The sequence below is a fragment of the Lissotriton vulgaris genome, unplaced genomic scaffold, assembly GCF_964263255.1.
Source record: "Lissotriton vulgaris unplaced genomic scaffold, aLisVul1.2 SCAFFOLD_2251, whole genome shotgun sequence".
Lineage (NCBI taxonomy): Eukaryota > Metazoa > Chordata > Amphibia > Caudata > Salamandridae > Lissotriton > Lissotriton vulgaris.
The window spans coordinates 182167-326345 of record NW_028242869.1 but is presented as its reverse complement, the minus strand read 5'-3'; the positions used below and the strand labels follow the sequence as shown (position 1 = coordinate 326345).

The 144179-nt window shown below is 43.4% G+C and overlaps 1 long non-coding RNA gene across 1 annotated transcript; it reads left to right on the top strand.

The window, feature by feature from the left end:
• The first annotated feature begins 62485 nt into the window (after positions 1–62485).
• On the top strand, positions 62486–121040 carry LOC147668821 (uncharacterized). Its single transcript, XR_015303797.1, has 3 exons — positions 62486–62848; positions 109473–109570; positions 120563–121040. It is a non-coding gene; the product is annotated as an uncharacterized LOC147668821 (long non-coding RNA).
• The last annotated feature ends 23139 nt before the right edge of the window (positions 121041–144179 follow it).

Below are 144179 nucleotides of genomic sequence, written 5' to 3'. Positions count from 1 at the left end.
GCCAGTAGACATCTGCAATGCCATGCAAACGCACATACACCAACTGACGCCTAGGGTGGACATTGATGTGAGCAGTGGGTGGGGATGACGACCTACAGGGAGCTGCAGGAAGGGACAGCAGGGATATGGGGGGAGTCGGGGGGGACAAGGTGAGGAGCGTACACCCAGAAGTCGGTCTATGCTGCTGTTACTGGTTTTGAGTTTTGTTTGTTTTTATCTATTACATCTGTGCACTTGCCTGCGCTGAATGATCTGAAAAGACTTGGTACAATGCACTAATGGAACCACATCACTAATGTACGGTGGCTTCTATCCTTGATGACAGGGACTACCTGTCGAGGTTCAGCTTGTAACTGAGTCAACAATGTCATTGACATGCTTGTTCGATCTATCTCTGCTCAACCGTAATGTCTATTTGATATTGATGGATGGTTCAATGTATGGTTGGCTTTATATGATGCATTTTGTCTTTCATGAAGATGTAAATTTTAAAATGAATAAAAACAGATTTAAACAAAAAAAAGAAGTGCCTAAGTCAATCGTTTTTTCCAATTTATTGTATTTTTGTCAGTTACATATATATGACCTAATCCATATCACTTTTGAGTTATTCTTCACATACCTCTTGGTAGTTTTTGCTGGTAAAATATCCATATTTGAATTGTGTTACCACCTTGTATCACAGTTCTACCTGTCCATTTAGCAACCAGGAAATGATGTGCAACTTTTTAAAGTTTATCTTTGTTTTTAACATGTCCAGCATAATTAATTAATTACTCAATGCCTGTGATCAATTTTGATGGAAGAATCTCAGTTTCAGATTTACCCCAGAGTTTTGATTTTCATTCTCATTAAATTGAATGCAGACAAAGTTAACAACCAGATTCTATCCAAAGAAGAAAAGGCTCTCCTTTTATAAAATCACATTACATTACAAAGTTCTTTCATTTCTGTGTTCTTTCTCCTCCTCTCACCGTATTGCCATGCATTTGATCCCATAATACACTTGTTTGCGTGGCTCACTATTGTAATGCTCTTGAAGTGTTTTGCAATTGGATATGCGTCACCTTATTTAACATTGGACTCTGTTTCATGTTATTAGTTGTGGTTCCGATGAACCATCTTGCAGAGACACTTTAAGATGTATATGAGATAACCGATGTCACAAGTTATTCTTTTGTCAATGTGACATTTGCTTCTACTTTGTGTCACATATGTGAATGTGCTCTTGCCCTGCTTATACACCTTGCCCTTGGTGCATCTCACAACCATTTTTCATTGCCCATATAGCCGACTAGTTCCTTTTGGATCTTTTTTTTTTTAAATAACTCTTTATTATTACACCTATTTTCAACTCTGTTAAAATTGATGATGGATTCAGTTGTTCCATTCATGGTACAATTTGAATGGAAAGGGGCGACCATTCGGTCCCCCCGAACGTATGGTGGAGTACCTCGATCCCCCCGGGAGGCCATCTTGGGCGGGAGGCGAGTCTCGGCTGGTATGCCCGAAGCGGCGTAGCCGGGGCGCGCCTTTTTCCCGCCCTGGAGTGGGTTGTCCTAGACACTGACGCGGCCGGCCACGCCCAGGGAGGCAGGCGGAGGCGGGTTTACGCCCGCCCGAAGACGGATAAAAGGAGCAACAAGCCAAGAAAGCATCCTCTTGTTCCTGTGCTCTGAAGCTGCACCTCCCCGCTGCACGTGAGCTCGAGACGGAACGAAGAGCCAATTTTGAGCGTTGTAATTTTTGTCTTTGTTTTACAGATATCTTCGTTCAAGAATGCCGGGCAAGAAGGTCGGAAAGCGGGTCGGGACCGATCAGATGCTCCGCATGCTCATAAAGGAAGTAGCCGATTTGAAGAAGCAGATGGCGGTAAAGAATGGGGAGGGAGGACCGAAGCGGATCGCCGGACCAGCATTGCCGGGAGTAGTCCCTAGCGGGAGAGGCAAGAGGTCCAGGAGGGGGGCACCTGGGGGAGAAGCCCCGGTTCCCGATACACCGATAGAGGAGCCTACCCCAGTTCCAAAGGAGGGGCATCCAATCCCCGTGGTAGTCACCCCCGTGAACGGAGAGGATATGCCTCCCGAGTTGGTGGCACAACTGGCAGCGTGGTTGGGAAAAGATAGTGAGGGCACCACGGCTGACGACGCCAGGGCGGTAATGAGGCAACTGCGGGAATCTAGAGAGGCTGCGAAGGCACCATCTTCTGTTCCCCCACAGGTTCCGGTGGCTGAGATTGCAGCAGGCGCGAGTTCGGCGGCAAGTACAGCACCTAGTGCAGGTAAGCGGCTACTGCCGATTGCGGGGGAGGGGTCTGTACCCTCACGAAGGGAGAAAGTGGCCCAGCATGTTCCACTTGAAATTAAGGAAAAGATTTGGGCCGATAAGTATGTGAATATGTTTTCTTTGCTTACTGACCATTACGAGATGGAGCATGTTAAGGGCCAAAAAGAGCTTATGCATCCGAGTGTTTGGCGCGCAAAAATGGCGGCCTTTAAGGTCGACAAAAACATAGGTACTTGGGGCAGAGCGTTTGGCATTTTTACCTCCATTATGGGTGAGCGAAAGCCTGAATTGTTGACGGAGTTGCCTATTTACCAGACACGTATCATGGAGTATTCTTTAGCATACGAGGGCAATCAGTGGTTTTGTTATGACAATCTTTTTAGGAAGGCTAAGGAACACGACCCAGTTCTAACATGGGATTGTTATGACTCCAGTTCTTGGCAGAAAATGGAGAATTCAGGCATGTTAAAAGTACCATTGTCGGGGAGTAACGGGGGTGAGTCTTCCCGCCAATCCTCTGGGACACCCTTTCGGACAGGTGCAGGTAACGAGCACCACTCGAAGTCGAGTGGCAATGCAGGTAAAAGGGGGATTTGTTGGAATTTTAACAGGGGAAAATGTACAAGGCCCCAAGGGTAAGCATGGGCGAATTTTGCGGATCTCGCGTTCGCGAATTTTGCGGATTTGCGGATTCGCAATCCGCAAAATCCGCGAATTCCCGCGAATTTGCGGATTTTTTTTTTTTTGTGTTCGCCCGTGTTTCTGCCAGTTCGCGAGGGTTTTTACAATTTCGCAATTTGCGAACTTACCTGTCGGGTCGCAAGTTTTGCGAACTTGTTGTTTCTACGTGTCCAGCCTGTTTGGGACACTCTTCTTCATCACTGCCACTCTCTGTCACCACTGCCACTCTCTGACTACTCATGCCACCCTCTGGCCCACCCATGCCACCCTCTCTTTCATCACCACACCCTCTGGTTGTCCAGTGTACATTATTTTCGGCAAAGCAAAGCACACCTTCCCTGCCTCAAGTGACCTGAATTAATTTGGGGCTGATTAATGTGTCACAGAATATTTTTTTAGCTGGCACCTGCTTCCTTAGTGCGCCCTGATTAGTGATCTTTTGCACTTGCTAAGTGCTTTCATTGTTGCAAAATTAGTTACAACACCTGCCCTGCCCCAACTGACAATAATGAATTAGGGGCTGATTAATGGATTTTAACTTCCAGCCTGGCTCCTGCTTGTCTCCCTTAGCTGTAATTCAGGACCTTTGTGGCATATGTGTAACTATTCTGAGGTTCAGAGCAGGGTCACATAATAGTTTCAACTGGCAACTGAACTCTGGAGGGGCCCCTCAGGAAGCACTACAGGAAATGGCTACTAATGATGAGCCTGAACTTTTGAACCTGGTAAGTAGTTACTTTCAGTTTTGCTAAGAGCGTATTTCTGCAATTTTGCACTTATTCGCGGGGCGCGAACTCACGCGAACAGTGCGAGCAGTGCGAGCAAAATCCGCTGCTCGCGGATTTGCGGATTTTGCGGGAGATTCGCGAATCTCGCGGATTGCGAATTTCCCGAAAATCCGCAAAATCCGCGAGCGGAACGGATTTTCCGCCCACACCTACCCAAGGGTCATGCAAGTTTAGACATGAATGTGGGGGGTGTGGACAATCCTCCCATCCTGAGACCATGTGCAGAGCCAAAACGGGTGATAACGGTGGTAGGGGAAGCGCCAAACAGGTCTGAAATAGTCCGAGGGGCGCCTTTACCTACCCCGATTGATACCATGGCAATGATTCCTTGGCTCAACGAATACCCGGACCATGTCTCCGCTGGGGTGTTGCGAGACGGTTTTTCATATGGTTTCCGCATTCCGGTGGGGGATTTTCGGGGTGAAGCGAGTTGTAAGAACCAACTGTCGGTCCTGCAGCATACGGCAGTGGTACGGGTAAAGATTGGGAAGGAGGTGACTCGAGGGCGAGTTGCCGGTCCATTCGATTTTCCACCAGTTCCTAACTTTGTTTGTTCCCCATTAGGGGTGGTCCCCAAGAAGGACCCGGGTGAGTTTAGGCTAATACATAACTTGTCAGCCCCACAAGGTCTTTCCGTGAATGATGCGATAGACCCGGAAGTGTGTTCGGTGCGGTACGCATCTTTCGATGAGGCCGTCGCCATGTTGAATCGCCTGGGGCCCGGGGCGCTGATGGCAAAATCAGACATCGAGTCAGCGTTCCGGTTGCTCCCGGTACACCCAGACGATCAGCGTCTTCTTGGGTTCAGGTTTCAGGGCTGCTATTATATGGATAAATGTATGCCAATGGGATGCTCTATATCTTGTGCTTACTTTGAAAAGTTCAGTTGTTTTCTACAATGGGTATTCACAAGAAGGACGGGTTTTCAGCATGTTATGCATTATCTCGATGACTTTCTGTTCCTGGGGGCAGCCGGGGACCCGGAATGTGGGCAGGCTTTAAACGAATTTTGCGCCCTAATGAAGCATTTTGGTGTGCCATTGGCACCAGGTAAGACTGTTGGCCCCTCGACTTCACTCGAGTTTCTGGGGATCGAGCTCGACTCGGAGGAAGGTTGTTTTCGGTTACCCAAAGAAAAAGTGTTAAAATTCAGGGCATCCCTTGAAACATGTATTCGAGTGTCTAAGGTAAACCTGCATCAATTGCAACAAACAGTGGGCCAGTTGAATTTTGCCCTCAGAGTAATGCCAATGGCCCGCCCCTTTTCCCGCTCGATTGCAAAAGCCATGGTCGGCCTGAAGGAGGGACACCACCGCACGAGGCTCTCGGCAGAGATTCGCCAGGACATGCGCATTTGGCTGGCATTCTTGGCGGATTTCAATGGTCGAATTGTCTGGAACAAACCGGCGGTGTCCTCCGAGGAGCTGGGGCTGTGGACAGACTCGGCGGGGAGTATAGGTTTTGGCGCCATATTCGGTACGCAATGGTCGGCTCAAAAATGGCCGTCATGGTGGCACGAGTGCGGGCTGACGAGTAAGATTGCTTTTCTCGAACTCTTCCCCATTTTGGTGGCCCTGAAAACATGGCCTGAGGGGTTCCGGGATCACTCTGTGGTGTTCTGGTCTGATAACATGACCGTTGTTGAGTGTATCAATAGTCAGGCAGCACGTTGCAAATGGATTCTGAGACTGCTCAAGGAAATTGTGTTATTGTGTATGCAGTTGAATGTGCTCTTTAGGGCGCGACATGTCCCGGGGGTGTTGAATCAAGCGGCTGATGCACTTTCTCGTTTCCGTATGCAGGCCTTCTGGGGTTTTCTGCCCACAGCGGACCGGGTGGCGGCACCCTTTCCCGAAGCTCTCTGGTCTCTCGGTGCCCCGAACTACAAAACCTCGTGGGAGAGAGTTTAGCACCCAGGACAAGGAAGGCATATGAAGGGGCGTTTCGTTCCTATTGGTCCTTTTTGGGTTCTGCTAGGGGGGAGCTTTGGGGACAGGAAGAGCTTGTCGTAAAATTTTTGCTGTCTCTACATCGGGCAGGCAAATCAGTAGCTACGGCCCAGAGGCATCGGGCCGCCATTTCCTTTATGGCAAGGGCTCATGGGATCCGGGACCCGACAGCGTCTTTCGTGGTACAGAAAGCGCTACGTGGGTGGCAACGTCTGGAGGGTCGCAGAGTAGATCGGAGACACCCGATAGGCCTGGATAGGTTGGCCCTGTTGTTTTCTGTACTCCCTGCGACATGTTCATCCCGGTATGAAACAGTGTTATTCCGAGCCGCTTTTGCGCTAGCATTCCATGGGGCTATGCGGGTAAGCGAACTGGTGGCGAGGAACAAGCAGGATACGGTGGGGGGACTGTGCCGAGAGCACATTCAGGTTAAGGGGGAGACGATGACTGTCTCGTTTGTCAGGTCCAAGACCGATCAGGGTGCAATTGGGGACTGCATAATCATACATGGGATCCCCGGGTCTCCCATGTGCCCTGTCGTTTGCGTAGAGGAATATTTGGCGCAGAGGGTGGCATCATGGGGGGGAACCTTGTTGAGACACGCTGACGCCACCCCACTGACGAGGTTTCAGTTCCAGCGGGTGCTTGCGATGTCAATTTCGGCTGCGGGCTTGAACCCCGGCGAGTTCGGGACCCATTCCTTCCGGATAGGGGCTGCTACTGAGGCTACAGCCAGGGATCTGAGTGTGGAAAAAGTGAAACGTCTAGGGCGTTGGTCCTCGAATTGTTACAATAAGTATGTGCGGTTGCACATGTTGTGAAGCTGAAATGATGTACTCACGCTTCTTGTTTTTGTGTGGTTTACAGTTTCGCAAGCTCACGAGGCGGGGCGGACTGTGCAGTCGACCCGACACCTGGAAACCAGCGGTCAGACATCACCGGCTGCGGGAAAAGTGGTGTGGGTCGTGGGCCACTCATACGTGAGGCGTGCCGCGGACGTATTCAAAGCAGGTGACATGATTCACATGGCTGGGGAATACGGGTACAGGGTGACCTTCTACGGAAGGGGCGGGCTCTGTATTGACCAGTTTCAATCCTTTTTCGAGGGTTTGTTAGGGCGGACAAGGTCACCGCCGTCTATAATCATAGTCCATCTTGGGGGCAACGATTTGGTGGCCACTGGTAGACGACTTCTTCTCGAGGCAATGCTCTCACTGTAAGTTGGTTGGCGAGAAGAGTTCCAGGGTGCACAATTGCATGGTCCCATATGATTCCACGGAAAGTGTGGCGGGGGCGAATTCGGTTTCTGCTCTGAATCACTCAGTGAAGAAAGTAAATAATAAATTGGGTAGATTGTTTCGTTCAAGTACACTGCATTCTATTCCACATGGTTGTATTAAGGGGGACAGTATGTACCTGGGTGATGGGGTCCATTTGTCCCGGGTGGGGAATGAGTTACTCATAGGAGACCTCATAGCTTGGCTAAAGAGTTTAAAACATGACCTTTAGGCAGGAGTTGTTGTGGGGGGTCCGGATAGCCGGTCAACTATCCGGCCTGTGGCGGTAAGGTCATGATCGGTGAGCAGTAATTGGAAGATCCCTATGGGGGGGCGTCACCCATTACGGATGGGAGCGCTCGGGGGAGGTGGCCATTGGCCCCTCAACGGGGAGGCGGTCCCTTCTAAGGATGGGCCGCCGGAAGGAAAGGAAAGGCGGTCAAGGCCCCTTCCTGGATAGGAGGGGCTACGGGCCCCTCCTGGGGAATTTCCCGGGGCCAGGACACCTGCGACGGCAGATGTGGTAAGTTGTGTGGGGTGGGGAGGGGATTTACGCTACCTTCTAGACACCTCACACGAGTCCTCGGACGACCTTTAAATGGCGTCGAGTTCATTGGGGCCCCCGTCAAGTCAAGGGAAATTGGTAGATGCACTTGAGGTACGCCTCTGTGCGGTCGCCCCTCACAAGTGGGGGAGCTATTTCTGGTTTAGGGATCTGACACCGGTTGCGACCTTGCCGTTGGCCCTTAAAAGTTAGGATGTACAATTTCAAGTTAAATGTTTTGTAGGATGTTAGTTCGGCTAGGAGAACCTTTGTATTAGAAATATGTTAAGGTTAGCCAAACATCGTGATGTGGAAATGAAATTGTACATAATATGAAACTGTTATTTTAATGTTTTGATTTTGTTTCATATTTTAATAAATACGGCCGGGAGGGTCACTCCCTCCCGTCTTCCAAAAGTTCAGAACCGTTTCCGGTTTCCCATCCTTGGGGATTGTGTCGAGAGGGGGTGGCGGGTATCTCAGCCATAGAATGTATGTAACTTCAGCTCTCAATATTTATTTCATTCAATCCTTGTTAGACCTGGCATCCTTCATGTGGTTTTTCCCCTGTCTTTTTGCCCCTGTCTCCAGTATTTATGCTGTGTGCTGTATTTCGTTTTTACTGGTCTAGATGCGTTGGGCACTTTGCCACTGCTACATAGTGCCACGGTGCAAATGCTCCCACTGTAAATTGTGAATACGGTTTGGTGTTTCCGTGATTGGCTTGTTTGATTTACTACTAAGTACCTAGTATAGTGCACTATGTGTGCCAAGGGACTGTAAGTCAAATGCTGCTAGTGGGCCTGCACCCACACAAGCAGTCTTTCAAAGGGGTCTCAGACCTGCCACTGCAGTGTCTGCGCGCAGTATCTACTGCTGTGTCGACCTTGCAAGTGCACCCACTTGCCAGGCCCTAACCTTCCCTTTTACTACATGTGAGTCACCCCTAAGGTAGGCCCAAGGTACCCCTGAGGGCATGATGTGATGTAAGGTAGGACATGTACTGGTGTGTGTGACATGTACTGATAGTGAAATACAGTGTATTTCATTTTTCACTTTTGAAAGGCTATCTGTCCCATAGGATAGAATGTGAGTTTATTTATAACATCTTATAAGTAAGCCTCTCGGTTTTCGGTTTTTACCGATTTTTACCGATAAATACAGACAGAAAACAATATGTTTTCTGTCTGCATTTATTTTTAAAAGTGGATAAATACAGAAACTTAGGCTTTTTTTAAGTCACTCTGTGCTGCCTTTCATGAACTTTATGCCAACAGCTGAGCAGATGGACAGCATGGGAAATTTTAAAAAAAGATGCAATTTCATTCAATAATGCCATGTGTCAACATACATTTGTGGTATAATGCTAATATTTACCAGTGGATGTTTTGTTATATAATATGCGGCAGCTGAAATAGCGAAGACAGACGGACATCAAAGTATGTGTGCGCGTCTATCAGTTAAAAAAATATGGAAATGTACAGTTTTACTGCTTCATTTATCCGCAAAAGAATGGGCCTGGTCTGCCCTACACAATGCTGTCTCCACCACCCGCCAGGAAGCTGGACCATGGAGGACAGAACTTGTTTTGTCTGAGCACAGAGCATCTCTGCGACAAGAGAACAAAGGGAAATGGACCCCCAACCTTTAGATGACTTCTGGACTCAAGAGGAACCTCTGCCAAGGAAAAGAGCTGGAAAAACTGAAGTATAAGGACTGCCCCTTTGCTGTGTGCTGTGTGGTGTTGGCCTGCATTGGCTGTTTCTGCCAAGGAGAGGACCAAGACTTTGCTGTGTGCTGTGTAACCTGCTTTTAAGAAGATCTCCAAGGGCTTGAAGTAGAGCTTTCCTCCTGTTCTGAAATCTCAGGCACACAAATACTTCACCCCCAGCTTCCCTGAACTTCACTGCTAGAGTTCTGACCTGCCAGAAGGTGCCTGCACCAGTTAAGAGCCTCTGGAGGTTGTTTCTGGGGCAAGAAGCTGAAAAGAACTCAAGAACTAAGAAAATCAGCGCATCACCCATATTCCGATGCAGGACCACGATACAAGAAGAGTTTCCACGCTTCACCGCAGCTGAAGAATCAACGCAGCGCCTGCTGTGCAAGAACCGTCGCAAAGGGGACATAGCTGAAACCATTGCTGCACCTGTTCACTACCATCAGCACATCCCGGATCATCATGCATCACATCAAGTTGCTGAATCTACTGCGTCACTAAGGCCGCAGACCGAAACTAACGCATCACCTCCCCACACAGTAAGCAACCGACGCATCCCCTCCTCTCCAGTAAGAAACCGATGCATCATTTCCCCTGCGTATCTGTAAGGAACTGACACATCACCTCCTCCGGAGCAAGGAACCGATGCACTACCTTCCCTGTGTGGATTGAACCCAGGCTTCACCTTCATTGCGACCCTTTTTGCTTGTGAGTTGCACGCATCCCAGGTATTTTGGGTGAAACTGACGCATCCATCATTTTCTATGGGCAGAACTGTTTTGACCTATTAAGAGTCATATTTTCATAACTGTATGTTGGATTTTTGTCATTTTGGTCTTGTTTGGTTTAGAAAAAGTTCTCTTACTTTTTAAACTGATGAGGTGTCCATTTGTAGTGTTTTCACTGTATTACTGTACGTGTGCACAAATGCTTTACACACTACCTCTGAGTTAAGTATGTCTGCTGCTACCAAGCTACCAAGGAAGTGAGCAGGGTTTATTTTAGAAGTGTATTCCCCTTACCCTGACTAGGAAGAAGGGTCCCTAATTGGACAAAGGTGCAAACCATTGCCAGCGAGAGACCCTTGTTTCTAAAAATCTTCCTTTGAAAATGATGGAAGTCTATGTCTGAACAGAAAGAAAGTGCCAAATTCATTACATATTTCTGCGTTTCAGAGACATTATATTTGGAAATATTCAGTTACGCTATACTCCATCTCCTTGTTCACTGGTAACTGTTACTGCTTTTTGTGTTGTCATGTTCTGTGTTGGCATGTCCATTCATTCTTCCTCACATTGTGCAGGGGTCTAATTCCTCCTACAATGCTCTCTCCCATCTTAATGTGTAGAATTAGTCAGACTACAGTATTCTGCAGATCTTGTGAGAGGATGGCTTGATATTGTGGAAAAATAACCAAGAGAGCATATCCATAGTTGAATTTCAAACTTAAAGTGCACTGATAATGATCCTATCAGTGAAAGGTATATATTTTTTAGTCGTTGGAGGCAAAGGAAAACTTGGAATTGACTATAGTTCCAATATGTGCATTTTAAAAATCTAGCCAAAACAATATTTTTGTTGTCCATAGAACATTTTTCATTCCTTTCTATTGGCTTGGGGGCACTAGAGTGCCAAATCTCAACAGCTCTATTGAAATTGCAGGCAAATGAATATCTGTTCAAATGGCAAATGGATTTTGGTGTGAATAAATTGACTGGCGGTTCAGACCTCGTCACATGTGCAACATAGTGCTTTATAGACAACATATAGAGGTACATTAGAGTGAAAAATGAAAGAATAAAAAGTATAGTAGCGGAACACCATAACAAAGGTATGGATGATTAGTGGAGAAACTTGCAGAGTGAGAATATGTGGGACAATTGTTGATACTAAGGGGAGACTTCAGAAGGAGCATCAGAGCTGTCGGTGAATCTTAGTGGAAGCATAGAAAGGCACACAACACATTCAATCAATCAATCAGTGACACTTATAAAGCGCGCTACATACCCGTAGGGTCTCAAGGCGCTGGGGGGGGGGGGGAGGGGTGCCGCTACTGCTCGAACAGCCAGGTCTTCAGCTTCTTCCTGAAGGAGAGGTGGTCTTGGGTCAGGCGCAGGTCGGTCGGGAGGGAGTTCCAGGTCTTGGCGGCCAGGTAGGAGAAGGACCTTCCTCCTGTAGTCGCTCTTCGGATGCGGGGGACGGCGGCGAGGGCGTGGTTGGCTGATCGGAGGTGGCGTTTGGGAGCGTAGAAGTTGATCCGGCTGTTGAGGTAGCTCGGGCCTTGGTCGTGTAGGGCTTTGTGTGCGTGGGTGAGGAGGCGGAAGGTGATTCTTTTGTTGACGGGGAGCCAGTGAAGGTCTCTCAGATGTCCGGTGATGTGGCTGGTTCGTGGGATGTCGAGGATGAGTCTGGCTGATTTAATTGTTGGCCATGTCACTCTCCATGAAATCATGGTCGTCCTTCGACAATCTGGGCAGTACTATGTCAGCAAGCATTTGGCGGGGATCTTCTTTGGAATAAGGAGCAACCGAAGAGTAGACTTTGTCAAAATGTGTCGCAAAGTGGTCTACAATGTCTTGTGGGTCCATAATGGACTCACCTCCTTGCCCGTGGAGCTCCGGCACTAATCTACTTGCCCAATCCTTTTTATTCAATCATGCTAGTAATTTCCCAGCTTTGTCCTCCACCTGGTACAATCGTCCCTGCGCTGCTCTTCCCAGGGCCTTAGCCTGGTCAGTCGCCAATGCCCTATAGTCCTGCTGTTTAAGTTTGAGAAGGTGGAGTTTATCGGATGTGACATCCGATTCTAGGTCTAGTTCTAACTGCCTGACCTCTGCCTCCAAGGCCTCTATCTCTCTCCGGCGCTCTTTCTTCTTCCCCGACATCAAAGACAGGGCCTGGCCCCAGTTACCATCTTGAAGGCCTCCCACAGCGTCTGTCGGGATTCTACAGAGCTCTCCTTCTGAATGAAGTATTTATCCATGGTTACAAGGAGTTCCGACAGATTTGAGGATCCGAAGATACCACGGGTTAATGGGGGCCACCCTTCCCACCTGTTTGTAATTAAAAGCCACATGAAGCCAGACCGGCGAATGATCAGAGATGCCGCTAGCGAGATGTTTAACTTCCTGAACATGGGTAATTTGAGATGCAGGATTAAAAAAATAGTCAATTATAGACAAGGTCCCGTGTGCTCCGGAATGGAAGGTATACTGCAGAGTGTCAGGGTGAAAGGCCCGCCAACCGTCCACTAGCCCCATAGTCCCGAGGAAGTCAGGTAGCTAGCCAAATGAACAAGCAATCTCACACGGAGGATGACAATTTAAATTGCCGGAGACCACAGAGTTTAAATGTTCCCCCAATAATAACAAACCCTCAGGGATGTTCAATAGTAGTGTTCCCTGTCCCTAAAGGTGATCGCTTGGAGGCCCGGAGGCACATAAACAGATAAAAATATAATTGGATGTCCCTCCCAGGTGCCGGAGATCCCAACGTACTTCCCCTTGTCATCTTTTTATGCATTTCTCCATTGTCTGTTCCCAGACGGTGGCATGCCCCATTCCATTTGCGTATTGGATACAATTTGCTCCCAAAAATGAAGGTATGAGAGTATTTAGAGTATGAATAGAATAGAGAAGAGAAAATACAGCAATACAGCAGGTGAAAAAGTCCCGACAGCGGTGTGTGTGGGATGAGATTCTGGTCACTCTGAAAATGACCTGAAGAGGTTGGTAATTTGCACAATATTGATACCAGAAAGAGGAGGAAATCTTGAACGCAGTGGCACAGACAGATATCGCAATTAGAGAACTGTATATATCATCTTATTTTCAGTTTCTCGTAATCACCATGTCTAAGACATTCGATTTGCCTTAATTAATAATTATTATTATGTTTTTGACTCAACTGTGACTAATGTTATAGAAGATTTGGAAGATGTTATAACCCAAGCTCAGACCAATCATCCAAAGAATCTTCAAATAATCTGGGCTAGGGATTTTAACATAGGAATTTGTGACCCCATGGTTCAGGGATCGTGTGGCATCTGTAATGAGAGGGAGTGGTCCCTGATGCATTTTAAACATATTCCACATGGGGACTCATTAAATAGAGTTGTTGTTGTTAAGAATTTTGTGGGTCCCACATCATCTTCTACTATTGACCACATTTTAATTAGTGAAGATTTGACGATATTTTGTATGGGATGTGTAGTAATGGTTAGCTATATACATGAGCACAATCCCATTGCATTGACTTTAAAGGTAACTGTAATCACTGAGAGGGACAAGAAAGTGCAACAAAGGGTGGTATATAACAGAAACAAGGACATAATTATTAAATGGGAAAAAGTTGATAAAATGGCCTTTCTTGCAGATTTTATGGCAAATAACAAGGCTCATATTGAGACAGTTCTCTCAGATTCTGCCCCATCTGAGGATGTCATAGTGGCCTTTACAAATCGTTATGGCATTATAGCAGATAAATTAACTAAGTGTGACAGAAAAGCTCCTGATAAACCAAGATGGTTTACTAAGACCTATTCAGAAGCCCACAAGACACTATAGCGCCCCTAAAAAAGTCCCTGAGGAATAACAGTGAAATAATAAAAGCCAGGAAAGATTACAAAAAGGTAATTGGGGAAAGGAATTTATATTTGAAGGATAAGGCTTGTGAAGATTTAAAAATGATTCAAGGCAAAAAGATTCACGTGCTTTTTGGGAGGTAATAAACTTAACCTCCATGCTTTGTGATGAAATGCCTAAACTAGATACTATAGTACCAGCTGAAGCTTGGGTAAAGCATTTAACATAAATATTTTGCCCGATCCAACAGGTAGTATATAGGTCTTCCGCTTCAAAAACCCTCTTTGATATAAGATCAGCTCAGGTTCAGAGTAATTCAATAAAGGTGAGTGACGTACTCTCGGCTATAGGGAATAGCCGCCCAGAAAAAGCCCCAGGCCCGGACAAAATCCCGGTTGATTTGCACAAGCACTTACCGGATTTTTGGGCCCCCTGATTAAAAATGTCTTAAAGGCTGCTATAGTGGGCCCCTTTGTAAAGACTTGGCAGGAAGCCATTATAGTTACGATTTTTAAAAAGGGGATGAAATTCAACTTCATTGTTACCGCCTAATTTCACTGCTCAACAGTTCAGTTAAAATCTTGGGCAGGGTCATCCAGGCCAAATTGGAACTCTCGGCGCTTGAATCTGAAGTGCTCTCAATTTTCCAGTTCGGATTTCGGCCAGGACTTGGAACTGTGGAACAAACGTTAAATTTGTCATTAATTCTTCAAAAGTATGGCAAAGTGCAAAAGGGCTGTGCACATCTAACCTTTATGGATCTAACATGTGCTTTCAACACAGTGAATTATCTTAAATTATGGTCCATAATGGCACAAATGGGGATTGGTGGAGCAATTCACCTTGCTCAGTAGGCTCCATGAATACACCTCAACCTCATTATGCTATAGCAGAAAGGGAGGGTGATCTAACTGAAAAATTCCCCTCTGATATATGGGTATGGGAGGGTTGTGTCCTGGCCCAATTCCTTTTTTAAAATGTATTATACAATAATGGGTTGGGAGACCGAATATTTCAGGGAGGCATCGAGGCAAGATGGCCGCGCAAAGCGTAGCTCCACGACCTGCCCCGTTCTCACGAATATCCTGGAACTGATCTGGCCCGTCAGACAGCAGTCCCGCTTGTCGGAATATTAGCGTTCACGAACCCGCCAACTCCGGTCCGTCTCCGATACGGAGGCCGGAGCTACAGCCGCCATAAGGGTGAGGCCTGCCCTCGGAGTTCACGCTGGGACCCACAGTGCAGCGTGGGGCAGGGGACAAGATCCGGTCGATCTGGCCTGTTCACGCGGTGGTGACGCGTCTGGAGGGCGCCGCCGCCTAGTCGGGAGGATCGCTTTCGCGTCGGGGGCCTGAGGCTTGCCTGTCCCAGCGGCTGATATTGTCTGCCTGTAAGTGCTTCTAATGCTGCAAAGAGACTTGTGGCCAGCTCCACATTGCCGCCTGGGTTGCAACATAAGGTGCCATTGCACAGGGGCGCCCTCGGACAGGCTAGTGGTATAAGTGAGTGTCCAATAAGGCCGAAGGGGCCCGTGGATTGAAGTCTACGCAAACCAACCGGCCTCCTGGGGACCCTCGGCTGCACTGGGATATCGCTCTGTGGTGCCCTGATATCTCTGGGGGTGCGGAGGCGGGGCTGCAGAACCCCCACATTGCCATCAGAGGAGTGGAAGGGCCCATCGCAGCAGAGGGGAAGAGGCCCGTGACCATACCCAGGACACGTTGCCGACATAGAGACCTGGAACAGTCAGAACAGTCCCTAGCGCCCCCATCGTGTTTACAACCAGCGTGGGGGGCGGATCACTCACGGGCACAAGGTGACTCTGAAGTGGGCCCATTCAACATCCAAAGGGGCGCATCGACGCTTTCATCGACCAGCCGGTTCTCGGCTTGCTATCATTGACAGTGTGACCGCTTGACCGGGGCGCCCTCGGACAGGCTAGTGGTATAAGTGAGTGTCCAATAAGGCCGAAGGGGCCCATGGATTGAAGTCTACGCAAACCAACAAATTGGACCGAGACAGGGCGACACTGAACGAGAAGGTCAAGCAAGTAGAACTTACCGCCACCAGTCTCGTTGGCGATGTCGCTCAGCTTCAGGGAGAGATTTGTCACCTCCAATACTTTCGCAGGCTTACGGACCTCAAGCTGGATGACTACTAAGGCCGACTGCGATGCAACAACCTCGGCATCCTGGGTGTTCTGGAAAAATCGAAGTGGCAATCTCCTGATCTCTTTGGCGAGAACCTTATTTTGAAACATCTACAGCCGAAGGGCCTCAGTAAGTTTTTTGTTATTGAACGTGCTCATAGGGTCCCGGGTGGCCGTCCCAAACTGGGTGCTTCCCCGCGGCCCATGCTGGCTAGGGTTTTGAACTTTCGTGACCGAGACATCATCCTTTAAAACTCCAGGGTGGGCACACCCCTCAAGTATGACAACGTGGATATCTCCTTTTTTCCGGATTTCACACAGAGGGTACACCGGCAGAGACGGTCGTTCCTATCAGTCAAAGGTGACCTTAGGGAGCGGGATCTGAAATATTCCATGTTGTTCCCGGCACGTCTTCTGATTGAGGCGGAGGGAAGCGTGTGGTTTTTTGAGCATCCTGAAGCCGCAGCAGAAAGGATCGAATGCCGTGGAGTAAGGAGCCCAATCGCTCAAGGCGGCGGTGAGAGTGTGGACAGTTGACTAGCCTGAGACGGTGACCTGTTTGGCAGCAGAGTTTGAACTGAGTAACTGGGGCCTGTAATGGGGTAGGTCTGGGAGGGGGGTTTCTAGTTTTGTATTGTGGGGGGTTCGATTACTCAATTGGACCTGAGGTATTTGCTCTTCTGTGGGTTTACTTTGGACCTGTTTGGGGTCGGGAAAGGAAGTGTCTTACTTTCTCCCCTTTCTCTTCTTTTCTCTTTCTTGAACCTTTTCTGGGGCGACAGGCACTCTGCAAGTTTTCAATGGGTAGTTCTAGGCCCAGAGTGCAGGGCAGCGGTGTGGTGAGTTGTCGGGAAGCGGAGTTTTGTTATGTTTATGTGGCATTTATTACATCAGCGACTATTATTGCAACTTTAGTTGGTGAAGTGAAAACATGTATAGCATTCTCACCAACAGGTATGGAGAATTTTAGGACCAGTAATGGCAACATGTTGGGACGGAGGGATTAAACTGTTAAGTTGGACTGTCAATGGTCTGGGGACAAGATAAAGCGTAGTGTGGTCCTCCATTACATAAAGCGCCAGGCCCCTGACATTATCCTACTTCAGGAAACTCATCATATAGGTAATGCATGCAAGGCACTGCACAGAGGAGGTTTCGTGATGTTGGCCCATGCAGGATTCACCAATGGCTCCCGAGGGGTAGGCATACTGTTGAAAAAGTCCATACCCCTTGTAGTACAGGACACCTGGACAGATGACAGGGGGAAGTACGTTGGGATCTCCGGCACCTGGGAGGGACATCCAATTATATTTTTATCTGTTTATGTGCCTCCGGGCCTCCAAGCGATCACCTTTAGGGACAGGGAACACTACTATTGAACATCCCTGAGGGTTTGTTATTATTGGGGGAACATTTAAACTCTGTGGTCTCCGGCAATTTAAATTGTCATCCTCCGTGTGAGATTGCTTGTTCATTTGGCTAGCTACCTGACTTCCTCGGGACTATGGGGCTAGTGGACGGTTGGCGGGCCTTTCACCCTGACACTCTGCAGTATACCTTCCATTCCGGAGCACACGGGACCTTGTCTATAATTGACTATTTTTTTAATCCTGCATCTCAAATTACCCATGTTCAGGAAGTTAAACATCTCGCTAGAGGCATCTCTGATCATTCGCCGGTCTGGCTTCATGTGGCTTTTAATTACAAACAGGTGGGAAGGGTGGCCCCCATTAACCCGTGGTATCTTCGGATCCTCAAATCTGTCGGAACTCCTTGTAACCATGGATAAATACTTCATTCAGAAGGAGAGCTCTGTAGAATCCCGACAGACGCTGTGGGAGGCCTTCAAGATGGTAACTGGGGCCAGGCCCTGTCTTTGATCTCGGGGAAGAAGAAAGAGCGCCGGAGAGAGATAGAGGCCTTGGAGGCAGAGGTCAGGCAGTTAGAACTAGACCTAGAATCGGATGTCACATCCGATAAACTCCACCTTCTCAAACTTAAACAGCAGGACTATAGGGCATTGGCGACTGACCAGGCTAAGGCCCTGGGAAGAGCAGCGCAGGGACGATTGTACCAGGTGGAGGACAAAGCTGGGAAATTACTAGCATGATTGAATAAAAAGGATTGGGCAAGTAGATTAGTGCCGGAGCTCCACGGGCAAGGAGGTGAGTCCATTATGGACCCACAAGACATTGTAGACCACTTTGCGACACATTTTGACAAAGTCTACTCTTCGGTTTCTCCTTATTCCAAAGAAGATCCCCGCCAAATGCTTGCTGACATAGTACTGCCCAGATTGTCGAAGGACGACCATGATTTCATGGAGAGTGACATGGCCAACAATTAAATAGTAGCAGCAATAAGGCCCTTATGTCGAGAAAGGCCTCAGGCCCTAATGGGTTGCTGATCGAACTCTACAAGCTCAAACCAGACAGATTGGCCCGATACCTAAAGGCTATGTATGAGGACTCTAGAAACCCAGGCCTACTACCCATAGACCAAAGGACAGCCACTATTGTAACAATCCATAAGGAGGGGAAACCTAGAACCAATTTTAGATCGCATAGGCCGATATCCCTACTCAACGCAAAACCCAAGATTCTGGCTAAACTCTTGGCCAACCAGCTTTTAACAGTGGTTGAGACCCTTGTCCATCCAGATCAGTCCGGTTTTCTTCCGCATCACAAAACTGCACTCAACTTGTGAAGGGTACATTGTGTGTTGGGCAAAGCTGCCACTATCCTGGAGCCGGCAGTCATAGTCTCCTTAGATGCCACCATGGCATTTGACACCATTGAATGGCCATATTTGCGGGCGGTGTTGGAGAAAATGGGGTTTGGCCCAACATATATACAATGGGTGCAACTGTTATATTCTAAACCTTTGGCCCAGGTTGTGGTCAACAATATCAAATCGGCCGCCTATGAGTTGTGTAGGGGGACCATTGGCGGCTTGGGTACGCAGAGACCCGATGATTCGGGGCATGCGCTGGTCTCCGGAAGTGGGGAACCGTATCTCCCTTTACGCTGACGATATCCCCCATTATTTAACCTATCCGAGGCGATCTCTGATTGTGGTCTTAGATATCCTCACGATCTTTGGTAGATACTCTGGTTACTCCATAATCTGGAGCAAATCTCTCTTGTTTGTAGTGACAGGAGAGACGCGGATACCACCGCGGGAGTGTCCCATAAAAAAAAGGGACAGAAAGCTTTATATGTCTGGGTAGCTTTCTTTCCCTAGATCCCTCCCTCTGCTACACCCATAACCTGCGCCCACCCTTGCTCAGGCTGCGTAAAGATATAGGCAGATGGAAATCGCTCCCCCTTTCCCGGTTGGGGAAGGCAGCCCTTTTTGAAATGATGTCTCTACTCCAGTTTCTGTATGGTCTGCAGAACTCTTTAGACCCGATACCTGCGTCCTATTTCAAAGAAGTGGAAGGCCTCCAGTGAGATCTACTGTGCAATGGCAAGCCGCGTATCGCTCTCTGTAAGATTTCCTTGAACTGGTATGACGGAGGCATCAGCCTTCCTAATATTTAAGCGTGGGCGTAAAATCCGTTTCGTTCGCGAAATTTGCGGATTTTTGGCAATTTCGCGGTCCGCGAATCCCGCAAATTTGCCCAAAAATCCGCAAATTCGCAAGCTGGCGGATTTTTTGCTTGGTCGCGCTTGAAAAATACAATCTTGTGCGCGCGGCGTTGACTTACAGTGATTCTGCGTTCGAAGAGTTGTTTTCCTCCCTGTTTGCGTGTGCTGCGCCATTTTGGATCTTGCTGCGTGATCTCGCAAGAGTATTTCGACCGCGAGTACATCATCGCGGCCTGCCATCTTGCACAGCGAGAGTTTGACAGCGCGAGTACGTCATACGGGCCCCGATCACGCATCGCGGGAGTAAACAATTGCGAACACGTAGCTGTGGCGCGCAGTTGACTTCCGGCGGGAGATTTGAACAGCTCGCTTTCCCGAGCTTGCAAAAATTGCAATTCTGCACAAGAAATCCACCGCAGGCAGCATAAACCTTCTGAAAATGATGATTGTGATCAGAATAACTCCTCAGATTGACATTTGGCTGCACTTTTTTGTGCAAGGAGTCCATTTTTGGGTGGGTGGGAGGAAGGAAGTGCCCCAGAGTCTCCAACTTTCTGTTCCTGTCCAGCAGGCTCCTCCCAGTGCTTTGTCCATGTCTTGGTCACTTTTCATTTGGATCTGGAGCTGGATGGATTTCTTTTTGTGGCTGCTGCTGGATATTTGTATTTGAGGATTTTTTGGACTTTGGAGTTTGGATCACTTTTGGATTTGGGATTTTACAAGTAAGTTGGTGTTTTTTGTTTTAGGCATTGCAGTTGCAGCAATTACAATCTTAAAACTTTTTCCCAACTTTAAAAAAAATATATTGATGGGTAGCCACAGTATCCAGTAGGCCCAGAGTTAGTCATGGGTGCATGATACAACTGTTTCTGTGAGTTTTGTTCATTCTCATTTATGTCATGGAATTGTACTTCACTGTTATATGTGTTTTTTTTTAATTTTGGGGTTGCCTGTAAAGGCCATTTTGAGGCCATGGTCCGGGGCCTGGCCATGTGGGTGGGGGTCTAGGGTCCATTTTGAAGCCAGGCAGTATGCTCAGGCCTGCACCCAGGTTGCCTTGCTTTCACCCATTATGCCCAGGGGTACTCAGTGGTGCATGAAACAACCCTCTCTGTGTGGTCTCTCTTCTATTAATGTAAATATCCATTTTTTATTAGAAATAAATTAGCAATTTTTATTTTTGGGCTTTCCATTTTGGGGTGTGTTGTAATAATAAATGCTTAGTTGCAAACTATTAATTGAAGCACGACATAAGCAACATTTATTTAACTGATGTTCCTCTGGCTTCGTTTGCTTTTAGGTGCACAAAGACGAATCAGCCTCATCGTTCATCATCAGTGCCAGGAAGAAGTCCTGCTGCGGTGTGTGCAGCACAACGTCACATGTGGCCACAGACAACTCTGCAACTCATGCAACTGCTGCCAGCTGTTATGACATCTGAAGACGATGGCCCCAGAAAAAGGTGCCCGTAGCTCCTCTTGCAAGAAAGTTGCCAGTAAGATGGAGCAGAAAAAGCAAGTGGCGCCACTTATTTATTTATTTAGTTTATCAATTTATAGGGCGCAACAGCTACCCAAAAAGGGTTTCCCGGCGCCTAGACACAGCTAGAAATAAGGACAGAAAGGGGGTAACTGTTTGAGATGGTTATTGTTCGTAAAGCCAGGTCTTTACAAGCTTTCTGAACCTACAGTAGTTTTCTTCCTTCCGGATGCCTGGGGGAAGTGTGTTCCACAGGGAGGGTCCAAGATAGGCAAAAGATCTGCCCCCTGATCTTGCACGGTTAAACCTTGGTATACAGAAGTAAGCTGCTGTCTGAGACCGGAGGTTTCTCTTAGGCGTGTAGAGGCAGGCAAGGGATTGGAGGTATTTTGGTGCTACTCCTGTTTTTATTCTGAACATGTAGTTCAAGGCCTTGAAACGAACTCTGCTCTCTATCCTGAGCCAATGAAGATCCCGACGAGGAGACAAGGAGACTGGTGTGCCGACCTGCACATTTTTTTGGCAAAAAAAACGACGCCTGCAGCAGCGGGGTCTGCCGGGGACCAAGCTGGGAGCAGCACCTCCGCTTCATTGGGCTCAGTGCCACCACCACGCCAAGTTAGGTCCAAGTCCATGAGTGCTGTAGAGGCAGCCACTTTACTTGTTCAATCACCATCGACCAGTGATGTTGGCTCATTGCAAGAAAGTAGCATCCAATCAACACAGGTTGTAACTCCTCTGACGAGTGTTCAACAACCGCAGCCGCAACAACAACCACAAGTGCAGCAAGTAGAAGCCCAAGTACATGTGCAAGGAGAGGCGCAAGGAGAGGCGCAAAGAGAGGTGCTTGGAGAGGCGCAACTAGGGGCGCATGGAGCGGCACACGTTCCCACAATGCTTGTTCCTCCAGAAGTAGGGGCACATCAGGAAATCGACATTCAAGCCAAGGTATCATCTGAGCAAGCCAGTCCTCCTGATGATTCATTGTCTTCCAGATCCCCAGCAAGAAAAAGATCATGGAGAGATACTACAAGTTCTTCTTCAAGCCCCCTTCTTTCTGATGACCTTGATGTCGACTGGAACCCACCACCAAATACAACAATGCATTCTGAGTCTGAGAGTGAGGCACGCCATGAGCCTACAAAGGTAGCTAAGTCTAAAAGGAAGGCTCCCGCAAAGCTTTTAATTATGGGTGAGGATGACGAACAAGAAGTGCTGTATTCTGCTGAACAATCTGACGACGACCCAGTCATCACAGACGTGACTCCAGTCCCAGTGGGAATGCAGCAAACAGACATTTTTACCGTATCCCGAAATGCTGCTGAACGGGATGTGGGTGGAGTGGAACTGGTACCATAACCAATGCAGTTAACTAGTACACCAATACCACCTACAGCTTCCATATTTTCTCATCAGAAGGTCCGTCAGAGACCTCCATCGAGCACAACCTCCATTATCTCAAGTAGTGGTGCTGTAATAAGTGCACAACACAGTAAATTTCATCAACGCCCATCCTCCACTTCATCTGGCATTGAAAGTGAAAGTAGCACTTCCACCACCAGCAGACATTTCAGTCCCCAGTTTGGGGCTTCTTTAGTGTTAGCAAAAAGCAGGAAAACATGGTCGTTTGTTCCATTTGTAATACGTTTGTTAGTCGTGGTAAGCTTGGTACCAACTATGGCACTGGAGGCCAGAGAGATCATCTCAAAAAACACCACCCTATCATTTGGGATGCGCACCTAATGAAGATCGAGGAAGCCAAAAGTACAACAAATCCAAATGTATCCGTTGATATTGCATCTGATGATGATTCCGAGGGGACTATTGTGCGGGGAGGGGGACTGAAGAAGCGACAGACATTTTTTCAGGTACACCCAGTACCCCTGGCAGCAGCACACCCTCTACCCCTGCAACATTTGTGAGGCAGACTAAGAGTCTGGGAGAGACACCAATGCGAAAAAATAAACCAACGAGCCTAACTGGGTGGAAGTCATCATCATCATCATCCCGTAAAATGCACCAGCCCACCATTAGAAGCATGCTTTGGTCGGATGCGCCATTTGACCGCAACCACCCAAAGGCGCGTCTGTATAACGCAAAGCTGGCTAAAATGCTAGCGTGGACCTTCTCCCTTTTTCTTTCGTGGAAGGGGTGGGTTTTCTAGAATTTGTGGCAACAGTCTGCCCTAAGTGGAAGGTTCCTAACTGGTCCTATTTTGCGAGAGTTGCGGTTCCAGCACTACATGAAGATGTGCTGGAGGTGATTGGGGAAGCTTTTCAGAAGAGTGCTGTTCACACTATACACCCGACAACAGAATGTGGACCAGTTGCCAAGCCCTTGATTACATGTGCATCACTGCACACTGGGTCTCTTTTTCAGGGGTTAGAGCAAAGATAAACGCAGGTTTTGACCAGGACACAATTTTTCAAGCTACTCGGAAACATGCAACAGTACCCATGTTTGCCATGGAGAAATCTCATACTGCATTAAACATTTTGCTTTAACACAAAGGTCTTTCAATGGCTGTCTCCAAGAAAGCGCATGATTGGTTATGTTTCCACGGATAATGGCAATAATGTAGTTAAGGCCATGCATGAGGGTGGCTCTTTCAGAGTGTCGTGTTTGGGGCACTGTATAAACCTGGTTGTGCAAGATTTCTTGAAAAATGAAAATACAGTCAGCAAGTTACTGGCCACCTGCTGAAGAATCTGCACACATTTCAGCCATTCTTTTAAGGCCCAGAAGGAGCTGAGGTGCATGCAACATGAACGTAGACTGCCAGTCAAAGGACTCATCCAGGAGGTGGTAACACGTTGGAACTCAACCTTCTACATGCTTGAGCATCTGTCTGAGCAGTGGGTGGTAATCAATCAGTGTGTCTTTGGACTGGGTTCTACTATGAAAGACATGTGGCTAGAGTTGGAGGAATGGAAGCTAGTTAAAAGCCTGACAGACATGCTTCGTTCTTTTGAGGTCTTCACGCGTGAAGTCAGCAGGGAGGACTGTACTTTGGGCAAAGCTATCCCATTGTTGTGCATGCTAAAGCACCAACTGAAGGCGGTGTCTTCAACGTTCAAAGATGATACTGACAAGCAAGACGCATATCAGTTGGCGGAGATCTTATTAAGCTGCCTAGTTGGCAATCAAAGGCTTAAAAACATACATACAGAACAACATTACATTTGTGCCACGATTCTGGATCCACGGTACAAAAAGGCAGTGGCCAGCAAAGCATTCATTCCTTTTGATGAAGCAGATGTTACAAAGTACAAACATTGGCTAGCTGTGTCAGCCACTCGGTTCGAAAAAGAGCGGCAGAAAATTGAAGAAAGCAGCAGCAGTAGTACTGAAACAGCAGGCCATCCGGCGTCAAGGTCCACTTCTAAATCTGTGACCGAAGTGAGTCACTTTCCCTCTCAGCCGTTAACGACACCAGCAACCATATCATCATCCTCACCTGCACCAGGCCCAGCCATAATATTGTCGGAAGCGGATTGGCTAACTCAGCAAGGGTTTGCTCGTTCCAGAGATGCAAAGGCCACAGAACAAAGTACGCAAAGTGGAGGAACACTGGAGAACCTTGAGTCGATGGTGCAGGCCTATCTAGATGACCCAACAGAGGTCTTTGTTAATCAGAACCCATTGGTGTATTGGTATGGGAAAAGGCATCTATGGCGGCAGATCACCAACCTGGCTATAAATTACTTGTCTTTCCCACTCGCAAGCGTGTCTTCTGAACGTGTTTTCAGTTCTGCCGGTGGCATTGTAACCTCAAAGAGGAGCCTCCTCTCAGCCAAAAATGTGGAGAGGTTAACAATGATCAAGATGAATCAGCACTTCATACCACCGGATTACAAAATATGTGAATGCAAGGCGGAAGAAGAGGACACCGACTTAGATGACGGAAGTTCTTCTCTGTTACCTGACCTATTCCCGTCTCAATTCGCAGAGTTTGAGGACGAGCTCTACTTCCCTGACACTGAGCCCTGAAAATGACTTACTTTCTTTTTCGTCCTTATTCACTTTTATTCCTGTGTGTCTTTCTTTGTTTTGCAACTTTTACCACGACAAAACTTTAATCACCTAATCACAACAACAAGCCCATCAGCAGAACTGTCTTCACTTATTTCCTAATTGATTTGAAGGTGCCGCAGTCTGCATTCCTCAGGTTCACAAGTTCATAAGAACTCAGTCATGCTCCTCTATCCTCCTCCTCTAGATTCCCCCTATCCATTTCCCTCAGAGCACATGGATGGATTCCGCACAATGAAGAAAGAACTTTGTCTTCGTAGACGAGTCCCCTCAAGTGGGACTGGAATTACTGAGTCCACATTAATGATGGCTAACACAGTTACTTCTGAAATTGACAGGAGAGGCTGCCCTGTGGGACTTTACTTCCAGAAGAAGATGCGGACAAAAAGTGGAACAGGATATGAATGAATAATGAGAAGATGGAATGCAGTGGACATCAATGGCTGTATGGCTCTGATGGAAGCAATTGCTGTTTGTTTGTTGTGCATGAAATGAATCTCTTCTGTTATTATTTAATCTTTTACACACTTAAAGAAACTCAAGTCTACTATGCTTTTTTTTACCTTGATTAATTCAAATTGTACTTCAACTGCAGGGCCCACTACGTTGCATTTTCCAATATGTTAAATGTCCTTGGACTTACTGTTTGCCAATATACCATGATGATTGATGATGAGTGTTGATGATCAAAGTTAACTAATATATATTTTTTCTTTACAGTCACTCGCTGGGATGGATGGCTCATCATCGTCGGTTTACGGAAGAAGTATGTCTAATTCGTGAGTGGCAAACAGGTAAACCAGTCAACAACAACTACTACAGCAGAACTATATGTTTGTCTAGTCGTGGTGGAGTGGTCGAGCCAGTGTAGTGTTGTTATGCCAGGCAGAGTGCAGACAGCAGTTCATGTAAAATTGGGGCTATGTTTCAGTTGCTGCACACAATTAGATATGCTGCAAGGGTGAAAAAAACAGAAAACAATCACAGCTTCCTAGAGGTGGAAGGGCAGGCCTCTGCGAGGTACAGTATAGCATGTTTTTGGGGGTCTGTTTGGGGGTCTTCTAGATTTTTGTGACTGGGTTGAGGGGTCTGGGAGCACTCGTGGGAAGGTCTAATTTTGATCGCAAGTAGTTTGAAGAAAATCCATGGTGGAAAAGGGGAGTTAGGGCCTAGCTGCAGAGCGCGCTTGGATTGATGTGGAAGTAGGCCTCAAATTTCCTTAAGTGTCACATTTTCCATTTTTGCTTTTTACCTGTTTAGGGCTGTTCTACTTTTTTGCGGGTGGGTTCAGGGGTCTGGGGATAATGCTGGGAAGGGCTAATATCGGAATCAAGTGGTTTGGAGAAAATCCATGGTGACATTTGTTTTCAATTTTTGCTCACTTTGGTGTTTTCGGGGGCTGTTTGGGGGGGTTCCTGGTGTTTGGGGGGGGGGGTTTGGGGGGTCTTGGAGCACTGCTGGGCATGCCTAATTTTGGTAGCAAGTAGTTTGAAGAAAATCCATGGTGGGAAAGGGGAGTTAGGGCCTAGCTGCAGAGCGCGCTTGGATTGATTTTGGAAGTAGGCCTGAAATGTTCTAAGTGTCACATTTTCCATTTTTGCTTTTTGCCTGTTTGGGGGTGTTCTACTTTTTTGCGGGTGGGTTCAGGGGTCTGGAGGCAATGCTGGGAAGGTCTAATATCAGATTCAAGTGGTTTGGAGAAAATCGATGGAGAATTTTATTTTCAATTTTCGCTCACTTTGGTGTTTTTGGGGGGCTGTTTGGGGGGGTTCCTGGTGTTTGGGGGGAGCTTGGGGGGTCTTGGAGAACTGCTGATTCAGAAAAGGGGGTGGTGATGAACAGAGTGTCTAAATTAAGCAGACCACTCTTACCCAGTCCAAAGATCAGGGCTTGATCCATCGCCGTTTTTTAGCTCACTGCACCATCCCAGCTCAGAACCTGGCTATATGCAAATTAGTCTGTCCCTGGCCCAGTGCATCATGGGAACAGGGCAGACCAAACTACCAAGCCAATTCTTCACCGGAAAGGAGACAAGCTTCCGGGGACCGGTTTCTGGCATTTCAGCCGTCGTCGGCCCGGCTTGCTTGAATCCTGATGGTGCAGTGAGCAAGGGACTCATGTCTGAGTATACCCTGCCACACCTATAGTGGCCAAAAACGATTCAGAAAAGGGGGTGGTGATGAACAGAGTGTCTAAATTAAGCAGACCACTCTTACCCAGTCCAAAGATCAGGGCTTGATCCATCACCGTTTTTTAGCTCACTGCACCATCCCAGCTCAGAACCTGGCTATATGCAAATTAGTCTGTCCCTGGCCCAGTGCATCATGGGAACAGGGCAGACCAAACTACCAAGCCAATTCTTCACCGGAAAGGAGACAAGCTTCCGGGGACCGGTTTCTGGCATTTCAGCCGTCGTCGGCCTGGCTTGTTTGAATCCTGATGGTGCAGTGAGCAAGGGACTCATGTCTGAGTATACCCTGCCACACCTATAGTGGCCAAAAACGATTCAGAAAAGGGGGTGGTGATGAACAGAGTGTCTAAATTAAGCAGACCACTCTTACCCAGTACAAAGATCAGGGCTTGATCCATCACCTTTTTTTAGCTCACTGCACCATCCCAGCTCAGAACCTGGCTATATGCAAATTAGTCTGTCCCTGGCCCAGTGCATCATGGGAACAGGGCAGACCAAACTACCAAGCCAATTCTTCACCGGAAAGGAGACAAGCTTCCGGGGACCGGTTTCTGGCATTTCAGCCGTCGTCGGCCCGGCTTGCTTGAATCCTGATGGTGCAGTGAGCAAGGGACTCATGTCTGAGTATACCCTGCCACACCTATAGTGGCCAAAACGATTCAGAAAAGGGGGTGGTGATGAACAGAGTGTCTAAATTAAGCAGACCACTCTTACCCAGTCCAAAGATCAGGGCTTGATCCATCACCGTTTTTTAGCTCACTGCACCATCCCAGCTCAGAACCTGGCTATATGCAAATTAGTCTGTCCCTGGCCCAGTGCATCATGGGAACAGGGCAGACCAAACTACCAAGCCAATTCTTCACCGGAAAGGAGACAAGCTTCCGGGGACCGGTTTCTGGCATTTCAGCCGTCGTCGGCCCGGCTTGCTTGAATCCTGATGGTGCAGTGAGCAAGGGACTCATGTCTGAGTATACCCTGCCACACCTATAGTGGCCAAAAACGATTCAGAAAAGGGGGTGGTGATGAACAGAGTGTCTAAATTAAGCAGACCACTCTTACCCAGTCCAAAGATCAGGGCTTGATCCATCACCATTTTTTAGCTCACTGCACCATCCCAGCTCAGAACCTGGCTATATGCAAATTAGTCTGTCCCTGGCCCAGTGCATCATGGGAACAGGGCAGACCAAACTACCAAGCCAATTCTTCACCGGAAAGGAGACAAGCTTCCGGGGACCGGTTTCTGGCATATCAGCCGTCGTCGGCCCGGCTTGCTTGAATCCTGATGGTGCAGTGAGCAAGGGACTCATGTCTGAGTATACCCTGCCACACCTATAGTGGCCAAAAACGATTCAGAAAAGGGGGTGGTGATGAACAGAGTGTCTAAATTAAGCAGACCACTCTTACCCAGTCCAAAGATCAGGGCTTGATCCATCACCGTTTTTTAGCTCACTGCACCATCCCAGCTCAGAACCTGGCTATATGCAAATTAGTCTGTCCCTGGCCCAGTGCATCATGGGAACAGGGCAGACCAAACTACCAAGCCAATTCTTCACCGGAAAGGAGACAAGCTTCCGGGTACCGGTTTCTGGCATTTCAGCCGTCGTCGGCCCGGCTTGCTTGAATCCTGATGGTGCAGTGAGCATGCCTAAATTTGGTTGCAAGTGGTTTGAAGAAAATCCATGGTGGGAAAGGGGGAATTTGGCCTAGTTGCAGAAAGCGTTTGGCACTATTTTTAACTTAGGGCTTGTTAGGGTTAGCAGTATTGAATGTGTTTGGGGGTGTTCTAGATTTTTGTGACTGGGTTCTGGGGTCTTGGAGCACTCGCGGGAATGTCTAATTTTGGTTGCAAGTGCTTTGAAGAAAATCCATGGTGGAAAAGAGGGGTTTTGGGCATACTTTCTGAGTGCGTTTTGGCACGATTTGAAATTAGGCCTCTGCGAGAAAGCAGTATTGCACGTTTTTGGGAGGGTAATGTGGTGAGTTCTAGATTTTTGGGAGTGATACTGTCACCTCTATAACTGAAAGTGTTATTTTGCACTATACAGTGTACCTTAGATTTTTTTTTCTCCGTGGTGTTTTTATCACTTCCTGTTTTTCCATTAACAATTACAGGCAGACTTTTACCCTGTGCCATCGAACAAACGATGTACTCAGGCTTACCATTAGTGATCCGCAAATCCGCATCAGGCAGGTAGTGGACAGTGTGTCTGGTCACCAACATTGATCGACGGAGCATCTGATGGAATGAAGGAGTACCGCGAATAAGAGGAATGGCTGGATGCATCAACTTCACAAATTCAACAGGACAACTACAACATACAGTTAAAGTATCCTCTTAAATTCTCCTTATCTTTTAAATGATATTGTTGTGAACTTGAACTTACTTCTACGTGTGTGACTCTGTAAGTTTGTTTGATCTCTGCTTCAAATTCATCCCTCCACCTATTTGATTCGTCTTTGCTATTTTTAAAACTAATTTAATGTTCTAATAATAATAAGTGTTTATTCTCTCTGAGGGCAGAGAGGCAAGTGAAATTGCGTAATTACTGCAGCCCTGTACTGTCAACTTGTTTCTTCGTAGTTACTAGTAAGTTGCAGTAAGTAGTAGTACTACTTTTCAGTAACCTAACCATCCATTTAGCAAACAACTTCATGCATGCAGTAGTGCACTTCCTTTATGTCCCTTAAAAGATTTATCAATATCTTTAAATCCAAAGATTTATTTCTCTTCATTTGTTGTTTGTCCATGCTGTGTTTTTTTTTCTCTCTACTAAACTTTCCCAAAAAACCCCATTCCCATCCAATTTGCAAACCCTAACCCTCTTCCTCCGGGCTGTGTGGTTTTTCATTGAGGTGTGACTGACAACAACAATAAATTCCATACACTTGCTGGGGAGGATAAGGTCAAAGCAACCAAAATCATTCCAATCAGAAGTTCATGTGCGCCATCGTGGATTGATCATCAACAACATCCTCCTCCTACACGACATGAAAAATCAAATGCTTAATGCTTACGTTACGTTGATGTGTCCTTTGCCTTAATAGTAGTATTTCTTATAGTACTATCTATTGTACTGTTTCTAATGCTACGCTCAGGCCACTCAATGTTTCATTTCCTTTTTTCATATGCTGCTACTGCCAGTGTGTACCACTACTGCTACCAGCACAACAATGATATTGCATCCGTCGAGGATTCAAGTCAACAACCAACCTTAATCACCATTTGCCATGCAGGCAGCCCTGTGGCTACCCCTATTCTCAAACATAAATCACAGGTAGGATAACCATTTTGTAGAGGTAGAATAATGGGCTGGGACTGGGAGGAGAGCAGAGACTGCCAGTACTACTAGTAAAGTACTAGTAAGGCTACTGAATTCACTAAGTCGGTTACTTGCATTTTGGTACATTTCAGGACTAGATGTTTCATTCATGCTGGTAAGTTGGAAGAAACCAAACGTCCAGTAACCACCGCCAACACCCACACAAAATAATATGAACGCGTATACTGTGTTTTGGTATGAAAAGTAATTATTAAGAAATATATTATTATTGAGGTTGTTGTCAAAAAATAAAATAAATTACCCAACTCACCCCCTCCCTAACCAAACCAATGTCCAAAAGTCCCCTTTCCCAAACACCCAATTCCCACCCCCCAATAGTCTTTAAAAAAGGGGCAAGGGACAGTCACTTCCTCCGGTGACGTAGTGAGGACAGCTGGTGCTGTACGTCCCGCAGCTCTTTGTGGAGGTCCCGGAGCTGGCGCTGATGTTTTTCGACCAACCGCTCCAGGTAGTTCACTCTTTTACGGAGCCGGCGCTGACGTACCATCCGGGTTGTGGGTGGGGCAGCTGATTGTGTTGATGCTGTACGGGTGTGGCGGGAGGCTGTCGGGCTAAGGCTCTGTTTGGCTGGAGGCTTCAGGCTGGTGGACCCGGGGGCACTGGAGGTGGATGCAGTGGTTGCTGTTTCCTCCTGCTCCCGAGCCATCAGCCGCCGATACTCGGCACATATAGCCTCCAGCTTATGGGCCCTGACCCGGTCAGCCATCTCCTTGCGGGTGAGCTTTTTCGGAGTAGCATCTATATGACGAAAGAAAGAAAAATACTGTCGCCAATAGTCAAAATAATTCAACAGAAAGTTTACTCTCAGTAACACCAGATAGTAGCAAACACAGTATAACATTTTGGCATGTATCTTTGTAAGCCTGTGACATTACTGGGAGTTTTAGGAATTCCACTAGCAGCACTATGGGTGGACTCACTACTACATACATAGTCAAAGAGTACTAAAAAAAGTCCTTTTTTTTGCAAAAGAAATTACTGGTACGTGAACTTGTGGTAGCCAGCATAATGGCAGCTCACTCAGCTTGCACCCAAGAAAAACAGACACAAGCCATGATTACGCAGACTTGCAGTACTTTAAGCAGTACATGCAGGTGGGGATAGGAAGGTCTTACTGTTCTATAGGGGTGGCACTGCCACTGGCCATACTTCATCCACTCAGCATCTGCTCTACTACATCATACACCTCTGCTATCAATGAGGAAAAAGAAGATAACATCCAAAATATGTCTATCATTCTTCTTAATGTCTCAAATGTACCAAAATGTATTTTTGTCAATAACCAACTAACACCCTTTTCATTATATTTTGGAAACTACTGTCTTCTTCTCTTGACTTGCATTCAAAAACACCATTCTTTAAAGTCATAAATATTAAGACTCGCTCGTCCTTCGCTTCCCCCTTCTTTCACTTTTTGTTCTTCACATCCCTAAACTACATCTGATATGACTTGGCTTCACAATAAAAATGTGCCAGCTGAGTTATAGTGAAATAGAGGGGGCCATTGCTTACCCGAGAAGTACCGCCGCTAATGCTATTACAAGTCAAGGTTGACTGTCTTCTCCGTGATAGCCCAAAAAGTAGTTCTAAATTAGTAACTGTTCTTAACAGTACAGTGTACTTGTACTAGTATACTGTGTACTACTGTACAGTACATCATACACTCCTTTGCGAGCCTACTCAAAATAAAATTCAATAAGTAAGGAGTATAATAACTTTCCACATCCGCTGCCGCTGAGTCTCCCCCCCACCTCCTCCTGTTGGCACCGCCGCATCCAGCCATAGAGTGGCCCCTCCGCACTGCTGACCCCGGGACTGGTGGTCATCTGTGCCGCCTCAGATGTTGTGACGTCTAGGAAAAACATGTCATATTTTCAGATGCCATACACAACCCCCTATTTCGTGAAAATGTTACATAACAAATTTTTTAGTACTGGGATTGAAAAAAAGTAACGGTTTTGGGGAGGGTGTTAACCTTTTATATGCTTATTCCAATAAATGCTACACTTCTTAGGACAACTGATGAATGCTTGCTTAACGTGCACCATTTTTCTAATTACAGAAAGAAGATTCCATTGCCCTTCTGCCAACAGGACGATTCACCAACTACTAGTAAGTCATCACCAGCAGTACTTTAAGTACTTTAAAGAAGGTTGGGGCTCCCGCACAGTTATTCTAATAATTTCATGTGCCTTTTAACTATTATTAAGTTTAAGTAATACTAATCATTCATGGGAGTGTTGTTTAAACTTTAACGTCATCTTCATCCATCACCAGTGCTCGCTCCGAATACTACGCTATAAAAAATAAAGAAATAATGTTTTCATTTCTTAATTGAAAATAAAACTTTAAAACTAACAAACACTGTGTGGTTTTTGTTCACGAGTGAGTGAGCGGAAGGGTTTGAACTACTGCACTTGAAAGTCATGTTCCAGTGACTCAGATAGGCCGGGACTCGGTGGTAGTCTTCTTCTGTTCTTCTGGGTCGTAAAATCATTGGTCAGACACACTAGATAGTCGGTCAGGGGATTGGGGGTTCAACTTCCGTTCGGACTGAGGTATGTTGAAAGTCGACTGCACCTATCATCAACAATGTCCTATTTCTCTTGTCCATACTTCTTTATGTGCAGAATAGTCCCTGAAACATTAGCGGTATGGTATGTGCTCCTCTCAAATCAAAAAGGTAACTACTTCCTTTTACTTGGTGTAAACAATGACATTTTGTTGTTGGAAATTGTCAAAGCACTTACATTAAGAAGGCTGGAATAGACAACAAGGCAAACCCAGAGGACTGCACTCAGTGCCTAGAGCTATTGCTGGATCAAAGTTTTGTTTAACACTGTTTGCCGACTGGGCAAGCTTAGCTACCTACACAGACCGACTCATAATCATAAATAGTAGTAGCACAGAGAGGGATGGTAGAGGCAGGATAAGAATGTAGAAAGTAGTCTAGATTAGAAGAAGATCAAAGACTATTTTTTAAAACATAGAATTAGGAAACAGTTTGTAATGAATAGGAGCTGTAAAAGTTAGGGAAGTATAAGTATTAATATAACAATAGAACAACTTACTGGGGCCAGCAGAAGAGCCTGCAAGGGACTGATCCCGTGACTGTCCACCTTCTTCCACCGGAGTCTCAATGGTGCTAGTCGCCTTGCCCCTGGGAGGTGCTGATGATCATGAAATAAAGAAACACAACATGGATGATTGTTTTTTTGAAATATTTTATTTCTTTGAACAAAATTTAAAATTATCTCGGGGAAACAAATTAACAACAATTGCTCTACGTGTATTGACCTATCTGATCTGGTCAACTAGGGGGTTAGTAGCACAGTATTGCAGGATTCGTAGACCGTCTAATAGGAAAGTTATGTAATTCACTAACTACACCAACAACAAAAAGGTTCTACTACGACTGCCATCACTCAGCAGCACAAGACGTACCGTGACAGACACAGTCCGTCATCATGATTGCAGACCACTAACAAATGTCCTATAACAAGTAATAAATAATATACTCAACGTATCAATCCACCACTATCTCTTCAAAGTGGAAGCAGCAGGAGTACAAAGAAGGACTAGACTTGAGTCTACTGTCTCTAGCATTACGCAGTTATGCTCTCAAATGAGCAAAAAGTTGCAAACAAGTAAGCATAGTAGCAACGCCAATAACCAGGCGAGCACCTGCAATGACTGAAACTATTTAAACATTAATTTACCTGCAATGTAATCGAATCAGCAGCATTTGTACTCTTCAGGAGAAAAATAGATTAGCAATATAACACAGAGCAGAAAACAAAGTAGTTATTAAATAGCTAGTCACCAAGGCCAGGGATCTCCAATCCTAGCAGGTGGAGCATGTCCTGCTCCCGGTCGAGGATGTCCGACCACCAATGCGTCGTTTGCTGGTAGGTGAGCCGGACCCCAGACTCCCTATGCATGGCCCGGCACACCTTCTCCCACAGCTGGTGACGCTACTGGAGGCCATAACCAGAAGAAATCCTCCGCCCTGCTGCCACAGTCTTAGGGAGGTGTTGCTGAACATAAAACATCAAGGCGGACACCTCCACCGCAGAGAAGATCTCCCTGCCTTGGACTTCCTCCCCCCTCAAACGTCCGCAAGGGAGCCGGCTATGGGGTGCTGGGCCCTTCCCCTTGCCCTTGTCGGCTCCCTTTGCCATGGTCCTTGGCACAAGAAGTAAAGAATAGGTGTGAAAATGAAATAAAATAAAAGAGAGAGCTAAACAAATAAAGTAGGTAATAAAGTAACAAAAAGTTGAAAAAAACACAAACTATAGATGTAGGAAAATAGAGAGATAGATAATAAGCAAAAAAGAGCAAAAAAAAGTTCAGAAAAACAAAGGATTGCAAAGATTAGAGCTAGATTGTAAGGATAGCATGCCCAAAACCATAGCAATGAATGAAAAACAAGATGGCCACGCCCATAGAGGACCGCGTGGGTAAGTTTGCGCAATATTTCCCCCGCGAGCACGCAAAAATGCCAGCGAACCCGTAAGCGCACCACACGCAAAACTGGAGCATGCAGCTAGCCCCCGGAACCAGAAATACGCAACGCTAACAAGATGGCCGCGCCAATGTAAGACTGCATGGGTACGGTCGCGTTCGATGCGCTGTCAGCGGCCCGCGAACAAGCAAAAAACCCCGTGAACACGGAAAAAAATATCCGCAAATTTGCACGAATTTGCTGATTATGCGGATTGCGAGTTCAATTTCGCCCATACTTACTAATATCAAACTGTACTACTGGGCAGCCCACCCTGTACATGTTTGGCACACTGCCACTAAATGCCTTGGTTGGGGGCAGAGGCTTACACTCGCAACATCATTTTGGGACTCTGAACAACTGGGTAATCTGTGGAGGAGTAAAGGGTTCGACAAATGAAATCTTATAGGCATTTCCCATATAGGTGATCCGTGGGAAAAATCAGACATTAAGTCATTCGCCAAATTGCAGCAACAATTCAAATTGGCAGACTCTGAACTCTTCCGCTATATACACGTTAGACATGCATTACGAACTCATCTGCAGCCAGGAGCCACGCCACCTGAATCCTCCCCGCTAGAGGATAGAGTGTTAGACGGCCAGATCCCTGATAGCACTATTTCATTAATATATAAGAAGCTGGTCAACAACATGTTGGATCCCCTCTAGGCAATTCAGTAGAAGTGGTCCACGGATGGCATTGAGATGGACGATGAGGAGTGTCAGGAGGCTATCTCCTCGCCCAAAGTAGTGGCAATTTTATTTATTTCTTTATTTTAAGAGTTTTATATAGTTCTGGCTAGACCCGGAGGTATCAGAGCGCTTTACATGGGGTTCCACAAAATTACAAGATTACATCAGTTCCAATTTACATCAGTTGCTAGACAAACAATGACAAGAGCATAGAAAACGAGATAAGTGAAGTGCAGGGGGAAGGGGTTAGGGTTAAGGGGTGGGAGGGAGAAACGGCAGAAAGACGAAGGAAAGTCTGCCCAAAGTCCGGCTGGGTAGGTGACGGTCGAGGGGGAAGTCCCAAAACCCATGTCCTCTATAGCTATCAGGTAGCTCCATCAGGCTTTGGCCAAATAGCTAGGTCTCAATGGGAAACATTTAACCCTTTCGCTGCGGCGGCTATTCCGCCGCAGCGCTAAGGGGGCGGGGTGCCGCACGGTGCGCCCATGCTGGTGACGGAACCGCTCCGTCACCAGCCGCAGTCGCGCTGTGCTCATGACGGAGCGGTTCCGTCACGGTCCCGCCCGCTTAAGGGAACGCTCAGCGCAGGTGCGGAATCCGTGCCACGCAGGCGTGCCGAGCGGGCCGTGACGGAACCGCTCCGTCATCAGCACAGCGCGACCGCGGCTGATGACGGAGCAGTTCCGTCACCAGCAGGGGAGGGGTTCGAGAACATGGAGGGCAAAATAAATGGAGCATAGAGGGGAGGGGACAGGGAAGGTGAGAAAGGGAGGATAGGGGAAGAGACAACAGGCAGAGACAAAATGAAGTCTGTCTAAAAGTCGACTGGGTAGGTGACGACCAAGGAGGGAGTCCACGGCCCATCTCCCCTATAGCTAAACCAGGTAGCTCCATCTGGCATCAGACAAAATAGTTTGGTCTCAATACATTGAGAGAGGAGAGAAGGAGATTCATAAATAGAGGGAGGATGCGGAAAGAGACGACAGGAGAGACAAAAGGAAGTCTGGCTAAAGACCGACTGGGTAGGTGACGTCCAAGGGGGGAATCCCCAACCTGTCTCCCCTATAGCTAAGCAAGGTAGCTCCATCGGGCATCAGACAAAATAGCTAGATCTCAAATGATTAGGGAAAATTCACAGGTAAACAGGGTGGGGACTCGGGCCAGGACAGGTGAGGGCAGAGGTCAATAGCAGGAAAGTGGAGAGGAGTAGAGCGGGGAGGGGTAGGGGGTAGGTAGTTCGGTAAAAGTTACATGATTACAAACAGTTACTGGAGCATGGTGATGCATACTTAAACAAGGCAAACAAATAGCAATGTTACAAAGGTACATGATACAAGACGAATGAGGCATGGGAGGAAGAGGGGTGAGGTAAGGGATCAGAGGTAGGGGTAGAGACGAGGAGAACTATGTCCAAGGTCCGGCTGGGTAGGTGACGGCCAAGGGGGTGACCCAGAGTCGATCTACTCTACAGCTGTCTAGGCAGCTCCACCGGACATCGATCTTGTTAATCAGTCTCTTTGCGCTTAGGAGTTTGTGTAAAATTTAGTTTGTTGGGGAGGCTCAGGCTCACTTATTTCTTGCATTCTCTGCTGTGTGATTGGGTAGTGAGTTGATTATTCAAAGTTAGCCAAGGGCACTAAGTTGATCCCCATAATCGGTTATGCAATCGGCGGGGGGAAGGCTTCCATTTTAGGGGCAGGCATCATCCTCTCAGGACCCGGAGTGCTGCTGCTTTTGGGAAATAGCCTGGCTGACTGGTGACTGCCGCACGACTGAGGCCATGTGGCCATGTCAGATCGCCTCAAGACATCCCCTCCTTGCCCGCTCGGAGGGTCGTAACCTGCCTTCGGCGGGGGTCAGTTACCATTTTAGGATCAGGTATGATCCTTCCTGGACCCTAACACTGCTGCTTTTAGGTCTAAAACAAGGGATAGGTCCACGTGTCAGATGTCCCCAGTGGCGGCCATCTTAGGTTCAGGCATTGGGTATAGTACAATACTCTCCTCGTGCCTGGTCTTCACTCTGTTCCTCTGAGGATCCAGAGGCCTCTGGCTTTTGACCTCCCACTTATCTGGTGCCTACTGGGCCACTGTGACTGGGGTTTGTCCGCCTTTGTGCTGCAGCCGCCATGTTGGCATCAGGCGTGCTGAAAGAGGGAATCTGCTCCACGCTTGATGTTGCCTCCTTGTCTGTGGCTGGGACTTACTGGCCTTGGAGAGCGCAGGTAAGTGCGCCCCAGCTGAAAGCGCTGCGTGGCAAGTTGGGTACTTTTATCCACATAGTTTGGGAATGTGAACTGGCCCAATCCTATTGTCGTAACATTCATGATATTATTAATACTGTCTTATCTGTACACCTGCGTATGGAAGCCCGCAGGTGTTTATTAAATGTTTGGAAGCCAACAAATTTGAATGTCTGCTTGACGCAGTGGGTCATCTTGGGACTAATGCTTGCCAAGAGAAACATTGCCCAGCGATGGGGAGCATTGCTTCCACCCACAGTGCGAGATTGGGAAAAAACACTTGGATTGGGCAATGTTCCGGGAAAAAACTGTAAAAAATGTGGCCCGTGGAAGTCCCAAGAAATGGACCAGTGGTTGCGGCTTGTGGAATTCCTACCAAGGAGATATATGCCAACCTCCCCTTGTTTTCTGGGAGGAAGATCCCCCTTCACCCTAGACCTTCCAAAATATATTCTGTGTGACGTGTATTACCCACTGTTCCCATGAAGCCTGATGTACTACTTCCTCTGAAATGTGATTGCAATGCAGAAGTCTGTTTATCAATAAAAAGTTTAACCAAAAAAAATTATTTCAGGTGGGGGAGGACACCCCAAGGCTTAACCGTGCCAAATCCCTGTACTACTATATGCTAACGATGCTGTCCTGATAGCCAGGACAGCTAATTGCCTACAAATATTGCTCGATTCCTTTAATATTTTTATGAATGACTTGGGGCAAAAAGTCAACCGTACTAAATCTTTTATAATGAAATGTGGGCCACAAAAATCTACAACAAGGAAATTCTTTTTAGGAGGTGAAGAACTCAAGATAATTCAGCCCCTTATTTACCTGGGAGTATCATTTGATGTAGATTTTAATTGGAAACATGTTTTGAATGTTAGAGCTATGCAATTTCAGAAATCAATTGATGCCATTTTTAGGTCAAGCCTAGGCAGCGCGCATGCGATATCTGCAAGAACTTAAGTATTCACAAAAAATTATATTATTCCCACCTGCTGCTCACTATAGGCTAACTCCAGCGTCGCCCTTCATTGCTGCCTCCTTACTCGTTTGCTGCAGCCACTACCTCACTTCTGTTGAAGGACGAAGAGCAACCGGCCAAGTAAGGTCTGCTTTCGCTTTCAGTGCATTTTTTTTGTTTGGGAGAACTTCTTTTTTTTGTTTTGTTTCCTGTACGTCCGTGTTTACTGCCCCCGTTTTAGAACTGTTGCTTTCCTTCCACTGCTTCCAAGGTGCTGCCTCCGGACTATGGCGTAAGATAAACCATGGTTGTTGAATGTGCTGTTCTCAAATGCAGCAGGCGTAGAATAGCTGTCATTTCGCCTCCACATAAATCACTGCCTGTTGAACGTCTAGCTACTCGCACTGCATTTTAAAAAGTGTCTTCTGTGACAACTTTCAAAAATGCCCACTTGTTTTATAAATTAGATTATGCTGAGACAGATTACATATATTTTGCATATTTCTGCACCTATGTCCAACACATGCTGTCGTAGGCAACCCGCTCAATATGGCCACACTGCGATCGAGAAACCGACTGAAATGGAAAAGTGTCCGTTGTAAGAAAATGCAATCAGGTAATGAGTTCTCAGAAAGAAAAAAGAGTCCCCCCACTGGGTCCAAAATGCTATTTAAGTGTATTTTTATTAATACATTGCAAATCCCCAGTTGAAGTGGCTAAATTAATCGATCACTACAAAGCAAACCGTTTGGTGAAAGTTCATTGGTTACCACTTTAATATGGATGCTATTCTTGCCATTCAGGGCCAGATGTAGGTCGCCCTATACCGGTCGGTAACGGCCAAAATTACCGAATTTTGGCCGTTACCGTCCGGTATTAGGCTTTTCAGATGTAGGGGCCTAATGTTATTTAAGGAATCGGTAAATTACCAAGGGCCAAATGTAGGTAGGCTTTTACCGGTCGGTAACAGCCGAAATTGGCCGTTATCGACCGGTAAAAGCCTTTTCCTATGTAGGAGGCTATTTTACCGATTCGGTAAATAAAGAATCGGTATTTACCGATTCGGTATTTACCGAATCATCATTTACCGATCCAGTAAATGAGATGTAGGAAGCACTGTAAACAGTGTTTCTGGCCTTTAAGAATTCGTAATTTACCACCAACTATTAGTTGGTGGTAAATAAAGAATTCCTATGTAAACGCATAAATGTGCATTTACACCTGTGCCATGTGACAGACACACATGCCCTTAGGGCATGTATGTATGCCACATGTGCACACCAGCACTAATCAGGGGTGCAACAGGGTGTCAAAGTGACACCATGCCACCCTTGACTTTTTCCCAATTTTACCGAATCTGTAATTACTGATTCGGTAATTGACATTCATTCCTATGGGCCTCCAGGCAAATACCGAATGGCAAATACCGAATCGGTAATTACCGATTCGGTAAATACCGAATCTTAACGATTCTGTATTTTTTACCGATTAATTACCAACATAGGATTTACAGATTCTAAAATACCGAATCGGTAAAATTCTGTATTTTAGAATCTGTAAAACCTATTTACCTACATTTAGCCACAAATTCTTAAAAACCGATTCAGTAAATTACCAAATCCTTAATGTAGGGAGCACTCAAATGAGTGCTTTTCCCATTTTAGGATTCGTTATTTACCACCAACTACAAGTTGGTGGTAAATATCGAAAACCACAAAAGAAGCAATTTTTTGCAAATTATTACAGTGCCATGTGACAGACATACATGCCCTTAGGGCATGCATGTGTGCCACATGTGCACCCATACACTATTGAGGGGTGCAACAGGGTGTCAAAGTGACACCCTGCCACCCTTCAATGTGTTCCCTCTTTTACCAAATCGGTATTTACCGATTCGGTAATTGACATTCATTCCTATGGGTATTTACTGAATCTTACCGATTCGGTTATACTTACCGGATGAATACCTACATCCCATTTACCGATTCTAAAATACCGATTCGGTAAAATTCGGTATTTTAGAATCGGTAAATCTGGATTACCTACATCTGGCCCTCAGTTCCTAAACTTTCAACCGGCGCATCAGTCCTACAACACTAATGGCCGAGTAACTGTTTATACTCCTGATGTGAATGTCCTGGCCCGGGTATGTTGCAGAAAGTTTTTTTAAATCAGAAATGCTTTGACAGGTAGGAGAATATTTTTTTTCTTTGCAGTTGTTTTCCCTTTAGCGTCACTAAGCATTTGCATTCTTTCTCTATAAGAGGTGCTACAGCTGCAGGGGACAGCTGAGGTGCATTGAAAAAGCATTGCGGCGCCTCATCTGGGGCAGTAAGCACTTATAAATACAATTGAGAGTTGTGGGAAATAGGAACTATAACAAATGTGTCCACCACAGTGACTTTGTGACTTTCAAGAATATCATAATTTTGTATCTTGAAAAAAAGCACACCATTTTGACGAATTAGCTTAAGTTTTCATTACATTTGGAAATAAACGCTCACAAAGGGTAATACACAAATGACTGCGAAGAAAAAAATGGTTCTTATGCAGAAACCGGAGATACACATCTATTTAGCTGAAAACGTGCATTCTTATTTTATTTATTGTCAAAAAATTCTCACTCCCACAGGATGGTGGCAGTTAATGCTAATCAAAACACTCATGTGGATTTAACATTTGCTTCATGAGGAGTGTTTACTGCAGATATATATAAAAAGGGGGCCTATAAACTCTCCGGAGAAACAAAAGTTTGATCAGATGAAAAGTGGAATAATCGTCTGTTCTCTGCAGCCCATAAGCTCTATTAGTGTTAGTTAGACTAGCACATAGTATCTAAAGTTACAGAAGGGACATAGATGCTAAACTTTAGTTTTAACATTCATCTATACAAAAAAAAAGAAAACATGGGTAATATGTTTTTTTTTCTGCGTTTGGCACTATATGTGGCATTAGTACTGCACGTTTCACTGTGGCTGAATGTACCTCAGACTCTTGATAATTTACTCTTGAGAGTTTATATTCTAATACATATACAATATTATTAAGAAGCATACATGTTTAGAGCAAATTGTGACTGCCATAAATGTATGTTGTGGTTAAGCTGTATTCAGTCGAAGCTGCGTTACCATGAATTAAACAAGATTTGTGCACGGTATGAACATATACTTTATTAAGTTAATTAGAAATCATGCAGTATTCACATGATTTCAAGTCTCTTTTCTTCTCGCTCTCTCGTTCCAACCCTCTTTTCTTCTCTCTTTCTGACTTTCATCCCTCACTTTACCACAGTAGTTGTGGCGATCCGCCCGACATTCTCCTCTGCCTGCATGCCATGCCATTTCCCCCTGCCATATTAGTATGGCGGGGGGACCCCGGCAGACGTTTTCCAACTGTCACACAGGTGACCGGGCGGAAAAGGGGCCTGATATGGTGGCGGTGTCTGCTAGACACCGCCATCCATGTAATGATGGCAGCGGGCAGCAGCCTTCCCGTGGTGGCAACGGCATGCGGTTTCCTCAGTTGGGGTCCCGTTGCAGGCCCCCAGGATGTTGGTGGGGTGGGGGGTACATGGGGCCTTCATTTGCATGGACGACGTGGCAGGCACCACGTTGTGCCTGCCATATTGTGCATGCAAATGTGCACATGCCTTTTTTGTACTGTGCCGGGTGCTGCTGACAGCACCGCCCGCCGCAATGCAAAAAATGCGGGATGCGCCCACCAGTGTGGTGGGCGCATCCTAATTGCCCATGTGGGACCGCCGCACCCTTAGCGAGCAGTCCCATTTCCCGAGGCGATGACGGGCGGACTTTCATAATAGACCCCTAAGTTCCAATCCTTTATACAGTTGTGCCAAAACACTAAGGGGTCCATTATGATGGCGGGCGGACTTTGTCCGCCCACCATCGCCCTGGGAAATGGGACAGCCCGCTAAGGGTGCGGCAGTCCTGCATAGGCAATTAGGATGCTCCCACCAAAATGGCAGGCACATCTGGCATTTTTTGCATTGCGGCGGGCGGTGCTGTCAGCAGCACCCGTGGCAATACAAAAAAGGCACAGTGCATTTGCATGCACAAAATGGCAGGCACCGCGCGGTGCCTGCCACGTCGTCCATGCAAATGCACAGGGGGGTACCATAGGTACCCCATGTACCCCTCCACCCCTCCAATGTCCTGGGGCCCACAATGGGCCCCCAACTGAGGACACTGCATGCCTTTCCGTGGGAGCAATGGGCTACTTCTGGCTGCCATAATTTTATGGATGGCGGTGTCTAGCAGACACTGCCACCATATCAGGCCCCTTTTCCGTCCAGTCACCTGTGCGACCGGCGGACGGTCTTTCCGTCGACCGCGGTCCCACCCGCCATCCTAATATGGTGGGGGGAAATGGCATGTGGGCGGAGGAGAATGTCTGGCGGGCGGTGGCGATCCACCCGACATTCTAATAGACCCCCTAAGGTTGCAGGGGACACAGGAGTTACATTGGACTTTTCATGGTATCACAGCTGATGACATCACCGAAGATGGAAAAAAAAGGTATAATTAATAAATGATGGTGACAGGGTGTTTTGGCAGCTTTCTGTGCCACAGAAAGAAGCCAAAATCACAGCGTCCCATGCCCTGAGACAAAGACGGGCACCTTTTTTTGTGATGCACCTTCCAGAACCATTCCTGCTCTGGGACTGCGACAGGACCTCGATCCTGCAGCAGAGGTCTCTTCGAAAAGGGGCCAAATGTCCTTCTAAAAGGATTCTTTCTCATGGTTCTGCTACAATATCAGTGAATGAGATAGCAGCCAAAATGATACTACAACAAATAATAATGCTATATATGATTGTTTAAACTTAATAAGGTCTCTCAGCGTTTGGACAGTAGGTGTTTTGACATGCTTCCCTTTATCATTGCACACTCCAAAAAACTTTCGTCCTCAAACTACAGAACAGGTGGAGATCTTGAATAATGTTCATACTTGTAGTGACCTCACCGGACTATGGCTGTACGTAATTTTAAGCGATTGGCCAAGAGATGTGCTGGTGCAAGCTTTAAAAATCTCCTGCTCCTATTTGTTATTCATATCGCCTTCATAGCTCTTGCAGAAACATGGGGTGCTTGCTTGTAACTCCTCCAAGGGAGTATAGCTGTCAAGCAATCACATGGTCCAGCCTTTCAAGTATTTTTAGCTAACATGCAGCATACTGTGATTTCAGGGGGGGGCATACCTAGTTTTTGAAGTCTCTGTTTATTTGGTTTACTTTTGGCCAATCACTCTCCAAGAGAGCAATTTTCAGTCCGCTCCCGCTGCTCCCTTCCTCCTCTCTTGGTAGGTAAAATGAATGAAATTAAATTAAATTAAATGAATGAAATGAAAAGAGAATTTATAAAGCGCGGTAGCTGCCCTGAGGCGTCCTAGCGCTAGAAGCTGTTCCTTCTGGTAAAAACTGTTAACAAGATGTTTATCAGAGTTTTGTAAAAAGAAAGGTTTTTAAATTTTTGCGAAACAGGAGTAGATTGGGCTGTGATCTTTGATGGAGGGGGAGGGAGTTCCACAGTTTAGCCGCGTTGTAGGAAAAAGATCGACCCCCGCATCTTGATCTCTTAATCCTAGGAACTGTGGCAAGGACATTGCCATTTACAATGCCAATGGCTCTGTCATTAAAAAATGCAAGACCTATTGCATTTACAATGCTTGTTAGGTTTACTAAAAGACTGGGCCACAATCCAACCAAAGAGTTTTTGTTGTACTTATAAGAGCAAAAGTCTATCAGTGGTAACTTTTGGGGCTAGGGTTTGGGGACATGTAAATTGCAAAGCACTCCAAATCACAGAAAATACATTTTAGGAACACTCCTGCATTGTGCATATCTCCGTGTAGGAGATATGTGTATGTGTTAGAGAGTATTATATAATGAATACATATTTTTTATAAATACCTTGTGTGGTTCTTTTTCACTTAATCTATACATATAAGATTGCATTCTGGTAAAACAAGCTGCTGTACACTCTTTCTGGACTAAGCCTGAAGGCTGCTCTCCACAGCTGCCACTTAGAGAGCTTTCTAAGGTTGTCTAAGACCTCTTAAATCACCATAAAGGTTGTCAGGACTGGTGCAGGGGGCCCACTTACATAAGTGGGAATCTTATACCAGGCCAGCTTCTCACACTTACCCACCTTTTAGTTTCAGAAGGCTGGGGTCTATGAAACTGCAAGTATAGAATTCTATGTAAATACCTCACCTTTTACTTCGCACATATCATGAAGAAGATTTTAATTAGAAAGACAGAGAAATATATTTGACAAGAGGAGTTGAGGAAGATGTGAAGAAGGCAAGGATGACAGCTTCTGCCATACCTACATTTGGTGCTCCAAGTGAGATGAAAAAGGTTGGGTTGTCCCACAGCAACAAATGCCTATTGGGTGTAACAATACAGCACAGGTTGTGCAACACACACAAGTAGCCTTTAAAACCTGTCTCAGGCCTTTATTTCAAGGCCTGTGTGTGCAGTTTTACTGCCACTTTGACTTGGCATTTAAAACCACTTGCCAAGCATTAAACACCCCCTTTTTTATTACACATAAGTCACCCCTGAGGTAGGCCCTAGGTAACCCTAAGGGCACGGTGCTATGTAACTAAAATGTCTGACATGTACTTTTATGTTTTACATACCCTGGTAGTTATAAACAGCTAAATTATTTTTCCACTACTGTGAGGCCTACTCCTCTCCTAGACTGGCATTGAGAATTCCTTAAAACACTATTAAGCTGTAATTCCAGATTAGAAAGGAGTAGCTAAATCATGTTTTATGTCTTTGGAATAGTAATAATAAATCCTCTTTGGGAAACATCATTTACAACGCATGTGTTACAACGCTTGTCATTATAATGAATTTTTTGCAAAGCGAAATCCATTTCAACACATGTCATTACTTCGCATAATCCATTACAGCGCATTCCCTAAAGTAACACCCCAGCGGAGTTAGAATAGTAATTACGTTGTAATGGATTATGCGTTGTATTAACTTGCGTTGTAACGACATGCGTTGTAATGTATTTCGTGTTGTAAAAACTTTGTTGTAATGACACGCGTTGTAACACGTGCATTGCAACGTGTCCTATACATCCTCTTTAGAGGTAAAGTTGGATTTAACATTACTGTTTTAAAAATGCCACTTTTAGAAAGTAAAAGGAACAAACGATGGACGGAAGGCTGAACAATGCAAACATTCACCTCCAGTCACAAAGATCTGGGTTTAATCCATTATTCTTTTATTCAAAATGACACCCAATCTGGACCCAGCCATATGTAAATCAGTCTTGACCCTGTTCCTCATGGGTACAGTCCAACCTGAACTGCCAAGCCAGGTCCTCCCTGGACCAGAAACAAGCATCCTGGGACCAGTTTTTAGACATCACTCTTCATCAGCCGGGCTAGCTTGATTCCAGGGGTGCAGTGAGCACAGGACCCATGTTTGAGGATGCCCTTCCCACTAAGTGCGACAAAAAGCAAAAGGAAAGTGTACATTTCTCTGCTCTTACTGCCCTATGTGCCTTGCAGCCTGTCTCCAATTCACGTATTGTGCAAATCGCTGGAATTACTGTTAGCATAAGCTGAAGCCATTTTGTTTGTGGCATCCATTTGCATTAGCCATGTGTTAGCCATGTGATTCTGCCGTCTTCACTGTTTCCTGCCTTATAAGAATGGGCGCATTTTGCGAATTGGCAATTCGCGAATTTGCGAATTGGCAATCCGCAAAATTCGCACGAATTTGCGGATTTTTTAATTTTTGCGTGTTCGCGGGTGTTCGCGAGGCGCTTTGCGTGTTCGCGGGTGTTCGCGAGGCGCTTTGCAATTTCGCGGGTTTTTTTTTGCCTGCTTAATCACTGCCGCCCTCTTATTTTTTATGCCCATCTGCCCTCTATACCACTTGTTTCTGTGCCCTTCTGCCCTCTGCCCCACTCATTTTTTGTCCCTTTCTGCCCTCTGTCCCACTTTTGTGCCCTTCTGCCCTCAGCCCCACTTAGAATGGCGCCGGCAAGCTGCCAAGACCATTCTAAAATAGCTAGAAATAGCTTCAACAGGAAGCACTAATAGATAAAGTAAAGCAGGTGCTCCAGTTGAAGGTCAAATTAAGTTACACAATCATTAATCAGCCCAAGTTTGGGGTGATTAATGATTGTGTAACTGAATTTGAGCAGCACCTGCTTTACTTTATCTATTAGAGCTTCCTGTTGAAGCTGACTTTTGTAACTATTTTAGAATGGCTCTGGCAGCTTGCTGGCGCCATTCTAAAAGAGTTACAAAAGTCAGCTTGAACTTTTGACCCAATCCGCACCGTTCGCGGATTTTCGTTTGCGGATTTTGCGGGAAATTCGCGAATCTCGCGGATTGCGAATTTACCGAAAATCCGCGAAATTCGCGAGCGGAACGGATTTTCCGCTCATGCTTACCGCCTTACTATTCTGCTTAAGTCATCAACTGTAGTTAACTCCTTCAGTACTAAGGCAGAGCACCGTGCATGCTCAGAAAGGCCTGTAGCTGCTAGAATGCACCTGTTTTAGAATGTAACTGTCAGGCTGTTTCAACTAGCTATGCAGTATTATCTCCCCTCCCACGATGCTGAGTAAGGGGTTTCTGTCTGTCCATGTCAGTCGATAGGTATTCGTGTATATACTTTTATATCCATGAATTCAATGTTTCCTGTGTGTGATGTTATAATTGGAGGCTAACTTCCCTTGTGATTAAAAAAAGTACCTACTCTTTTGAGAAGCATTTGGGATACGTTTATTCATTAAAACCTTACCCACAGAGTGGATTTTCCGATTGTTGTTATGTATCATTAACTACCCAAGTTCTTTAGGTTATTAATGGGTCACCCCATTGTTATGTAAATGTAGTATACTTGTAAAGCGCATAGCTGCCCCAGCAATGGGGCGTCCCGGCGCTGTATAACGCTGTGGAACCCTTCCTGGCTCTCCCTGTGAGATGCCCCTCCTGGGCACCCCCAAGGTGAAGCCAGGCATCCCAGTGTTGTTGGGGCCGTTGTGGAGATTAAGCAAGCTATTGCCCAGAGTTGCAGAGTGGGACCCATGATTAGAGTAGGCGCTGAGGTGAGAATTATCGAGTCCGCGGACATTGAGCCCAAGACCCTGCCGCGTCGGGACTTGAACCCTGGTCCCAGGCCTGATATCTGCTTCAGAGTCTGCCGCTCTAACCAGAGAGCCACACTTCTCCATGGTTAATATGTTATGAAGCATATTTCTTCAGTTTAAATTCCTCCCATTTAAACAAATGGCTGTGCATTTCTGTTTTAAATATGCCAATTTCTCTACAGGCCACTGGGTGCAAGGTGCCAGCTGTCTGTATATGCAACACTTGATAATGGGAGAAAATGTAAATGATGCATTTTATTGAATCCATACAAACATAAAGTTAAGATTTTAGTTTAATTTTCTCCCATTTCAACGTATTGTATTTGCATTTTGGAAAAAATGGGGACCCCTACTCCTAATGAATTCACTACTAGTAGGGACTGAGGTAAACTAATTTTTGAAAAAAACACAGTAGTGAACACAATTACAAAGCCTAAAACCGAGGAAAAACACACACAAATTAATACATTAAATGTTGTGACATGTGGACAATATTAATGGAAACCAATCATGTTGTTTGTATACAAAATATTATTTATAGTTTATTTATATTATTTTCTTCATTTTTGTTTGAAATTTCTTTTATAAAAAATACATATAATCAATAAAAAGTTCTGTGCCATGCAATTTATGTTACAAATAAGAAAATGTGAAGATAAGTCAAGAACAACGTAGAAAAACGAAAAAAGGACCAGAAATGACTAAGTTGTTAAATAGGGCTAGTGGAGTTAGCAAAGCGGTGGATGGAAACTCTACGCGCGTTTCGGCTATTGCCTTCTTCAGGAGTCCGTCATTTGCAATAGGACAAAAAAATACACAACAGTGGTGGTAAGAGTGCAATCTGTTAAAGATTATAACGTAGTTTTGATCAAGATGCTTTACACGGGGGGCCAGTGCACCCATGACCGGTTAAATAGTTGACATTGTGTGGCAGTACATGATTTGGGTATATTTCTTGTACTGTTCGTATAGGCGGCGTATTCTTAAGTGATGATTAGGCATAAATGATAAAAACCTTATTGTTTGGCAGCTATTTTGCAATATATGCAGTTGTTAAGAAACTTGAAAGGATTCCCTGGCAACCCAATTGACCCAGGACGCTGACAGACCTTAGCAATGTCAGTCGTCGTAGCTATAACTGGGGTTCTGAAGTGTCATAAATATTTAATTTACCGTCTTAATTTCTATGCAGGTAAGTACTTAATCAATAATGACTCAATCGGAAAGAAAGACGCAGAGTCCGTGGTGTTAGAGTTCTTAGGGGTTTTATTCCTTAAAAAGGAATGGTCATGACCTGGATATCTGGTTCTTACCACCACAGGGGTGTAAGAAGGGATAGAGCCATATTTTATTGACATTACATTACTTTTATACTTAATATACACAATAGAAGTCAATGCAGAAGGCGTAACAGCTGAGAGAAACAAGATAAAACACACACGTGGTCATGATACGTAATTAGGAGGCGTGAACATAGAGATGTGTGCTAGAAACGTCACAGGTAGGTGCCATAAGTGGGTGGCAACAAGAGCAGAATCTTGCAATGTCAGCAGAAATCTGAAGCCTGGATGCGCGCGCAGCTGCATGACGTGTGATTGACGTGAAGCTGGAGGGTGCTGGGGACTTGACATTTAGACTAACGGAAAGAGACAGAAGTCTGGCATGTCAGATCAACTTGTGCTTCTATCATATCTGATATCTGATGTTTAGGAACTGAGCTATCTGGGCGGAAAGGTCTCTGGGGCAGAAGCTATTCTATACTGACTGTGAGTGCGTGTATAAGCGCCTAAGTGTCTGCATGAGAAGCGTGGGGGCATGGGCCTTCCATGGTAGCGTGGTAACAGAGGCTATGAATTACTTGCACAGAGACAGTAAGGCCAGGCCCTTCGCTCTGCAGCTGGGGGAATGTTTACTTAAACTAGTAGGCAAGAATGCATCTTCGGAGAGGGAAACAGATAACTCGAAGGTTGAATTCATTCTTGGCAGGCAGCAGGCTGAGCTGAGCGCGGTGGGCCGCGCTGGAAGTAAGGCAGAGTTCACAGGTACGGGGGCAGCCTGGGCAGCCTGGGCTGAGGCTTTCAGAGTCAGAAGGCGGAAAAAAGGCTCGATGGCAGAATTCCGGGCCTACTTTGCCAGAGCTGAAAACGTGTAAAGTACACTACAAAAAGACGTTGGCATGGCATACTTAGGAACGGACTATTCAACCCATTCAGGGTGGGTCTGAAAGAGGACATGTTAACGTTGGACGCAAATATATTTGCGTCTTCATAGCTGGCACAGGAGGGAAGTTACATGCACTTTAAACTCGTACATGGAGACGGTGGGGTACACGATAGGGAACATAACTTGACCAAAAATGTATATTTCCTCATTCCCTCCTTGTTCCCTACGGACCCTTCATGATATCTCGATCATTATGAATTGATCAGTCTGTTCTTGTAACATAATTTGCTCGTCTCTCTTCCGTTGTTGGTTTGAGAGAAAACTGGAATGTTCAATGCACGATGTGGCGCACAGTCCACATATCGCCGGCCCACACTGTAGGCACAGGCAGCAACTAAATACTATGACAAGACCAATGCCTAGGAAGGATAGGATCTTCCATCCCCAAGCGGTCAACGTTGTCCAGAACCAACCGGGCCAAGTCCAGGTGCCTGGATTCTGATGTATTAAACTTGCAATTTTGTGAAGACGTGTAATAGCTTTGTATACAGATGGCGCGTTTTCTGGAATGAAAACACAGCAACTTGACCCGATGACCTTACAAGCTCCACCTCTATCTGCCAAGATGACGTCAATAACGAGACGATTTTGAAGGACAACAATCCGCATAGCAGACTGCTCCTCTGTTAAGTTACCTAGGGCAGAGGCAGTTTCATGTACTACTGCTTCAAGTGTTCTAGTTAGTCTACGTATTAATTTACTGTTTTGGACGGGGCCTGTGAAGAAAAAGAATCCTTTATTAAAATCTGTGTATTGCTCCCATGCCGTTTCAGTATAGTCGACAATCGGGAGGTCTCTTCGGAATCTATCTTTTCCTAGATTTGTATTTCTATGATAATCAGGAGGAGCTAGGAAAACAGGGGGCAGAAGAAAAGCAATGTAACAGGTACCATCCCAATCTGGAGGTAAACGTATGTATGCGATATGGCCACAAACAAAGTAGGAATGACGTGTAGCTCGAAATGAGGACCTACCCTCATCAGTGAATTCGACCACAGTAGTACATTTACTATGACCTAAGTGCACTGAACCTTTCTTTCTAACACAAAGACGACCAGTGACTGGTAATACTGACATAGCGGGGAGAATGGGTGCAGCTTCGGACTCAATAGTAAGGATCATGAGGTTAACTGTGTAATTACCTAATCCATATACTTCGTTTTCTAGATCAGTTCCTATTCTAACGGATCGTCCACTTTTATCAGGGTAACAGACGTCGAACAGAACTGAATTCAGGTTTCCCCAAACCCAGCCCCCTTCGCGGGTAACAGCAATATCAGAATCTAAAGAATTAATCAATCTACTCCATGCACCACAGGAGCCATTGTGAGTGAACGGATACGGAAAGAGGGGCAGAACTCCCTTGTATTTCTGATGGGGAGGGAGTCGGCCACATATCCAACAGTTTGTAGCATTGCTCGTCTGATGGGAGTGATGTAACATGCTAATGAATGTGTTGTTGCGCAGCGCAAGTCTGTAAGACAATTCGTGAGGGGGTAATGTACTAAAAGAATGTTCAGCAGAAACATTGTAAGCAGATTGTTCACGCTTGAAAATAGGGTAATAGATAGGAAGCAGTATACTTGCAACAATAATCAGAAGACTTAGAAAAAACATAATTAATAATGTCACTATACAGTGACTACGCAGTGATTTGCAATAGGTACGTTTCTTGAATTGTCTCTCTCTCTCTCTATCTCGATCTAGGGGATACATGTCAGAAACTATTTAACCGATTCACCTAGGGGAGGACTTAAACAATTAAACTGTCTGACTTGCTAGATCGAAGTTTCTGTTTATACTCCTCTTGGGGAGTTTTCTCTCGTTCGGGTACTTTAAAGTCACTAGGTTTAATACAGTCTTTGGTGGGGGTGGACGAGTCAGGGTCTGGTTTCAGTTCGTTGCATTGTTTAATATGACTCGTGTGGACCCACCCCTTTCTGCCCTCCACTTTTACTGCGGTCCTCGTAGTAAGAAGGACGGTCTTCGGCGCTTTCCAGCGGGGCTCCAGCGGACTTTTCCTGTCGAAGTTCCTAATTAGGACCAGGTCGCCAGGACGGACATCATGCGGCTTTACATCAGTGTTGTCAGGAAAGGCTGCGGCAACCTGTGAACGACATGATTGGAGTGCAGACATCAAGTAGGCAAGGTAATCTGTCAACATGCTACAATCAACATCAGTAATTTTCTTAGGAATGGGCGTCCCCCACATATTCGGTGGTCTGCCAAAGACCACTTCGTACGGGGATAGTCCTGATCTCGAGTGGGCAACCATTCTCATGTAGAACAGTGCAACTGGCAGGGCGACTATCCAGTCGACCCCTTTCTCCTGGCATATTTTAGCAAGGCGGGTCTTTAGTGTCTGGTTATGCCTCTCTACAAGGCCTGCGGCTTCGGGATGTCGGACACAATGGAATCTCCACTGATATCCTAGCAGAAGGGAGACATGCTTCATGAGTTCAGATGAGAACGGCTGTCCGTTATCTGAGTACACGACACGAGGCAAGCCGTATCGTGGGAAGAATTCTCAAACCAGCTGCCTGGCAGTGGTCGGAGCAGTGTAGTCTGGGACTGGATGTGCTTCGGTCCAACGAGAAAGTGCACAAACAACTACAAGGACATATTTGAATCCTCGACAACGGTCCATCTGGATATAATCCATCTGGAGGACTTCAAAAGGGTGATCGGGAGGATGAAATCCACCTTGCTCTACAGGAACGCTTTTACCTGGATTGAACTGACAACAGATCATGCAAGTACGCACTTTCTGTTTTGCTGCTGCTCGTAAGTGTTTGTTGTACCAGAGATTCTGTAAACTGTCTAACATAGCTTTCTCTCCTAGATGTGCAGGACTATGTGCTGTATTTATCATTATTTGGACCATCGAGTCGGGGAGGAACCATGTAGATTTTCCCTTTGTGACCCATCCTTGATCTGTCTGGATCCCTCCTAGTTCAGTCCATTTCTTTATTTCATCAGGAGTGGCATGTGTCTGAATATCGATTACGTCTAGGGTGGGATCCCTGACTGGCATACACTGAGTTGGTACTATTGTCTTTGTCACATCAGTAGTCTGGGTGTGAGTCAATGCTGTATGTTTTGCTGTCTGGTCTGCCAGGTCATTACCCTGGGAAACAGAATCTGTAACTTTAGTATGTGCTTTACACTTCATAACGGATATGCCTGAAGGCAGATGTATTGCTTCTAACAGTGCTTGAATGAGGGAACCGTGTTGGATCTTGGCACCATGAGAGGTCAAGAAACCTCTTTCTTGCCATAACATGCCGAAGTCGTGTACGACTCCGAACGCATAACGGGAATCAGTGTATATGTTAACATTTCTGTTTTTGGCTAGAATACAAGCTCGGGTCAGAGCGGTGAGCTCCGCCGCTTGAGCAGACAGTGTGTCAATACGATGTGTTTCTTTAACTTCAGTTTCAGTGGTCACTGCATACACGGCCACTAATTCTCCTGTACTTGTTCTCATGCATGAACCGTCCACATAAAGTGTCAGGTCTGGATTTTCCAGTGGAACATCTGTTAGATCTCGTCGAGGTTTTGTTACTGTATTAATGATCTCTATGCAATCATGGGGGGTTGGATCTGTCATAATTGTAGGTAACAATGTTGCGGGGTTCAGAATGCTACAGCGTCTGATTTCTATGTGTGGCTGGAATAGTGTCAATTCATAACCTGTCAGTCGTGCTATAGTCAAGTGCTGAGTCTGGGTTCTGTTTAAAAGAACCTCTACAGAATGTGGAACTTGAACTGTTAATGGATGTCCTAAAACAATTGAAATCGCTCTGTCTGATTGCTAAGGCTGTCGCTGCTACTGACTTCAAGCACGCAGGGAGTGCCTGAGCTACTGAATCCAATGTACTTGAAAAATAAGCGCAAGGCTTATGTGAACCTGCTTGATCTTGGGTGAGGACAGACAATGCTGTACCCTCACGTTCTGTAACAAAAAGTGTAAAAGGTTTGCTGTAACATGGTGTCGCTAGAACTGGTGCTTGGCATAAAGCTTTCTTTAATTCTTCAAAAGCCTGTGTATGTTCCTGAGTCCAAGGGAGGACAGTCGAAGTCGCTGCCTCCTGTGTTGTTAACTGAATGAGTGGTTTGGCTAGAAATGCATACTGGGGAATCCACTGTCTGCAGTACGAGGTGAGGCCTATAAAGGCCCGCACTTCCTTTTGTGTCTGTGGTTGTGGCATATTTACAATTAACTGAATGTGATCGGGAGTGAGCTGTCTCCCCACTTTGGACAGCAAGTGACCCAAGTACACAACTTGCTGAACACAGAATTGTAGCTTCGAAGGAGACACCTTGTGTCCCTTGTCGGCCAGAAAATGTAAAACTGTCAGTGATGCTTGTTCACATTCGGGCTCACTTCGTGCGGTGATCAGCAGATCATCGACGTATTGCAGTAAAGCGGTGTTAACTGGCATTATGATACAATCAAGTTGTCTTTTCAGTGCTTGGCTATAGATGCTGGGGCTTTCTGTGAATCCTTGAGGTGCGCGTGAAAATTTGAAACTTCGTCCATTTAAACTGAATCCGAAGAGATATTGGCTCTCTGGATCAATAGGTACGCTGAAGAAGGCGTTCTTGAGGTCAATTACAGTGAAGAACGTTGCTTCTGAATCAATAGCCGTCAATAAGGATGAGATGTCGGGAACCACAGGGTATTGTGGAATAATGCATTTATTCAATTCTCTTAAATCAATCACCAGCCGATATACTGGCGGTGCATTGGGATCAGTACGTTTAAGGATCGGAATGATGGGTGAATTACAGATATTGGAGTCGGTTTCTACAACCACTCCTTGGGCAATGAGCTCTTCAATCATTTCCAGTAAAGCCACTACAGCATCGGGTGGTAACTTGTATTGTCTGATTCTGGGTAAAACTACACCTGGTTTGAGTGTAACACGGTATGGTGTAATGTGCATACAACCTACATCAGTTGGGCCTTTTGCCCACAAGTGATCTGGTACATTTTTCAATCTGACATCAAACTCACGTAACACATAATGACCCTTGAAATCCCGCAGAAAGAGTCTAACTCCCTCCGGGGAGCAGCAGATCACGGCTCCTAGAGCCTTCAATGTTTTTATTCCTAACAGATTTTCTGGACATGATTTTGTGAGTAACAGGTCTGTAACACGTGATAATGGACCCACAGCCAGGGGAACTGGTTTCGATACCTCATTTACAATAGGCTGTCCTGAAAAACCAAGGGAAACATTCTGTGAGCCTGAGAGGGGTGCCCCTGGAACTTCATCATGACTGATTGTGGTGCGACTTGCCCCTGTGTCAATTAAAAACTTTCTGTCTTTTCCCAGTACTTGACTATGTACATAAGGACCCTCTTGATCTACAGGAATCTCAATAAGAGGCAAACCACCTTCCCTCTCTAGGCTGTTTCATGTATATCGTGGATAATCGGGGTAAGCGGACTGGGCATACTGGTACATCTGTTGTGAAACTTGCTGAGTTGCTGCAATGGGCTGTGGCTGTGATACCGCTACTGTCTGTGCTGTATGTGATGGAGCATGCATAGGCTGTGTATTCTGCATGGGCTGTACATTCTGTGAAGACTGATGCTGATTATGATCTTGTCTAGGCGGATGCGGTCTTTCTTTAGTTTTACCTGTCGCTATATTATGTTTCAGAACTGGGCATTCGTGTACGTAGTGACCTGGCTGCTTGCAATAGTTGCATGTCCCTTTAACGGGAGCTGTGGCGTGACCTGTCTGGGTTGCACCCTTTCTCTGACCGTCAGCTGGAACCGACTGGGCTACTAACATTTTCATTTTCGTGTCTTTCATGCGTTTCTGTTCCTGATCTTGTTCTTCTCTAATTCTGTTCTGATGGTATTGTAGCATCTGTAACATCTGGGATGGCGTATTTGCCTGCCAAGTACTTTCAACTTTGTACACGCGGTTCTTAACTAATGGCAGGGAATTCTCGACTAATTTTGATACAAAAAGATGCGGGTATGACTCACTACTTGGTTTAAGGCCACTATTAATAATGAAACATTTCTCGAATCTTGAATAGAAGTCACTAGTATCTTCATCGTGTTTCTGTTTACAGGACGAGATGGCGTCCCAATCTTCCTTTCTAGTTGTCAATAATCTTGGCAGAACCTGTACTATCAAACCTGGTAATGCTTTAGTTTTCTCCCCAAGGCCTACCCCTGGGACACGTTTGTTCTCTTCGTCTTCTATTTCTGCCCATACAATCTTTTTCTCTCCCACCTCCCATTCTTTTTCCTTGAGTTTCTCGTAGATGCCCGTGGGCAGCAGTACCTTTAACATTTTCATGATATCTTCATATGTGTAATCCCCCATCAGTAACATGTCTTTAAGTTCTCTGTGAAAACCTGCAGGGTCTTTATCATGACACGGTACTAGTTTCTTAATTTCTAACAGTTCTAACTTAGTCAGAGGCGTGTGTACATACACACGTTTCAAGGTATGATCCTCACCCATAACTGGATGCACTTCTCGTAAGGGGTTCTGACTTTCAATGCCATGCAAACGTTCCATATGATACATTTTTCTTTCTGGGGGCGGAGCGGGAACATATTCGGAGCTTACGAAAGTGTTATATCTGTGGCGTTGTTCTAGAATTATTTGAATTAATTTGGTGCTTAAACCTCTCCATCTATCCATGAGTAGTGCTTCTAATGTATTGTGTAAGGGACCTGGATCAGAATGTTGGTTTCTGTATAACGTGAGGAGGTGCTGAATCATGTATACACCTGCTAATTTCTGTTCGTCTGGGGAAAGGTTCAGGAATGTCTGCGCTACTGTGTCATCATTATATATATCCGGGTTGTCAGCCCATAATATTGCTGACCGAGCTAGTTCTTGTTCATCCATAGAATTGAGTACATGGTACCCTATTCGGTCTCGAAGCCTTTTATCAGTCTCCTGGAACTGATGTTCAGTAGAATTCGGATTGGTTAAGCCAGAGAAAAAAACTCTCTTGCTTTCTGGACGAATGCCTTTCCTAAGGTAAGCTCCCTTACCTACATATGCTATCGTATCTGTAGTCTTTTCTGGTTCTTCACGTTCTTCCTCCTCCCCGGAGGAGGCATTCTCTTTTTCTTTTTTGTGTATCTCTATTACTTCTTTTCTTATTTTCTTGTACATACTGGCTATGCAACCCCCTTTATCATGTTTTCCTTCAGATATATTTTGACCCCATTTGTTGAGTCCATCTAATTCATCCTGGTCCGTCTCAGGCCTGTCTCGTTCTCTTATTAAGCAATTTATGAAAAAACGTAGTAGATACGCTTGAGTGTCGACTTTCTGATATGCCATGGCTTCCTTAATACTGTCAGGGTCTTCCCCAGTCCGGACAAAATTGTATATTCTATCTAGGTACTCTTTCATTCCTGGGAAGTACAGTAGGTAATCGGTAGCTTGTCGTAAGCGTAGTGATGCTATAAACATCCTATCATCTTTACCAGGTACTGGGTCGTATCTGCAAACTTGAAGCGGTTCTTTGAGTGGGTCGAGGCGGGGTGAGTGGAGCATAAAGGGCTTCTGCAAGTGTAATCTACGTGTTGGCGGCGGGGTCTGGGGACCCCCGGACGCACCTCCTGAGGCTGAAGCTTGAGCGTTATCTCTTTGTGGAGTCCGTATCGGTACTTGAATTTGTTTTTTAGTAGGATCAGGTAGAAGCTGTTTCGGTATATTAATTTTAGGTGCGGGAAGTGGTGGAGGTGGTGGAACAGGGGGAATCTGTCGGGCGGGGGAACCTTGTTGTGGTACTGGCGGAATATGATCTGGGGGCGGGTTACCACCCCCGTCCCCGTCGTTAGGCAGGGCGCGGACAGGCAGATTGGTGTAAGCGGGGGCTACATCCTCTAGATAGGAATTCAGGAATATGTCTTTAGTGGTCCTGTGAGTTACTTTAGTTGGAATTAATGGTGGCGGCAGGTTTTTCGGTATTTCTGAAGTGGCCTCAGGCGCACCTTCGGCCACGAGATACATACCATTTACAAGATTGTTTCGTGCGCGGTCTATTTGCTCTGATTTTACTCGAATCCCTTCAGTAACTAATTCGTTTTCTTGAGCTTTATCTGATTCTTTAAGTCTGTCTTCTCTACGGAGTGCTTTTTCTGTACGCTTATGTGATTCCTTACGCCAAAATTCTATGGCGTCTTTCTGAGATTGTCTGGCTTTCTTTTTCCATAATGCTTCTTCTACCTTCAAGATGCACTCGGCATCCCATGTTCCGGTAACGGGCCATCTGTGTCTCTCATCTAGATGCTTAGTATAATCGGCCCATAAATCTAGATACAGTATGGCGTCTATGCCATGTTTATGGTACATGAAATTTCCAGGAGTGTCCCTAGGGGGGATAGGAATTTCTTCCTCTTGCTTCCCTTTCCTAGTTCCTATCTGCTTTAACTTGTTGAAAAACGGCATCTTGTTTACTTAATACTGAATGCTCAATCCTTGCTACTTAATACTGAATACAGCTAGTTACACAAAAACACAATAATGTACATAAAAACAGTCACTCATACAACGACATTGATCACATGGAAAAAGACATTTAAAAACACTTATTACTACCCCCTATACCGGATGTACTGCTAAACAGCACAGATACACTGCTGAGAACAGTGCAAGAACTTGAATCATCGGATATACTGCTAAACAGTACAGATACACTGTCTAAAACAGTGCAGACCGGACTTGTGTACCCAAACCCGTCTAGATACGTCCCAGCAATGGTACTCACCGGGAAGCACGGAAAACAGAAGGCCTCGGAAAACTCGACTGGACTGGACCGGACTCGATTCGACTCGATACGTGGATACTTCGGAAAACTGGTGGGCCTCTTGACACCTCGGACCTTGCTTCTTTCGGCTAGGCTCTGGTCGGGATCCTCCGCGCTCCTCACCGCCTCGTCTGGGTGCTGATTGCAGTCTTCGTCACCTCCGTGGGCCAGAGGGAGATACAGGAAATCCTGCCGGTACGCGTAGGTTCCGTCTAACTGATGGCAGGGGACAGAGTTTGCAACGCACCAACCGGCGCGTGAGGTGGGGGAGGGGTCCCTATTCGGGCGCCAAAATGTCGTAAATATTTAATTTACCGTCTTAATTTCTATGCAGGTAAGTACTTAATCAATAATGACTCAATCGGAAAGAAAGACGCAGAGTCCGTGGTGTTAGAGTTCTTAGGGGTTTTATTCCTTAAAAAGGAATGGTCATGACCTGGATATCTGGTTCTTACCACCACAGGGGTGTAAGAAGGGATAGAGCCATATTTTATTGACATTACATTACTTTTATACTTAATATACACAATAGAAGTCAATGCAGAAGGCGTAACAGCTGAGAGAAACAAGATAAAACACACACGTGGTCATGATACGTAATTAGGAGGCGTGAACATAGAGGTGTGTGCTAGAAACGTCACAGGTAGGTGTCATAAGTGGGTGGCAACAAGAGCAGAATCTTGCAATGTCAGCAAAAATCTGAAGCCTGGATGCGCGCGCAGCTGCATGACGTGTGATTGACGTGAAGCTGGAGGGTGCTGGGGACTTGACATTTAGACTAACGGAAAGAGACAGAAGTCTGGCATGTCAGATCAACTTGTGCTTCTATCATATCTGATATCTGATGTTTAGGAACTGAGCTATCTGGGCGGAAAGGTCTCTGGGGCAGAAGCTATTCTATACTGACTGTGAGTGCGTGTATAAGCGCCTAAGTGTCTGCATGAGAAGCGTGGGGGCATGGGCCTTCCATGGTAGCGTGGTAACAGAGGCTATGAATTACTTGCACAGAGACGGTAAGGCCAGGCCCTTCGCTCTGCAGCTGGGGGAATGTTTACTTAAACTAGTAGGCAAGAATGCATCTTCGGAGAGGGAAACAGATAACTCGAAGGTTGAATTCATTCTTGGCAGGCAGCAGGCTGAGCTGAGCGCGGTGGGCCGCGCTGGAAGTAAGGCAGAGTTCACAGGTACGGGGGCAGCCTGGGCAGCCTGGGCTGAGGCTTTCAGAGTCAAAAGGCGGAAAAAAGGCTCGATGGCAGAATTCCGGGCCTACTTTGCCAGAGCTGAAAACGTGTAAAGTACACTACAAAAAGACGTTGGCATGGCATACTTAGGAACGGACTATTCAACCCATTCAGGGTGGGTCTGAAAGAGGACATGTTAACGTTGGACGCAAATATATTTGCGTCTTCATAGCTGGCACAGGAGGGAAGTTACATGCACTTTAAACTCGTACATGGAGACGGTGGGGTACACGATAGGGAACATAACTTGACCAAAAATGTATATTTCCTCAGAAGAATGGCGTCCGTCGCCCACCCTTTTGCTAACTCCACTAACTCCACTAGCCCTATTTAACAACTTAGTCATTTGTGGTCCTTTTTTCGTTTTTCTACGTTGTTCCTGACTTGTCTTCACATTTTCTTATTTGTAACATAAATTGTATGGCACATAACTTTTTATTGATTATATGTATTTTTTATAAAAGAAATTTCAAACAAAAATGAAGAAAATAAAATAAATAAACTATAAATAATATTTTGTATACAAACAACATGATTGGTTTCCATTAATATTGTCCACGTCACAACATTTAATGTATTAATTTGTGTGTGTTTTTCCTGGGTTTTAGGCTTTGTAATTGTGTTCACTACTGTGTTTTTTTCAAAAATTAATGTATTGTATTTATACATAGCAAGAATCGTGCTCCAGGTGCTTGGCAGTCACTGTGTCATATATAACATTAAAAAGAACATCCATTTTATTAAGTGGGAGAAATTTAAATTGCAGAAAAATGTTCCGTAATATAAACATATTTTCTGAACATTTTTATGCACTTTAAATTTCTGCCATTTAATAAAGTCTGTATGTTTGTGTTATACATGTAACTGTGTCACATTTGGTGAAAGGTATGCCCTGTGCTACAAGTATATTTAACACAGATTCTCATTCAACATTACACATATTTCTTTCATATGTACATGTTTGTGTACAATGCCCATAGTCAAAGTATTTTGTTCAAACTCTAGTCTCCGGCTCTATGGACATGGACATTAGGCTTAGCGTCAATGAAGCTGGGTGTGGGGGTGTCTGGCAGCACTCTGCAAGTGGCCTGAACTTAGGTAGCTCACAATGATTTTCACTGATTAGAAGTAGCTCTCACTACAAAAAAAGGTTTGGAGAACCCTGCAATATATGCAGTGGTTTCCAACTTGCCTTGCCTGCTGCCACCGCGTCATAAAGGCTCCCCACAGAGTGACCGTGTGAAAGTACCCAAAATTGTGTGCAACACGGTAGCACCATGTGAGTTGGGTCTGCCGTTCAAAGCATGCACAAGACTATGTTGCATGAAAAAACTACAAGAACACAACACCTTGAAAAAATCAAGTGATTTTAGGGAACTGAGATTAAGTCAAACAAGCCTGTGAAATGGCAACAGGGATTGCCCTGCTGACATGGCACACCTTAAGGGTTCAGAAATCAATCAGTTTTAGGCCAGAAAAGTTAAGGACATCAATATAGAGTCCGATAGGGACACCTTTCAAAGTCGGGTTTATTTAGTGCTGGGAGGGCCCAGCCCGTTTGAAGTCCTGACCAATCTCATCCTACAGAATCCTGTGGTATTTAGACAACTCTACAGTGTTTCATGCCAACTCAGAAGTGTGAAAAACTGTAATGAAATTCAAATATCCCTATCACCTCCAATCTCTGTTCTTTCGATGATCGAATAAGCAATCCGTCGCTGTGCGTTGTTCTACTTGGAAGACAAAAAACAGCAGTATCCATGGAAATAAATGTGCCCCCCTTCTCCTAGACAGCAACTCTTGTTTCTATGTGAAAGAACACAACTACACGTTTCTAGAACATTAAGCCAGTTTCCTGAAATTGTCGCTATGGTTATTCTTCCCGTTTCTTGGAACACGGTGATAGGTTGGTACCTCCCAAAAGAAAGAACAAGAGCACGGGTTTTGGAATCACTTCCCTGCCCCTAAAATAAAAGCTGGTGCGCGCGGACCAACGATCTCACATCTCACAACCTAAACTGAGCTCGGCGTGCGACTATTTCTGCCTGGCTGAGACGCTGCTCTCCGAGACGGGGCGGGGCCAAGAGAGAGAGCTCCCCGTGATGAGCCAATTCTGCAAGAAGAGGGAGGAGCCCCGAAGGGAGCCGATGAGCAGCCGCTGCACGAAATTCCGTGGGATACCGGTCTCCAGCCTGCTTCTTTTTTCTCGTGATTTTTTTATTTATTTTTTTACTTCCTTCCCTGCTGTTACCGTGCCCAGGCTCTGCATCTCTTCTTCCACCTGCCCCCCATCTTGCTCCTCCGGGTCTCCGTTTCTCTTCTCCCTGTGTCTCCCGCGGTACTCGTTTCCAAGCGGGAGGTTGCACAGGCGGGTGCTGAATGCACTGGGCACCGGGAATTACAAGGCGAGATGAGGTTTGATTCAACGGGTAAGTCCTACGGGGTTATAAGCGCTAACGGTTAATGACTGCATTGGTGCGTTAGTGCCACCGACACGCGTGTGGGCGGCGGTTCTCAACCAGCAGGTGTGAGAGCCGGTAGCGCATTAATTCCTACATACATACACACACCTGCTTCTAGCTCCATATGTGTGGCAAATGGTAGAATTGAATTCCAGTGATGCATTACTGCTCTAGACACCCCAGCGTGTGCTTTTATTTAAACAGCAGGTACTAGAGCTTGCAGCATATCACTGCCACGCACCTGCGCCCAACTCCCTGTGTGTGGCTGTTGGCACCACTGCACTGATGGTTATTGCCACGGAAACCCCGGTGGGTGGCTCTCCTTCACCGTGCAATGATTATTCCAAAACTGCATAAGAAATAAACCGCAACTTAAAGCGTTCTTTTATTAATGATTAATTGCACCTGGCACCAGGGCGCTTCAATCGTTTCATTCAGTAAGAACGTACTTACCGTAACACATGATTATGGCTCAACACAGAGCAGGTTATAGATGAAATGTTTCTAATGTGATTAAAAACGAAAGGCTACCATTCATCATGTTTTGTACATCATTAACGGGCGCGAGAGCGCACTGGGATGCTCTGAGCTGCCCGGACAGGATGCCCCTCTGCGCAGCCTTGCACACCGTGAAGATGAGCTGTTTAAAAGTGCTTCTTTTTTTAAACCTTTCACCTCTTTATCTTACTTCGCCTTTTCTTCGTTTTTAATATGTACGTATCTGCCAGGACCTTCCAATTATTTACAGATGCTGAATATGCTTCTACCACTGTATCATAGTTTTAGTATTATCCCTTTGAAACTCTCACATTTCTGCAGTACATAACCAACCTCTTTGATTTGCACAGCACACACTTGGGTTGCACTTTCTCAAAATGGAGGCAACCTCATACTGGTACTTGCATGCCAAGCCCCACTTCTTAGAGTTGATTGAAGTATTTATTCAAATATTGGACAGCAGGTTATCTTTTGCACTTTCTGTCAGGTGTTCTGACCAACGTAAGGTGTACTCATTTTATCTATGCCAGAAGGATCCCATCAGCGATTCAGCGCCTGACCTGAACTTTCCACAAGACACAATCGTTCTTATTTTGCCCTTTAATCTCTCTATATTTCTTAAGATTCCTGTCTAATAAGGATCAGTCGCATGATGCCTTTTCCCATCGGTTATGAAGGAATTGACTGTGCGTTTTCCACCCCCAGGCCCACAACCTGTGGCCTAACCTACTTATTTGTTCTTTCTGGCCATGGAGCAGCAGTGTGTCCCTGTTTTTACTGCTGCTAAAGTAATGCACCTGTGTGCGCTCTATACCTTTGTTTACAGCAGAATACCTGCCCAGTATGACATTTACCTTACTAAATACAAAAAAAGTTTTCTCTTGATTTAATTCAACATGTTCACAATTATTCCAAGTAAAGGCACTAATACCCGCTCATGTATTGTGCTGCCTCTGTGCATTGCATAACTGGCCCATGAACGCTCTTGAACTTTTACTGTTCCAGGTGTGCACCTAGTCAAAAAGCCAAGAGCGCACAGTGACGTCCAGTCTAAAACTGTGGAGTAGCAGAACTGCCATAATGAAGAATAGCTAACATTGAAAGACCCAGTGGTAGCTAGGATACGCATAATCGCTTCACACCTTCCGTCACTGAAATCATTTGAAAATGGACAAGGGGCCACTACATGTAAGGAACTCCTTTTGATAGTGAGCAGCTAGAGTCTTTATCCCTGTTTCACAGTTCTGGCCTCAATTTTTATATAGTAGTCCACCGTTCAATGTGCAGTGAGAATAGTGTTATTTAATGGTCAGGCTGATGTGGAGAAATTTCATATTAACCGCAGTTGGAAGTGCTGTGAGAGGGTATTGATATATAAGTTTACATTATGGACCCAGTCATTTTAATATATAATCCGCAGTTCCTTGAGAACTATTGAGCAAACACAAGGAGATGATAGACGGATCACTGAAACATTTCAGACCCAGATTTGGGTTGAATCCATCACCATTCTTTAGCTCACTTTGCCACCCTAGTTCAGACCAGTCATATGCAAAATTACTCTTGACCCTGTGCCTCATGGGAAGAGTCCAGTTCGAACTGCCAAGCCAGGTCTTCCCTGGACTGGAAACACGCATCCTGGTGCCAGTTTCATGGTAATACCCCTCATCAGCCAGGCTAGATTGAATCCAGTGGCAAAGTGAGCAAAGGGCCCACGTTTGGGCATACCATGCCAACTTAGGGCAAACAAAGGAAACACAAGGCTTTGATGGAGCACTGAAACTTTTCAGACACTCACTCCCAGTCACAGATCTGGGTTGAATCTATCCTCGTTCTTTAGCTGTGTTTGCTTTGAGAACTACTACGTGAGCTGAGATCTTAAGTATGGCAGTTGACCTATCCTGAATTTGAAAAAATTCAAGAGTTTTGTGTATTTTATATCGTATTATACAAAGTATAATCCCAGGTATTTCCTCTTTCAAAGAAACTTTGAGTTTCAAGAATTGGGAAAATTGAAGTCAGAACATACATAGAGTGTAATGAATCACTGCACTGTCTCAATTTGCTTTAAACATGAAAAGTATCTTCGTAATGATTGATCACTGCCTAGAGATATGTTTTTACTATTTGTTACTGACTTCCCCAAATCATTGTGCTGCAAAAAGGAATTCCCAAATATTAGTCAGATCCTTACACCCCCTGCAGTCCACATTGACCTACCATTTCCAATTCTTACATTGACTTCTGACTTTTATTCATTAGCTAGAAAGAGGAGCATGCCCACACATTCGTACTGATTGAGTTGAAACTGACGGCTCTGGTTCACTGACACTTAAAATAATAGTGTGTGTTTGTATTGCATCCTGTACACCGCACCATTCCTGTATCTTGGCACTGTTCTGTCTGACAGCATATTCAAGGGCCCTAAGCGTCAACAAAAAAGAAGCATGGACAAAATGAGATCTCTTGCAAGTACCATCAGACTTTGAAGAGTGGAGATACAGCCCTCGGTGATCGGTCCGGAACCTGTAGGATCTCCAGAAAACGTAGGGTCTGATTTAGAACTCTGCGGATGGGTTACATAGTCACAACAGTGATGGATATCCCATCTGCCCAAATATAAATCCTATGATTACTATGGGATTTATATTTCAGCGGACGGGATATCCCCCACCGTTGTGACTTGAGTTACTCATCCGTCGAGTTCGAAACCAAGCCCTTAGTCCAAGGCACCTTTCCGGTAAACTTCTGTACTTAATGGGCTGTGGCCAGACCTAGACATTTGGACTGCTTTGCCCAATGAAGCTAGTGAAAAAAAAGTTGTGAGTGACTAATCTGCCTTTCTAAGTCCCGCTTGGCTCTCTTGAATAAGAACATGCCCAATTGTGACCATTTTCCTTTACAGAATTTTGGAGCATTACTTGGTTTTGTGATTTCACATCAATATCTTTGTGCTATTTATTATTACCGCACCCTTTTTGGAGGATTTAAATAAGACATTTGTAACTACCTCTGTAGACAGCCTGAATAATCAATATGTGCGAAATGAGTTAAACTATGTTACTTTGTTAACAGCTTTACAATATAGGTTTTTATCCATTGAAGAAGTTTAATCGATATTCAGACTAGCAGTGGCAATTTTTCTGATGCTAAATTCTATAGGATGTCGATCACTTCTTGCTAGATGATAGAAGCATCATGGAAGATAATTCTGTTAAGTACTTGGCCGCAAACCTTGGGCCGTTCCTCACATGCAAACTATTTTTCAGTAGCAACCCCTTCACAACATTATTGAGCATTATAGGTATCAAGCCATCCTGTTTTCAATACAAAATTCGTACACCATACTTCTACTTAGAATTTTATTATATTCACATTTAACCATTTTATGATGATAGATTTCATTATTTGTGGGGGAGCAGTTATGGGACGTTTTAATGTTTGTGGCCTGGTTTATGTCGGCCTCTTATTTTTGTGGTGTTTATGTAAATGTTCATGCTGTTGTGCTGTCTGCTAAGTGACTCTGGTCTATATTGTGGCTAGGATATCTGACTCGTTGTCTGCAGAGTACACGAGTTGCTGACCAGATATTTTCTGCTGCCTCCGGATCTTGTAACAACAACACAACAGTAAATGTATCATCTCTGTAGAACATGTGTTAACAGACACCGTGATTGGTTCAGTGGTAGGTTGGAGGATTCGAAGAAGAAGAAAATATCAACAGAAGGGCAATACTCGAATAAGAACTCTAGGAGAAAATGAAAAACACGAAATATTTGCACAAAGATTTAGTTCATGTATCATTTACAGTGAAATGTTTCATTATGTTACAGTTCTCTGTTTGAGTAGGCCAAATCAAATTTGGGGCATACATGTCTATTTGTAAGTGGATTGGGTCTCAAGCTAGATTCCCACTGCGAAAAGTGCACCTTGCTGGCGGGGCATTAGCAATAACTACTCTATTGGTGTTCAGTGTTGAGTATCATCAGCTTAGGAGGCAGAGACAGTAACATGGATGAACGTAGGCGCAAAGCCACACCAAATGGAACATGCCAGCTCTTTACCAGTACCACAATGAAAATTACAGCAACATCACTATCTCTATCACAAAGTTCTATATGCCAGTAGCAGAAAGTCCTGTTGGAAGATCTTTTCCGCCGGTTGCCTTAAGTTTTTAAAACATTTTATTGTTCAATATAACCAGTGCAATATACACTTTACATCATTTATACATTTTATCTCAACATGGTTCTAATGATATAATGTTCAAAAGACTTATGTTAACAGTTTTTTCCCATCAGAGATAACAATTATTGAACAGATTACATTGTTTAATGAACTTATTAACCCTCGAAACCTTCCCCCACCCCCCTTAATTACCGGTCCCACTAGATGATACCTTATCTCCATATCTAACATTGTCCATATCTAACAATGTTTGTTAGGTGTGTATTGCCCTTATTTCCGGACCACGACTACCCCTTGCGGTTTTTTTGTATTACCCCCCTCCCACCCCGGACAGTTGGAGTCTGTGAGGTTGTCTCTTCTATCTCTTCTATTTCTTATATCATTGCCCCCCATGCCAACAGCACTTCTGGGACCTTATCATCCCTCCTGGTTTTCCTCATATGATTTTCTTCAACCATTGCCCATTCTTTTAAATCTTTCTCCCATTTTTCCACATGCGGGGACAACCAGTGGATCACTATTCTACTCTTGGCTATTGCAAGACCTAATATCAAGAATCGTGTAGTAGTTTTATGTTTTGGGATTTTTACGGATCAAGCCAAGAAGGCATGTCTGTATCTCTGAGGCTTTTGCCCATCCCGTCATTCTATTCAGTTGTTTCATAATCTCGGCCCAATATCTTTGTATTACTCGGCATTGCCAAATCACATGGATAAAATCGTCCTGTGCCTGCTGGCAACGAGGGCATTTGGGGTCTCTAGATGAATTGATAGAGTAAAGCCTCTTGGGCAAAAGATAGGTCATATGTACCACATTATATTGTATTTGTTTGAATCTATTACAGATCAAAACTTTGCGGACACTTTCGTGGATCTTTTCCCAGTCTCTTGTCGATATCATGTGTTCACTGACCTCTTGCCATTTTTCTTCTACTTTCAGGGGCTTAATCGTTTTATCCTCTCTGAGTGACCTGTATAAGTGGGAAACAATTTTTCGCCCACCACTATTGCAATCATGGTGACCAATGTTCATGTAGGGTTGGGGGCATCTGACAATGTCAGCCAGAGATGCCGGGCTGTAGCTGCCAAGGTTGCCTTAAGTTGTAAAATTTTTGCTCCAAATTCAATCCTTTCTACTTTGATAAAAGAAAATAATTAAATATTTGAGTTGATTGAAAGTCCGTTTCACAGAACCGTTCATGAGATCACAATAAGACCATTGAGGAACTGTTCGATTTCTAACGCAAAATATTTGATAAATTCCACTTTTTATACAGAAAAGTTACAGTTTGGTAAGAAGTGCGCAAGGTTTGATCAAGAGAAAGAAAGTAACGTGCATCCAGGAAGGTGATATACAAACAAGCTTTTTTTAAAAAGTTTTTTTACATTTTGTATTTCTAAATTCTTTGTCTTCATCCAAAAATGCTCCTGTTAAGCCCTCGTTATACAAGTGGCCATGACCATTATCCAGAGGGGGGGAGGAGATTCCATTTGAGACCGTTCAGAATAGCACAGTGTTACTGGACAATACATTAAAGGTTCTGCCTAGAACGCTCAGTGATTCTAGGCCCAAAAACACCATACCTGGTGGTAAACTGAAGCAGAAAAAGGCCATGTAAGGGCCTTTAGTCAATAACATCGATGGCAAAGGGTTTGGGAATATCCATTCATCAGATTTCTCCCCATTCGGGGCTCATTATCTCATAATGACTGGAGTTTGGTGCAAGGATACCAGTCTGAATTGTAGATTCTGTCCCCAGTGTCACCACACTAAAAAGTGCATCTCTCATAATCCACTTATGGGGATTCATTCACCATTGTCTCTTTAACTTTATTTCACTGAATGTATGATAGCATAGGTGGACCATTTCATGTTCAAGGGACCAAATGTAGTAGTAGGAACAATCATACTCCTGGGGTATACAACTATTGATAGAGTTATAGAGGCTGTTCTCTATTCCGCTGGAATGGATGCTGCTATTTAGATTAAATATACAATTAACAGGTTATTCCAGCATGGATTATTAATGTTAATATGTTTCTTAAAGGCTTTGGTTTCTTAGTTCTAGGAACATCCCCAAAAGCAGACCATAGATCTTTAATTTTACCCATTGTCTTCATCTGTGGCAGGTCATTTTTTCTAGAGTTGCGGAAAACATTGATTAATTATGAATTCATAACCATAGCAGTTCTGTAGGAGGGAAAGACGTCATTTTGTGTAATCCAGTCAAAAACGTGGTTAAAGGGTTGACTTTATTGACGTGTTAATTTCTTGCTACCTACTTATTATATTCCTTTTTTCGGTCCAATAACCATTGTTTATGCATCCTAATCAAGTGGTATTTTTTGTCATAGGATTTATTGGTACGGATTTAAATCGGGAAGTGTTTAATTTGCCTGATGAGTGTACCAAGCCAGACAAAGATGGTGTGCACCCCTCCATTAGCCAACCGATTAAGGGGTAGTGAACTCCCTGTGCATGTATTTTACTATTTCAGGACAGATTCATGAAGAATTAAGAAAATATAGTCCTATTCATTTAATGTGTGGTGAATGGCGGGTGTCATTGCCATTGATCCGGGTAGTTGGTTTGAGTACAGTTACAACTGCAAATTGAATGGTTCGTTGGTAATGTATAGGGACCACACTATTGCGAGGGGGTGGGCTTACATAAGAGGGCAGATACTTTAGTTGGGCATAAAGCTTAAAGGTGCCGCATCTAATACCAACCTAGCACAGAAAATTGACAAAGGAGAAAATGAGGTTGCCTACTTGTATGACCATTGAGAGAAAGCATCATGCCAGAAATGTCAGTAATGGGGTCTTTTCCTTAAGTCAGTTGTAACCATAGGCATTTGGGTTTGACAAGTAATATAAAGTTTAAACTGACTTCAAAAGTACATCTATGTAAAAGAGCAGAGACAAAATCAATGAATGCTCAAAGAAACTAGTAGAAGATACTATCAAGCCACATTAATTCATGTAAAGGGTGTTCCAGACATGGTGCTTGTCTCAAGGCACCTAAAGACTAAAACCAGACCATTTGCAAACAAAGTAGCACAAATGTAAATGGAGTGGTAATGTCAAACCAATTATCAACCCCCCCGCTTAAGAGCAAATACAACTATTTGTGTGTGGTGATAATACAGTGCGATAATGAAGTGCACAGACATGGTTAAATGTATATATCTGATACCATTTTAAAAAGTTGTGATGCCGGTGAAAGGGTTAGGAGCTTTCTCACATTCATAAAGCTCCACTATTGGGAGAGATAAAGCGGGTAAATTAGATCAAATCCTTGGATATTAGATTTGTTAGCAACTTTTTTTTTTTTAAATTTCGATTAGTGTATTCCCCCTGGAGTCCTGGGCAAAACATACCTCCTATAATTAAGAAGGCGGCAGTTCTCTGTAAGGAACTGCCTATCATTTAAGTGAGCAGCCTGGAAGTTGACTGGATGTTCTAGATCAGTCTTGTCTTTGTGTGGGAAAAGTATTGTATCTCTGGGTTTAATCTTTGAACATTTTTTAATCTTTAACATTTTTTTCAGGATATAGTTTCTAGTCCACATGAATGGTGGTGATTTCTGTTGTGCAGGCATTATTTGTGGGTACTTGGTTTGGTTGTTACTGTTTTTGTTTTCCAAAAGGGAGCCTGTCGAACTACTTTCTAAGTCTGTGTTTGGTTTGTGGCATTTATTTTTGGGATAAAGCTCATCAGGCTGCCTGCAGACCATATCTACAGTTTTGACACATGGTTCAAAAGAGACCCCTGAAATGATGCCTTGAGTTTTTCAGAATGAAATGCCTCAATTGTTACATTTTGCAATTACCCATTGATAAAGCACACGCCATGAAGCAACATGTTGAGGTAATTCTTTTCTTAGACCTTTTGCGGAATACATCCACAAGTACACAACAGACTCCTAATTAGTATGTGTGTGTATACATGTTTCAAAATAGTCACCATTAATTGGATGGTTTAGTTCGAGCTGAGTTCCTTCACTAAGTTGATTATTATAGAGGAGTTTTTAGATCTACTTTCTATTTGAGAATAAAAGCAGCACGTTTGGTCGAAAGTTGTATGGTGGAGTCATAGTCGGATAGTAGAGGTCTTCTAAGGAAAACCTATGGAGACCTCGGGAGACAATATAGACCTGGTCATTTTGGACATGCATTACAAAATGTCTTCATGTACAAACCTCATTCAGTGCCCTTTGGCTGTAAAATAGTTTGTGATAATAAGCTTTGTTCTGGTGTAATTGCTGGTATGGGTTCGGGCATACGCCACTTTACATTTCTAGACCGATTGCTTCATAGCAACTTTAACATCTGTGTTAATCAGCCAGATTTCTGGTTAACTACTTTAAGTATTGATGTTTGTTATGCAGGCTGTTTTTGAGCCCAATATTTTTCACTAAAGCTTAGCAGGGTTTGTGGATTTAATGAAATATTTACTTGAACAGGTTGCTTCATAAATCTACTTGTCCTGTAGCAAAATCCACTTGTCCCTTTGGTGGCATTTAGTGCGGAAACAACTTAAGACACCAACCTCATTATATAAAAGCTCTAATAATAGCCTCTTTGATTATTCCAGAGCTCATACAATGGTAGGATTTGAATAATAGCAATCCCCTTATTTTGCCACTATTCCGCAGATCAACATACTGGGCTGGAGGTAGTGTTAAGCAATAGTTCACCATGTTTGGAATGCCCTTTTGAGTCTTTAAAAACCTACTACTTTGCATGTTTTACAAGTTTTCATCTGCTCGTCTTTAATATTTACTCATACAGAGAAATGTTAGAAATGTACTCCTGACAAGTGCGGAAGTAAAACGTCTTCCTGAATTGGGGAAAAAAGTGGTTGCTGGAAAAGTGAACTTGTTGCCGCTCAACAGATTTACACTTGAGCATATCTACACATGGCTATTTGCTCATGCTAAAATGCAGTTCACAAATATTTTCCGATAGTTTGATTTTCTGACCTAGTTCTGTAAATTCTTGTGAATTCATGAAAGCCGTAAATCTGCACTAATGCTAGGATATATTCTAAGAGTGCACTTGTGTGACTTTCAATAAGAATTGGGTGGCTATCTAGGGCTGACGTTATCCAAGACTTTTTTTGTTTTTTTAGTACAATTCTATCTCTCTCTATGTACCAGCGGGTTTCACTGTGAATGACAGTATTCTGCTCTTTCACATGGAGCATATTGGCATGCCAAATAGTTTTGTTCAGTGCCAGGAACTCCTGTGGCAATGATTGTTTTTGAGACCAAAAATATTTGTTTGATTTTGCCAGTGTTTGTCAGAAGGACGAGGACCTGGCAGCTTTCACAACAATAAACCTTTACAAAAACTGTCATCATGCACGAACTGGCAAAACCAAAAGACTAGCCAACAATGTCATACCAATTGGCTTAGCCACTGCTTGTTTATTTTTGGTTCCTATAGTTTTGTTGAAACTGATATCACAGATGTAAGTTTTTTTTTTTTTTTTTTAAATGTATTATTTTTTTCCATTGGGAATATTTTGGGGATATACTGGCATGCATTAACACATTTTACTAAATGATGCTTCAAAGAAAAGGTACCTAAACATTTCACAGTAGTTTAGCAAACGTTTTTTTCTTAGTTGCATTTTTAAAATAAACATTTTATTTTGGAAGCAAAGAATCATCAGTCTTGCTTTCAAGATTTTGCATTTAGTTGCATTTAATCGGAGAGCATCCAGGAAGCATTATACGTAGCCTTATATTGTTAAACTTTGCAAATGCGTGTACACATTTCTAAACTGTAACCCCTGTCAGTATTGCAGTCTAAACTGACAAACATTTTCTTAGAGTGCTCACCCTAATAAATAAAGGTTTTGTACTAATGAACCATGCATACAAGTTCAAACACCATTAACATATGGACACAAATATTGCCTTAATTGTAGAGAATGCCGTTCCCTTATCCTTAATTTGGTACTGTAATCGGGCAGCCAAAGGAATTGTGCTGTAGGGGGCTGGGCCTACTTGTACCAAGGACACAATAAACTAAAAACTTGTTGTCCTTGACCCCAAAAAATATGTCCTGGGAGTCAATAGGAATTCCACACCCCGGCTAAGGTCCTCATGTGTAATTAGTAGCTCTGTTCAGGTTGGTCAAGTAAGAACCAGAGTTGAGACCGTAACCATAAGGATGTCTGTCTCCCTGTTCTAAGAGTTGCAAAAAAGTAAGCTTGCTGCCTGAAATTGACATTTCTGAGGTACGTTTAAATGACTGGGCATCTTTTTTTAATTTATTCATATTTTGGTTGGCATCAAAAATGTAGAACCATCAACAAGAATCGGAGGAACACATTACAATATATTGTGCCTTCATGAAGTTTATAGGTGCTTTTCACCTGACCATCCGAGATACATAACTAAAAAGTTTACATCCTAAACTTTGTTGCACGCCATGTGTCAAGATACCTGATTAATTTGTAGTATCTGTGGCTTGACCTGTATCCTTTTGTGTCATATGTGCATTTCTTTGAAAAAAGTTTAAAACCATACCCATGTTATTATGTTTATTCTGTCCTCCTTCAGTTTGTAATGGTTCTAGCTAAAATGTTTTTCTTAGTCACCATTTGCACACCATGCTACTGCATTTAAATGTTATTTCATCTTTAACATCTGTTTGGTCGCACTTGTGTCTAAAACCAATACTAATTCTTACAGGAGATCACAGGCTGAATAAGACGTTTACTAAAGACTTCACTAAATCCTAAAATGTACTTGTAATCTTATGGGAAAAATATGTTTCCTCTGCAAAACTGTGACCAAACTATTCATCACCTAAGTTTTAAGGCAGTTCTGTTTTTTGATGTGAGTAGATCAAAGAATCCACAATTAAATTATTAAAGAGTTTGACTTTTTGGCAGACTGTCATGAGATTTTCTTCATTTATTATACTTACTCATCTCCTGTTTACATCAGTGCTTCATAAGTTGAGTAGGGCTGATTTCCCCCACACGCACACTGTTTAGCTGTTGTGGTGGTGGAGGTGAATAACCTTTTTGCTAAGGGTTTATTAATTTTGATTCTTTTGTGTGTGGAGCTGAATATATCTAAACAAGTAAATTGTTTCAGCGTTGAGGTTACTATTTTTGTCCAATTAGTCCATGGTTACTTTAACTCCTGGTTAAAAACCACAGTTTTTTTAATCAAACTTCAATATACCGGATTACAGTGCAAATAATAAAACACATGAGGTATTAATGCAACGCATCTGTCCAGAACTTGCTGCAGTATTATTGAGACGTGTGTCTTCAAGCTACTGTTAATTAGGGTATCATAGATGGATCTAAAATCGTTTGTCTTCTGTGTCGTAAGCGGACATCATGTTATGATCTGGCAGTATAGCCACAGCAGACGAGGGTGCTGCTTGGAGGAGTTGGTGGACAGTATGAAGAAGTAAGTGGCACCAATCCCTGATCATCCACTCTTTGCTCCCGAACATCTACTACACTGCTTTCCCTTACCCCCTCCTAGAGCTGTTCCTCTGTAAGCTTATTTCAGTGAGGCATCCAGGTTATTTTTACTCTTGGGTTATAGGATGTTTCGTGATAATGCTCTACTATTTCAAATAAAACAAATCCCAGCAGATTTGGGCCTTTAGGGACGAACTGCAATAGATGCCTTTGCCTATTGGGTAATTGCATGGAATGACATTCCCTTAAGATTGTGTTATCAATTTCACAACACTTGACCACACTTTCTTTTCTCAAGAAACTTGACATTATTTTTTATTTAAGGCTATTTGTAAACCGTATCATATTCTGTAATAGCTTTGATCAGCAGCAAGAATCCTTTTAAGTATACATTTTGGGATTAGGGAATTTTACAGTTCCTAACATTCCATGTAGCTGTGCTACCTATTATTATTATTATTATTATTATTATTATTATCATTTTGAATGCTGGTGTGCTTGAAAGGTCATGTTTCTTTTTCTTCTTAGTTTGTGTGACCACTAATCTCTACAGACACCACAGAATTCAAATTGGTGAGGTGCAGGGTCAACGTTTTTGGTGATACCTTACAGAGGATACCCTATATTGGTCTCCCTTCCCTGTAATCTCAGGAGTAGTCCCTGTGCTTAGACTGTCCATGAATGAATGCCAGTGCCCAAAGCTCCTTTCAGGAGCCCGCAGTTGACGCTTTTAAAAGTTGGTGCACTGAATATCAAGGCTGCATAGTCTCATATCCACCTCATGTCCCTTTCATATACTACCTGACACTCCCTGTCCCTTTCTATCTTGCACTCTCTCCTACAGGTTCCAGAGTTCTCCCTTTCTGACAGGTTTTCCCTCTCACTCTTCCTCCTTCTTTCCTTTGTTTGTTTTCCCCTCCTCTCCCCGGTCAATGGCGGGTTGCAAAACAAGTGCTGGTCCGCAAAAATTAGTGCACATGGCCCCCTCTGGCAACAACCGGCTCAAATTCAGCACTCAGTAGTCCACCCTTGATCTCACATCCCATTTCTTAGCTTGTGGTAACTTATTATTCTGTTAGAGGTCCCTAAGGGTCCCCAATATTGTGGATTACCAGCATCCTTGTTAAATCAAGCCCTGAGGCGTGGGGCAGATTAGGTTTCCTTCATTACATTCCTTATGTTAGAATGAACGTAACGTTTGTGAATAGCGCGGGCAGTCTTCACTACTGTAATCCATAGACCTTAAACCAAGTGCTTCCGGTAGGTGCTTCAGCCACTACAGGTGCTCCTGTCACCCCTAGGGTCACCTGTAGCAGTTGTTAAACATGTATTGTATTCCTTTCCATTGCTTTTGCACCAACAGCCCCTCTTATTCATGAGAGGTGCTCTTCTGCTAGTGCAGAGTTGCCATTCCCCATGGTGTTCTCTGTGTTTCATTATGCAACTGGTGCTCCCCATGACTAAATGTGAGCCATATTAATAAATAATGGTCTTCCCAGATTTCAGCCTGCCTTTGCTTTTTCTGCTTTTTACTCAAAGCTTCAGACAGACGAAATACTTTTAATCATCTACAGTGTCCACTTTATCACACCACCTCTGTATTTAGATTTGTTGTTAAAACCGTACTCCTTAAGTACAGTTTCTGTAGACCAGCCCACATTTCACAAATGCAGTATGTTTATGAACGTTTGCATCAGTAATCAATTATGATTGTCATTGTGATAGGTGTGAAGTTGCTCCTTTAAATAGATTAGTTTATTATCAGAGTTTTACAAATGAGTTGCCCAGTACAGTACAGGGCAGCAAGAAAGATCTTACGAGTACAATCTTCTCATGAGTCAGCAGATGGAAAGTTGCCAAAAAGGAATGACTGAAAAATACGCACCCAAGCACAGAGGGCATTAAAGTCTTTTTATAAGTGGCAACTTAGCACAGCACATAAGCAAGCGGTGTGGCAGATGTCATAACCCCCAGCATACTGTTAGCCATACTGTTAGCCAAACCAGCAAAGATGTAGTCGAGGTACACCCTGTAGTAAAACACATGCAGTTCCTTGCCTAAAGATGGGCAAAGAGCGGAAGTGTATGCATACAGAACTACTTGGACGATATTTTCTGTGGTACTTCTCGAGCACTCTCGCTGAAGCTTCTTAGTGCGGACTAAGCAAATCATGAACGTAAGACTCGAAATGCTAGTGAAAGCGGAATAATTGGGATTTCCGGTTATGTTTTCTGAAATCCAGCGTAAGTGGTGTGTTGGTGATTTCCGGGGTTTTTGGCAGCTGTGGAAAACGCTCTGTCACCATACATTAGTGTTCATTCCATGACAGTTAGAATACTACGATGTGCAGGAGTTTACCAAGGTGATGTCAAGATCAAAAAGTCAAGTGGAATTTCATATATGGTCTATTACAATAGGTTTGAACACCACTTGACTTTTAGTAGACAGGCAATGAAGCGGTTTTCTCACAGATGAAATCTGTGCATGTTTGAGTGCATTTGTGATAAATCTGGACGCTCCATTTTGGACCAGTTGAAACTCTTAAAGAAGAAAATGGAGGCCTGCTAGGTAGATCACGTTACCATAGTCCAGTCTTAATTGGACTACGGCATTATTAACTGTAACATGAGTTCAACATCGATATGAATGCCCTTATTCTGGACGAAAGTGGCAGACTTTGGCATTGGACCAATGGTGGATAACCCAAAGACTTGTACAGAGTAACAATGGACTTAAAAATAATCTCTTGGACGTGTTGAGTTTCTGAAAATTATTAGTCATCGTCAATAGTTAGGCAATCTGTGTGTGTAATATAATATAATATTATATATATATATATATATATATATATATCCTACTGGCGGTCGCTAGTAGGTAGTTATAGTTAGGACCTATTTTCCATAGGAAATCCACAACATTCTATTTGCAATAACTTTGGCGCCGGTTGACAAATTTTTGTGAAATTTTCAAAACTCGTGGGGCGCTCCAGGCCGCTCCTATCCTGAACGTTTGGGGGTGATTTGTCAAGCGGACAGAGAAAAAAGGCGGGGTCCCAAAACGTGTTTCCCCCATGCAATTTCCTATTGGAACCTTTAGTCGCAGCTACAGCCCGAACTGCTGAACGGAATTACACCAACTTTGGCAAAGAGGTAGTCCTTGGTTCAGACTCGTGCCTTTTTGTTAAATGGTGTAAATCTGTTCAGTAGTTTTTAGAGATATATATATGTATGTATTTTTTTTTTTTTTTCCTTAAATATCTGGGCAAAGCCTAACCACACATCTCATCGTGAGATCTGATTGGCTGTCGGCACTTCATCCAAGAAGTGTTGGCAGCCATCTTGGGACCAATATACATGATAGCGCCTCATTAAAAAAACATTGCAGTTAATAGAAGGTTTTAAAACTTTGGTTACATCATAAATCATTTGTTGATGGTACCATACTCATTTTAGGAATTGTGGTGTGTTCTAAGGTGATTTTACCATGTGAAAAATCGTTCTGCTGGGATATCATGAATCATGTTTGAGAGAACTATTTTCTCATGCTTTTCCCACTGAGGTTTGGAAGGTGATCTATAAGCTAAACTGAGAGCATATTTTCTGTAAATTCACATCTTTCTCAGTCCGTACAACGAAGCTTGGAAAGTCACACACATGGAAACTGCAGTAAGAATACGAGAAATGGATTGTGTTAATTTGGAGAAAGCTCTCTCTGTAGTAGACAATAGGTTAACAACTCTGTCCTCCAGAATTTTCTTTTCTTTGGGCAGCATTGTATCCTCTGCAATTCACATTATAGAGCAGGACTTGCTAATGTTGCAACATGCCGCGTCTCAATTACATTCTATAATGCTACTAGGCTGGACGTTACCAAATCTCCGTTAAGGCTACGTGCCATGGCGTCTAATCAACACCACGTCATTGTTTTCTGTATTTAACCTTACAGATAAACAAATCTTGTTGGCACAAAGAGGAGCAGACTATATGGTGCTGAGCATAGAAAAACTGGAAAGATTACCATTAACTGTTTCTGAGAAGCCTGTTGTTGAATGTATAATACATGGCACCATCATGATACCAGTGACGACAGTCCAGTTTCAGTACTGCTCAAAACACATACCAGCAGGCCTGTATGAAAGGTTGGGTAAAGAATACATAAAGTCAACCTGGAATTTACCATTTACACACAATTGTTGGAGTGGGGGAAAGGAAGTATTTCTTAGGGGAAAGATTGTAAAAACTCACTAGGCGGTACACTGTTATGTCAGAGTATTAATTTACATGGAGCCTGCAAGGGTTCTTCAAATAACCTTTCCTGCCACCTGCACGGTTCTCCTGCAGCAATGATAGACCCAGTTTTTAGGCAGCTATCCAATAGAAGCTATATAATGTTGAGCGATCACAGCTGTTGTGGCATGATGCCAGTAAAACCCTATCTAGTTAGTGTGTTAGCCAGGGTCACTTGTTGTATGCAAGTATTATTTCCTGTAAGCAACACTGACAGGGAGTCTGCGTTATGGCCTTCAGTGGATATCTCTTCTATACAAATTGATACTTTAAGCAGAATGAAAGCCATTCTTTTGCAAAAAACTGTGCCACTGACCTCGTCCAGAGAGACGTATGAACTGCAAGTCGCAAAGACTTCTGCAGCGATACATGCCTTACTGTCTACGAACTGTCCTACGCATTTCGTAGAGATGTTAAGCCATATCTTAAACATGTCTGATACGAGTGGTATTGCACATGTATTTAAGACAGTTTTTTCGAGACTGTTAGCAATCTTTGAAGCAGTCCTAGGAATTTTTCCAAATTTCGTGCACTCTATGTTCGGAGGACTGCCTCTCATTCTGGGACTCGTAGCAGGAATTCTATTTTTGTTTCTTCTGCTATGGCAAGTCCAGTCAACGGCGATACCCAGACGACCATGGAAAGGGCTCTCATAGCCATGCGGTATCGTGGAAGAATAACACAGATTCTTGGCTTGGCTCGTTTAAGAGATCTGAATGCCACCTGGTTACTTCAGATGCTATGTTTTGGCATAAATATCCATTTGAAATGTCTAAAGTGGTTTTCTATTTTTTCCGCTCTGCTAATAATTAGTGCTGCACTATGTGAGTTTTGTACAGCAAATGTAAGTCTAGCTGTATTCAAGTGTCTGTAATCTAATACTAGACAATATGAATGGTCAGGGTTCATCACTGGACTGACCCCTGGACAACCGATGTTTTGGAACTATATGATTAATTCAATTACCTTTCCCGCCAGAACTCTAATGCGGATGAGGCCTCTAAACCGCTGGCTGGTTGCCTCCCTACCCACCACTATTCCGTCCTGAAGAAGGCTCGCAGGCAAAGGTCCAACTGTCCCATAAGCCACAAGTCGAGTCGAAACGCTGACAAATACTTCCCCTGTACCTGGGCCTACTAAGCCCCTAACGATCACGTGCCACAGATGACTACAAGCTGTGATTTTACCAACCAATGTATATAGACCATGTAAACTATACAATTGGGCCAGGACTCCCAGATTGATGCGCCCAATCAATCTTTCCTTAAACCTATCTACTTTCTCCTCTAAGACTTCTCGTTGGGATTAGTCCCCCATTCACTCATACCTTTGAGCAGAGTTTCTTTCGCACGTTCCCCTCGGAGCAACCATTGTTTCTCATGATGAAATGTTTTGAAAAAAATTTGGGAACGGATTTGTAACCTTTGCCTCAAATTGTAAATCGCTCTCTGATATCCTTCGGGATCAAGTTTGCGCTATATAAAACTTTATAAATAAATAAAATGTGAGAATGAAGTCTGACATTCTCAGTAAAACATGTCTTCCAGCAAGGGCAGACTGTCAGGTGATTCATTTGTGTCCTACTGCAGCTTCTCAGAGTGTTCTAAAGAACAACTAGGGTGCTAACTGCCTTACGTGTGACAAACGTATAGCGCACCTGAAGCTATCTTGATTGGAATAAAGTGGTAACTCTCAAAACATTTAATTAAAAAAAAAAGGTACAAAAAAAGGGGGTTCATTTTGCCATAGACTTTATGATTAGTGCTGCAGAAAGAAAAATTAGGGCACATTTTGACTACTCAAATCCTCTTCTATTTCTTCAAAAACTCTAACATGCAGACTGAAACATGCACTTTGGATACCAGCTGCAGACTTCCCTTGTGAGCAGTAGCTTTACTACAGTGATCTAATTAACAACTAGAGTGCTAAAATTCAGAATTCATGGCAAATGTGTGACACATCTGAATGCCTTCTTGATGGAATCAAAGTAAAAAAACGGAAAGTATTTCCTACTGAGGAGACTGTAGTAAATGAGGAAATTGGGACACTTCATAACAAATAAGTGTCCCAAGATGGCCACCAGAGACCAAAGAGTCCAAATGTAGCACAAATATTACCCAGATGTACCCAAGTATAGCCCAATGACAGAATGTCCCAGAGTGTTCGATTGTTGCGTTGCACAGCACAAACTGCATCCACCGACTGCTCACTGAAGCATATAAGTTTCTTACACTTCAAGCAGTGTTGCTCGAGAAAGGCGAATTCTGGCCTAATGTCCATTGCAGGTGTTCCTGAGGACGCGGAAAACAAAACATTAAGGGAGGTCTAAGGGAAATTTTAAAGACCTGCAAGGTGTATTTCCCCTCTGAAACTTGTATATATATATACCACAAAACACCTTGGGTCTAGAAAGAACTGTGGGAGAATGGGCCAGAGGTAAATGTATATCACAGGTTGAGACAACAGCCCCCTCTTATCCGAGAAGAGAAACTCTTTAGCCAGAACCCATCATTCACAGATTGTGATGTTTCATCATTTGGGTCTGGCCTCTTCTCACCAGGGACCTCAGTCTTCAGGATTGACTAGGGTACTCTTAGCTGATAGAAGAGCTAGAGGATGGCTGATGACTCCACAGAGTACAAGACAGAACCCAAAGGCATATCTTAATGCTAAGTGAAGAGGGTTTTTTTAATAAAGAAGAAAAAAAATGTCAGCGCTGAGTGATACAAAAGAGTGTGTTTAAAAATGACTAAATGAACTCCATATCAATTTTATTCCAAGAGTGCAATTGTCATGGTTAAAAAGCAGTATGCTAACATTAGAGATTATCCAATGTTAAGCAGTGAAAATAAGTCGACATGTTTCTGCCCTCGCAAGGATCTAATAGTATCGGGGCATTCTTCAGGACCAGACAAACAAAATATATAAAGCTGCTGCTAATGGTGAAAAAAACTATACAGTGATAAATGTAAAAACATATCATATACTGCACCGGTAATGACCAACTGGGCAAGTATGGAAGTGATTACCGGATACCCATATCAATTGGGTGTCACCCTCACCTCTACCTGGTCACTACTCAGGGAAGGGGGCCCCGCTCTCTCCGTCGGTACCCCTGGGCGGTCATTGAGCATTTACCCCCGTCCCATTCTCCCACCGTTCTTACTAGACCCAAGGTGTTTTGTGGTATATATACGTTCCTGAGGACGCTCCAGACGTACTTGCCACAGCAGGTGAGGTGTTCAAAGCAGCTCGCCTCATTTCCTCCCGAGTAAGATTGAGAGGATGTGTGGTCCGGAGATGCTTGTACATAGAAGCAGTGCCACAAGTATTTTTTTTTCACTGCCTCTTGACCGGACTCTGTCACAAATTTTGCACATCACCTTTCTCGCATTTACTTTCTTCTCTCCAGGTGGAAAAGTGAAGAATTTCCACAAGACAGATTCCGGCCTCTGTGGACGTGGTGCCTCCTGCAAGAATTCTTCTTCAGCAGAAACCTCCTCCTGCTGCTGCTGCTGTCCAGATGCCATTTTGTTTGATATTTTTGGAAAAACACCAAAAAAACAAGCAAAAAGCGTTCTTGTAGGAAAAGAGATTTCTCTCTAAAGATGCTCCAACAAGAATGATTACAAGCATTTACAATGCAATGGGTCTCGTAGCATTAAAGTTTGAGTTATTGACATTATGTATGACAATGCGTTGCATAAAATTTTTAGCGAACTTTGAATTGGTGAGCAGTGAGAGTGTGTGCAAGAGTATGCTGTTCTTGAAAGCAGTGTGGTAAAGAGTGCAGGAATTTGGGTGACCTGAGCAATGTGGATGATGCACCTCACGCAAGGGGTTGACGCAGTTATTATTCACACAGCTCTGATGATGCACCTCAGGCACGGGCTCACAGCTGTTATTATTCACACCGCTCTGATGATGCACCTCACGCACGGGGCTGACGCAGTTATTATTCACAGCTCTGATGATGCACCTCACGCACGGGCACACAGCTGTTATTATTCACACAGCTTTGATGATGCACCCCAAGCACGGGGCTGACGCAGTTATTATTCAAACAGCTCTGATGATGCACCTCACGCACGGGCTCACAGATGTTATTATTCACACAGCTCTGATGATGCACCAGAGGCTCACAGCTGTTATTATTCACACCGCTCTGATGATGCACCTCACGCACGGGGCTGTCGCAGTTATTATTCACAGCTCTAATGATGCACCTCACGCACGGGTGCACAGCTGTTATTATTCACACAGCTTTGATGATGCACCCCACGCATGGGGCTGACGCAGTTATTATTCAAACAGCTCTGATGATGCACCTCACGCACGGGGCTGACGCCTCCTGAAAGTGCCTGTATTTCTGAGCCTAACTTGAAAGAGAGGCAAATACCAACACCAACAAGAAAACAAATTGTGCTGCGTTGGAGTCCTTACCAAACGTTCAAAGGCTGTTGTACTACACCTTTCTGGTGTTCACAGATTCAATGTATATCTGCTTCTACTTTAGGATGTTTGTAAAAGGAATAACTAACCACAACAGCATGGACATGAAGTGTTTGGCTCATGCTTGTTTATCCTCCGCTCTATGGTTTTTAACTGAGGCCAGTAACTAAATGTAATCCGAGACGATCCACAACAGAGGCCGGTTATCACAGAATTCAGTATGCGAGGCTTATCTAGAAGTATGGGCGAATTTTGCGAATCTCGCGTTCGCGAATTTTGCGGATTTGCGAACTTGCGATCCGCAAAATCTGCGAATTCCCGCGAATTTGCAGATTTTTTTTTATGTTCGCACGGGTTTCTGCAAGTTCGCGAGGGTTTTGTACAATTTTGCAAATTGCGAAATTGTACAAAACGCGTGCGAACTTGCAGAAACCCGTGCGAACACAATGTGCCCAGTAGGGTATGTGCCTCTTGTGTAAATAAAAGGTCAGAGAAAGATCAGTTCAAGCAGATGAAGAGAAAGAAGCTCCTGGTCACAGGAACAGCACGGGTATTGCGCTCGTGAAAGTCAAGGATGCAAAGCCTATCCAGCATCACAGCTAATTTTCCACTGTAGATTTGGGAAGAAGGCACACCTGTCCAGCCTCGACGACGCTCACGATTGTTTTTGGGCTAATGAATGAGTCACTGAATTTGAGCATCAACTAGTTCGAGCGACCGTGTGTGTTACTATGCAATCGCCTCGAAGGGCGCAGGGGTCCCTTGAGTGAGCTGTAAGTGTAAATAACTATTTTACAATGGCGCCAGCAAGCTGCCAGCGCCGTTGTAAAATAGTTACAAAGTTAGCTTGCACAGGAAGCACTTAGATAAAATAAAGCAGCACCTGCTTCGTTTTATCTAGTGGTTCCTGTGCAAGCTAACTTTGTAACTATTTTACAACGGCGCTGGCAGCTTGCTGGCGCCATTGTAAAATAGTTGAATGAGTGGGGATTCAACTTTTGAACCCGTTACGTTCGCGGATTTTTTTTTGCGGATTTTGCGGGAAATCCGCAAAATTCGCGGATTGCGGATTTCCCAAAAATCCGCAAGCGTAACGGATTTCCCGCTCACACGTACTTATCTAGCCCTCCTCTCAATTGTCCTCTCTTTCAGGTTTTGGCTAGAATACTGCAAAGTATGTCATCAAGTTTTTCTTTCTATGCCCTAACCACAGATTGATGACCACATCATTCTATATTCCCTTTCTCTGTGCCCCTAACTTATGTTGTTTACTGTTGCATTCCATGTCTCAGGACTGATGTGCATTATGTGCAGGAAAGGAAAATGAGCTCTTTACAGGTCCACATGAGCAAACAGAATATGCAGCTGCTGGCGTGCAGCACTGAAACACAGATAAGTCAATTCGTAGAGATTACCTTGGATCCCGGTTCCCTCTCAATTTTCAGAATCTTACCCGTTTCTTCCTATCCCAGCACTCCTTACTGTACTAAAGATAAAACTACAGGTCACAACATAGCACACCAGTGGACCCATATATGTATGGCACCTTCAGGAAATTTACTTTCTTAAGTTGTTGATTTTGCTTTTCCAAATATGGTGATAGATGCTCACGTCCATGTACGACAAATACTTTTGGTGTCACACATAATACAGACTTATCTGGAAGCTATGGCCCAAAATGCTAAGAGCTAGAACAGTTCGCCACATCACTCAGACTAGAGATGTTTCACAGTAGCCCATGATTCTAGTCACGTCCTCTCTATGGTCCTTTACTCAGAAAATCCAGAGTTAGGCAGTCTAGACTTCTCTCGCCCAGCTCACCCCTCATTACTCTAGAGTCCTCACCTTAGGCTGGTTGGTGATCATGGGGGTGCTGTTGGACCAGCCTGTGGAGAGAGGCTGTGAGGGCTCAAACATCGCATGGAGAGCTGGATACAGCGCCACCTACCAGTTAGTACAATAACACTGCGCATGCGTCACAGTAATTAGTACCAATAACAAACTACGCATGTGCTGTTAAAAAACACTGTGAGAGTGCACATGCCCTGTTTAAGGTGAAGGGTAGCATGGCCGTGCCTGCGCAATAATATCAGCGAAAAGTAGATGCCGGGGTTCGTTCTTTGGTATCCCGTCTGAGAGTTGTAGCTGCTTACTACACAAACGGGCATTGGCAAAAGCCATTGGGTCTGTTGATGGTCCCATTATTTTCGTTTAACTTTTCTCACATACATACATGCCAGCACCCCGATTCGAGCGGGAAACTCACGATTTGCAGAAGTCCGGAGTGGCGGTAAGTGGGCATTAGTTGTAGCGGGGGTCTCGGTGCCCTTGTGTGTGTGTGCGCGCGCGTGTGTGTGTGTGTGTATGTGTGCGACGGGGGGGTGTCTCTGTGTGTGTACGTAATATAAATTGTATAATGTAACTGAAAAACACGCAGCCGTTGCACACGGTAAGCGGATCCTTCGCGACTTTTCTGAAATGGCAGCTAGAATCAGCGCACCCACCGTGATGTGTACGCTTTGGGTGCATGACTCCGGAAAAAAATCGGACTGTTTTTAAAAAAAAAAAAGGAAAATAATAGAAATATATGATTTTTAGACAAAGTAAACTCCTTCCAGTTTCCACTGTTTTTGAACGCTTTACATGAATTTCATTTAAAAAATCCTTTGATTGCGCTCGGGTTTTTTCTTCTTTTAAAGTACTACTACAAAGAATATCTTTTTAAAGCTGTGTACTTTCTGAATGTTATTTTTGGTTGACTTCCCACTGATCTCTTCAAAATTGGATCAATATTCAATGCATGCCAATACTTTTTCAAACATTTTCCAACCTGCCATGACTGATCAGAATATGCGGTAATGAACCTAATTGGTTCTTCCTCCTCTTGAGTAAAAGATTTTGGATTTAATAGATCTTCCCTTAAGACTGTTTTAACCTTCGCCTACGCTAGTTTTATAGTCTTGTTTGAGTATCCTCTTTCCAAAAATCTATCTTTCATATTTGACATTTCTAGTTCAAAATCTGATTCTGAGCTACAGTTTATTTTCGCCCCTAAAAGGTCACTGTAAAATTAGCTGTGAATCGGATTCTTTGGGTGGCAACTCTCTGCATGCAAGAGGCTGTTTCCTGCTGTTATTTCATGGAACAGCCTATTCTCTAGTTTGCCCTTTTGAACCTTCACAACCACATCTAAAACTTCAATTTTCTAACAAATAATATATTTGTAAATTAATGCATAGTATTGAGTAGTGGGTGTGTGTAATAAATGTACTTTTCCTTTTCTTTAAGAGAAATCACTGGCCGGATGATTGTTTGAGTATTGTTATTGCGCACCAACAAAAAGTGATAACTAGCCCACACCACACCTCCCTTGAGTAGGCCTTGGACTGCTCTGCTCAGCTGAGAGAGAGAGCGCTACAATGGGGTGTTTGGTTCTCAGTGGAGGGTAAATGTGGACCCATTACTTCTGAAGACCTCAGAACTAATTACCTGATTCCTTACACTATTCAGTTATTGATAAAAATGACGCTTGTCTGTTTATCCTCCTTTATACCGAATTGTACCTACAAAACCCATGGTCCTCCGATTGCTGAAACCTAATCCAGACAAAACATAACTAATTTCACTGCATTGCGCTAATTGCATTCATTGGTCTGTTAAATGCATATCTGAACTTCAGTCGGTTGGTTTCTCTCTTTCCCCTGCATTGGAAGATGAATCACTAGGGTTTTGGGTTGGACAAGTGTTGGAAATGGCCCTTTTTGGATGGTCACCCCAAAAGTTTTGCCTTCCTTCTCCCTTTTTTGCTGAATTCGTTTTTTCTGACTTTAGTATTCTGGGAAGTTTATCACCTGTAACCAGTGCTAAAGTGTAAATGTTCTGTACTCCATGCATGCCAACATTGGCTTATCCACAATTAGCATCTTTAATTTTCTTATAAGTCACTAGTAGAATGCACTATGTGTGCCAGGGGCTTTAAATTAAATGCTACTAGTGGACCTGCAGCACTGATTGTGCCACGCACTCCAGTAGCACTTCAAACATGGCTCAGGCCTGCCTTTGCAGATCCTGTGTGTGCAGTTTTAATCTGCCATTTCGACCTGGCAAGTTAACCTACGTGTCCGGCCCAAACCTTCCCTTTTAGTACATATGTCACCCCTAAGGTAGGCCCTAGGCAGCTCCAAGGGCAGGGTGCATTGTACTTTAGAGGTAGGACATGTAATGTTGAGTTTTGAATGTCCTGGTAGTGAAAAACTGCTAAATTAGTTTTTTCACTACTGCAGGGCCTGTCTCTCTCATAGGTCAACATTCGGATTGCTTGTGTAATTTCCAGAAAAAGATAGAGATTTGTAGTTTGGTGTCTCTAAAATCCATCTTCACCATAATTTGTGATTTTTAATTGTGAGTTCAAATTGTAAGTCTGAAAATGCCACTTTTAGAAAGTTGGTATTTATTTACTATAAACATTCTGTGCCTCTGCCTGTCTATGAATACACATCTAGGTTGGGTGACAACTGTGCTTTGTGCATTTCCTCTAGACAGTCGCACACAAAGGGAACTGGGGTGTGACATTTGTATCCTGATGGCCATCACCAGGCTTATTGGCCTTCCTGAGGTAGATTGGGAGGAAGGAGCTGGCACTTGCTCCAGAATAGGGCTGTACCTGTCCCCACACACCAAGCTGCATAACCCCCTGTAGTGAGTCTGGAGCCAGGGCAGGAAAGGTATGGAACTTGTTATCTTCAAACGCCTCTTTGAAGTCTTCCCCCACTTCAAAGGCTCATTTGGGTATATGTACTGGGTTCCTAACATCACCAACTCAGAACTTTACTGAAACCAAGAACATTCTGCCTGGAAGAAGTGCTGTTCTGTAGGAGGGACTGAAACTTTGCTGCCTGCTCTGCTCTATTGGCCTGTTGCTTCTTGCTTGGAAGTGAGAAGGACTAGACCTGTTCTTTACATCCTTGAACCCTAGTTTCTCCAAGGGCTTGTTGTCAGCAAAAATGGGCGCAAGGATCCCCTTATGCCGGTTGGAACCGGCTCAGTGCCCTCGGACGCTGACACAGATGCAGTGTCAATTCAAAGATGGCACAGCCCGACTCCGAGGTTCGACGATGATTCAGTGCCGATCCGGCGACACCGCTGTGAGGCTCAGCTTTGACACATTGACCCGATATTCTTTTTTAGGTGTTTTCACTATTCCTGTAATTTAACTGTTGCGGATATACTTTATACATCGTCTCTTAAGTTAGGCCTGACTGCTCTGTGCCATGTTACCAGAGGGTGAGCACAGGTTAATTAAGTTATTTATCTGACTTATCCGGACTAGGATTGTGGCTCATGCTTCGACAGGGTATATACTTTGCCTCAATTTCTAGCAGCTGCCATCTAACCATGTCTTCCCTTATTACTCAAAGTTTTGCTCCCAGGTTTACAGTTTTTAAAAAAAATATTTGAGGGTTACTTCAGACTTTGGACCTTAGATTAGTTGTTCATTCACTTATAATGACTTGAATGCTACATTGATGGGTGTGACCAAAAGTAATCTTGAGGCTATGAAAGCAGTTCTTGACTCGCTGGCCAGGTTTGAATCAGACACTAGAAAATACAACCTATTTCTCCCACCCTCCGATATCTACATCAGTTCCTTCTAGAGCCAAGGGTCAGGTTTTAAAATTGCATGCATAATCTTCAAACCCCTCCACCGAACACAATTAAAATATATTTTTTACTCTCTGAAAGACTCTGGTGGATTTAAAAACCAGAAGAGCAAAGATACACTTCGGGTAAAGTAAAAAATTAAAACACTATTGTATTCCTAATCAGTTATACTATGGTGCGGGCCAGCTTCTGCAACTCTTTGCTGGACAACCTCGCATGTACAGAAGATTTGCTAAAGCTATGGAAGAAACTTGAAACACATCTCACACGTTTGAACTTAGCCGCATTCTCTCCACCTAAACTCAAACTTTCCCCTCCCTCTTCACTCACTCTCTTTTTTTCCATGCTCCCTCTTCCTCCCCGTGTATATTTATTTTCTAACCCTCTTTGGACACAACCTTGCGCGTTCTATTAAGTTTACACATTTTCTGTTCTCCTTGCTCTCCGTCTCTTTAATACCTTCTTTACCTGTTACACTGCTGTTCCTCATCTTCTTGCTTCTGCCTGCACTTCCCAGCTCTGGCACCTTGCCTGCATTTTACTTCCTCCTATACCCCTCCTCAACTACCCTCTTTTTTTTTTTTTTTTCTTTTTACCTCCTCTCTCCTGTTTTTAGGTCTCGCCTAGCATTGCAGTGCTTGTGCTGCTCGCTCGGCGAGACCTATAGTGAGAGATTTCAGAAGCGGACTTGAAGCCCCACCCCTCATTTTCATTGGCTCGCGTCACTGTTTATGCTAAACGGTGGGCTGCCATTGGAAATGAGGTTTTTTTCTTGCCGCCCTTTCTCTTCATCATCTGACTCATCCGGACTGGATCGTCTGCTTTGCAGCTGTCGCAAAGCAATTTCTTATCGTTAGGGGCCCTCTGTTTCTAATTAGCATGGCCGCGCTTGTTTAATTCGCCTTTAGCTACGGCGTCCCTGTGTTCATTTTTACATCACTCTTTCACTTAATTTGAAAGCGCGATGCAAATATCAACAAGAGGCTGCTTTTGTGTAATGGCAATAGCTATTCTTTCATGTATTTTTTTACCTTTACCAACAGCAACCCTGCTGGCTCAGAATGTGTTCACAGCGATATACATGGAGTGATTTCAGGGCACACCATACCCTCGCTAGGAGGAGAGGGTCGGTGTTTGCTTCACTGTCAGACAGAGCAGCAAGGATTAATGTGCAGGTGGGGTGAAGTTCTACAATGTGTGGTCAGCTGCTAGTCGCCCTGTGCAGTCTAGGAGACAGGCGGCTGCCTTGCCCCTCCAGGGGTGGGTGGAGTTTCATCAGCTCCTGGCCCAGTCTCCCCATTACAGCGCCTCGTGTGCAAGCACTGCTCTGTGCTTGACCCCTCCCTGCCGGGCAGCTGCACTGTCAGGGCAGCTTCCGTCCTCCTTGCCAGGGAGCTGCTCGCCTGACTTCCACAACTCCCTATCTCGTTCGAGGAATCCAGCCTCTTGTGCTTCTAGCAACACCGAGCACTCCTTCAGCGCACCAGTGCGGACTGCTAACGACCCAGAGAACCACCCCTACACCCCCAGTCGGCTCTGCTATACTACACTAAGCACCACCCTACACCTCCGCATCCCAAGCTCTCTCCTCCACCTCAGTGTACTCTCCCACACGCCTCTTCTCACTCGCCATCTCCCAACTCCAGTTTCCAGCCGCAGCTTCTCGTGCTATATCCGCGTTCAGTTCAACAATGCCCCTTTCGCATGGCGGAATACCACTTTCTGTTCCGGTCTGCATCTTTGCTTATATTTCATTGCCCATTGCCGGTGTCCCGTTGTTTTGCATGCAAATGGTTAGAACACCGGAGTTCTGAGCTTAGTTCTGATCACCTTACCTTAACCCCACTCTGTCCCTAAAGGATTTATGCCAAAACTTCACAGCTAACCAGCACCGCGGGTTTACAGCCTGAGAGGTGCAGGGTTTGGGTATGCCGCTGCCCTGCTGGAGGGTGTGGACATAGCACCCATCGCTCTGTTACTCTTGCTTTAACCGTGTTTCTCTGTATTTCTTTTAATGTCTCCATCGCTTACCTTTCCCAGTCTCTATCTGCCTGCCACACCCATGTATCCAGCCTCTGTCATTCTGCCTGTCACTTTATATCTGCAGTACTCTCCTCTCTAACTATCTGTCTCTCGCTGTGCTGCTCTTTTGCACCTCTTGCTTCTCCTATCTATCTATCTATCTATCTATCTATCTATCTATCTATCTATCTATCTATCTCTGTTTACATCTCTTCTCCATATTGCACATCCCTTTCTTCCCACCTGTCTTTTGTTTCTGCGATCTGTCTCCCCATGCCTTTCTATTCCTCTCCCCATCAGCGTGCCATGTCTGTCTGTCTTTCTCTTTGCCACACAGTGCTTGCCTCTGTAGAAAGATAAACACATTCTGTTAACTTGGGGAGAAAAAAATGTCATGCCCAAAACTTTGAGTGCAAAAACAACAATTGATGGACAGAATGCAGAACAATGTCATACATTCACCGCAGTTCAGAGATCTGGGCCTAAATCCATAGTTTTTTTGCACTCCACACCACCCCAGTTCAGACATGGCCATATGCAAATCAGCCTTGACCCTGTGCCTCATGGGAACAGTCCAGCCTGTACTGCCAAGCCATGTCTTTCCTGGACCGGAATCAAGCATCCTAGGACTGGTTTCTGGCTATCAGCCGTCTTCAGCCAGGATAGCTTGACTCCAGTGGTGTGGAGAGCATGGGACTCACGTCTGAGCATACCCATCCCACTCGGGGTGACAAATGCAAAAACAACAATTGATGGACAGAATGCAGAACAATGTCATACATTCACCCCAGTACAGAGATCTGGGCCTAAATCCATCGTTTTTTTGCAAAATGTTTAAGATGCGATTGTCAGATATTCCTTTTTATGACGGGTACTTGCTGATAAGCTTTGCGGAGGTCAACAGGTGGTAAAAGGCATTGTCATTTACAACGCCATTACTTGATTAATGCTTCAGAAGGGAGAAAAAAACCAATAACATTTTCAATGCCAATAGCTCAAAACAATGTCATTGCGAGACCTATTGCATTGTAAATGCTTGTTTATGATGCACTCCCACTCCCTTTTTATGTACCCCTGCTTGTTCCTTCTGTGCGTTTCATTTCCTTCAATATGTTGTTCAGTTTGCCTTCCTGAGATTTGTCACCTGATTTAGCTCGCTCAAAGCTACTTACTTTTTGCGTCCGACCCAATCATGGTTTTAAAAAAAAATGTCCACACAAGTCATGAGTAAGGTTCTTTTAATGTTGTTCTCAATGTTTCCTTGTAGGGTATACACGTCTCAATTTGTGGCTATATATGAAGCATGCTAACTCCTCCCAGGTGATGTGCTAAATAAAATTTTTAATGAATGTTGAAATGCCAGACTCTCTGAGGGGCATTCCTTCAATAGTACAGGATATCAGTGAAGCCGAAATTATCCGCTCTTCTCACTATCTGTTGTGAAGGCGGTTTAACATGTGGGGTTCATTAATTTACCTACTTTACACATCTGTCCTAATTTACTTTAGTCCTGTGCCTTCGTTACCAAAGCAGAACGTACCCGTTCATCTGCATCCCTATAATTGCAGTGCTCCTCTTCCCGCAGCATCTTACAAAGAGGGTAAGCTGCATCAGCTCAGGCCATGGAGAATTTACCTGCATTTTTTGTTTTTGTATTTTGTTTTTCTTCTAGCATTTGTGCAAAATTTAATTTGAGTCCAAACTTATCTCTTTGTAGTACATCACATATACTTCATCTCCTGCTAAGTGGAAGGTAAAAATCAATGACATGACTATTAAATCCTTTTAGAGCTTATTCCTGAAAATGTCATGCTTTAGCACAGTATATCTTTAGTGGTGTAGTTGGAGAATGGCTTATTTGCGGCGTGAATCTTATTTTCAGTGTTCTAATTTAGGTCTGGTTTCTATTTGCATATTTAGTTGTCTGCATGTTTATGTATGCGTCTATGTGGTATGCAGATTTCAGTACGGCAATCAGTAAATTTGGGAACAGTGTGCTGCAGCATTCATGAGCCTCTCTTAATTAGCATTGTGTATAGTCTTGACAAATGTTGCTATGCATGTGTAATTTTAGTTGATATTTTATGTTTTAAATCTGTTTATTGAATTTTAAGGAGAAAGTACAACAATTCCCACCTACAACCTCTGGCCAGTGGGGATATTAAATGAACGAGAACAGGCAAAACAATCAAAGGACAGTTGGTGGGGGGGGGGTTGGAAGGGGGAGTCTTAGAAAGGGGAGTGTTTGGGGGGGGGTCCATAAGGGGATATCCGTCAGTTAGCATTGGACACACACATCAGAGGAGGAGGGGAGAAGAGAGGGCGACAGATGTTCAGGCACCCAGTGGCTCAGCCAGGGGCAGGATCGAGAAGTTTTGGGCAAAGGACACGCAGATATATCAAACAGATCCATTATCTGAATTCATCTCAATTCATCTGATAGATATTGTAAGCATGGCCCCTATGTCATTTCAAACTGTAATAACGTATTAGTCTCAGCACCGGCAGTTGTGCAGCTAAATGCAGCCAGTCAAGGCTTGTTGGGTTTCTGTCCGAGCCCCACCAAGCGAACAGGAGGTGCATGGCGGCTCCAATCATCAATTAATTAGCTCTATCCTTTGTGGGTTTTAGGGAGTACATCAAGGGGTTCAGTAGACCCAGTAGGATATAGCTTGGTAATCGAGGGATTTCAGTATCCTATTTTTCAGCCACCGCTGCCTGGAACGCCGTCCAAAATTTTTTAATTTTGGGGCAATGCCAAAGAAGGTGTGTTTGAGTACCAAGTTGACTGCAGCACCACCAGAAAATGCGGTCACTGCCTCTCTTACATTGGGCTACCCTGGCTGGTGTATAGTACCAGTAGTATGCAATCTTTAGAAACATTTCTTTGCTAGAGGTACTGCAGTCAGAGACACGAGCAAGGTGGAGGATATTGCTCTATTCTTTAGTGGTAAATGTGAATTCGCACTCCTCTCCCCATTGTCACTGTGCATGCGTTTTGGCGGGTGTGTGAGATTTTCGTTAAAATTGTCATCTTAACGGCAGCTAGGCGCCCCAACCCGTAGAGACCATGTCCCTTCCATTTAGAGAGGTCTGATCGGGCAGCAGCCATCAGTGCAGCATAATTGCGGTAAGCGGGTATGCCCAGGAGTGGGATAAAGTTGTAACCTCAGGTGCCCTATCCCTTGTGTAGCCCAGACAAATGGGAAACTACTTTCCAGTAGCGCTTGTTCGGCCTTCAGGATCGTAAGGCTAAAGTCTGTGGAAGTCTGCACGAGAGGCCAACTCAAAAACAGACAATTCTCGCATTTCCGCATGAAGTGAGATGTGCGGGTCCGATAATACCAGCAAGACATCATCAGCGTATAACACTGTGTTATGTTCCCTGCCACCCATAGTTATGCCTGTGATGTCCCAGTTTCCACAGTCTTATGGCAAAGGGTTCCATATACGGGGCAAAGAGCAATGGGTTTAAAGGGCAACCTTGGGGTGTGCCTCTAGAGATGTAAACGGGCAATGACAGGAAACAATTCACTCTCACCATCGCTCTTGGGGATATATAACCACATTGAACCACCGACAGAGCTGTGGGCCAAAATCAAACCTCTCCAACACCACGGGGCGCAGATAGGGCCAGGTCACCCCGATATCCAATGAAGTTGCGGAAGTGATGCAAGGGAACCTTAGGAAAAGGTTAATTCTCACATAGGTCTGATGGGCAGCAGAAAAGAAGGTATAGCCCATCATAAAAGGATGGCAGTGTCTCCACACATCCATCAATCCTACGGCCATGTGGAGGTGAGAGCCTCAGTTTGTCCCACCCTCTGAGTGAATCGATCCAGTTGGGTGTCGGGCATGATGTTAAAGTGCCCTCCTACAATGATATCTGGGATGGCAAGAACGTGGCCTATGGCCTCTTTAATAAAGGCTTCTTGATGGTCATTTCTGGCATAAAGTTTAGCCAGTGTAAACAAGAGGTTAACCAGTGTTAACTTGTGTCCATTAAGATAAATTTGCAGTGAGGGGAGCCTACCAGATAGTTCTATATGGGGTTGTCACCCATCCTTGGAAATATGTAGCTAAAAGAATAGCCACCCCGCCCTCTTTCCCTGTCATGAAGAAAAGTATTGTTGGTGAAACCATTGAGTACGCAGCTTAAGGAGATGAGTTTCTTGAATAAGGCATACATCACACCTAGCATCCCTAAAGAAAGATAGAAGCTCCAAGCACTTGCTGGGGCATTGAGGCCCTGCACGTTCAAGCGAAGTATACTAGTCATTGGGAGGTGGTGTCCAAGGTGTATGTGTATTGATAGCTAATGTTGGGTAGGAGAAAAAGAAAGGAGTGACAGTAAACAGAACAACAAACATTCCCCGCCTAGGAACATGATATATCAAAACCAGAGCCTTCATGCTAATGGCAGCAAACCATGGCAGTTCTCCAATCCGGTGTAGCAGGGGATCTCCACTGCCAGGTAGCCACAACAACAGAGGAGTCTGGCTAGCCCAGAGCCACTGCAGACATCAAACAGCAGGCACTGGGGTGTCTGATATGACATAAGGCACCACTGGCCACCACTTTAGGGTATAGGTATCTGCCAAACACCCAGAAATTCAGTGTTGGCTTTCAGGGTCTGATGCACTATCTCGGTGTTGAAGTGTTGGTGTAATAATGCTGGTCCTTCCTTTTGGCGTTCCTTCTCCATACGTTTACAAACCGGCTTGCTCGATGAGCGAGAAGATCGATGCATCCCTTCGGGAGGGATGCGGGGCATTGTGATGGCAATTGAGTGGAAGTCTCCCCACAAGGGCAGTCATATACAGAACGAAATGGCCTCTTCGAGGGTCCAAATACTCCTAGTCCTATGGTGCAAATATAGAGCGAGGATCAGCTCTATAACGAGATGATAAACCATAAATATTTTAAACTAGTTTTCGCGCTTGCACCTGTATACATCCAGGTTGTTATTCACTCATGGAGAAGCTTAAGTTACAAGATGAAAGATGCACCTTGGAACGGGCAAGGTACGGCAGCAAAATAATTACTTAACCACTTCGACGCTATTGGACTTAGGCCCATATAATGAGATTTCCATTGAAATGAATGGGAGGGGCATGACGAGTTACCCTTGTCATTAGCATCCAAGAGGTTAAGAAACCTCGGGATTGTATTTCATCTTAGCTAGACTTCTTTTACTCAAAAGCCAATGATTTCCAAATACAGAATGTTTCTAAGCCTCATTGCCATCTGTAATTAATTGTGATTTCTTCAAAGAAATGTTGTATTCAATGTCGGCGTTTGAATGCTCCTCAGTTAACCCGGGCTCCTATAATAAAGCATTCAGAAGTAATGTAGCTAAATATTAGGACTAGACAATATGCAAGCAAATTACGGAGGCTTTGTTTGAGAATAGAAAGAGCTGGAAAGTAAATAGATTACACAGACTTGGGGAAGACAAACCAGGTATAGCAGAAGTTGATGCCCACCACTACCAAAATATGCATTAGAGTGAACCAAATTATGCCTAGGTTGGGAACTCTACATGGGCAACAGCAAAGATCAATAGCAAATATTTGTCCTGTAATGAAACCCACACAGTGCTCATCATAAAGGTGGCTGAAAATCATTTATATTAAATGCTGTGCGGGCAGTCTCATTTTGAGCCATCATCATAACGATGATGCAGATTTTTATGATTTTTGACATTCACTGAAGCCATACCATGCTATCGGACCTAGATGCAAACGTTTCACAGATTTCCAAAAAGTAGCTTTACCAAAGTTGGGACACCATGGCACACAAGAAAATTATGTTCCTTAACCCCTTAAGTGCTGCCTCGGTGCATTGGGCGACGGCAGCACTACCTTCCCAGTGCTGCGCACGACCATTGGACGTCCATTCAGCACTAGTTCCAATGGACAGCGCAGCACTGGGGAGGAATGTTTAATAGCATCTAAGAGGTTAAAAAGAAAAGAAGAAAAAAAAAAATATATATATATATACATATTCACTGAAAAAACCATAGGTTATAGACCATATATAGTTAGGAATTCGCATTTACAAAACCTTATTTTACTCACACAAAACCATTGAAATTCCATATATAGTTAGTTGCACTAACTATATATCGCGCACCCGCAATCCACTGCTGATGATGTCACATATTACATCATTCATGACATGGTCAGTGACATCACTGATGACATCTCAAATGACATCACTGATATCTCAAATGACATCACTGATGACATCACTGATGACATCTCATTTGACATTACTGATCACATCACTGATGATATCATTCATGTGATAATACAATGAACCTCTTCAGACTCTAATATAACCTTAGATACAATCAGTGTAAACAGACACTCACAGACTGTCACTCATCCATGGAGTTACTCACACACCTAGTCAGTCATGCAAAGAATCAATCACACCTCCATTTCCTCAACTATACAGTTATACAAACTTTACTTATTCAAACATATACTAACACATATTTACTCTCTTATACAATCCCTGATACAAGTTCACAATGATCCATACAGCCACTCACACATTCACTGGCTCTTATGCACAGGTATTTATAAATGTCAACTCTCACATGTACTGTGTTTTACATATGTACTTACTTTGACATGTAGCACTGATATCCATTCACTCACCAATACACTCATGCACACAGTCAACCGCCCATACAGCTGTTTCCACATGCACTTTTGAAACCATACATCTAGTGAATCAACTGCTCACACATCTATGCACAGAGTCATACACCTCCCAGCCACCCACACACACACTCAGTCTCCCATACGAATACTTGGGCAACCAATCAATAACCCATATAGTTACTCATATAGCTACTTATCAACACATGCAACAGTTTACAGAACAACAGACATAATGATGCACAAATTAAGACAGTTTAGTCACTAACCCATGCACTCAGTGAGACACATTTAATCACTCACTCATACAGTCAGTCATGCACCTACTAAATCCTTCTTCCAGACACTTATACATCCACTCATTCTTCAATATGTAAGACATATTTTAACTTTACAGAAACATAGTCACTGGATGTTGTCATCAGTGATGTCATCAGTGATGTCATTTGAGATGTCATCAGTGATGTCATCAGTGATGTCACTGACCATGTCATGAATGATGTAATATGTGACATCATCAGCAGTGGATTGCGGGTGCGCGATATATAGTTAGTGCAACTAACTATATTTGGAATTTCAATGGTTTTGTGTGTGTAAAATAAGGTTTTGTAAATGCGAATTCCTAACTATATATGGTCTATAACCTATGGTTTTTTCAGTGAATTTTCAAGGTTTTGTAAATGCTAATTCCTAACTATATATGGTCTATAACCTATGTTTTTTTCAGTGAATTTTCAAGGTTTTGTAAATGCTAATTCCTAACTATTCATGGTCTATAGCCTATGGTTTTTTCAGTGAATATATATATATATATATATATATATATATATATATATATATATATATATATATATATATACATAAATGCATGCATACATATACTTATATGCATACAGATGCATGTTATTTACATGAAAGTTGAAAAAACACTAATAAAAGCAAAGCTAAAAAGCCACCTCATTACAAACAGAATGGCTTTAACTTAAACGAGGGCGAGATCTATTGCATTTTCAATGCTTGTTTACTTTGGTTCCATCAAGAAGGCATTCAGATGTGTCACACATTTGCCATAAATTCTGAATGTTAGCACTCTAGTTGCACATTAGATCACTGTAGTAAAGCTACTGCTCACCAGGGACGTCTGCTGCTGGTATTCAAAGTGCATGTTGAAACATCTGCATGTCAGAATTTTTTTAATGAAATAGAAGAGGATTTGAGAAGTCACTCAAAATGATCCCTAATTTTTCTTTCTGAAGCACTAATCATACTTTCTATGGCAAAATTAACCCCCTCGTGTTGTTCCTTTTTAAATTGAGTGTTTTCAGACTTACCTCTTCATTCCAATCAAGATGGCTTCAGGTGTGCCATACCTTTGTAATAAGTAGGACTGTTAGCGCTCTAGTTGTTCTTTAGAACACTCTGGGACATTCTGGCATTGGGCTATACTTTGGCTACATCTGGGTGATATTTGGGCTACATTTGGGCTCTTTTGTCTCTGGTGGTCATTTTGGGAGACTGCATGTCAGAATGTTTTAATGAAATAGAAAAGGATTTGAGAAGTCACTCAAAATGTGCCCTAATTTTTCATTCTGCAGCACTAATCATACTTTCTATGGCAAAATATACCCCCTCATGTTGTTTCTTTTTAAATTAAATGTTTTAAGAGTTACCACTTTATTCCAATCAAGATGGCTTCAGGTGTGCCATACCTTTGTAATAAGTAGGACTGTTAGCGCTCTAGTTGTTCTTTAGAACACTCTAGGAGGCTGCAGTAGAACACAAATGAATCAACTGACAGTCTCTGTCCTTGTTGGATGTACATGTTTTACTGAGAATGTCAGACTTCATTTTCACATGACTGAGAAAGATAATGTGAATTTACAGAAAATATGCTTTCAGTTTAGCTTATAGATCCCCTTCCAAACCACTGTGGGAAAATCATGAGATATTAGTTTTCTTTCAAACAATATTCATGATATCACAGCAGAAGGTTTTTTTCACAGGGTAAAATCACCTTAGAACCCACCACAATTCCTAAAACGAGTATGGTACCATCAACAAATGATTTATAATGTAACTAAAGTCCTAAAACCCTCTATTAACTACAATGCTTTTTAATGAGGTGCTATCATGTATATTGGTCCCAAGATGGCTGCCAATACTTCTTGGATGAAGTGCTGACAGCCAATCAGATCAGATGTGTGGTTAGGCTCCGCCCAGATATATATCTTTTTTTGAACCTAAATTACTCAAAATCCACTGGAGCACATATATTGAGACCTAGCAAAGGCACATCGGGCTAACAGTCCCTACAATTTTGCCAAGTTTCGTGCAAATCCATTCAGCCGTTCGAGCTAAAAGTGAGGCCAACCGCCCTATGGAAATTAACATGGGAAAAACGCTTTTTGGGACCCCCCTTTTTTCTCGGCCCCCCCTTGATGGAACCCCCCCAAATTGTCAGGGGCTGCTCAGAAACAAAATGTTTCATTTTCCTGAAAATTTCAGCCAATTCCGTCCACAAACGCCAAAGTTATTAGACATAGAATTTTCAAAAATCCCATAGAGAAAAAATCCTAACTATATATACCTACTGGCGACCGCCAGTAGGTAATATATATATATATATATACACAAATGAAATAAATGTTTATGCAATTAGGGCCTTTTGAAGATATAAAAACAAGCAGGCAACTTGTAAAAGAAGAAGCAAGACAGTAGTCCCCTCTACAGAGAGTACACGCGTTCGCATTGTGCACTGGTTCAAATTGTATGTGTTGAATGAATGTTATTTCGATTTGTAAAGCACCCATGAGGGTATCCAGGTGCTAAGCAAGAGTGCAGGCCTATGGAGCTCCTGATCGAACAGCCAGGTCTTTAGTTCCCTCCAAAAGCCAACAAGGAATGGGACGTCCTTATGTGTTGCTGGATGTCATTGAAGCACTTGGCGGCGATGTAGGAGAAAGGCCGTCCACCTGAATGGATTTCGTGGATATTCGGTGAACTTGTGAGTTCACCAGAGTACTGTACACTGTTCTGCTAGCGATACAGGTTACCTGACTCCAGGCTCACTAAGTAACACCTCATCTATAGTAAGCCCGCCAAAATTCACTCACAGTTGAAGTTATTTTTGCTATGCCCAGTTCCCGGGAAAGCTTCTCAATTGGTTAAATAAAAATGTAATATTTTATATCTATGGTTCACTTACTGAATTTCTGTCTCTGTGCCATTTTATTCAATATTTATTTCTCCTTGTTTCTTATTTGGTTGGGATTTTTTTACTGGTTTGTGTTTTGACTTTTACTTTTTTGGTACTGAAAAAATACTTTAAACATTGACCTAAGTTAAGTCTGTTTACTCTGTTCCATAGCAACCACAGGGTTGAGCTCAGGTTAATTTAGTGGTTTTGAGGGTTCACCCTGACGAGTTGTGAGTATTTCATAACAGGGGCAGTCACCCACTCCAAATAATAATTCAATTTCTTTCACTTGTTATGAATTATTTGAAGGCAGGTTTGTATATTTATTTGAAGTTCTATATACTCCTATTTATGCCATATTCATATTTAAATATTTTTTTTAAGAGGGTATTTAGTGTATGCCCTTTTGATACCTCGAACAATAGTGTGGGATTCTCCCTGCCTGCCATGAAGATATGACTCCTATTTTCCCTTGATGGATTGATTGTCACTTACTTAGTATCGGGCTTGAGGCCCATTCCCATGCAGGTGCTCTGGTTATTTTCTAGGTGGGAAACCAGAAATAACTCTTAAACCCTCCTATTTTTACAGAATCAGACTCATTATTTCCATCTCCGAAAAATGATTGCACACTTGATTAAGATAAGTTGCATATCCCATAAATTAGTCAGATGGACACTCAAAGTTATTTCGTAACTCTAAAACAATTTGCAAAGAAAATGTTTTCAAAATTATCTTCTAATTTATTGTCTACATAACATATGGACTGATTATCTAGTTGAAAATGTTATCTAAGGGAAGTCCTTTGTGCACAGTTTATGGACGGTTCATGCACATAAACTTAAAAGACAGTGTCCCTCCCTTCCATGACGGAGGCCTAAATCAGTCTTTCTTGTGTCAAAATCAAATACTCACATACATTCAATCCATACGCCATAACTTCATTACCTGTCTTCTGAAATGTGCTGGATACTTTAACATTGTCTTCTTAGTATGGATCAGCATAAAGTCCTTATTTTTTAATAAATAAAATGAAAGAGATTCTTATATAGCGCAGACTGCCACCCTATGGGTATCCTGGCGCTTTAGACTGAAAAAATTGACCGGAGTATAAATAAATCAGGATATCAGAAAGGGAAGGAGATCAAACCCTAGGTCTGAGAGCAGTGATTGCAACTCAGATAAGAAAATTCACACTGCTATATTTTTGTGCGTGTTGAGACTGTTTCTATGGTGAATATAATAACTGTGGGTGCCACAGGGCTCGGCACTCAGCCCAACACTTTTAATATCTATATGGCACCTTCAGCCGGTATCATTCGATCCTTCGGCTTCCAGCACAACTCCTATGCTGACGACACCCAAATTGTGCTGTCGCTTTTGGAGGGAGCGGAGAAGAAGGCGGGTTAGTGCTTCCATGAGTGTATGGGTTCTATTTCAGCCTGGATGTCCTCCAATTGCCTAAAATTAAATTCGGGTAAGACCGAGAGTTTGAAATTTGGTAACAACCCTTTGGTCTGGACACCGGATTGATGGTCGGAGAGTTTGGGTTTGTGTCCTGATCCATCTAGGAAAGCCAGGAATCTGGTGATCATCGTGGATAATAAACTCACCATGGCAGATCAAGTTAACATGGCGACCTCAGCATGCTTTATGGTCCTCAGAATTATTAAGAAAATAAAGGTCTTCCTGACCAAAGATAATCTCAGGACCATGGTGGCAGCACTCATAATGGGCGTCTCGACTATTGCAACAGTTTATATCTTAATGTTCAAAAACAACATTTGAACAGGTTGCAATTGGTCCAGAACGCGGCACCTAGAGTGCTGACCGGAACATCAAGGTTCACTTCAGTCAAGGGAGACCTTAAAAAACTTCACTGGCTTTCAATAAGATCTCGCTCTAAAGCACTGTCTATTGTCTTTAAGGCGGTCAACTGTATTGGTCCGGACTTCATTAGGAAGAAATTTTCTTGGTATACTCCAGGGAGGACTTTGAGATCCTCCTGGATCCAAATTCATTCAGACTCTCCTCCTCCCCCCCCCACACACCCCTAACTAATTGGGGAGGCAGAGGTTTTGTTCACTGTGCAGTTAAAGCCTGGATTGAACTCCTGTTCCAGCTCAGAAATGCCCCAGATCTAGTTTATTTTTGCAAAGGCCTTAAAACATGGCTTTCTCTTACTGTTAGGTTTATGTTATGTTTCCTCGGCAATCAGTAATTCGTGCCAGGACACCCTAGGGTAATCGCGCGCTCTATAAGTATTATTAACATAACATAACTGTAAGCCACTATAATGTGCTTACCTTTACTTCCATTGGCTCTTTCAATCTGTTTTTTGATAGTAAGTATACTTACTTGTGCGCTCAATACAGGTTACAAACGAGAAAGTGGCCCTCTGTCCTGGGCACCTCCACAACTTATTCAGTTCACTCCAGCAGCCAAAAGCTCAGTTTTTTGTACTGTAATCTTGAGGGCCCTTTAGGCTGGGTGCATTAACTCCACAAATCTCCCTTTTTACTCCCCACCCACACTTCCTCATGGCTGTGAAACAAAGCAAAAGGGTTGGGTAAAAAATGTTCACAAATTTTACAAGTAAAAGCCTTTTTTTTTTTTCTCTGCCTGCTGCTCTATGGGTGGTGGAAAAAAGCCAAAACTATTGTGACTGGCCAGGCAATGTATTTAACTTGATGCTAAATGTATTAATGAAAATACATTGCCTGGTCCCCTGACAGTGCACTTGAAACCAATTTTCCTAGCAGGAAAGTCTGTATGCTGCACCTGCCTGCAGTGTCCTTTTGATGCTCTAGCAGTCAAGCACAACACACAAGCTCCCCTGCTCGGAAAGTTTCTTAGAAGAGCACTGTCATGGACCGGTTAGTGTAATTAAATTAATATAATTACTTTTATAATTACTAATAATGTAACACAAGAATGTATTCATTCTTGAGCAATCCGATACTAAAACAGTATGGGCCTGATTCATAAAGGTAAACTTGTACGCTTGTTACTGAGGACTGTCCTATCTTTTTCTGTGTGGAGACTCCGCAGTCGTAAAGATACTACTCGCAAAATTAATTTTGTGAATAGCAAAAAAATATAAACATATACAAAAGTGTAAGTTTACCTTCATGAATCAGGCCCTGAAAACGTCGGAATCTGCTTACCTGATTGGAAAAAAAAGATTTTCCCACCCTGCTCAGCAACAGTGTTGGTTCCCATGAGTAAACATTGATGCTAATACATTCTCATTCGACTTGTAACACAAGAAGTTACATTGCAACAAGGTGCTTGGTTCAAGCAAGTTTATTTTCAAAATGTTCTGTAAATGAACACTTAACTGTCATTTCAATTTACCAGCCCTGAATCCTCGTTGTGGCATTTATACAGTCATCCAATGACTCGCTACTAGAATAATTGCGCTAGTCTATACAAAGTGTTTCTGGGTGAGCTCTTTATGGGCAATTCCGCAACAGCTGCTTAAAAATACAATGGTTACCTTGTATGTGTCTCTACATGTTTACCATAAACATTGCCTATGAATTGTTTGGTCTCTACATGTTTACCATAAACATTGCCTATGAATTGTTTGGTTTTAAAGTACACACAATATGAAAACGAGGTCAACATATTTAAAACCTTTCTCTGTGCTCTGTGCTTTAGTTTACTGGTTTTCAAAACATAATATGGCATATGAGGCCTCAGACTGTACAGTAGTACTCGCTATACTGTTACTCACTTTAAATAAAAGTTGTTGGAAAATGGCCCTCTCTGAAGGGTCACCCCAAACCTTTTACCTTCCTCCTCTATTTCTGACCTCGTTGTTGTTGGCTTCAGGACTCTGCACACTTTACCACTGCTAACCAGTACTAAAGTCCATGTGCTCTCTCCCCGAAACATGTTAGAATTGGCTCATACCAACTTGCAAATAGTAAAGTGACACATGTGCCCAGGACCTGTAAATTAAATGCCACTAATGGTCCTGCAGCACTGATTGTACCACTCACTTAAGTAGCCCCTTGACCATGTCTCAGTCTGTGTGTGCAGTTTTAAACTGCCATGTGGACCAGACAAGTGAAACCTCTTTCCAGGCCACACCTTCCTTTTTAATCATGTACTTTTAAGTTTTATATGTCTTGGTAGTGAAAAACGTAATTAATTTTTTATTACTGCAAGGCCTATCTCTCCCATAAGATAATATTGGGATTACATTGTATAAGTGTAATTTCCAATGGGGGAAACTTTGGACCCCCACGTTTGGTGGCTCTGGGATCACAATTTAAAATCCTAACTTACGGTAAAGTTGAATTTTAAATTGTAATTCTAAAAATAACACTTTTAGAAAGTTGCCATTTTCTTACTTTAGCCATTTGATGCCTGCTGCCTGTCTCTGATTGCATGTCTGGGTTGCGTGACAGCTGGGTGTTGTGTATTTCCACTAGACAGCCACACACACCAGGAGCTTAGATGTGATTTGATGGGCCATCTGTGTCCTGATGGGCCATTCTGGGCAGAATGGGAGGGAGGATCTAGCACAGCCTCACACTTCCACCTGAATAGGCTGTGTCCTGTCCCTACACAAAGGACTGCTTAACCTCCTGTAGGGAGTCTGGGGCCAAGCAGGAAGGGAGGGCCTCTGTGCACTTCAAAGACTTTCTTTGAAGTCTCTCCCACTTTGAAAGGCACTACTGGGTTCAAGAACTGGACATCTGACTCAATCGCTTCAGTACACTACTGGACCTGTGAAGACTCTGCCAAGAGGAAGGTCTGATGTGCTGCCAAAAGACTGCCACTGTGCTGGACTGCTGCTCTGGAAGAACTGCCTTTCTTCTGTGCTGCCCTGCTGCCTACTCTCTGGCCTGACTGAGAAGGACTAGACCCACATCACTTGAACCCAGAGTGTCTCCAAGGACTTGCTAGCTTGTCCCCTCTTCTAAGCCTCAGGGATATTAAAGACTTCAACTCACCCTGCTACAGCACCTGGACTTTGCTTGCTGCAAGTGTTGCCCTGCCCAGTCCTGTGCCCTTGGAAGGGAGTATAAAGTGCTGCTCCAGCAAGAATCAATGCATCCACACTGTTGCGCTGCTCAAAACAGATGCCTCTCCATCGATGCCAACACATCACTTCAGCGGACTGCTCGACGCATCTACTACTTTGCGTGGCCCGGAACAGGTGCATCCCCATCGACTGCGGCTGTGAGGATCAAGTACATCGCTTCATCAGCTGCTCGGCCACAATGCCTCCATTCCCTATGCATCCTTGACTTTGTGCAGATCTGAGCCGATTAATGGCTTCCATCATAAGGATTGATGCATCACCTCAACTCCTCCCCGCATTTTTCTCGATGTCAACAAATTTATGATACTTTTTCAGTGGGCCAATGCTTCTCCCTGTATCCGACCAGTGCTCTTTCACTATAGGCCTGATCAAATTCTAGCGCAACCAGATATCCTCGGTTAGTTCTATATGCTTTTAAGCAGAACATTTCCGATTTTTTCTTTAAAAATTAATAACTTATTGTATTTTGGTCATTCCGGTCTAGTTTTGTCCACAAAAATATATGCTATTGTTCTAAACTTGTGTGTAGTCTTTTTGTGGTGTTTTCACTGTTAGTGTTGCACAAATACTTTACACATTTCCTCTTAAGTTAAGCCTGACTACTCTGTGCCAAGCTACCAGAGGGTGAGCACAGAGTAATTTATGGTATGTTGTTGACTTACCCTGACTAGGATTGAGGTTACTGCCTGGATAGGGTGCATACCTCTGCCAACAAAAACCACAATTTCTAAACAAAATTCTGATAAAACCTTTCCTTATTCATTTATCAAATCCTATATCTAAAATAAACTAACACCAAGCCAACTCTGTATGGGGTCCTCCCCTCGTGTATAACAACTTCATTACATGTAAATGTGTCTTGTTCATTCATAACTGAAGATGCACTAGTTTGGTCGAAGTTCAGCCTGCTTTTATTCCAGTGACAAGTCTTCACAACACAAAAAGTTACACTACCTGCATTAGACTTCATGAAATGAAGGGTAAAGGGAATAAAGGAGGATGGTGTGAAATACCTGAAATACGACTGTTGTCTAGTTTTAATTTCACAACTGTAAGAGTAGCACACATGTCCGCAAGGAATAGGAGTACTTTTCATGTATTGAAGATGAAAATTAATAATCTCGTTTGTGCATTCTTCTGGCTTCATATGTTTTGGTATTATACAGAACCTCAAATATTATGTCCTGACCGCAAGCTGTTTGTGGCGGTAGCACAGTTATCCAATGAGATCTAGTGCCAGTTTTAAATATATCTTAGTTAGATGGCTTTCTGCTTGGATTGGGATCAAAGCATCTTCAATTTCATCTGGTATTGTGCATGGTTCCGAACAATGAAATATATATGTAAGAGATGTAAGAGTTGTGAGTATCCCATTGATGCCTGTATTCAAAATGCACAAGCTCTCTTCAGAGTCATGGATTTTCTGATTGTTTCTATTAGCTTTTTTTTTTTTTTTTTTTAAATTAGATGGTTGCTCCCGAAGATTTTCTTGAGTAGCCAGTATGTGCTACTTGACCAAATCATTCTCATTTCTGCTTCATTGCATCTTTTTCTGATGGGTGAATTTCTGGTAGGAAATGTGTGTCTGGTTTGAGTTGCTCTTTATTACATTGTTCAAGGCAATTACCTTCAATGAGCTATGCGTTACTGAATTTTACATTTTTTGTAAATGATTTTTGAAGTGTACAAAAGTAATGAAGTCAATATATCGATAAACAAATTAACAATAATGCCTAATGGACCAGATGAATAAGCTAAAGGTGCAATAGGTGATTCCAATAACGAATGGTAATAAGTTAAACATTTAATCTGAGTAACCAGTGTTAACTAAATATAATAAAGTAATGGCATTTCCCCTGTTTAGGCAATATATATCATAGACTACTTATGAATTGTAACAATGAAGCTCCTATCCTTCACTTGCTGTGTAGAGCAGCACAAGCATATCAAAAGCAATCTAGTATGGTGTACGTTTACAAAAAGAGCATGTATTTGGAGCAAAAAAGAGAATGATATGCAAGTATCCATCATCTCGTTTTATCTTTCAAAAATAAAACATTTTAAAATGCTCCTTCCTTCTGAATTAAGTTGTGGTCTTTGCCTAATTTTTTAAAATAAATATTTTTCATAATTTGTTTGAGGTGCACTTGTTTTGTATTTTTATGTATTGCTTTGGGGTTTAAGTCTTGGAAATTGCTTTAGGGGGTATCCCCAACTTCCAGTAGTGATTCATTGGGATCCACAGAAAACAAAAATTAAGAGCCGCTGCACCAGGTACTCCAGGAAATATTGAGGATGAAATGATAGAGATGATACTTATGTCAGACTCATCTAAAATATAAGATGTGACCATGAGGTGATCCCTTCTATGACAAGTAGGTTTTTGGACCTAATTCACATTAACTTGGTCTACTTCAATAGCTAACCTCTGTGTTTGCATTGCTTGATGTTTGTCTTTGGGGTTACAAATGCGTTATTATGATTAGTGTGCTTATTGATACTTATGTGATGTTACCCAGAACCTGTGATGAGATTTTGTCAGGGTTAAGTGGATATTTGAGTTTAATTGGATGTTTGGCTATTCCCAGGGGTTTGTAGATTGAGTATCTAAATAATCCTCTATACTTTTCCATGCATTCAAACAAATAGTCCAAGTCCCTCTTTCTAACTCTGGTGCTAGTTTGGTGTGGTAATCCCTCTCAGTGATTTCTGGTACTGTGGCGTGCGTTAGTTGTTGGGTGCGCATGGTAATTGTGCTTGGTTTTCTGTTCCATGGTATGCAGGGACAAATTGTGCCCGATTTTACATGACAAAAAGCATTTGAGCAAAACCTAATGAGGTGCACAATTTGTGCCCAAATTGTAATCCGATTTTGATTATAACTTTCTTTTTATTGGTGGTCATTACAGAACAATAAATGTGCTTTCTACAATTTGTAAAAAAGTGACATGAATTTTAGAACGTTTGGTTTATTTTCTGTTAATCGAACCAATGGGAGATTACATTGAATGTTCAGCATTTTTAAAGCGTCTTGTGTTGTATTGGAAAAAAAACAAATCCTGAAGAGAAACCATATTATATACCTCTTTGTATTGTTACAGGATGGATAACCTTGTGAGGCATAAAGATCCTCCTCCCCACCAAGGAAGCCCAGGCATCCAGAAGATGCTTGCTCCGATTAAGAGGCCAGAGGATGAATGTAAGTGTGTTTGGTGAATTGATTTGTTATGAAGTGCAAAGTATCAACTTGCTTTGTTGTGTCTCGCTTGCCGGGCATTTATTCAGAACAGGATATTGAAATAAATTAAAAGTACATTTAAGATGAATGAGCACAGATACTGTCTGAAAATAAATTATACAGAAATCCAGGAACAAAACATTCCTTGGGTGGCATGTTAATAGAACTACAAGAGCTAATTGTAGTACAAAATATGTTTTATCCTTCCGATAGCTGAAAATGAGTTAGCATTTAAAAATTTCCATTATTTGATAGATTTGTTTTAATTCATTTTAATTACAGTGTAATGTGATTTTTGCGTCCTGCGTTAAGAAGTTCATATTAGGCATTGAATTCTAAAATGTGAAAGCATTTAGTCAGGGGCTCTGTCTCTGTTTTTACAGTATTATATGTGAAGAAATATGTTATACTTTCTCCGATTCAGAGATGAGAAATGGAGACCACTGCATGAAAAATGCCAGAGTAATTGTAATCTTGAGGAATGTAACAAAAATGAATACAAGCATCAAAAAATAATTGATCAATACCTTTGAATAAAGAGACAGCGCATATGGGAGTGTAGTTGTGGCACTTGCCAAAGAAGGCCAGAAACCATCTAAAAGAAAAATCAATTATAGAAATTTGTATGCCATGTTGACAATAAGGGATGACTAGTGGCATGCAATTTTTTTTTCAAGATTCTGGAGCAATAGTTTTTAGATAGATATATTTTGGTGAAGAGGGGATGGCGGATTATTCTTATGTTTTTGTCTTTATGGAATATTGTCATTTCCCAACCTTAGAAACATTGTAATGTTGCACAATACAAAAAACTATTAAAATGAAACCATAGTTTTTTTGCCAGCTGTTTCCAGAGTTGAATTGTTTGTCATCAAAACTGTTTGATACTTTCAGAGTGTTTTTCTTGATCCATTCACTACTTTAATAGGTGAGAAGTGCATGCACTTATTTCAAAGATGCCACAACTATTTTAAATACAGACGTGCCTGGGGGTTGCTAGAATGGTATTGCATCCATTTATTTCTGCTTTGTTGTACACCAATCTGCTTTAGCTGCAAAGTGGAATCTGTATTTCTTATAGATTTGTTCTGTAAATCTTAACTTGACACTACAAATGGAAAAATATAGGTGCATAGATAAAGCAAAATTTGTAAGCAGTTCAGCTTGGTACTTAATTTTAAATTGTGGACCTAATCCCCCAGTATTATAATCTATAAGGAACACCAAAATAAACATAATGAAGCTATTACAACTCTCCTTAGAATGTTCTCCCTTTTTTAAAGTTCACTTGTGAGCCTTTCCTTTGTTTCATCCCTCCTCACAGTTTGAAGTATACTGATCATGTACTCATGAGTAATAACATATATTCCATAAGCAATATTAATCTGCTTGATATCCACTTGGAATTCAATGCACAACATAACATCATACCTGTCATGATGCTAATCGCTGTGAACTGAGACCATATATAATCCAGTTGTTTTTTGCAATTCATTCATACTGTGCCACCAATTTTGCCCAATTGAGGTTGTCTATACATAGTTGGAAATCTACACTTCCTAAATAAAAGTGAACAAACGTTTTGTTTGAGAATAACTAAGGTGTGGCCTCATCTCAGCTTTCTGATACTTCTTTCTTTCAAAGTAAACTGAAAAATGTGCTAGCTATCATGAAGGGAAGTTTCAATTCTATTAAGGACACCAAGGTGACGATTCATTTATTGGTCAGCAGCCCATGAACTTCAAACAACTATAGCAATGCGAGAGACTACGCATGTAAAGCTTACTCAACACCACAGTTGCCATATCCATTAGTGGTTTAAAGTGAAACTTTTTAAAGGTGGACTCTAATGCACAGTCTAAGCCCTGAGGATATCCTTCAACCAGCCTCCCACTGTGAAGGCTTTTAAATCCATCAGTCCTCTAGCAGAATGTGCTGGAAAAGCAGCGGTGCCATTGATTACCTAACAAACCCATCTGACAATCGTGGGGAGAGAAACTGGCTTGAAGTGTTTCAATGAAATCGATAACTGCCAGGGTGACTTGCTCCGTGAGGGTCTCATAAGTCTGAACAAATCTCTCTACACAGAGGTTGGTTGGTCTGGAAAGGACATGTATTGAACTATCCTGATGCTGGGCCTGGTGCTTCAAGACACCGTAAAGGGAATGTCTATAGGTGTAAAAATCTTAGAGGACACATCTAAATCTCTAACATCCGAGACACGCTTTCAAGAAAACATAAAAGCTTCACCAACTTATCTGTGAGTTCAATCCGAGACCGATACATGTTACCTGTCCATGATTCAAAAAGTCGCAACACTAAACTGACACTGTGGGAGATTGGAGAGGTGTATTCCTCTCAATAACTTGCAAATCTGAAGGTGTTCTTCCACAGAGTCCCCATGCCATGGTTCATGGCTGGCTGAGATTTCAGACCTAAACTTATTTGGGGTATGATAGGCTAGGCCTTTCTGAGGAAGTTAAGACACAAAATTCAAAAAGTGCACCCCTACGAGATCCAGATTCCTTTGCAGGCGCCAACTGGTACATTAGCGCTGAACAGAGTTCTACTGTTTAGAAGTGGAATCTGCCGAACCTCTCTTGTTGTGCTCTGAAACCTACTGTGAAAGGCCCAGGAGACCCCATCATCTTGCAAACCATAAGATGGAGAGAGTCATCCAGTATGAGTTGGTATGAGTTGACCTTGTCGCTTGTTAACATGCACTGACAGCTGGGAAGTTGGATTGGAGAATCCATAGACATTTCCAGAATAACTGGAAACCACACCTGAGCTCTCCAAATCGGAGTCACCAGAGTCAAGGACACTGTCTGGCACCTGACCTGTGCTGAGACTCTGGATATCATCAAGAGAGGCAGGAAGGCGTACACCAGAATCCAACTCCGATCCTGCTTGAAAGCGTCCGTCGCCATTGCCAGGGAATCTGGCTTCCACCTGACGAGGTGGGGAAGCTGATGATCCAGGCGGGCTGCAAAAAAGATCCACATCACAAGGACCCCACTTGTCCACTTCCAAGCACTGAAGTCCCTTAAATGTCTGGAATTCCAGTCTTCGGGGTGGTTTCCTGGGAAGATACTCTACCCTGATTTCTATCCTCCTGTCCAGGCAAAAGTGCCAGAAATCTTTTGCCAACTCTGCAAGAGCCTTTGACCTCGTTCCACCGAGATCATTGATGTAACCGACTGCCTACGCAAGGATTGAGCATGACACCTTGTCCCTCAAAAGGGACTGCAATGCAAAGGGCCCCTCAAGAAGTTCTAAGCAGTTAATGTGCAACTCTTGCTCCTGATCCGACCATAGCTTTCTTGTAGTGAGGTCTCTTGATAGAGCTCTCCAGCTTAGAACACTGACGTTGGAGTTCATAACCTATCCTGAACCAAGTCAAAGATGACCTTGTCGTTCCACGCCATCATGTGGTTCAACCACCATTGCATCTCCAACTTGACTTTCGCACATAGACTGACCAGAGCTGAATAGGACAGTCCCGTTCGTAAAAGGGGCGATTTCAACCTTTGAAGGGCCCTGTAGTGCACCAGTCCCGGAAAGATAGCCTAGATGTTTGACTAGAGGAGACAGACTATCCATGCCTGATAGCGGAGAGAGTGAGAGAAACTCATTTGCCTCCACTCCCTTCCCGTGAAGAAGTTTAAGGACCTGTTGAATTCAATCTATGACAGAGGACAGGAAACACTTTGACTGACAAGAAATGAACTCTGATTTCTGTTCATTGATAATGAAAAATGCAAAAATAACAGTTGGACAGAATGCAGAATGTCATACATTCATCCCAGTACAGAGATCTGGGCCTAAATCCATCGCTTTTTTGCACTCCACACCACCCCAGTTCAGACATGGCCATATGCAAATCTGCCTTGACCCTGTGCCTCATGGGAACAGTCCAGCCCGAAATGCCAAGCCATGTCTTTCCTGGACCGGAATCGAACATCCTAGGACCGGTTTCTGGCTATCAGCCGTCTTCAGCCTAGGATTCTGTCCATCAACTGTGGTTTTTGCATTGATAATGAAACCCAGCGACTGAAGGAGAGATCCAGACGAATCCGGGTGCTGGAGAGAGAAAGATGGATTCTGATGAAGAATCAGAATGTTGTCCAGATAAATGTTAGAAATTAGATTCTGAAGTTGGCAGAGGTATGCACCTTGTACAGGTAAGGACCTTTCCTTCTAGTCAGGATAAGGAGGTTAGATACCTAGATAACTCCTGCTCACCCCCTTGATAGCTTGGCACGAGCAGAGAGGCTTGTCTCCAAGGCAAAGTGTAAAGTGTTTGCACATAGCACACACAGTAACACAGTAACAACACTATAAATGGACACCACACCAGTTTAGAAAATTAAAGTATCTTTATCTAAACCAAACCAGACCGAAACGAGAAAAATCCAACATACCCAATTTAAAATAGGACTTTTAAAAGGTTTCAAGCAATTATGCCCATGGAAAACTATGGATGCGTGAATTTTTACACCAAGTACTTCAAATGCGTCAAATTCCACAAGGCAAAACAACCGCAGAAGAGGGAAGTGTCGAAAAGCAAAGCGTCAGTACCTGAGTCCTTGGGGTGGTGATGCGACTTTTCTGCTGCACGCAGAAGTGATGCTTCGAATCCGGACTGTAGTGGGAAGTGATGCGTCGATTTCCCAGTCCATTCTGGTCGGCAGGTGTTTCATCAGAAAAACGTGCCTTACAGGTGCAATGCTCGAAAAAATTCAAGTGCTGCGTGGATTTCGTAGCCGCTGACAGGTGAATCATTGATTCTTTTGGCCTGCGTTGTAGTGGGTGTGCGGTGATTTCTCAGGCCGCGGGCAGGCGCTGCATCGATTTCTTTGGCCGCACGAGGCTGTGTGTCAGGAATTTGTCCCGCACGGCAATGCTACGTCGGAAAATTCAGCCACAAGAAGATCGAAGCGTCGTTTTTTTGGTGTAGATTTCTTCAGTTCCTCACAACATTCTGTAGCAGGAACAACCTCTAGGGGGCCAGAACTGAAATAGGCATTCCAGGTAGGTTAGAACTCCAGCAGGGGAGTTCAAGAAGACTCTGGGTTAAGACTTTGTGTACCTGAGATTTCAGAACAGGAGGCAAGCACACACAAGCCCATGTAGATTCTTCTCAAGCAGTTTTGCAGCAATGTCCAGTCTTTGTCCTCGCCGTGGCAGAAGCAACAACTGCAGGCCAACCCAGCAAAACAACACTCCGCTAGGGGGCAGTCTCCTCCTTACAGCTGTTCAGCTCACAGGTTAGGGACTGGCAAGTAGTTGCACTTGCAAGTTGGTATGGCAGTTAAAAACTGTACGTACAGCCACTGCACTGGCAGGCCTGAGACACATTTGAAAGGCTACTAATGTGGGTGGCTCCACCAGTGCTGCAGGCTCACAAGCAGCATTTGATTGACAGGCCCTGGGCACACATAGTACATTTTACTAGGGAAATACTAGGAAATTAAATATGCCAATCATGGATAACCAATCATAATCCCTATTTCACAGGGAGTACTTACATTTTGGCACTGATCAGCAGTGGCAAACTACCCAGAGTACCTAAACCAGTAAAAATGAAATCCAGCACTCAGTCCAAAATGCAGGAGGTGGAGGCAAATATTTGTGTGAAACCACATCAAGGATGCCAGGTCCAACAAATGATCAATCTGATGCCTCCGCAATGTAGAAGCTTTAGCATAGGTAGCATGATCTTGGTAAAACACCAAGGGGCTTATTCAAGTCCAAAAGGAAGAGAAACAATTTGTATTCTGTCCATCCCAGGTGATCTTCAGGAACCTGTCTGCTCTTCAATGTGCCCTATTGAACATCCTGGGGCTGCAACCTCCCCTGCGCGCCTTGAGACCCCACGGGTGAGTAGTTGCGCTTTATAAACCCTTGATTTCGGGGGGAAAATCAGGATGTGAAATGTGTGCTCTCGAGCTCCAGTCTCACCATCCAAGTGTTTGGCAGAAGAAATTGTGAAGGCCCTCTATATTGAAATGGCAGTACAACAACCTTTAGAGGAGCTCTCATAAATTGATAACCGGCCACATGCGCTGGCCCTTCTTTTCAGCCAAATTGCTGAGAAATCCGCACAAGTGCAGCATCGTAGGGGCAGTGGCCCCTTTGTCTAGGATGGAAGTTACCTTCTGAGAGATGAGTACTGTTTGCCACTGAATGGACTGGAGAACGAGGTTGAAAGGCCTGAACTGGGGTCCCATAGAGTTCTATGACACAGTTTGCAAAACCCACATGTCCCCATCATCTTCCAAAAGTGTAGAAATAAACCCAGTCGACCTCCCACCTTTGATGGGGAAGAAGGACTTTTCCTTACCTGACGTACCACCAGGGGCGTTAGCTGCTCCAAGGAACCTTCATCTGCCCACAGCCCTTGCCCTAGAGGAAAAAAACACCAAAGCACTGCTGGTCTTTATGCAGGCTCTCCTGTGTGCCACCTTATGATTAATGATAATAGCAGTTTGTATTATGCACTGCTACCCCCATGGAGTGCCCCGGCGCGTAGCATCCTTATTCAACCCAGGATGTTTGGAACTGCTTTCTAGTCTCCAGAATCTGCTAGGTCCTGGCTAGGTAACGGAGCATTCATCTTGGCCCATGTCTCCTAAGCATTCCCCATCATCTCCCGCCCCTGGTCATCGATGGGGTTAAGCCAAGGTTGGCGAGGACCTGTGGAAGCTCAGTGTTTTAGGAACACTTGCCTGAGCCGTTCAAAGGCATTTGAAGAAGAGGGCCCAGGTGCCTTGGCCCCCACTTTGATGTTGGGCAGGCAGACTGTACTGCCTGACATGAGTCTCCTGAGGTTCTAACTGTCTCCTAGGGTTCACTACTTCCCCTAGTGGTGGTTTCATGTTGCTTTGTGCAGCCACTATTAAAATCTGCTGGCTCAAAGGCAAGAGACCTAGCCCAAACTAATGTAGCTTCCACAAAAACCTCAATCATCCAAGGGAAAAGGACACTGATCCTCTACACAATTAGCTAGGTTCCCCGGACTGTGGCAGAAGGCTCTCCTGTTATGTTTGTCAGGGATCTTGTAATGATGAAATGTATTGTGATAGTCGGTGGAAACCAGCTATAAAATTCCCAAAAATGAGCACCACCTGCAGAAACCCAGGGCAGCCCCCCTATAAAAACGTGCACCAAGCTATCACTTGTTGTTGTGAAGAGGTTTGCGGGCATACTGGCTGTCGCTCCGCTGACCATATCACGGGTGAGGATAGAGATGCGAGCGTCGTCAGCCTGATAGCACCCTCTAGTGACAGACTCTGCACACAGCGGGCGGAGCCTGCGGAGAGCTCCTGCTGCGCAGTGGTCTGAAGAGGTGAGGACCGAGACTAGCTCAGCCCCATGGTGAAAAGCTCTCTATCTCCCTCTCCCACCCGGGTTGCTTGTGAGGTAGAAGCAAGGAGTGGGAATGCAGGCCGAGACAGATTATCGGACAGACTGCCTAAGAGAGAGAACACTACCCAGCCAAATTCCTGCACAGCAGCATAAAGCTGTGTACCAGACATAACATACCATGATGCAATACCAAATTACTCCACTATATCCCAAGGTATTCAATAAAACACTCAAGAACACCAAATCAAGGAAAAACACTTATCTGGCTGCTGAGAAGAGAAAAAGAGGATGCACTTTTTCTTGAAGACATTTTTATGGGATTTCCAAACTGCCTGATCACTGGACGTTTGAACCTGCATAGACTCATGGGATTTGTAGTCCCTCACATTGTTATAGTTGTTTAAAGTTGATGGGCTGCTGGGAAATAAATATAAGAAATACAAATATACTCTGAAGCCTCCGATCCTGCAATAAAATGTCCTGATATTTCTGAAGAGAACAGCATAGATTTTGGAAAAAAGATATAGAAGTGCCTCTGGCAGCCCTTCATCATATCCTGTTCCTTTTAACAAAGGGGTGTATAAAATCCTATTGTGAACTCTGGGAGTACTAAAAAGACTTGTAGTAGACTCTTACAAATTTCAAACTCCTTGATAAAAATTCCATATTAAAAACGTGGTTCGGGCTTCCTTTGGGATAACTTTGAAGATGCTTTAGTAACCAAAGTAAAGGCATTTGGTCCCTTTCTGTGAGCTAACGGTCAATGTTGGCATCTTGGTGCAGAGTTTAATCTTCGCATTAGTGCAAGTGGTTGACTGGAGGTTGAAGTAAGGGAGGAAAACTATGCCATCATTTATTACTGCCACTATTCACTATTAATGAAACTATTGGTGAATAGAATTTTTTGTGATGTGTTTATGGTTGTATGTGGCTTCTTTTGCCTACAGTGGACTGGGCTTGAGGGTAGAAAATCAAAAGCAGTTATTGAGTTGTTAGTTCAGTTTCCATCACTTGATTGATAGAAGAAAAGGTTTTGTGTCGTAGGAGGCGGAGTCCAGGATGGTACTTTTTTTTTCTTTTTTTATGGTGTTTTATATAGCGCAAGCTTGACCCAGTATCTAGTATCAGAGCGCTTAACATAGCACCAGTTGCGTTACATGAGAACACACTAATTTTTGTTAGGCACGGGGAGATTAAGTGATTTGCCCAGAATCGCTGAATGTTCAGTGACATTGCCGAGACTTTTACTCGGTTCCCCAGATTAGAGTTCGACCGCCCTAGCCGTTAGGCCAACTCATCTCCCCTACCTCTCCTCTCACCCTTGATATTCATTGTGAGAGAGACATTGAGTGTCATTATTTAGAGGGGTGTATGCTGAAGGCGTCATTCATAGCCTTGGTGGTGAGGGTTACTCGTGGGAGTCATTGCAGAAGATGTTGCTGGTGTGGATGGTGGGAGCTGTTCCAAGTAAGCCAGACCTTTTGGGTGATGACAATTCATTTTTTGCAGGATGCTGGTAGATGAGGTGAAATGTGACAGTCTGTGTTACTAACAGTGGGAAGTGGCAGAGGTGTTTGAAGGTGCAGTGAAGGATAGAGTACAAAATGCACAGGGCCAGCAAGTATGTGTATCCTTATCTGCCTCCTTTCTCTTTGGTAGAGAAAATGAATATGTCCTTTGTACACATGCAACTTATTTGTAATAACTGTCATATTGTCCAAGAATATGCATGGACAGTAATTCCCACACTCAATGATGTTTATGCATCACCATAATGTAAATCATATTCCCCTGGTCATGGATACCTTTCACAACCCCAGGTAAAGTATGGCATGCCTGTTCATGTACAATTGTGATCCTTTGCACATTGTAAATTATACTCCAGTTTACCTCTGAGTATTTTTGTCCCTCATTTGTTACATGCATTTATTATGATTCCCTTATGAAACGCACTTGTGTCTGTCATGAGATCCCAATATTTCAGTTTCTAAATTCTCTCACTTTCTGAGAATGATCTTGGAAAATTAACAGCCTAGTATTGACCGATGACAATTGGGCAGGTCTTTTATCTGAAATGTTATATTTTCTCATACCCAGCGAATGTACAGTTTTCCAAATGTGGAAACTGTTTCTAATGATGGTTGTTATTGCTGCTTTTGTATGCTTTAAGATAGATTTGTCAGTGGGATTCTTAAGAGTACAGCTGCTGTCCAATAGACCTCACCAGTCTTCATACTATAATTGCACATATTATTATTAGACACTTGCGAGCATGTTTCACCTTGTAAATTTCCATGCAGAAAATTGTGTCGCACATAGTGCTAAACCCTCTCAATAGATTTGTATAAAACGTAGATGAGGAGCTTGATCCAACTCATGGTATTTTTTGTTCTGAATATCTGTCCAGAGGTTTTTGTGGAGAAAACAATTTGTGGACAAATAAGATAGATTGAGATATTCAAAAGAATTAAAATCACAGTTGTGAATAGTTAATAAAAGTCTTACATGTTATTCTTTCTTCATCTTGAAATTCTGATTTTTCATTGTGGAATATGATATCCGATGGGTCATTGGGGGTTGAGTTGGGTGTTGGGGGGGCGGGGGTTGCAGAGATATGATGTATTGAGGTCTGTGCAAGGATGAGTTTGGAGCAGGCGATAACAATTTTTTAAAATAGAACTACTAATTTTTAAACATTGCGCACGAAAAATGAGCTTAGGATGAGAATAATTAAAATGATGGAAAATGGTGCATGGTTTGTTGGGCTACAGATATTGGATCTCCTAATGTGGAAAGTGCCCGATTGGGGCAATAAATACATGGCCCTTGCTTTGGATGGAGCTCACTGCCTGTGCCTTAAGATCGTGCACAATGGCTTCTTTGGCTACAGGCATTTGGTGCAGTATATTGCGGATTGCTATGGTCTGAGTTAAAAATCCAATCTGTACAACAGAAGGTCCCGAACAATGGGCCTTGTGCAATGTGTACTTTTCTCAGAAGAGCTGGGTAAGAAAAATAAAAAGGGGAATACAAGGACATGAAGTATAGATAAGAGGTAAGGAGAAAAGGAATAGAGAAAAGAAAAAAACACACATGATAACAGGCAAAGCCAGTGATAGTTCTGTACTCCCACCCACAGGAGACCTGTTCTACCACCAAGTTCATCTTACCCTGACATAGCAGGTAAAGCAAATGTGCAGCACCATTCATTTCTTAAAATGTTGAAGCAGGAATTGGACAAAAATCCTGTTGAGAGAATATGCTTATGGAAGTATGCATAAGAGTTTTATTGTTTGTTTTTATTCATGGCTATGGTCTTAAAATGTATTTTCCTCTTTTCTCTTTAGTGCCCTAATGGACTCACATTCCACATGGGCTGCAATTACCAGGATAGTGAAAAAAAGGAGGAGGTGTTCAGATCACATTTGTTTGCATAACCTTTCTAGTTAATGGGGCACTAAAAAATAACCAGTGGCATTTTAGCCTAAAAAGTACTTGTGCATATAATGAGGTATAGCCTCACATCTTGTGTTGTAGTATCTTGCTTAACAAGCTGCTAATAACCTCTCTCTAACTCCTCAGCACACTCTGTTCATCCCGGATGGGCTACCCAGTTCTGATGAGTGAACAAAATTGCGGACTGTGCTAGCCTAAAGGTTAAACTGCAGATCGGAAAATTGCAGAACTAGTGATATAATGGCAAGCCTCAGAACAGAGAACAGGACTTGCATGGAGAGAAGGGTGAAGCGGAAACGTATGGGCTGCTGACGAAACGGAAGAAGTTTCCAGTAATGACACATGACCAAGCCTATGAACTGATGGCTTTGTTCTATAAAGGCTATTTCTGCTTAAATATGTTTGGCACTTTCCAATCCTTTCCAAACTTTCTAGTGTTCTCTCTGAAGTGTCTCTCTGCTATTCTTTGGCCCCACCCTTAACTCTCACCAGCCTTTCTGATGACCTGTCTCTCTGCTATCCTTTCATGAATCAAAATGGCTTTTGCTATCCCATGCTCTGTAACAGTTTATAAAATAAACAGCCTGCTGCGAGCAGACAGAAACCTTCTTGACCACTGTTTGTATATATTCTCTGAGTTAACATTGCCCTCCTTGGCTGAAAAATCTAGAAGTCCACTGCCTGGTGATAGCTCCAGGATATGACTCGGTTATTTCATTTTCAGTGTGGACAGATTATACCCATACAAGAGCAGCACTTCTTTGAATGGTAAGGGGCATCCCCCCCCAACCAAGAATCAGTTTAGATGAAGAAATGCTGAGAGTTGGAGAATGGACTAGTTTAGGGGCCAAAAGAAGGGACCCATCCATTTCTGACATGTTGGTAGACACATGTGACGTATCAAGAGTTGTGATGAGAGGTGTAAGGTTGGGGGGGTAGGTGAAGGAGCCGACACTGCATAATTGAGGAGTTCAAAGCAGTGGGAGGCTGTGCCTCAAGCTTTTGCTCCCTGGAAAGGTGCCAGCTTGATGGGCATATGTGCTCCTAATTCTGGGAATGTGCGGAGGGTCAGCATTGAAGCAAAAAGCAATGAAGTAGAATAAAGTACAGTTATGCAGCAGGAAGCTCGAAACTTCAGGGTGTCCTCCACTAAGTCTGAGGGTTACTCAAGGTCAGAAGTTCCATGTGTCATCATTTTATGAACCTTAAAAAACAGAGAACAGACTGGGTAGGCTTTGACACTGAACCTTATTCCATCACCACCATGAAAGGAAACAATGGGCATGGTCATACCTATAGATGACCTTACTTTGCCTTGAACATTTTAGAAATGCCTGTTCTTTGTCATATTCTAACTTCTCTGCCTCTAAAGGGAATCCATTGGATCCTATCAGCATGCTACTGATCACTTGAAACAAAGTATACACTTCTGGATTACAACAGCGCTAACCGAGAACTGTTAATTTTGGTATTGCTTGTGGTAATAGGAAAGAAAAAAGAAAAACATTGCGAACTAGAAGATAAAAAATAGTTTCAAATATTCCCATGGAAAACAATTGATCTCGTTGTTTAACCCTTCCATGCTCATGACTAGCTCAGCTCTTCATGCAGTACAGTGCTCCTGTGCTCATGACTAGCTGAGCTCGTCATGAACAATGGGATTTGAGGGACACCCAGCACCGGGGGAGAATTGCTATAGCATTGAAGGTGTTAAACAGAAGTTAATAGAACATACACAAAATATGAAAAGAGACTAAAATGCCATAGAGATGTATCTGAGCAGGTTTCCACAAGCCCAGATCCTGAGTAGTACTGGGAGTGTAGGCTTGGTATTTTCTCATCGTGGAATAAGTTCGATCTGGTCAGTCTTCTTTTTGCAGCTCTTGTGCACTGGATGTAGTGCACCTCCAGCCCCTTCCTTTTTGCACGTTTCCCAGTTCTTTGCTACATCATCACACCTATGGGCTGACAGGTTAATCCTGTAATCAAATTGCCAATGTACAGTCTAGCAATTCACACTTCACAGTGACAACCTTTTCACCTCTCAAGTTTGTGGCTGGTTATGTATTAAGACAAACTCTGCGGACATGGGTATTTTGTTTGTATGCAGACGTTCCTTATTTATTTATCAAGAGCACAAGGTCTGCTTCCTATCCTTCTCAAAGGAAACCTCTAGTCTTTTTAGAGGTCCAAATTAAGTGGTTAAAAAGCAAAAAAAATGTGAATGTATTGAATTGGTAATTAGATTCCCTGCACTCCTGGCATTTTCTCTCTTTTGTGACACATATATCTAGTAGCATGTGGTCAACAATAAAACCCTAAAGCAGGAAAGTGACTGGCTCTCAAATAGATTTGTGTGTGCTTTATTGCAGTTGACTATGAATCATGCACAAGTGGACATATATTTTTTGCCCTATCTTAGGTTATTGAAGATAGAGATGAATGTAATTGGGCCTTCATTGATTACAGAATTGATAACCGAAGATGACCTAAATCTTTGTGGAGATTGTTGAATAATGAGGCTATTAACAATAATTTGGTGTTTCTTAATAATTTGATAGTAAACTATGCACCCACTAGTCCTGCGATTGCCCTACAGAATCGAACTCTTGAAAATTAGAAAAGTAAACATTTGTGATAAATCTGGTTATTGGTCGAGGAAGGTGTGAGCCTTTCTCAAGCAACATCCAAAATTCCCATCAAGGTGAACCACTAAAGGTACTAAATTATCATGTGCCTAACCCTCTGGCAGCTTGGCACAAAAGCAGCCAAGCATAACTTAAAAGGCAATGTGTTCATTATTAATACAGCACACAAACAGTAATAAAGTGGAAACGCAACACCAGAAAACCCACAACAATTTAGAAAAATAAAGTACATTTTAATAAATTATTCGACACTAAAACAACAAAAATCCTATTCGTAGTACAAGAGATATGCTATTTCAAAATTTTAGGTAAACATAATGCTTAAAAGCACAAAGCGCCGACTGCGGTTATCTGGCCATACCGGACTGGGACAACAAATGAGAAAAAACAAGGAACCCCTGAACGATGGATAGTTCAATTCCTAGGACAGGGACTTAATTGGTAGTGACAAAAAATCCTAGGCAATGTCAATAAAGCAAACAATATACACAGTATCTATGACATTAAGAAGACCAAGGAAGACGTGAAAAATACATTCAAAGTTGTTACCGTTTTAATACTTTCTTCTCTTATCATCTAAACAAATGATATTTATACAAAACATTTAAAAAATGAAACACAATATGTAACACATCACATTTAATCAATTTGTATAAACAAGGGTTAAAAAGTGGCAATATCTTTATAAACTCGACGCGTGTTTCGGCGTATACATTCCTTCATCAGGAAGGCCACACAATTATCTAAAAATAAGGAAGAAAAAAGAACATACTCTGATTTCATAAATTGTTATCTGTATTATCTTGACATATTTTCTCAAGAAAAACATCTATTTAAACAATTCGTATCTCTTTTTACATATATCCTAAAAAACACAATGAGTATCAGTAGCAACAATCTATGTACATGATCTGGCGGTCTTTCTATGTATCACACATTACAATTCTATATTTATCTACGGTGCTATATCTGAGTGCTCAAAAATAAATCTTAATGAAAGAGGCCTATTCGATAGTGAAGACCTGTAGCATTATATAGTCAAGAAACAATTAGATAGAAAATAAGTAGCCAATCACTCACAGATCCTGTTTCAATGTGATTAGGACCTAGTGATTAAAACCTGCAACTCCATAGTTGGTGGATGTTCTTGATTCTAATAAATGGCTGAAAAAAAGGTATGTATCACCATTTTTATGAACCTGTATAATGGGGTCTGATCATCATTAATGTACATGCTAGCTGCTGCTTGTATAAACTATCTGTATAGTTCCATTTAAAAAAATTAATTTATCTGTATTTTAACTCATAAAATATGCAATTGAAACCAATGAATCAATGTTAATAATTCAATCAGATCATAAAGAGAAGGACTGTACTCTGTTCGGTAACAGTGTAGGCAATCATCATGCTCCAAAATTTGGACTGATATTAGCGGACTAAAAAACTGAGACTGGTTATAAAAATCAAAGCATCTAACATTAATCTATCCCAATTATTGTTGATTCAGTGGTATTATACATGTTCATTGAAAACTGATGAACCACAATGACGAAAAGTAATTACCTGATAAAAATGCGGTGAACCGAATGTGCAACAATGTCTTATTAATTTTAAAAAACTATACATAATCTATTGTCAAAACGGAGACCTTATAAGCTTTGGAGAAGAATAACAATCATGTGTATAATCTCTTTATCCTCAAATGTCTCAGTACTATCCTGCAGGAAAACTACTTTGAATTTAATAAGTCCATCTTTAAACAAATTGAGGGAGTAAGTATGGGCGCAGCTTGCGCACCAAATGTTGCCAGTATTTATATTGGTGGATTCGAGGATTTTCATTTTTAATGAAATTGCTTTTTTTTCAAGAATATCAGCCATTGGCATCGTTTTAACGATTTTATTTTCTTTATTTGGAGTGGACCTGAAGAACAACTTATTGAGTTCACCCTTTAGCTTGACTTATGTGATCCCAACCTTGAGTTCAGTACCAACAGGAGTAGGAACCGGATTGAGTTCCTAGATATATAGATTCAGGTTATAGAGGGTGTGATTGAGGTGTCGTTACACCAAACTAACTGCACGAAACACTCTACTCCAATATCAAAGTTTCCACCCACGGAGCCAAAAAGATGGCATTCCGTTTAGCCAATTTTTAAGGTTACGGTGCAACTGTCCCTGCATGAGCAATTTCGAGATCCATGCGGAACAACTGAGAAGTAAACTTCTACTACGAGGATACCCATCCAGACTCATCAAAGAATCCTATAAAAGGGCCAAGTACTATAATAGAGACGCCCCTTTTACAGAATAAGAATGCAACCAGTGACTCTAAACTAGTGTGTGTAACCCGTCATTCTAATACAAACAATGAATTACGACAGATTATATGCTCACAATGGCATATTCTCAACGCTGGTACACAAGAATCACATATGCCAAAACCAGTGTTTGCCTTCCGCAGTAATAAAAATTTGCGAAACCATTTAGTCAACTCCAAGTATGACACTGTTTGCCCTGTCCTGCAGAGGTCCATCACCGGCAGTAACCCGATCTATGGCACCCATAGATGCGGTAATTGCCATGCCTGCAGTTCAGCGATTGTCTCTGCTGAATTGGTATGGGGTAAAAAAGTTTTTGTTCAATGAAATGACCAATTGTAGATCTGCTAATGTCATTTATCTCATCCTGTGCCCGTGCACCAAGAGGTATGTAGGTGAGACGAGCCGAGAGTTCAGAGTTAGACTCAGCGAACATAAATCTGCCATAAAAAACAGGAAGAGAGGGGCTCCTCTAGTGGCACATTGGCTAGAAACGCATAATTTGTTAACAGATATTTAATGGACTATTTTGGAAAAGGTTAATAATCCCAAGGACAATAACATTAACGGCTAGAGAGGAAAAAGAGGTGTATTGAATTTACACCCTCCAGACAGTTACAGGGCTGAATGAATTTATACCTTGGCCTAATGCCCTATTATGAACTCTTCAGATCCCATCTGGTTGTGGCTGATGTCACTGATCTATGATCTTTTTCTTTTATATGCCTTTGGCTGCATTCTGGTACCAGCTCGATACATCCCCTGTATTAATGGCAATTATGGTCTGTCCAGGGGTTTTCTCGTTCTTAGAGACAGTTACCCTCAGATGAGAATTTTATTCTTGAATAATTGGGCTTATCCACATATTTTTCTTTTTCATTGACCACCCCATTACACGTATTGTGGCACCTCTTCCCCATCTTTTTTCATTCATGCAGTTATTTTCCGCTGTTTGTTTTTAACCCCTTCCATGCTCATGACGAGCTCAGCTCGTCATGCAGCACAGTGCTCGTGTGCTCATGACGAGCTGAGCTCGTCATGACCACACCCGTTTTAATTGTGGTCCAGCAGAGGAGGGGAATCCTGCACGCAGCGATGTGGTTAATATATATGTGTTCGAGGCATATGAGCTGCAGATCGTACACTTAGATCGCCACCTGGTGTTGGGCTCGGATGATTGCAGATTGTTGTCTTCTTGGAGAAGTCTTTGTAGTCACGATATAGGTGACTGCTCCCACTAGTAGCATTTAATTTGCAGGGCCTGGATACATATAGTACCACTTTACTAGGGACTTGCACGTAACTTAAAAGTGGCAATTGGATGTAAGCCAAGTGTTCGATATTTAAAGGAGATAGCACAAGTGCTATAGCACTGGTCAGAAGTGATCAGCAAAAAAAAGGAGAAGGCAGGCAAAATGTTTGGGGATGACGCTGCAGAGAGTGCCAAGTCCAACAACTATGATAACGGATCATCTCACTATATTTCCAAGCAAAATCCTATGAGTGTTTCTGCAAACATATTGAGTTGTAAGTAGACTCACAATCTAAATGTAAGCAAACGTATGAAGTCGTAGACCCCGTCTAAATATTTTTTTCTCTGCACACAAACCAACTTTTTACCCTGTTAGTTGTCATTTTAACTCTATCTTCATTTGAAACTGTTTAAACTCAATTGTTTGGATCTAATTTGTAATGCAGTGTTATGTGATATAACCAGATGGAGCTTCCTGGCATTCTCCAGTCAATAACGATTCAATTAATTAAAAGCCAGCCTTGCCAAGATATGCACTTACAGCACATGTTCATCTCTGCAAAGAAGGGGCGGAGTGGTCTGATTAAAATTAGAAGAAAATAATTGTTACATGCAGCAATGTCCTAGTGAACTGGCAACCTCCTCCTGCCTCTCGGCTTCAGAGCTGATGGCGGGTGTAGATGCAGAGTGTGGGATGTTTTTATTAACATGACCTTACTGTCTACAGTTAATTTTCAGTTAAAGAAGTGGAACACTAGGTGAACACAATGCAAGGGGGAAAAGGTGATACAACATCTGTTTTGTGAGTGTCTTGAAATGCACAACTGAACTATACTCTCAAAGTAATAAAGTATGAAATTAACAATCTCCTCCAGTTTTTAAAAACTTTTTTTTCTTATTCCGATGGGGATCCTTTTGAGAGTGATAGTTATTTACTCCTCTTTCCTTAGCCATATTTTTATTTAATATTAAAGTTTTAAATGAAAGTGCCTGGAAACGGAGTTCTCAATGCAGTTGAGCCTGAAGGAGAGTGCCATCCCGACAGTATCTTAATTTATTAAACTGCATCTGTCAACGTTAGCCCAAATTCAGTATACAGTTACTTTAACTTAAATACACAACGAACAGTTTAGACGACAAGTACAGTTGGAGAACATTTTAAGATGATCCATTTTCATGTCAGAAGTTCAACTTTTAGATGTGTTATTGTCCGGATGTGATCATAGCTAATCAGTTGCAGTCTTTAAAAGCTCTCGTGAGCCCCCACTCTTATTTAACCAAATCTATATTGACTGTTCTCGGTTCTTCGAGGTTCTCCCGTGCGTATATTAGCAATGGTGTAAATTTAATACATTAAGTTTCATCATATGAAAAACTCGTTGGATGTTAAAGGCTGGAAACTTCATAATGTGTACCAAGAATGTAATGAAAATGCGTTGCAATTTACTAGAAAATAATGCAGGTAGCTACAATGTCTGAAATATGTGCTCCGGTTATGCACCTTTACCTTTTGAAACTTTTTTTTTTGAAGAGGGTAATTAATTTATTTAAAGAGTTTTATATAGCGCTGGCTAGACCCAGTAGGTATCAGAGCGCTTTACATTAGGTTGCACAATGTTACAGAAAAAGGTAACCATTGCACATTATATCAAAAATAAGCAACACATTGAGAGAGGAAAGAAAGGTGAGACACATAGAGCGGAGTGGGAGCAGGGGGGAAGTGTGAAGGGGGAGGATGAGGGAAAAGGAAGCCTGCCCAAAGAACGACTGGGTAGGTGACGTCCGAGGAGGGAATCCAGAGCCAGTCACCCCATAGCTAAACCAGGTAGCTCCATCGGGCATCAGTCAAATTGCTAGGTCTTAACTGACGAGGTAAAGTTCACAGAAGAACTTTTGGAATGAAACATTTTAGAAAGTATAGTACATTTAATGTAAACATTACATTAATGTAACAGCCGTGAGCATATATTTATAAAATATATTTTCAAAACAGATTACTTATGATTGTGGAATTATGTAAGTGCCTTCAAGGCTTTTCCTCTGCATGAGTAACTTTCGGTATCACCAGAGAACATTGTGTTTAAATTTGTGAAAGATTTTTTTTTTAGTTCATACATTTTTATTGGGAGTTTAAGAAGTGAACAGCTGTGTAATACAGTCATAAACACAAAGGAGAGGGGTACATGAGAACAAAGGAAATAAAAAAAAAAGTACACAATGGTGTTGTACATAGAAGAAACATATGAAAATATATATATTTATATATATATATATATATATATATATATATATAAATATACATATGAAAATATATATATATATATATATATAATATATATATATATATATATATATATATATATATATATATATATATACATATGAAAATATACAAAGGTATGTTACATCAATACACTGATATGAAGGCAAGTCTGCAAGAAAGCACATATTATCATACTTAACATATTAACCGGTTGACAGCAGTCTCGGAGTAAGGGATATATGAAATCTGTAGGGAGTAGAGTCTAACGTTAACACGCCAAGATTAATCTTGAGATGGTGTTGGCAGATTGTCTACAGAAGTTGTGCGCAAATTCAACCGGCAATCATGGTGGCTTGTGTAAGTCGAAGTATTCATCCGGTGAGGTCCAAAGTTTCCTATTTGGGTGGGGCGCCAAGGGGTAGAGGCACGGGCTATATTATCGGCTCCTCTGAGATTGGAGATCCAGTTAAGCCAATGGGGGAAAGAGGCTCTACTCGTGTCCTTCCAATTATTCAGTATGATTTTAACCGCCGCCGTCAACAGTAGGTCAAGTAGGGATTTGTCGTTATCATCGAGTTTGACGGCTTTGGTAAATCCCAACACGAGGGTTGAGAATTCTCTCGGGAGCGAGATATGTAGGACTTTGGTGATGAGATCAAAGATTCTGTCCCAGTAAGAAGTGACACATGGGTATTTAAATATTAAGTGTTCGAGGTCTCCACCTTCTCTGCAATTCCAGCAGATATCGTAGTCCCTAATATTATGTAGAAATAGCCTCTTGGGTGTCCAAAAGGCTTTGTGGAGTAGCCAGAACTTAGTTTGGGAGAGAGTGGGGCTGATTTTGTGACGTGTGGTGGATTTCCAGGTCCAGGCCCACTCTATTTATGAAGTTGGTGTGGACGAGTAAGAGTCACAGAACAGCTTAAGGGAGTTAGTTAAGTTGCACCTTTGTGGGCGAATTAATTTGTAGATTCTCGAAACTTGATGGCCAAGTCTATTTAGCGTAGTGTGAGAGCCTGGGAGGGAGGGGGTGAGATCACTCAGGTCTGCCTTTGTGAGTGCTACTTTGACGTGAATGAAGTTATAGAATTCTATGTGTTGGAGTTGATATCTATTCTGTATCTCAGTGAAGGAGAGTGGAGACGAGCCCTCAAAGAGTTGGTGAGGGAAGTGTATACCTTTTGCTATCCATGTGGTGTTATGTAGTGGTTTCCCTTTATATGTTAAGGTGGTGTTCTGCCAGAGGAATTCCCATTTTGATTTCCGGAATTGGTGTGGTAAGTGTTTGCTCACTTGAAGTAGGGCCGTTTTGGTATTCTTAAAGATGGGGCCCGAGCCTAGGGTGGTCGAAGTTTAATGCTAAGAAGTGCGGAGGGGTCGAGGCCTTGAAAAATGGATCTTTCTATGGTCAGCCAAACCGGGGTGTAGTCCGTCTGCGATGTTATCCAGTATGAACCCTGTCTGGCCAGAAAGGCGGTTTGATATAGCTTAAAATCCGCCAGGTTGACACCCCCAGGCTTTTATCTAACCGTAGTTTCTTCAAACTAATTCTGGCTTTTTTACCCTGCCAAAGGCAGGAGGAAAGCATTTTGTCCAGTTTGTTATGGAATTATTTGGAGAGGGTAAGGGGTAACATTGTGCTGAGATAGTTGACTAAAGGGGATACCATCATTTTTATGGTTTCTACCCGACCCCACCATGTAATGAAACAGGGGGACCAACCATCAAGGAGTCGTTTGATTTTGGCAAGGGTAGTGGTCTCATTGTGGCTGAGTGTGCTCAGAAGGGTGTCAGTAAATTCTATCCCCAAGTATTTAATAGCATCCGTTTGCCATGCTAGTCCCGAGCCACCTAGGACTTCCTTGGTGGTATGGACGTTTAGGGGTTTGACCTCGGATTTGTCTTTATTTAATTTATAACCTGATAGGGTTGAGTATTTACCGATTGAGGACATGAGTCCAGCGATAGAATTTGCAGAGTCTTCTGTTGCGATTAAGATGTCGTCAGCGTAAGCTGCTAACTTTACCTGAGTGTCTCCGAAAGAAACGCCCGCTATGTCTTTTTACGCTTGATATCAGTTAGGAGGGGTTCAAGGGCCAGGAGGAAAAGTGCTGGGGAGAGCGGGCAGCCCTGTCTGGTGCCCTGATAGAGTCGAAACGGGTTGGATAGGATACCATTGATTGCTATTCTGGCTGAAGGGGAGGAGTATAGGGCCATCACCATTTTGATAAAGGAGTGGCCAAGGTTGAAAGTATGCATACATTGCTGGAGAAAAGACCATGAAACCTTATCGAAGGCCTTCTCCGCGTCCAAAGTTATCGCTACCATTGGTGAGGGAGAGTTCTTAGCTTTCTCCAGAAGTAGTCTGGTATTGTCGTCCGACATCCGATGTTTCAGGAAACCAACCTATGCAGGGCTAATCAGTTTTGGGAGGAAGGAATTTAATCTGTTCGCTAAAATTTTGGCATAAATCTTGCAATCAAGATTTATCAAAGAGATGGGGCGGTAATGTTTGGTGTGGAGAGGGTCTTTCCCTTCTTTGGGGATAACTATGATCGTGGCTTCACTCATCGAAGGGGAGATGCTTCCACTGGTCGCTGTGGAGTTGAAAAGGGTTTGGAGCGCGGGGTTGAGTTGGTTTGTAAAGGCTTTATAGAAGGCCGCAGAGAAGCCGTCTGGCCCGGGGGCCTTGTTGCTCTTCAATGTTTTGATGGCTGCTGTAATCTCTGCGCTTGTGATGGGGGGGGATCCTAGCTGAGACTTATCCACTTCTGACAATTTGGGGAGTTGTAGGGACTCAAGGTAGTCGGTGCAGGCTGCCATGTCTAATGGTTTATCGCTTTTATATAAATCTTCATAGAAGGCTTTAAATGTGTCTAGGATTTTGGATTGTCTGGTGTGGGTGTTGTTCGCGGAGTCTTTTATTGAGGATATGGTAGATAGCTTTTGTTTATGCTTGAGGTAGGAAGCGAGGAGTTTACCTGCTTTGTTTCCTTCACATCATTTTAGGGCCTTGAAACGGTTGATCCATACCCCCGCTCTTTTACTAGTGATAGTGTTGTATTCGTATTTCTTTTTGGTCAGTAGATCTAGTGACTTGGCGTCGAGGGGGTTGGATTTGTGGCGAAACTCTAGGATCCCGATCTGTTGTTCCAGTTGTTCTAGGTCCTTATTTAAAGCTTTGTTTGTTTTGACTCTGATATTGATGATGACCCCTCGGCTTGTGGCCTTAAGTGCGTCCCATAGGGTGTTAGGTGCAATGTCTTGGACGTAGTTTAGTAATAAATATTCCTCAATAGCGTTCGCTATGAGTAATTTGTTGGTGGGGTCGGATAGGATTTCTTCATTAAATCGCCATCTTATAGGAGGAAGGATCAACGGGATCCAGCAAGTTTGGTGCGGATACAGGCGTGATCAGATAATAATTTAGGGGCTATTTCAGTTTCCTCTATCAGGTGTGTGAATGAGCTTGAAATTAGGATAAAATCAATTCGCGAATAAGATTTGTGTGGGGCGGAATAGAAAGTATAGTCCCTCCCATCAGGGTTTTGGAGGCGCCAGGAATCTTTTAGGCAATATCGCTCGCAAAGGCGTAAGAGGGCTTTGTGTGAGCGGGAAGAGTGGAATGTGCATTTGGAATGTCTGTCTAATATTGGGTACAGGGGTAGGTTGAAGTCGCCCCCCACTATCAGTAGGTCGTCTTGTGGGATGTGTTCTATTGAGCGAGAGACCGAGTCCCAGAATTCAGGATCATCAGAATTTGGGCCGTATATGTTTATCACGTGTATGGGGTCCCGTAGTAGATGGGTCACTGATAGTCTTCCCTCCGTGTCATGAGAGTGTGAGACTAGTGTCAGGTTGGATTTTTTTGCTAATAAAGTAATTACTCCGCCTTTTTTGTGTGTCGCAGGTGAGCTCAGTATGTGTGACGACCAGTGTATGTTCAGAAAACGCGAGTCTTCTTCTGACAGCTTGGTTTCCTGCAATAAGACGATGTCCCCTTTTATTTTAGCGAGGTATTCAAATATTTTCCGTCTTTTCACCGGGTGGTTGAGACCCTTGACATTCAAGATTATATTAAGGTTGTCTGCTAATGACTTGGCGCTCGACATCGGTGTGAGCCATAATCGCGAAGTAGTGATCTGGTGAGAAAACACTAGGAATGCGTGGTGTCGTGAGTTGCCCGTGTGGATTGGGCGGTGGATGCAGATCTTGAGTTGTTGTATTTAGTGTAGGTAGCCTGCATGATTAAGTGTAAGGAGATGTAACTTTAAGTAAAGGGTGGAGGGTACAGCAAGTAAGCAAAAATTAAGGGTACAGAAAAAAATGAACGGTGTATCTGTAATAAACAAACATAAGCAAAAGGCTTTACAAAATGTAAGTAAAATCTCTTAATCTCTGAAGCTTCTTAACCCCCTGTTTCTCCCTCCCTCCCAATATCACCCAATGTTTCTCCCCTCCTTCCCCTCCCCCCAAATACGTACGTAGGGAGTACGACGACAGTACCTTGCTAGGTAGAACAGAAGTAATAGTAACAATAACATAGCAACTGTCCCAGTATTGGAAGCCATTGGGTGAGATTAAGTCCCGCTGCAAGAACCGGCTTAACATATATTAAGGCAACTGAACCATCAACAAAATCGTCTGGTAGGGTTAAGATTGGGTCATAACGAGTGAGCCCATTGGCTCTAACTAGTATTTACGCAAAGTGATGAGTCTATTAGGCTCCCCAGATCTAGGTATTGATATTTTGGTGAATTAACTATAGGGCTAGATTGGCAGTGGCCCGTTTTCATTTGCGGTAGATGCACTATGTATAACAAGGATACAATACTTGAGGCCAGGATAGCCTAAGTAGAACATTAGCCTGACTCTAAATCAAACCTAGATTCCTAAAGTCTCTGAAGTGGCACAATCGCCTCAGTTTATAAACTCACGGTACAGGAGAGCACTCAGGCAGAATGAAGGACTTCGTGGTTGGAGGGTTGACAACAGGATAAAGTTCATGAAGGCGGACACATCTCGAGCCTGCAGACCGCAAACCACCATCCGGCTAGGGCGGAAAGTCAGTTAGTCGAATGTGTTGCATCATGAAATTAGAGTTGTCGTTTTCCTTTTATTGGAGAGGCCGATTGATTGATCCATTTCTTGTTCATGGTGATCTTCGAGGAGACCCGCAAGGTCTCTGGGGTCCGTGAAGAATTTTGGGCGGGGTAAAGTTCACAGAAGAACTTTTGGAATGAAACATTTTAGAAAGTACAGTACATTTAGGGGTCCATTAGGATGTCGGGCGGGCTTTGCCCACCCACCACCCTAACGGAGAAGGGGACCGCCCGCTAACAGTGCGGGGGTCCCGACATTTGTATTAGGATGCGCCCACCACACAGGCGGGCTCATCCTGTATGTCTACCATTGCGGCGGGCGGAGCAGGAATCTCCGCCCGCCGCAATGGTAAAAGTGCACGTTTTGATTTTCAACGCGCAACATGACAGGCACCGCGCGGTGCCTGCCATGTTGCACTTTGAAATGCGGGGGGTACCATAGGTACCCCCCATGTGCACCCCCCAAACCACGGACTCCCAGGGGGCCCGCAAGGGGCCCGCAGGGAGTCTCCGCATGCCTTTCCGTGGCGGCATTGCCGCCACGGAAATGCACTGTACAATGCACATTGCAATATGGCGGGCTGTGTCTACAAGACACCGCCACCATGTTACAGGTTTTCCGCCCGGCCGCTAGGCGACCGGGGTGGAGAACAGGCGGGCAGTGTTTCCGACCGCTGCGGTCCCCTCCGCCATCGTAATATGGCGGGGGGGAAGCAGGGATGGATGGCGGGCGGATTGCCTCCGCCAGGGTGGCGGTGGCCACTGCTACCCTGGCGGAGGCAATCCGCCCGCCATCCTAATAGGCCCCTAAATGTTAACATTACATTAATGTAACAGCCTTTTGGAATGAAACATTTTAGAAAGTACAGTACATTTAATGTTAACATTACATTAATGTAACAGCCGTGAGCATATATTTATCAAATATATTTTCACAACAGATTACTTATGATTGTGGAATTATCTAAGTGCCTTCAAGGCTTTTCCTCTGCATGAGTAACTTTCGGTATCACCAGAGAACATTGTGTTTAAATTTGTGAAAGATTTTTTAAACAGAATACTGGTCTTGCAATCTGTCTCACGATTTGAGGGGGATAGAAAATAATTAAGCTGCAAGACGTGCTAAATACCTAAACATTTTTAAGTGGTATATGAAGAAGTAAATCATTGTGGATAACGGTTACCCTTGCAGCTGGAACTGAGTAGGCAAATATAATTTCCAAAGCTGGGAATCCAGGCACTGAAGAAAGGACTGGCACATTTTAAATATTTTATCAAAGGTTATTTAACAACTATGAAGATACAACTTGACTCAAAATGCATCGTAGTTATGCCAGAATCAACGACAACAGATGTGTTTATTTTTTAATTTGTACATGAATTGCCTCAGGGTAAGACGCAGTGGTAACCTTTTATAATAGGCTCAGAGCTCATATCTGTGCTTTTTTTGTGGGTTTTTTTTCCAGCAATTCTATGGGTGTTAAAGGACGGTATGCTTTTTAGAACTAACCATGCAATTGACATTTCAATCAGTGGAATTTAACTCATTTTAAATCCCCACCACATACATTTTTCAGCTTACTTAAATGATTGTGCTGGTACAATATTTTTTGTTTTAGAAGCACTATGCATTGCTTCCTTGATATTGTAGATTAATTACTAGTCCCTCCCATTTCTGATGTTATTAACCCGACTATAGGTATTGCACTGGTTTTAACCCCGAATGTTAAGCCACCTCTCCCTACACTCACTCAATAGTCCTTTTGTACTTTTGTTGCTCTCAAATAAAATTGACGACTAGGATTCACAATGGTTTTAATTGATTATAATGTTAGTTTTATTTCACGAAACCTCTGTTTGTGATTCTTAGTAAAAGGGTAGGTACAAGAGGTAGGTCAAATCTTGGGATTCTAACCTGGGTTTTTGGGGGTTCAGTGGAATATTGAGATTGTTTGAAAAGAACCTAACGTCTTTGATTGCCTGATGTGGGTTGGGAAGCAGCCTGTTCATTGAATAGGCAGCGCATAGTTGGAGATAAAGCACTGTTTTGTTATAGAATCTGTGGGTTTTAAATTTGCCCACCATAAGTGACACTCAATCTAAACTAATAATTTGCGTTTCTATGGAAAGTGACTAAATCCATTATACGGCCAATAATAGAGATTTGTGCTTCAGATGCAGGGTATGGTAATCAGTGTAAGGGTGAAAACAAATCGCCCTTTATTAGATCTTTTTTTAATTTTCACTGATTTCCATGGTTAAGTCCAGTGACCTTAGGTCTAGTACTAGTGTTGCATTACATGCGTGCGCTCTGAGAAGTAATGCTATGAATGATAGTCTATTGTTTTAGAAACTTTTCCATGTCTTCCAAACAAATGTTGGATATTCATGAGCACTTGTTGAATTTAATTAGTCCATTCCTGATAACTTGTAACTCAAGGAAGGGTTACACACCATCCCTTTATTTGTTGTGCTGAGTAACTAACGCAACTAAAAATATATTTATTGTGCTTGCAAAATGAATTTAAATGTTAACATGTAGCCAGCGAGGCTATACAAGGTAAATGCTTGTCACTGAAATGTGCAGTTACGTGCAGATCACAAGTTTGAATCCCAGCAGGGCTTACTCATCCTCCCATTTTTCTGAGGTTGATAAATTGAGTAAGTTCTAGACCATTTCACCCAGGGACATTCACTGAAACACACTTGGTACACTCCTGTAGTGCATTCTCCCGAACGGGTTGCCTTACTCTGATTGCTCCTGTGTTGCTTTTGTTATTTCCGAATGGATCCCTTTTACCTAAATATTAGTCTGGAAAAATCTATTATGTAGCTAAAATCACTAATCCCCTCATCTGCAACAAAGAGAGGACAAGCACGTTTATTACATATGCACAAAATAAAACCGCTGAGAGAGTAGAAGGTTGTTTTATGACTACAGAAGGTCTCTTGGGTTTACAAGGGCGGCCCCATACCTCTGGTCCTAGTAGAAATGGATCACATTATTTCCTACACCAGCTCTCTGCATGCAGATGTTCTCCAAAGTGTCTTTGCATGCCTGCGCAGTGCATTATTAAACGCGCCAAAATCAGAGGTGGCCACAGCTGCATATATGGTATGTCTAGAATGTGCGCTGATCAGACCGAACAACAACCACTGTGTTGAAATAACCTTGAAGGCCTCGGCACTCCCTGTTCAGACAAAGCTTACCAAGCAAAGCTGCTACTATAGGAAAACATTATTCTTGTGTGAAGCAAAACAGTCTGCTAGACTCTAAACATTTGTAATAATGTGTGCCGTGTGCAAAGGTAGCAGAAAGGAAAAATGGCGTTTAAACTTCTAATAAGCTCATGCTAACTTAACACAGTGTACATGCAAGGCCCATCCCCATGACAACACCATAGAGAAGCAGAAGTCAGTCTTAAATTACACACGCTGCGAGCCCATTCTTATAATACTATCTTAGGCAAGCAGACGTATCGACTACAAAATAGTTACAATTGAAAAAGTTTCATGCTTTTCCGTTCTTCCCCACCCAGTCTGCTACTTCATAATTCTACACTTCCTCGGAGCGCAGCTTTCTTGTTTTCGTGACTCTAGCAGTCGCGCTACCTATACAAATCTAAGTGCCTCTGCTGCTCTGAGTTTCCTGCAAAATATCTTAGTCATGAAGGATTCCAGAAACACAAATGTGCAGGAGGAAAAAACACTTGAGTCAGGCCGCATTTAAACCTTTTTCAAAGCAGGCTGTAGATTAGTTACCAGATAAATGTGCACTTGTACATGCACTTTAACTGAACATTTAAACAGCCTCATACTAAATAACCTTGTTTACATGATCATGCTTCGCAGTTTCTGGGTGAGAGACGGGTAAAACAGAATAATGAACAGAATAATGAAGAGAATGTCCAGGGCGAAAAGCTAAGTCAAGGTTTTAATTCCGTTCCGTTCAATTCCGTACTGCTTTTCCTCATCGCTGTGTTTTGGGAAAGAGCAGTGCGTTAAGTTGGCCTGGTCTTGAGAGGGGGCAGTCTGCGACCCATATCTTTTTTGATCAGTGCCGTTCCTATTTGTGCTTCATTTCCTTCTGTTTATGGGCATTCCTCTCTTGACCTTCTTTTTCCTTCTGCCACAGTGCATGCAGATTAATGTCAAGTAAAGAGACTAATCCAGAACTGAGTTTCCATACTAAGTTACAATTGGTTAAAAATAACACTTGTAAATTTCCAGTGTTTAGAAGTGTCAGCTGTCTGACCAGGAGAACTGTATAGATAAAGAAGTCATGTCTTTGAGAGTTGCTCTGCTCACCTCAGTCAGTTTGTTAGATGCAAGAAAGGGAACCAGGCTTTGATTCATACGGTTGATTGGACAGTGTTTAGTAAATAACTTGAAATGTAACAACATATGTGGGTAATCCTTATGAAAGCAATGTATTCCCCGAATCATTACCAAAGCTCCACTGATGAAAAAAAGCAGGTGTTTGCCTTTAGAAAAGTTCTTCCCAAACTTTTTAGAACCATGACCCACTTTTTAGTTTGACAAACATTTGCGACCCACCTAGTTTAAATGAGTATAAGACGGTCGTTTAAAATAAATAATTAAATATTTATGCATCGTGGTAGTTTGTTGTTCTTTACATGCAGCTCATTTTCCATTGAAATAGTCACTAATTTTGCCCAGACATACAGCTTTAGTGACAAAAATATATTGCACACAAATGATAATGGTTGGAAATCTGGTTTCAGTGAAGTGTGTTAATTTCTTCTGATCCTATTAGTCTTTGTTTTAATCACACTTCTGATTTACAGTAATAAAGTGCTTCATGTTTGCTTTCCTAACATCTGAATGTATACTATTCACTTACAGGTACGTGCATTGTGTTGTCTTACGTAAAAATTACATTCTACAGCCTTTCCTTTCACACTTAATGTACTCGAGCAGGGTTGTCACATAATTCCCTTTACTTTTCTTTCTCTGACTGCAAAGTTACAGGAGTTTGTAAACATCAGTGCCCATGTTAAAACAAACAACAAACCAGCAGAATACATAGCCTGACTTTTGACCTCTGTTTTTGAAGCGCAGCAAATGTTAAGCTATAAATCTAGAATTTGCTTTGACTTTCGCGACCCAATAAAAGTCAGCATATGATCCACAGTTTTGGAAAAACTGCTCTGGAATATAACATTATGAGTGAAGTGTAATGTATCATAACAACCTAGAAGTCCATGGGTCATACTATGGTACCGTTGACCTTTTTAAGATGTGTGTATCGGTTCTTTAACTGAATGGAGCAATGGATATGGTGCTTGTAAACCGATGCTTTCCAGCACCATTGCAAGTGGTCGTGACCAACCTTCTTCAAGTAGCTGGAGAGAATATCAGCCCTAGATAGATAAATGATTCTAACTAATTGTACAGTCACCATGCTCCCTACACTAAGGTCTTGTTTTAAATTTGAGCAATGGGAAATTGGCATAGGTAGCAGATGGGCTAAAGGCTCGTTCAGCTGCCACTTTAGAGGTGGAAAGATGGGGTTACAGCAACATATAAAACCTCGACAGAGTACTCTTGTTGATGTTTCTAGGACCACAGCTTAACATTATAGCTTGAGTTAGGTAGTTAGTTGTGTCTGTAGCTCCACCCCTGTATTGACTTTGAATTGTGGTGCACGCCTGAGACCTAATTCTTGAGACGTCCATAGCTGGATTAACTTGTATGCAGGGTAGAGTGGTGCTTCCCAGGTTTATTCTTTTTTTAAAATGTATTTATTAATGAACTGTTTGCATTTAACAAACAGCTTGATGATTGACAGTGAAAGGCATTACATACACATCTGGGGTGCATCCTATGTGCATATAACATTTGTAAAGCAATCTAGCCTTCAGGGGCATAGTTTCCCTCCCCCATGAAGGGTTGCAGTGCACAGAGTACCTTACAGTGATGATTTTAGCGTGCCCCGATGTGAGAGTCCACCCTGTCCAATGCATTCTAATGAGGTCATACTGTGGGGACTGGGGAAGTGTGAAATAACTGAATGTGTAGGAAAGGGGTTGTTGTCGCCCTGATCGACAGGGAGACTATCTTTTTGGCATAGGTAAATGATAAAGGGTTCCCAAATGTCTCAGGGGCGAGTTCCCGGAGGCATCCGGTCCCAGTAGTTGGATAGTTGTTCATGGCTGTAAGTGATGTCGGTGATCCAATCTTGGGTTTTTGGTGCTTGTGATCTTCCCCAATGCATTCCAATTCTTTACTTCGCAAAGAGAAGTATCAGGGCGATCAATTTATGGAAGCCACGAGGCATATCACTTACATAGCCCAGTAGGCCTAGTAATGGAGAAGGGGACACTAGCATATTCACAACTTTTCCTGTCATGCAGAAAACTTCTCCCCAGTAAGCAGCAGTTGTGGGTCAGTGCCAAGCAAGGTGTATAAACTCCGCCTGAGATGAGTGGTTAGTCAGGGGACAGTCCCATCTGATATATCTGTATGGGAGTCGATACAAGTGGTGCAAAAATTTGAAGTGGTTAGGATGTAGCCCGTTTATTGGGAGATAGCATCTTAAGCTGACCACAGCATAAGGCCCACTGTCTATCGGTTGGCGAGAAAGCTAAGTCTGTGCCCCAAGCCTCTCATGATGATTGTACCCCTGCTGGATGTTATCTTCTTACGAGGCTAATGTGTCGTGTACACATGCTCTAGTGCTGTGGGTCTGTGGGGGGGGCGCTGGGAAGGTGTTGTGGCGTACACGTCATATTGCGCATAGTTGGTTTAAAGGAAAGTGTCTAAAGGTGTGCATGTGGTGGTAGTTGTTGGTGGGGCGAGGAAGCGATCCTCAGGATAGAGGTCTGCAAAGGTATGAATGTTCATTTTACTGGAGCAGCTGATTGCGCCTTTATCTTGTAAAGGTTGTAGCAGGGGGTGTTTCGCCATCGGAATGGATAGGGCATAAAGCTGTCTGATACCTGCACGTTTTGCCAGCCTGGCCCATGCCTAACACATGCACTGTGGTGTGTCAATAAGTAGGTGGTTTGTATTGAAGGCATATTGCTGTGGATAGTGGCCAGGGGGAGGTCCTATTTATCACAACAGCTACATGTGGTTAAAAGGGTGTGGGGTGGGTCCAATAGTGCAAAAAGTGTGCCTGGGCACACAGCGCATAAAGCTGCAAGTATGGTGCACCCATCCCACCCTGTGACTGTGGCACCGTTAATAGCTCATATTTCACGGTGGGTCGATGGCCAGCCCATGCTAACTTGATTAGGTTGGAGTGGAGACATATAAAAAAGGCCTTGATGATCAGGATAGGGATATTCACAAATAAGTAAAGGAATTTGGGTAATATAACCATCTTTGCAATGGCTATGTGTCCTGCCTTGGACAGGGGGAGCTTAGACCACAGCGGGACCCGGTCCTCCAGCCAGTCCATAGTTCTGCCAAAGTTGGTCTGCCACAGCTCTTCAACATTTCTACTGACCAGGATACCTAGATATTTAACTGGACCGGTGACCCATTGGAGTGGATATTCCACTTCTTATAACCTCGTGAATCAGTGGGCCAGGATGTTCTTGGGGCCTAAAACATAAAGGGTGATATCATCAGCATATAAAGATATGACTAGGCCACGGGTTGTGAAACTCAGCCCTTGATGGGCGTGGTGTTGGCAGATTGGTGCCGCTAGGGTCTCCATCCCAGTTAAGAAGAGTAAAGTAGAAAGCGGGCTTCCCTGCCACGTGCCTCTAGTGACCGGAAAAGGATCTGATATTTGTCCTTTGAGTCACACTCGAATGGTGTGCAGAGTAAAGAAAAGTCAAATTAGTGCAATTAAATTGGAACCAACCGCTAGTCTTCCCCGCAGTTGGAAAAGGTATTCACACTCGAGCGAGTCAAAGGCCTTTGTGGCATCAAGCAAAGCGGCCACAGCTGAGGTTTATGGATGCAAATGGGGCATAATTGCGAATAGGTTTCTGAGGTGGGCCGTGCAGCAGCCTGGAATACAGCTGGATTGGTCGGGTCTGATTATCACTGAAAGCAGCTGTAGAAGCCTGCTCGCAAGTACCTTAGCAAATATTTGATGTCTATGTTGATAAGCGATACAGGGCGATATGAGTCACGTTAATTAGCCGGTTTGTCTAGTTTATGAAGTGTAAATATTACGGCCTCCTGCATCGATGGAGGAAGTGAGCCTACCTCCAAGGCATCTTGATAGACGTCTAGGAGTTTGGGGCTAAAATTTGGATTCATCGTTATGGAAGGCGGCAGTTAGTCCATCCAGGCCAGGGGCCCTGTATAGAGGAAGACTAGCGATTGCCTGGTGTATTTCTTCTACAGTGATGAGTGAGTTTAGGAACTCCCGATGGGCATCTGACAACCTGCAGCCGGCGCCCAGCCGGTGTTCCTCTCCTAGAGCTTTGTCTTTGTGCCCCATGGATGTTAAAGGTTGGGGAATCCGGCTGCCCTTCCTGGCGTGAGGGGGAGGTTCTTCTTTAGGGTGTGAGCCCAGCCGCGGCAGGCGGCCCACACACCTGCACCAAAGGGTAGGCCCTCAGCACAATTCAGTTAGGCTGCAGTTGCCGTCTAGCCATTTGTGCCTGCATGCTTAAAATGCAGAATTTTTCTGTGTCCGCCATGGCACATAAGGAGCCACAGGTGTGTACAGGGGTTCCGCCTGCGGGACCGCAGCCAAACTGGTCCCGGCATGTGTTATTGCTGCAGGATTACTGACTCGGCTGGCACAGCCAGCCTACAATGCTGCCATTTTGCTGCCCGGCCAGACCACGCTCCCCAGGTTTATTGAATGTTTATATGAGTGACCGATTGGAGCCATCACATACATAAGTAAGCAGATGATGAATACAGTAAAGGACACATATTGGGCATTGGTTAAGAAGTTTAATTAGTGCTCTGAAAGTTTGATGTGGCAAATGTTTCTCTCCAAGGAAGAACAGTTTGTACATCCAAATGAGATTATGTACACTCCGTTTAGGAGAGTATGTAGGAAAATGCAACAGCGAGCAATGTAGTTCAAATCCAAGGATTGTACCAATCAGTCAGTTGAAATATTGGAATATTTTCTTCTCAGCTGTCCACCTAAAATGATACAAGGTGTCAATGTTTGATGCTATTGCTTAAAATGGGCAGGTACTGTCAGGTATTGAGTACCAGTACATCTTTAATTTGAAATGAAGAGTACCTGCACTCCTCACCACTGCTGCAATACATTTAATGAGAGCATACCAGCACTTCTCAGGAGTAAACAGGTGCTCTAAATAGTAAGCACCTGCACTTTTACAGTTCCATTTAAAACACTGGTCGAAACATATTAAATGCATGAAAAATAAGAGGCTCTCTTCAGACTGCAAGACAGCAATAGATACTACAGATCCATATGAGCTAACTACAGTTATGACATTTGTTTGGAAAACTTAAAATGTGAATTTGTGGTTCCCCTGCCTGATTTAACGGCGGGGGGACTGCTAAATCTTGGACAGCAGTGTCTTGCCATTGGAAACTGTTAGAATTAGCACTTGCCAGCTCTCGTTATTTATTATGTTCACTTTCCGTTCCATTTCCCTCCACCCCTCCATTCTGTCCCTTTGGAATCTTCCTTATGTCACAAGTGTGTAATGGCAGTTGGAATGTGGAGAGTGAGATTGTAAGCTCATGTGGCAGGAGGATGTTGGTGTATGCCAATAAAGTATTTCTACATCTACTCGGCTTCCTAATACTGGCGACTAATGCTGGTAGGGGACAGCTATTGTCAACCTCTTCCCCAGATGATTACAGATACGAAGTAAAACTGAAGTGGGGAAACAAGATACTTGTGACGCACTACTCAACTTCTACTTCAAGTGTGTGTGCATGGAAAAATTAATGAAAGCCTGATTGTGGGTTACAGAAGTAAGAACTATGAAGTACTTTCAAGTGTACACTTCTACTGCTTGAAGCGAGGTGAGGTGCGGAAGGGGGACAATCTTGGCGTATGTGCGCATATCTGTTAGTGTTTGCGCTTATACATGTTAAAGCGGGTAACTAAGGAATTACTCCATAACTCTTCAGGGAGGCATCCGCTAACTATAAGCAGATCTTCAAGTAATGTGATCTCTCCTTACGTTTGTGACAACATTGACCTTGTGTGTGAAGGAGTTCAACAGTAGCCCA